Consider the following 144179-nt stretch of genomic DNA (forward strand, 5'->3'; position numbering starts at 1 on the left):
TCGTGCTTGTATTGGGGTTTCTTTTAGGTGCTTATTGACTCTTGGATGGAGTTCTGTCATCCCAGTTGAGAAAAGTTCATTAAACTTAAAAATTTATACTCTGAATTATATGCATCATAGCTTTATTGCTTTGGATAAAGTGTTACTTGTGTGATTCTTTGTGACATTTTCAGACATTCTTGTTGTTATTTTTGTTCACCTCCCTCTGTAGTCTATATTTACCTACCTTTCCCTTCCTAAATAGCTCTACTTTTCCCATTCTCCTATCAGATCACTGGTATCCTGCCATAAGATAGGGACAACCAATAGACACATCCAGCTATGATGCCTATGAATCACTTCATCGCACTATAATCCTAAGAGGGCAGTAGTTGACAGAAGTTTCATCATGCCTAGTCCTCCTGAATCACTTTAGTTCCAAATGAACATACAGAGGTTTATATGAATTATAAAGTATTTGTCAGGTGGCTCAGGCTTCTTATTGGCTAGCTCTCTATTAATTATTAACCCATTTCTATTAATCTGTGTAACTCCATGTGGTCTTGGCTTACCAATAATGCCTGGGTCATTTGTTTCCCCGGCAGCTACATGGCATCTCCCTGACTCTACCTACTACCTCCCTCTATCCCTGTTTTGATTTCCCACATGGCTAAATCTTGACTGTCCATTGTCATCAACCAATAAGGAAACATATATTCACAGCATATAGTAGTATGTTCTCCATCTGGCAGTAGTGGCACACATACCTTAGCAGTAATCAACAGTCTTCTAATTGGATTGATGACACCTCCAACAAGAGGAGATATCATGCCTGCTACTGGAATCCTAGCTAACTATGCACTGCCAGTGAATTTGTGGTTATTGGACACGGATATACAACAACTAATTTTCAAAACCATTGTAATGCCTAAGAACAACCTATAAAATTTTAGTCTGAAACACACAGATAATTGTAGTCTTCACCCTTCATCAAGGAAACTTCTCTTTGAAATAGACAGAGCTCACTACTTAAAACTCGAACCAATCAAAATGCAGAGTCATGGAGTCCAGTCCCAAAGATTCATTTACAAAACACTCCTGCACCTCAGGCGCAGGGAACATGGTAGAAGAGGGTACAGGAAGATTGTAAGAAACAGAGGATCAGGGACTTTGCTGTGAGAGCGTTTCTCCCAGTAATAACAGAAGTTATACCCATAAAATCTCACCTATATGACTGCCAAAATGTGAGGTGAACAGGAATACCAATGAACATGCCAGACTGAATATGGACAAATCTGTAAGGCCTCATCTCTACAGTAAGAAATAGAGGCAATTGAGGAAAGGTGGAGGTGAGAGAGCTACCCTTCTCCACGGAAGAATACACCAATGTGTTGTTGAGTGCCAAAGAGTCCTGAAAATATACATAAACCTAGCATTATATGACTTATCAAGTTATGTTTAGAAATATATATGAATATGTGGATGCATATGTGCATGCATTAACAGTTAGTAAAAACAGGCCATGAATATGAAGGAGAATGGAGAAGGGTATATGAGAGGGCTTAAAGGGAGGAAAGTGAAGGGGGAATTTGGTATTTATAATCCCCCAAATTAAAAAAGAAACTTATAAGTACTCAAAACCCCATGAACAAAAAAATAAATGTTACAAATATACAATGGAATTTTATTCAGCTATAAAGAAAAATGAAATTTAATCATTTAAATTTAAGATAAATGGGTTGGAATTGGGAAAAATATACTGAAAGAAAATACCACAGATTGTCCCTTGTGTGGACCCTAGTGTCAAATCTTTAGGTTCTGTGTATGATTAGAGTACATGTAGAAGCAAGGCAACTGGAAGGGAACTTTGGAAAGGGGTGCAGAATAAAGCTTTTAAGGGAGGACAGAACAGAACACAGATGGTATGAAGGATGAAATGTGAATAATATGAGGGGAATGTAAGTGGTGAGGGTGATAGTAGGGTAGAGCAGAAGAGTAGATGGAGTAAGGGATAACAAACACTAAGGATGTTTGAAACAGCTTCATGGAAATTAATATTTTACAAGCCTTCTTAAACAATTATGGATATAGGGACTGGAGAGATGCATCTGAGGTTTAGAGGACTTGTGCTTCCAACAGAACCAGCAGACCCAGATACTAAATCCAGAATCAACATAGTGGTTAATGACCACCAGTAACTTTAGTTTCAGAGGATTTGTCACTATTGTCTTGCTTCTGTGGGCACTTCACTAATGAGGTACACTTGCAGAAAAACCACCTATACTCAGAAAATGAATAAAGAGTTTATATATATATACATAATATTTTATAAGCAAATAGTAAACTGATTTATAGAAAGGCAGACAGACAGACAGATGAGTTTTAATGGAATTATACAACATAGGGCATAACGCACCTCCTTTGAACCACTGACGGCCAAATGAAAGGTTCAGTGCATAGATGTAGTACATATACCCCTATGTTTTAGGTAAAGGAATGACCAAGATTCCACCAAAATCATACAGGCTATGATTTATACACCCATCAGAACTTAATAGTAAGACTCTATTGAGGAGAGCATCACACCTTTGATCACAGTACATGAAAAATTCAATCTGGTAACTTACCATAAGCATACAACCTGTTCTCAAGTTTTGACAGGGCCAGAAGCTGCTATGTCAGCTGCTGAAGGAGAAAAACCATTAATGGCCATACCAAGCTGCAAACCCTGAAAATTAAAACAATAATGGGCCCGAAAAGATGTACTCCGTGGTGCAATAGTGGCATGAATGTTATCAAGGTAACTGACCAAATTCTTGTTAGTGTTAAGGCCAAGTCCACAGCAGAAAATGCATGGCTAGTGCACTAAACCTAACAAAGAGCCATGAATAAGAACATCATAGACCTACAGGGAGACTTACTACAATTAATTTGTTTAATAAGCATAATGTCAAGGAGCCTTACATTATGTATTTTGATATCCATAGGATAGTGTAGTTCTCAGTCTGCATCAAGGAAACTGCTTCCTGTAGTGGGCTGCAGTGAATATGGAGACTCACAACTGATCAAAATGCCATGCCTATGGAGTGTTTAGCCATAAAGGGGACCATCATATCACACTTCCTCTGGTTAAGGCTCTAGGAACATCACAGAAGACGGGCCAGAAAGATTGCCAAATCCAGAGATTAAAGAAAGATCAGGGTGAAACAATGTCTAGTGAACAAGGCATGACTATTTCATTGATGAAATCATTGCGGTTGTGCCCAAGATCAAACCAATCAACCACCCCTCACAAAGAATTGGCCAGGACATCATTAAATGAGGACTTGTTGACAGTTGATGACTGTTAGGGGAAGGAGAATCAGTTTTTTTAGGGCTTTGACCCCCTATTGGTTTGGCCGTACACAAGATGGCTCAACAATGGGCATTTTTTAAACAACACTAATCAGACTCATAGCATCGTCAAAAGAATAACAAGAGTAACAAGGGAAAAGGCAATTGAAACATTGCAATTGTCAAAGATTCTAAAGAAGTAATCATAATCTTAAAGCCCAGATCAACTGTGTTGTGTCCACTCCACTCTGCAGCTGTACAGAGACTCTAGACTAATAGGCTCCAAGCTGGTTGGGGCTATGAATAACATATTCTGTGTGATGGCAACACAGTAGCGAAATGCACCCCCTCTTCCCTACCCTCTTCTTCCATCCTAAAAGTCATGCATTGATTACCTCAAATGTAAGATCAATTCCCTTTCCCCTGCAACCCATGAAAAAGAGATAGAGTAGCTACAAGTATGCTTGATAGACTACTCATCTGCCACAGAGCACAGAATATTCCTCCTTCCTCTGAAATCTATAAGAAGGGACCCCTCTCTGGTTCATGAGAAATATCTTGTCCCAGAACCTCCTTCATGATCCCATCTGTCTGTCTATGGCATTAATAATTCTAATCTTTTACCTCCAAAGGAAACTGTGACTCAGTGTTCTCCTTGAACCGAAAAGTGCAATCTTTCATAATGGTGATGAACTCCAGAAGGGGACTTTCAATCCTTGTATTGAAGAGGAATGGAGAGAATGGACATCTTCCACATCTTTCCACAGTTCCTGATTTTAAGGAAATCCTACAATTTTGTTTCTCTGTTTAGCATGAGACTGGTTGTGGGCTTCTTTTTTTATATTTTTATTATTTTTCATTACTGAAAACATTTTTACATTAAAATATTTTGGTCATATTCTTCCTCTTCCTCAAGTCCATCCAGATTCTCTCTTCCTCTGGACCCACTCAAATTTTAGTTTTTTCTTTAAAAATCAACAAAAAAACCAATACAACAAAAATCCACCAAACCTAGAGAAAAAAATACGACATCCAAAAACCAGCAGGAACAACATCATCTGTAATGAAATAAAAGCACACACAGAACTGTGGGATCTGTTGTTTGTGGTCAACTACTACTGATGATGAACCCTGCCCTGGAGTGATTGACATACCCAGTGCCATTCCATTGAAGAAAACTGCCTTTCCATCTCCCAGGCAGAAGAAATGGCAGTTCAGCTGATAAACTTTACACTAGCAGCTAGGTAATTAAAATATAAAAATAAAACAAAATAGTATGGAATAAAACCTACCACCTCAAAATTAGGTAAATGAGTAGAAGGAAAAGAGCCCAAGAGAAGTCACAGAGTCAGAGAATCATGGGTTTGCACAAACAGGTATTACATAAAAATACTAATCTGGAAAACATGTTTTAAATGCAAGGGACATGGTACAGACCTGTGAAGGTCCTGTGCCTGCTTCTTCAATCTCTATGATTTCATAAGAGCCCCTATGACTCTTACATTATTTCTGCCTTCTTTTCTATGGGATTCCTTAATCACTGGTGATAAAACACCATTACCAAGACAATTAATAAACGACAAAGTTCATTTCTGCTTGTGGTCCTAGATGTTGAAACTCCAACGTGGCTGGGAGGAATGGCAGGAATAGGTCAAACTTTCACTATTTGCAGATGATATGATAGTTTTCATAAATGAGCCAGAGAACTCTACCAGGGAACTCTTACAGCTGATTAACACCTTCAACAAAGTGGCAGGCTACAAGATCAATTCAAGAAAATCAGTAGCCCTACTATATACAGATGATAAAAGGGCTGAGAAAGAAATCAGAGAAACATCACCCTTTACAATTGCCACAAACAACATAAAATACCTTGGGGTAATGCTAACCAAACAAATGAAAGACCTGTATCGCAAGAACTTTGAATCTTTAAAGAAAGAAATTAAAGAAGACCTCAGAAAATGGAAAGGTCTCCCATGCTCTTGGATAGGTAGGATCAATGTAGTAAAAATGGCAATCCTGCCAAAAGCAATCTACAGATTCAATCTAATCCCCATTAAATCCCAGCACAATTCTTCACAGACCTTGAAAGAACAATAATCAATTTTGTATGGAAAAACAAAAGACCCAGGATAGCCAAAACAACCCTGTTCAACAAGAGAACGTCCAGATGTATCACCATCCCTGACTTCAAGCTCTATTATAGAGCTATAGTCCTGAAAACAGCTTGGTATTGGCACAAAATAGGCAGGTAGACCAATGGAATCGAATTGAAAACCCTGATATTAACCCACACATGTTTGAACATCTGATCTTTGACAAAGAAGCTAAAAATATACAATGGAATAAAGAAAGCATCTTCAACAAATGGTGCTGGCATAACTGGAGGCCGGCATGTAGAAGAATGCGGATCGATCCATATTTATCACCATGCACAAAACTTAAGTCCAAACGGATCAAAGACCTCAACATAAATCCAGGCACACTGAACCTCTTAGAAGAGAAAGTGGGTGGTACCCTTGAATGAATTGGTACAGGAGACAGCTTCCTGAACATAACACCAGTAGTACAGACACTGAGATCAACAATGAATAAATGGGACCTCCTTAAACTGAGAGCTTCTGTAAGACAAAGGACACAGTCAGCAAGACAAAAAGTCAGCCCACAGAATGGGAAAAAATATTCACTAACCCCACATCTGACAGAGGGTTGATCTCCAAAATTTGTAAAGAACTCAAGAAGCAAATCTACAAAACACCAAAGGATCCAATTAAAAATTGGGCTGCAGAACTAAATAGAGAATTTTCAATAGAGGAGTCTAAAATGGCTGAGAGGCACTTGATAAAGTGCTCAGCATCCTTAGCCATCCAGGAAATGCAAATCAAAACAACTCTGAGATACCATCTCACTCCTGTCAGAATGGCTAAAATCAAAAACACCAACAATTTATGCTGGAGAGGATGTGGTGAAAGGGGAACACTCCTCCATTGCTGGTGGGAGTGCCAACTTGTTCAGCCACTTTGGAAATCAGTATGGAGATTCCTCAGAAAAATGGGAATAAACCTTCCACAAGACCCAGAACTCCACTCTTAGGCATATATCCAAAAGATGCCCATTCATACAAGGATGTCTTTTCCACTATGTTCATAGCAGCATTATTTGTAATAGCCAGAAATTGGAAGCAACCTAGATGCCCCTCAACCGAAGAGTGGATAGAGATAATGTGGTACACTTACACAATGGAGTACTATTCAGCAGAAAAAAAAACAATGGAATACTGAGATTTGCAGGCAAATGGATGACAATAGAAGAAACCATCCTGAGTGAGGTTACCCAGTCACAAATAGAGAAACATGATATGTACTCTCTAATTTATGGATTTTAGAAATACATCTGGGGAGTGCGAGCCTACAGTACCATGGCCAGAGAGTGTGGGAAACAGAACCTTCATTCAGTGGCTGATGGAAGAAGAGGCAGACTCCCACGGCTAAGCACTGAGCTGAACTAAAAAAAGCCAGTAACAGAGAGGGAGGACTGATGACCAAAGGGATTAAGACTGGGCTGTTTTAACCCCAGAAACAGCTGACCTGACAAGGGTTAGCTCTTGAATCCCAGGCTGATGTCTGGGAATCCAGCATGGGACTGATCAAGACCCCCTGTCTGGGGGTGTCAGTGAGGAGACCTAGGTAACTATTGATCCTTGGGCAGTAGATCAGTATTCATCCCGAGTATACACATGGATTTTGGATTCCAGTCCAACAAAGTGAGTTGCACTCTCACCTTGAAATTTTGGGGGAGCGTTTGGGCCCTGCCCTGGATGAAATGACAGACTATGGACAAGCCCATGGAGGGCCTCACCCTCCCTGGGGAAATGAGGGGATATGGGTGGGTTGCGGGGAGGGCATCGGAAGAGGTGAGGGAAAGGGTGAGGGACCTGGAACTGACTTGTGAAGCAACCTTGTTTCTAATCTAAATTTAAACTTAAAAATGAATAATAAAAATAAAATAAAAAAGCACAAAAAAAGAAAATTTCAACATATGTCCTTATGCTCTGATGAATTTCTTCAGCAACTGGTATATTTTTTCTCCTTTTGCCTATTTTGATGTTGCTAATTTGGTTGTTCCTGTGTGTCTCATCTCTGTGGCTCTCTATTGAGTTTATTCTTTGAAGAGAGAATCCAGATTGAGAGACCTTTAGCAATTTTCCTATCTTGAATTTATTTCCCTATTTCATTCAACTGTTTTTTTTGTGTTGGCAAGATCTGATCAGAGGAGGAGGACTTGGGGAGTCTGGGTACTAAGTGTGTTCATGGAAGCTACACAGAATGGACCAGGCTAGATTACTGAGGATGTGCTATGTCTAGGGGGAAAAGTGTAATGATGGAGAAAGGGCAAAACATGTGCATGTGTGGTTGCAGCTAGAGTAGGTGTGGACAAAGGCCTGAGCTTAACTGCTGAGAGGTCAGGGTATGGTCAGACTAGGCTATGACAGTGGGTGCATCACAATGGCTAGAGTGTTCTCAGAATGTCATGGATTCTGGAGTCAAGGAAACTCACTAGGCTTGAGCCTAGAGGAGCACTTGGGAAGTGGGGAAACCTGCTGGTACAGAGAATACTTCTTCAGGAGCTACTGTGAATGGCTACAGGTAGGGCATTTCATGGTTGAGGTCTAGAGCTTGGCTGGGTAGCAATAATGTCTGGACAGAGATTGATGGTGGTGGGGAGGTGGGACCCATGATAGAACATGGAGAGTAGTAACATGGGGAGTCTGTGTCCATTTGATGGGGATGGAGACAGTGCTGAAGAGGTCTATTGGTGGTTGTAGGTAGGTCAGGTACTGGTAGAGTCCTAGAGCTTGGCCTCAGTTTAGGCAGTGTTGGTCAGAGTATTAATGGGTAAACTATATAGACCCGGCCAAAGCTTAATGGCCTCTGTTGCTGACAGTGAGAGTCACATTAGTCCATGGTCTGGGTTATGGGATCAAGACTAGATCTAATAGCAGGGGGGGAAAGCTTAGATGTTGAGGTTACAACATACACATTAGAACCTGGTAGAGGACATGGGAATTCGGAGTACCAACTGCAGTAGTGGAGGCAAACATAAACAGAAATGAGACAAGTTACAGGTAGTGCCATCCCAGATGAAGGTTAAACTTTCTCTGAGGCAAAGGAGGTTTAGTTAGGCTAGGCCATTGCAAAGATGTGGAAGCCTAGATATTGGCTATCACACAGGCTAGGTGGCCAGACTAGATCAGGACACTGGATGTAGGACCTGGGTAGAACTGGCAGGTTAGAGAAAGGCTTCATTGGGGAAGTCCAGGGAACCAACCAGGATGACCCCAGAGTAGGACTTGGGAAGTATGCATACCATGCCAGTTGATTGCAGCCCCACAGAAGGAGTCAGGGTGGACCCTGGATGTAAATATGGGAAGAATGGTATATTGTCCTGCTTCTTTATAGAACAGAACTAATAGAATATGTGTGGGATTTATTAGAGTAGCTTACAGGCTGTGGTCTGACTAGTCCAACAATGGAATCAGTAGTTTTTCACTCTACAAATCTGGTTGTTTCAGCTGGTCTTCAGTAAGCATCTAATTCCCAAAGAAGTAGGCTCTAATGCCATTGAGTCAAGAGCATGGGCAAGCAGGAAAAGAGCAATAATTTCTTTCTTCCTTGTCCTTTACCTAGGGAGCCACCCAAAGCTATAGCCGGCACCAAAGGTAAGTCTTCCCACCTCAAGTGATCTGGATTTAAGTTGCCTCTTCCTACCTCAAGATCCAATTAACTAAAATCCCTCACAGGTTTGCTCAGTGACTTTGATTTTTAGGTAATATCTGATGTAGTTAGTTGATAATTAAGAATAGTAATCACAAATAGGTAATGAGGGACATGGTTAAGGGAAACAGAAGGAACTTAAGACTGGTTTGGTAAAACCTAGACGTTGGCTCCTTTTCCATTGGGGGTGGACACAGTAGGACTATGAGAAGGGCTTGGAACAAGGCTAGATCTATTGGGTTACAGAAAAGTTTGTTGGGAACACCAAGGGAACTCATTGTGCTTGCTCTACAGGACATGGGAAATCTTGGTACCTACTGAGGTAGTGGAGGAAGGAAACATGTGGGTTGTTGCAGGTAAGGCAGTTGTGGGTAAAATCCTTTCCTTTGGTTTTAGTATAATCAATGTTGGAGAAAGGAATGTGGGACCCATACTAGACCCTATATGTTGAGTGAGTTTGATGGATGCATCCCAGAAGGTGTCTGTGGGTGACCACAGGTAGGGTGCCCAGGATGTAGCCCAGAGTGTGGCTGTAGCACTGATAGAGGTATTTAGGCTGGTCCTGGACATTGAATCTCAACAAGGACTAGACTGTGAATGAAGTCCTGTGGAGTCTAAATACCAAGTACTGGTGGGGTCACACAGAAGGAATCAGAGCATAACTGCTAGAGGTCGTGGTATGTCTAGGTGCTGAGGGGCATGGTGGAAAAAATACAGAAGGAAACTGGGTGGTTACAGGTAGGGTGAGAACTGCCAGCAAACTAGAGTTTTGCTACATCACAAGTAGTTTGTAAGAGTCAGAATAGTTGGGGAACAGGATGACAAATACAGGCGAGGCAATGGAGGAAGATTCAGAGGGTCTGGATAACAAGGCAATTAATGGGGGCCACATAATAGGGGTCTGGGTAGACCCTGTAGAAGGAGATGGGAAACCTGGTTACTCGGGAGCATGGTGGAAACTGCATGGTATGTTCTGGTGGTTTATTGCAGGTAAGTAAGTCCTGGATAGATTGGAGAACTTGTCGCTAGTGACAGCTGAGTTAGTCAGAATAGGCCAAGACAGCAAAACCCTTAGGAAGCCTAGAGATCAGGTGTTGTGCAGGGAGGACTGGACTGACTAAGCCATGGCATTGATCACAGGAAAAAGGATTTGAAGGGGATAACAAGGGTACTCACCAGACTAGAATCTGGAAGAGGGCTTGGGAAGTCCGGGTACCTAAATGGTTGTGAGTTCTGGGAAGAAGGGACCTATTAATGTTTGAAGTTAGGACGGGTACTATCCGCAGCACAGAGTTTGGTTGCTGGAACACTCAGGGTTTGTGAGATTAGGCCAGGCACAGAATATGAGATAGGACTTTGGAGACAACTGTGAGGAATCTATGTACTAAGCAGTGATGGTCACACAGAAGGGCTTTGCTAGACCCTGGAGGCTGAAGAAGGAAGTCTGGGTACTAAGTAGCATGGTGGAGGCAGCCTAGAATGTACCTGTGAGTAGATGAAGGTAAGGTGTTTCCTGCCCGAAGCCTGAGGTCTCAAGTGGTCATACTACGCTGACGTGAATTACTTACTACCCTCACAATGTCTAGTGATGGCTGCTGTGTCAGTAGAGTTTGAGGAGCAAACTAGGCCAGGAAACTAGTTTTATGATCTTTACTAGATCTTCCAGGTTGAAGGAAAGATATAATGGGCTCCGATGGGGAGATCAGGGCAACTTACCTGTCTAGACGCTACAGGACGACAAGGAAAATCTGGGTAACAAGCAGCATTGTTAATGCTGCCTCAAATGGACCTGAGTGTTATTTCAGTTTTGATAGGCCCTAGATAATGCCTAGAGTTTCTCTGAAGCAAAGCCATGGTGGACAGTTAAGTCCAGAGCTATGGTTTGGGGAACTTAATGAAGTAGAGATGTTGCCTGCTGTGCAGGTAACCTGGACCAGACCAGGCTGTGAGACACGGGTTATAGAACCCATGGTTTGTGAGCCGAGGCCACATGTGGTCTGTTGTGTGAAAGGCATGGATGGGAAGACAGGATTGTTCACTGGTTCTCCTGATGGACGTTTGAGGAGGACATGAAGAGTCTATGTTTTGAGGACCTTAACTGTGCAGGGGCGGCAGAGTTGTCACAAAGAAAGGATAAGGTTAAAACTCCATAGAGGTTGTATTACATTTGCATGGAAGCAGTGAATCAGATCTTCTCCAGAAGTTGCCTATGCATTCATGTAGGTAGGCCATGTGCCAATCAAAGCCCAGAGCTTGCCTGCAGTACAATCTGGTGTGGACATACTTGGCAGGGGAAAAAGATATGGGATAGGGTCTAGAGCAGTTATATTTCAGAAAAGTTATGGATGAGGAGGTCAAGGTCAAGCCTTACCCTAGATGATTACATGTGAAGTGTGGATGACTAATGTGGTGGCAGATGCTTCACAGAAAGTACCTGTAGACAAATCCTGTGAATGCAGGTTTTGGTTAGGCTTAGAGGTTGTCTCTGACCCGAGCTGGGGTGGTTAGACTATGCTAGTATCAAAGATACGTGACCCTGGTGATGCATAGAAGTTATCAGTTTTACAGACATGGCTGGCTGAGTAGACCATGATTCTGGGTGTGGAAACCATGCTTATATCTGGTGGGCCTCAGAACAGGCATGATGGGGAGGTCAGGGGTACTGGCCAGTCTAGCCCCTGGAGGATGACATGAGAACTCTGGGTAAAAAGTGGGTGGTGGAAGCTATAGGAGGCTTCAGGTAGGGTTTTCCTGGCTGAAGCCTAGAGCTTGTCTGAAGAACAGGCCTTGGTGTTCAGACTAGGCTAATGAAAGGAAGCGATACCTTGAAGAGGCCTAGATGTTGGGGACTGTATAGGCTTGGGTGACCATGCTAGGCCAGGGTGCTGCTGTGGGATCCTGGTTAGATCTGGGGACTTGAAGAAAAAGAATGCATGGGGATGTTGGTGGAATCCACTGTGATCGACCCTGGAAGAGGACAGAAGTCTGTGGTCCTACTGGGGTGATTGGCACATCACAAAAAGGACCTATGAATAGTTTCAGACAGGTCAATAAGTGGTCTTAGCCAAGAGTTTGGTTCTGAAGTACGAAGAGGTGGTCAGTCTATGCAGGGCTTGGTGATGTTAGATGCATGAAAGACACTGGAGGCTTAAATAAGGAAGTCCGGGGACAGAATGAGGTGGTCCATGTGTTCCAGAAGTGGCCTCTGGATGGCTGCATGCAGCCTGAACTTGATAGCAAGACCCTATTGAGGAGACCATCACAGCTTTGATCACAGTACATGAAAAAGTCAATCTGGTAAGTGACCATAAGCTTACTCCCTGCTCTTTAGATTGATAGTGTCAATGGGTGTTATTCCAGAAGCTGGGTGAAAAAAATCAATCATAGCTGTACCCAGCTGCAAACCCTGCAAGTCAAAAGAATATTGGGCCTGGCAAAGATTTACTCATGGGTACAATAGTAGAAAGAATGTCATGCAGGTAACTGGCCTCTTTCTTGTTCATGTTAAGATCCACTCCGCAAGGGAAATCCCATGTCTATTACAGTTACCCTAACCAAGAGCCCATGGCTAAGGAAATCTTAGTCCTAACGGAAGACTTACTACCATTATTTTGATAAGTAAGCATAATCACAAAGGTGCCTTCTAAATATGTATTTTGATTTCCCTATGTTAGTGTAGCTCTCATTTGGCATCAAGGAAGCTTCTTCTTGTACTGTGCTGCATTTAACATGGAGACTCACAACTGTTTAAAATGCCATGTCTATGGAGTGTTGAGCCATAAAGGGGACCATTATATCACACTGCCTCTCATTAAGGCTCTGTGAACATCATTGAAGAGGGGCCAGAAAGATCATCAGATCCAGAGTTTAAGGAGGATCAGGGTGAAACCACGTCCTGTGAACAGGGCATGACTATATCACTGATGAAATCATTGCTGTTGTGCCCAAGATCAAACCAGTCAACCACTACTCACAAAGAATTGGCAGGGACATCATTATCTGAAGACTTATTGACATTTGATGACTGTTAGGGGAAGGAGAATCAGTTTTTTAGGGCTATGACCCCCTATTGGGTTGGCCTTACACAAAATGGCTCAACAATGGACATTTTATAGACAACACTAATCAGATTCATTGCATTGTTGAAAGAATAACATCAGTAATAAGGGAAAAGTTGATTGAGACATTGCAATGGTCAACGAATCTAAAGAAGTGATCATAATCTTAGAACCCAGATAAGGTGGTGCTGTGTCCACTCCCATCTGCAGCTGTATAGAGACTCTAGACTAATAGGCTCCTTCACGGTTGGGGCTACAAAGAGTGTAGCCTGTGTGATGGGAAAACAGTAGCAAAATGCACTCCTCTTCCATACCCTCTTCTTCCATCTTAAAAGTCATGCTTTGATTACCTATAACATAAGATAAATTTCCTTTCCCTTGCCAACCTGAAAAATAGCCCACCTAGCTATAAGTGTGAATGATAGCCTGTTCATCAGTCACAGAGCAAGGAACTTTCTTCCTTCCTCTGAAGTGTATAACAAGTGACCCCTCTCTAATTCATGAGCAATATCTTGTCCCAGAACCTCCTTCATGATCGCATCTGTCTGATTATGGCATTAATAATTCTAATCTTTTATCCTCAAAGGAAAATGTGCCTCAGTGTTGTCCTGGAACACAAACCTGCATTCTTTCATAATGTTGATGAACCCCAGAAGGGCATTTATAAGCACTGTATGAACTGGAATGGAGAGAATGGACATCTTTCCACATTTTTTCACAGTTGCTGATTTTAATGTAATCTTACAATTATGTTTTCTCTATTCTTGCAACTTGAGTTGTGGGTTTCTTTATTATTTTTTCATCAGTTTTCATTATTTAAAATATTTTTACATTAAATGTACATTGATCTTTTTTTTTTCTCCAGATTTATTTTGGTAAAAAAAATCAGATATAACCTTTCAAAAATTACATTAATGTTTAACATGCATTCAAATAACTTTCTTTTTTTCCAGTTTAAATTTAGATAAGAAACAATGTTGCTTCACAAGTCAGTTCCAGGTCCCGCTCCCATTCCCTCCCCTCCTCCCATGCCATCCTCCCAACCCCCCCCCCCCGTTATCCGCTCATTCCCCCAGGGAGGGTGAGGCCCTCCATGGGGTTGCCCATAGTCTGTCATTTCATATAGGGCAGGGCCTAGACCCTTCCCCAAGAGTTCAGGGTGAGAGTGCACCTCACATTGTTCTATGGGAGTCCAAAGTCCGTGTGTATACTTGGGATGGGTACTGATCTGCTGCCCAAGGCTCAATAGGTTCCCTAGGCCTCCTCATTGACACCCAAATTCAGGGGGTCTTGATCAGTCCCATGCTGGCTTCCCAGGCTAATGCCTGGGATTAAAGAGTTAACCTTTGTCTGGTCAGCTGTTTCTGGGGGTTAGACCAGCCCAGTCTTAATCCCTTTGATCATCAGTCCTCCCTCTCTGTTACTGGCTTTCTTGAGTTCAGCTCAGTACTTAACCAAGGGAGTCTGCCTCTTCTTCGATCAGCCACTAAATAAAGTATCTGTTTCCCAGACTCTCTGGCCATAGGATTGTAGGCTGGCACTCCCCAGATCTATGTCTAAAATCCATATATGAGAGAGTACATGCCATGTTTCTCTTTTTGTGACTGGGTTACCTCACTCAGGATGGTTTCTTCTAGTGTCATCCATTTGCCTGCGAATCTCATGATTCCGTTATTTTTTTCTGCTGAATAGTACTCCATTGTGTAGATGTACCACATTTTCTCTATCCACTCTTCAGGTGAGGGACATCTAGGTTGCTTCCAAGTTCTGGCTATTACAAATAAAGCTGCTATCAACATAGTGGAACAGACATCTTTGTTGTATGAATGGGCATCTTTTGGATATATGCCTAAGAGTGGAGTTGCTGGGTCATGTGGTAGGTTTATTCCCATTTTTCTGAGGAATCTCCATACTGATTTCCAAAGGGGCTGAACCAGTTGGCACTCCCACCAGCAATGGAGGAGTGTTCCCCTTTCACCACATCGTCTCCAGCAAAAATTGTCACTGGTGTTTTTGATTTTAGCCATTCTGACAGGAGTGAGATGGTATCTCAGAGTTGTTTTGATTTGCATTTCCCGGATGGCTAAGGATGTTGAGCACTTTCTCAAATGCCTCTCAGCCATTTTAGACTCCTCTATTGAAAACTCTCTATTTAGTTCTGCAGCCCACTTTTTAATAGGGTCCTTTGGTGTTTTGGAGACTTGCTTCTTGAGTTCTTTGTAAATTTTGGAGATCAACCCTCTGTCAGATGTGGGATTAGTGAATATTTTTTCCCATTCTGTGGGCTGCCTTTTTGTCTTGCTGACTGTGTCCTTTGCCTTACAGAAGCTTCTCAGTTTCAGTAGGTCCCATTTATTAATTGTTGATCTCACTGTCTGTGCTACTGGTGATATGTTCAGGAAGCTGTCTCCTGTACCAATTCATTCAAGGGTACCACCCACTTTCTCTTCTAAGAGGTTCAGTGTGCCTGGATTTATGTTGAGGTCTTTGATCCATTTGGACTTAAATTTTGTGCATGGCGATAAACATGGATCGATCCGCATTCTTCTACATGCCGGCCTCCAGTTATGCCAGCACCATTTGTTGAAGATGCTTTCTTTATTCCATTGTATATTTTTAGCTTCTTTGTCAAAGATCAGATGTTCAAACATGTGTGGGTTAATATCAGGGTTTTCAATTCGATTCCATTGGTCTACCTGTCTATTTTTGTGCCAATACCAAGCTGTTTTCAGGACTATAGCTCTATAATAGAGCTTGAGGTCAGGGATGGTGATGCCTCCGGACGTTGCCTTGTTGAACAGGGTTGTTTTGGCTATCCTGGGTCTTTTGTTTTTCCATACAAAATTGATTATTGTTCTTTCAAGGTCTGTGAAGAATTGTGCTGGGATTTTAATGGGGATTGCATTGAATCTGTAGATTGCTTTTGGCAGGATTGCCATTTTTACTACATTGATCCTACCTATCCAAGAGCATGGGAGATCTTTCCATTTTCTGAGGTCTTCTTTAATTTCTTTCTTTAAAGATTCAAAGTTCTTACGATATAGGTCTTTCACTTGTTTGGTTAGCGTTACCCCAAGGTATTTTATGTTGTTTGTGGCAATTGTAAAGGGTGATGTTTCTCTGATTTCTCTTTCAGCCCTTTTATCATCTGTATATAGTAGGGCTACTGATTTTCTTGAGTTGATCTTGTAGCCTGCCACTTTGCTGAAGGTGTTAATCAGCTGTAAGAGTTCCCTGGTAGAGTTCTTTGGGTCATTGATATAAACTATCATATCGTCTGCAAACAGTGAAAGTTTGACCTCTTCCTTCCCAATTTGTATCCCCTTGATCCCCCTTTGTTGTCGTATGGCAATAGCTAGAACTTCAAGTACCATGTTGAAAAGGTATGGAGAGAGTGGACAGCCTTGTTTTGTTCCTGATTTTAGAGGAATTGCGTTGAGTTTCTGTCCATTTAGTTTGATGTTGGTTGTTGGTTTACTGTATATAGCTTTTATTATGTTTAAGTATGTCCCTGTTATCCCAGATCTCTCCAAGACCTTTATCATGAAGGGGTGTTGGATTTTGTCAAAGGCTTTTTCAGCATCTAGTGAGATGATTATGTGATTTTTGTTTTTCATCTTGTTTATATGGTGGATTACGTTGATGGATTTTCGTATGTTGAACCATCCCTGCATCCCTGGGATGAAACCTACTTGATCGTGGTGAATGATTGTTTTGATGTGTTCTTGGATCCGATTTGCCAGTATTTTATTGAGTATTTTTGCATCAATGTTCATGAGGGATATTGGTCTGAAGTTCTCTTTCTTAGTTGTATCTTTGTGTGGCTTGGGGATCAAATGTACATTGATCTTATTATTTGCCTTCCTCAAGTTCATCCAGATCCTTTCTTCCTCTCTGACAATCCCGCCATTTGCTGTTCCTTTAAAAATCAACAAAAAATCAATACAACAAAAATCCCCCAAACCTAGAGAAAAAAATACAGCATTCCAAAAATAAGCCTGCAGTTACAACAACATTTATAATGAAATAAAAACCCACACAGAACCTTCGGATCTATATTTATTATCAACTAACTCTTATTTATGAGCCCTGCCCTGGAGTAATTGACATATCCAGTGTTATTCCATTGAAGAAAAATGCCTTTCCCTCACCCTGGCGGTAGAAATGACAGTTCAATTGCTAACATTTACACTACTGACTCATTTTTAACTAAATAAATGACTAGCTAACTAACTAACTGTTTGTGTAACTAACTGAATAAGTAACTAACTAGCTAATTAATTAAATAAAATATGGGAAATAAAATACTGTGGTATGAAACAAAACCTATCACCTCAAAGTTAGACAAAACAAATAGAAGGAAAAGAGCCCAAGAAAAGTCACAGAGTCATAGAATTATGAGTTTGCACACCCAGGTATTACATAAACACATTAATCTGGAAAACATACTTTAAATGCAGAGGACCTGGTACAAACCAGTGAAGGCCCTGGGCATAATGCTTCAGTCTCTATGAGTTCATATGAGTCCCAATGGCTCTTACATACTTCAGCTTTGTTTTCTGTGGAATTCCTTGATCACTGGTGATAAAACACCAGTATCAACACAAGTTACAGAAGTGAAAGTTCATTTGGGTTTGTGGTCCCAGATGCTGAAAGTCTATCATGTCTGGGAGGCATGACAGGAGGCAACAGGTAACAGAGTAACAGCAGGAAGCTGAGAGCTCTTATCTTGAACCACAAGCACAGTGAAGCAGGTAGGAAAAAAACTGGCAGGAGTATTTTAGCTCTGAAAACCTGTCCTCAGTAAAATCCATCCTCCAGCAAGGCCTCATCTCCTAAAACTGTCCAAATGGGCCAACAACTGTGAAACAAACATTCAAGTATGGGAGCCTACAAAGGACACTCTCATTCAAACTACTACAAGGGACATTTTCTCAGTTTGGTTCCTATTTTCCTCCATTTATTTGATATTTACAAGTTTTGTGGGATAGACACTTTCAACATATGTCCTTATGCTCCCATGAATTTCTTCAATAACTGCTGATATTTTTCTCCTTTTGTCTATTTGGGGTTATTGATTTGGTTGTTCCTTCTCTCTGTGTGTCTCTCTCTGTGGCTCTCTAGTGGGTTGATTCTTTGAGTAGAGAATCCAGATTGAAAGACCATTAGCTAGCTTCCTATCTTGAATTGATTTCACTGTTTCATTCAACTGTTTGTTTGTGTCTGCAAGATCTGGTCAGAGAAGGAGGTGTGGGGTGTCTGGGTACTAAATGTGTTCATGGAAGTTACACTGAAGGGACCAGGCTACATTCTAGAGAATCAGCTAAGTCTAGGGGGAAAGTGGACTGAGGGAAAAAGGGCAAAATATGTCTGTCTGTGATTGCAGCTAAGTATGTAAGGACAAAGGCAAGAGCTTAAATGCTGAGAAGTAAGGGTGTGGTCAGACAAGGCTATGACTGTGGATGCATCACAAAGGCTAGAGTGTTCTAAGAATGTCCTGGATTCTGAAGTCAAGGAAACTCACTGAGCTCTAGCCTAGAGGAGCAGTGTGGAGGTGGATAGCTATTGGTACAGAGGATCATTCTTTAGGAGTGCCTGGGTATGGTTACAGGTAGGGCATTTCATGGGTGATGCCTAGAGCTTGGCTGGCCTGACAGAGTTTGGTGGAGCTGGGGCTGTGGGACCCATGATAGAACATGGAGAATAACATGGGGAGTCTGTGTTCATTTTATGGGGATGGAGACAGTACCAAATAGGCCTATTGGTGGCTGCAGGCAGGTCAGGGACTGGTAGAATCCTAGATATTCGCCTCAGTATAGGCAGTGTTGGTCAGAGTACTAATGAGTAAATTATATGAATCTGGCTGAAGCCTACAGGTCTGTGTGGCACAGACAGGGTGAGTCACATTAGTCCATGGCACTAATTATAGCATCAAGACTAGATATGGTAGTAGGAAATAACCTTGGATGTTGATGTAAGGACATACATATTACAACCTGGAAGAGGACATGGTTATTCAGAGTACCACCTGGGGTGGTGGGGAAAAATAGACAACAGACATGAGGCAAGTTGCAGGTAGGGCCATCCCAGATGTAGGCTAGAGCTTCTCTGAGACAACGGTGGTTGTGGTCACCCTAGGTTCGTGCAAAGATGTGGAAGCCTAGGTATTGGCTATCACACATGTTAGGTGGCCAGACTAGATCAAGACACTGAAGGTGGGACCTGGGTAGAACTTGCAGGTTACATGAACGCTTCAGTGGGTAAGTCCAAGGAACCAACCAGGCTGACCCCAGAGGAGGCCTGGGGATGTCTGCATACCAAGTCACTTGTTTGCAACCCTACAAAAGTTGTTAGGGTGGACCCTGTAGGTAAAGGTGGGAAGAATGGTATAAATGATAAAATGAGGTTGTGTGTGATTTATTAGAGTGGCTTTCAGGCTGTAATCTGACTAGTCCAATAATGGCTGTCTACAATGGAAGGTCCAGGAATCCAGGAGATGTTCATTCTATAGGTCTGATTGTTTCAGCTGGTCTTCAGTAGGCATCTAAATACCAAAGAAGTAGGCTCTAATGCCAGTGAATCAAGAGCATGGGCAAGCAGTAAAAGAGCAATAATTTCTTTCTTCCTTGTCTTTTACCTAGGCAGCTACACCCAATTCTACACCACATCATAGGTAAGACTTCCCACCTAAAGTGATCTGGATTTAAGGTGGGACTTCCTACCTCAAATGATCCAGTTAACTAAAATCCCTGTGTAGGCCCTAATGCCAGTGACTCGAGAGCATGGGCAAGCAGGAAAAGAGCAATGATTTCTTTCTTTCTTGTCTTTTACCTAGGCAGCCACACCCAATTCTACCCCGCAACATAGGTAAGTGTTCACACTTAAAGTGATCTGGAATTAGGGGGGAACTTCCTACCTCAAATGATCCAATTAAGTAAAATCACTCACAGGTGTGCTAAGTGACTTAGATTTTTAGGTAATAGCAGATGTGGTTAGTTGATAATCAAGAATAGTAATCATAAATAGGTAATGAGGAACATGGTTAAAGGAAACAGAAGGAAATTATTACTGGTTTGGTGGAAACCTACACCTTGGATCCTTTGCCGTTGGGGGTGGACACAGTAGGACTATGAGAAGGAATTGGGACAAGGGCTACATCTATTGGGTTACAGAAAGGTTTGGTGGGAACACCAAGGGATCTCATTGTCCATGCTCTTCAGGAGGACATGGGAAATATTGGTACCTACTTATGTAATGGAGGAAGGGAACCTGAGGGGTTTTGCAGGGAAGGCAGGAGTTAGTGAAATCCTTGACCTTGGGTATGCCATTCTCAAGGTTGGAGCATGGGATATGGGGCCCATAGAAGACCCTAGAAAATTATATGGGGAGTGAGTTGAGGCATGCATCCCAGAAGAGGTCAGTGGGTGATCACAGGTATGGTGTCCTGGATGTATCCTAGAGCTTGGCTTTATCACAGGGTTGATATTTAGACTAGTCCTGGGAACTGGATGTTAACAAGGGCTAGACTGTGTATGAAGTCCTGTGGAGTCTGAACACCAAGTACTGGTGGGGTCACACTGAAGGGATCAGAGCACACCTGTAGAGGGCAAGATAAGTCTAGGTGCTGAGGGATATGATGAAAAAAAACACAGGAGGAAACTGGGGGGTTACATGTAGGGTGAGTCCTGCCAGAAGCCTAGTGCTTTGCTGCAGCACAAGTAGGGTGTTGAAGTCAGGCTAGGTTGGAACACAGGAGGTAGAGTACAGACTAGGCAATGGAGGAACATTCAAGGTCTGGATAACAATGCAGTTGACGGGGGCCACATAATAGGGGTCCAAATTGACCCTGCACAAGGAGGTGTGGAACCTGGTTATTCAGGAGCATTGTTAAAGCATCATGGTAAGTACTGATGGGTAATTGCAGGTATGTTAGTCCTGGTTTTAGCTGAGATCTTGGTTGTAGTGACAGCTGAGTTAGTCAGAATAAGCCAGGACAGAAGATATGGAACCCTTAGGAAGCCTAGAGATCAGCTGCTGTGCAGGGAAGACTGGACAGACTATGCCATGGCACTGATCCTAGGAAAAAGGCTTGAAGGGGATGCCAAGGGTACTCAACAGACTAGTCCCTGGAGGAAGACTTGGGAAGTCTGGGTACCTAAATGGGTGGTGAGGGCTTGGAACAAGGGACCTATTAATGTTTGCATTTAGGACTGGTGCTATCTGAAGCACAGACCTTGTTTGCAAAGCCTGCAGCTGGGGAACAGTGAAGTCTCAGGTGGTCATACTAGGCTGCTGCAAAATATTTGCTACCCTGACAATGCCTGGTGATGGCTGCTGTGTCGGTACGGTGTGAGGGGCAAACTAGGCCAAGAAACTAGTTTTATGATCTGTGCTAGATCTTCCAAGTTGAAAGAAAGATATTAATGGGCTTCTATGGGGAGGTCAGGGCTACTTACGTGTCTATACACTACTAGAGACAGGGAGAATCTGGGTAACAAGGGCATTGTTAATGAGACCTCAAAGGGCCCGGTGTGTGGTTGCTTATAGGGCAGGTCCGGGCTAAAACCTAGAATTTGTCTGCAGGAATTCCAAGGTGGTCACAAAAAGCCAGAGGAAAGATAAGGGACCTTAAGGAAATAAAGATGTTGCCTGATGTACAGTGATCATGACCAGCCCAGGCTGTGAGACCCAGGTTATAGGACCTGCTGGTTTTGAGCCCAGGCCAGATCTGGCAAGTTGTGCAAAAGGCTTGGATGGGAATCCAAAAGAGCTCATTGAGTACCTGATGGACCTCAGCTGAGTACATGAATAATCTTTGTATTGAGTACGTTGATTGGGCAGGATAGTTGGGTTGTCACACAGTCAGGATCAGGCTAAACCTCAATTGAGGTTGTAGAATAATTGCCCTCAAAGCAGTGAATCAGAGCTTGTCCAGAATGTGCCTATGCATAGCTACCAGTAGGCCATGTGCGGATCAAAGCCTAGATCTTGGCTGTAGTACAATCTGTTGTGGTCATACTGGGCATGGGAAAAAGCTGTGGGATAGGGTCTAGATTTGGTATTTTTCAGAAAAGGTATGGATGATAATGTCAAGGTCAGGCCTTAACCTAGATGAGTATATGTGAAGTCTGGTTTCCTAATGTGGTGGCAACGGCTTCACAGAAGGGATCTGTAGGCAAATCCTGGGAATGCAGGTTTTGGTTAAGCTAAGAGCTTCTCACTGACCCAGGAAGTTTTGGTTTGTCTGTGCTAGTGCCAATGATGTGTGACCCTGGTGAAGCCTAGAAGTTGTCTGTTGTACAGACATGGCAGGCCAGAATAGACCATGATGATTCAGGATTTGAAAACCATGCTTAGATCTGGTGGGTTTCAAACAGGCATGAAGGGTAAGTCAAGGGAACTTACCCGGGCTAGACCCGGGAGGATGACATGAGAACTCTGGGTAGAAAGTGGATGGTGGAGGCTGCTCATAAGGGCCCTATAGGAGGCTACATGTAGGGTTCTCCTTGCTGAAGCCTAGAGCTTGTCTGAAGAACAGGCCTTGGTTTCAGACTAGGCTAATGAAAAGGAAGTGATACCTTGAAGAGGCCTAGATGTTGGCTACTGTGCAGGCTTGGGTGACCAAGCTAGGCCAGGGTGCTGCTTGTGGGATCCAGGCTAGATCTGGAGACTTGAAGAAAAAATGAATGGGGATGTTGTTGGAATACACTGGGATTAACCATGGAAAAGAACAGAATTCTGAGATCCTACAGGGTTGATGGTCACATCACAGAAAAGACCTATGAATGGTTTCAGATAGGGAAAAATGTGTTCATAGTCTAAAATTTGGTTCTGAAGTACAAAGGGCTGGTCATTCTATGCAGGGCTGGGTGTTGTTAGATGTATGAGGGACATTAGTGGGTTAAATTGGAAGTTGGTGACAGAATGAGTTGGTCCAGGTGTTCCAGAAGTGGCCTCTGGATGGCTGCATGCAGCCTGAACTTGATAATAAGACCCTATTGAGGAGAACATCACAGCTTTGATCACAGTACATGAAAAAGTCAATCTGGTAGCTGACCATAAGCTGTTTGGTTTGATAGTGTCAAAGGGTGCTGTGCCAGTAGCTGGGCGAGAAAAGTCAATCATAGCCGTACCCAGCTGCAAACCCTGCAAGTTAAACAATGATGGGCCTGGCAAAGATTTGCTGACAGGTACAATAGTGGCATGATTTTCGTGGAGGTAACTGGCCCCTTTCTTGTTAGCTACATGGCTAATATAGTAAACCTAACCAAGAGCCCATGGCTATTTAAACCATAGGCCCAACAGGAGACTTGCTACAATTATTTTGTTAAATAAGCATAATGACAAGGTGCCTTCTAAATATGGATGTTGATATCTCTATGTTAGTGTAGCTCACAGTCTGCATCAAGGAAGCTTTTCCTGTAGTGACCTGCAGTTAACATGGAGACTCACAATGGTTAAAATGCCATGTCTCTGGAGAGTTTAGCCATTCAGGGGATCATTACATCACTCTCCATCTAGTTAAGGCTCTGGAAACATCACAAAAGAGGGGCCAGGAAGATTATTAGAGCCAGATGTTAGGGAACATGGCATGACTATGTCATTGATGAAGTCATTGCGGTTGTGTCAAAATCAAACCTGCCAATCAACCCTCACAAAGAATTGGTCGGGACATCATTAACTGAGGACTTATTGGCAGTAGATGACTGTTAGAGGAAGGAGAATCTGGTTTTTTTTAGGGCTATCCACTATTGGGTTGGCCGTACACAAGATGGCTCAACAATGGGCATTTTTAGACAACACTAATCAGATTCATTGCATCATTAAAAGAACAACAACAATAATAAAGGAAAAGTTGATTGAGACATTGCAACTGTCAAAGATTCTAAAGAAGTTATCATAATCTTAGAGCCCAGATCAACTGTGCTGTGTCTACTCCCATCTGCCGCTGTATAGAGACTCTAGACTAGTTGGCTACAAGCTAGTTTGGTCTATGAATAGCATGTTTTGTGTGATGGCAACACAGTAGCTAAATGCACCCCTATTCCCTACACTCTTCTTCCATCCTAAAAGTCATGCATTGATTACCTAAAAGGTAAGATCACTTTCCTTTCCCCTGTCACCCGGGAAAAATAGACAGCCTAGGTACAAATGTGCATGATAGACTGCTCATCAGTCAAAGAGCAAAGAACATTCCTCCTTCTTCTAAAGTTTATGAGGAGGGACCATTCTCCACTTCATGAGCTATATCTTGTCCCAGAACCTCCTTCATGATGCCATCTGTCTGTCTATAGCATTAATAATTCTAATCTTTGATCCTCAAAGGACAATGGGCCTCAGTGTTGTCCTTGAACCCAAACCTGCATTCTTTCACAATGGTGATGATCCCCAGAAGGGTACTCTCAAGCCCTATATGAACAGGAATGGAGAGAATGGACATCTTTCCACATTTTTACACAGTCACTGATTTTAATGAAATCCTACTATTTTGTTTTCTCTATTTAGTGCAAATTTGGTTGTGGGCTTCTTTTTCATTATTTTACATTATTTAAAACATTTTTACATTAAATGTAATTTGATCTTATTCTTCCTCTTGCTCAAGTTCATCCAGCTCCTTTCTTCCTCTCTGACCACCCCACCTTTTGGTCTTTATTTATAAATCAACAAAAAAACAATACAACAAAAATCCCCCAAATCTAGAGGAAAAAAATACAGCATCCCAAAAAGAAACCAGCAGGAACAACAAAAGTAATGAAATAAACACACGCAGAAATGCCAGATCTGTTTTTTGTTACCAACTAATCCTGATTATGAGCCCTGCCCTGTGAGTGACTGACATACCCAGTGTCATTCCATTGAAGAAAAATAGCTTTCCATCGCGCAGGTAGTAGCAATGTCAATTCAGTTGTTAACCTTTACACTTTCCACTCATTTTCTCACTATCTAAATGACTAGCTAACTAACTATTTAACTAACTAGCTAGCTAGCTAGCTAATTAATTAAATAAAATATGGGAAATAAAAAATTGTAGTATACCTAAAGTGATCAGGATTTAAGGTGGGACTTCCTACCTCAAGTGATCCAGTTAACTAAAATCCTGTGTAGGCTCTAATGCCAGTGACTTAAGAGCATGGGCAAGCAGGAAAAGAGCAATGATTTCTTTCTTCCTTGTCTTTTACCTAGGCAGCCACGCCCAATTCTACCCCACACCATAGGTAAGTCTTCCCACCTAAAGTGATCTGGATTTAAGGTGGGACTTCCTACCTCAGATGATCCAGTTAACTAAAATTCCTGTGTAGGCCCTAATGCCAGTGAATCAGGAGCATGGGCAAGCAGGAAAAGAGCAATGATTTCTTTCTTTCTTGTCTTTTACCTAGGCAGCCACACCCAATTCTACCCCGCAACATAGGTAAGTCTTCCCACCTAAAGTGATCTGTATTTAAGGTGGGACTTCCTAACTCAAATAATCCAGTTAACTAAAATCCCTCACAGGTGTGCTAAGTAACTTGGATTTTTAGGTAATATCAGATGTAGTTAGTTGATAATTAAGAATAGTAATCACAAATAGGTAATGAGGGACATGGTTAAGGGAAACAGAAGGAACTTAAGACTGGTTTGGTAAAACCTAGACGTTGGCTCCTTTTCCATTGGGGGTGGACACAGTAGGACTATGAGAAGGGCTTGGAACAAGGCTAGATCTATTGGGTTACAGAAAGTTTTGGTGGGATCACCAAGGGCACTCGTTGTCCTTGCTCTTCAGGAGGACACAGGAAATATTGGTACCTACTGAGGTAGTGGAGGAATGTTTCCTGTGGGGTTTACAGGGAAGACAGGTGTTGGTGAAATGCTTGACCTTGGGTATGGTATTCTCAAGGATGGAGCATGGGATTGGGGACCCATAGTAGACCCTAGACAAGTATATTTCAAGTGAGTTGATGGATGCATCCCAGAATGGGTCTATGGGTGATCACAGGTAGGGTGTCCTGGATATATCCTAGAGCTTGGATGTATCACAGGTGAGGGTATTTAGGCTTCTCCTGGTCACTGAATGTTAAAAAGTGGTAGACTGTGAATGAAGTCCTGTGTAGTCTGAACACCAAATACTGCTGGGGGTCACACTGAAGGGATCAGATAACACCTGTTAGAGGGCAAGGTAGGTCTAGGTGCTGAGGGATATGATGGAAAAAACACAGGAGGAAACTGGGTAGTTACATGTAGGGTGAGTCCTGCCAGAAGCCTAGTGCTTTGCTGCAGCACAAGTAGGGTGTTGGAGTCAGACTAGGTTGGAACTTGGGCGGTCGAGTACAGACTAGGCAATGGAGGATCATTCATGGTCTGGATAACAATGCAGTTGACGGGGGCCACATAATAGGGGTCCAGATAGACCCTGCACAAGGAGGTGTGGAACCTGGTTATTCAGGAGCATTGTTAAAGCATCATGGTAAGTACTGATGGGTAATTGCAGGTATGTTAGTCCTGGTTTTAGCTGAGATCTTGGTTGTAGTGACAGCTGAGTTAGTCAGAATAAGCCAGGACAGAAGATATGGAACCCTTAGGAAGCCTAGAGATCAGCTGCTGTGCAGGGAAGACTGGACAGACTATGCCATGGCACTGATCCTAGGAAAAAGGCTTGAAGGGGATGCCAAGGGTACTCAACAGACTAGTCCCTGGAGGAAGACTTGGGAAGTCTGGGTACCTAAATGGGTGGTGAGGGCTTGGAACAAGGGACCTATTAATGTTTGCATTTAGGACTGGTGCTATCTGAAGCACAGACCTTGTTTGCAAGTGTAGGCAAAGGTTGTCAGAGTAGGCAATGCATAGAATATGGGATAGGACTTTGGAGACAGCTGTGAGGAATCTGTGTACTGAGCAGTGATGGTCACACAGAAGGGGTTGTACTAGACACTGGAGCCTGAGTTAGGAAGTCTGGGTACTAACTAGCATAGTGGAGGCAGTCCAGAATGTACCTGTGGGTAGATGCAGGGAAGGTGAATCCTGGACAAAGCCTGCAGCTGGGGAACAGTAAAATCTCAGGTGGTCATACTAGGCTGCTACAAAATATTTGCCTCACTGACAATGTCTGGTGATGGCTGCTGTGTCAGTACAGTGTGAGGGGCAAACGAGGCCAAGAAACTAGTTTTATGATCTGTAATAGATCTCCCATGTAATGAAAAGATATTAATGGGCTTCGATGGTGAGGTCTGGTCTACTTTCCTCTCTACACACTACTGGATGGCAAGGAGAGTCTTTGTAACAAGTGGCTTTATGAATGCTGCCTCACAGGGCCCTGTGTGTAGTTGCTTGTAGGACAGGTCCTGGGTAAAACCTCGAATTTGTCTGCAGGAAATCCATGGTGTTCTCATAAGGCTAGAACAAAGGATATGGAACCTTAAAGTACAGATGTTACCTGATATACAGGTGATCATGACCAGCCCAGGCTGTGAGACCCAGGTTTTAGGACCTGCTGGTTTTGAGCCCAGGCCAGATCTGGCCAGTTGTGGGAAAGGCTTGGATGGGATTCCAAAAGTGCTCATTGAGTCTCCTGATGGACCTCAGCTGAGTACATGAAGAGTCTTTGTGTCGAGTACATTGATTGGGTGGGCAAGCTGGGTTGCCACACAGATAGGATCAGGCTCAACCTCAATTGAGGTTGTAAAACAATTGGATACCAAGCAGTGAATTAGATTTTGTCCAGAATGTGTGCCTATGCATAGCTGCAGGATTCATTGAGCACCCACACAAGTTACAGAAGTGAAAGTTCATTTGGGTTTGTGGTCTGAAAGTCCATCATGGCTGGGAGGCATGACAATAGGCAACAGGTAACAGAGTAACAGCTGGAAGCTGAGAGCTCTTATTTTGAAACAGTAGCACAGTGAAGCAGTTAGGAAAAACAACAACATAAAATTGGCAGGAGTTACTTTAGCTCTGAAAACATGCCCTCAGTAACATACTTCCTCCAGCAAGTCCTCATCTCCTAAAACTGCCAAAATGGGCCACCAACTGTGATACAAATATTCAAATGACAAAGCTAGGAAAAACACTCTCATTCAAAGCACTACAACTAATTTTTTCTCAGTTTGGTTCCTATTTTCATCCATTTATTTGAGATTTTCATGTTTAGGGGGATAGACTCAACATATGTGCTTATGCTCCTATGAACTTTTTCAGTAACTGCTATGTTTTTCTCCTTTTATCTATTTTGATTTTGCTAAGTTGGTTGTTCCCTCACTCTGTGAGTCTCTCCTCATGGCTCTCTATTTAGTTTATTTCTTAAGGAGAGTATCCAGATTGAGAGGCCTTTACCTATTTTCCTATACTGAATTGATTTCCCTGTTTCATTCAACTGATTGTGTCTGCAAGCTCTGGTCAGAGGAGGAGGTCTTGGGGTGTCTGGTTACTAAATATGTTCATGGAAGTTACACAGAAGGGACCAGGCTATATTCTAGAGGATGTGCTAAGTCTAGGGGTAAACGTGAACTGAGGGACAAGGGACAAAATATGTCTGTGTGGTTGCAGCTAGTGTAGGGATGGACAAAGTCTAGAGTTTAACTGCTGAGAGGTCAGGGTATGGTCAGACTAGGCTATGACTCTGGATGCATCACAAAGGCTAGAGTGTTCTAAGAATGTCCTGGATTCTGAAGTCAAGGAAACTCACTGGGCTCAAGCCTAGAGAAGCAGTGTGGAGGTGGATAGATATTGGCACACAGGAACCTTCTTTAGGAGCGTCGGTGACTAACGGTTACAGGTAGGGCATTTCACGGTTGAGGCCCAGAGCTTGACTTCGCTGGCAGAGTTTGAAGGAGGTGGGGTTGTAGGAACCGTAATAGGACATGGAAAATAACATGGGGAGTCTGTGTCCATTGTATGTGGATGGAGACAGTACCAAGAAGGCCTATTGGTGCTTACAGGTAAGTCAGATACTGGTAGAATCCTAGAGATTGGCCTCAGTGTAGGCAGTGTTGGTCAGAGTGCTAATGAGTAAATTATATGAGCCTGGGTGAAGTCTGCCGTTCCCTGTTGCACAAACAGGGAGAGTTACATTAGTCCATGGACCTGGTTATTGGATCAAGACTAGATATAGAAGCAGGAAAAAAACCTTGGATGTTGAAGTTAGGACATACATTAGCACCTGGAAGAGGATATGGTAATTCGGAGTACCAACTGGGGTGATGGAGAAAAATAGATAACAGACACGAGGCAAGTTGCAGGTAGGGCCATCCCAGATGAAGGCTAGAGCTTCTCTGAGACAATGCTGGATGTGGTCATCCTAGGTTAGTGCAAACATGCGGAAGCCTAAGTATTACCTATCACTCAGATTAGGTGGCCAGACTAGATCAAGACACTGAAGGTGGGACCTGGGTAGAACCTGCACATTACATGAAGGCTTCAGTGGGGAAGTCCAGGGAAAAAAAGAGGTTGACACCAGAGGAGGCCTTGTGTGTCTGCATACCAAGTCACTTGTTTGAATTTCCACAAAAGGTGTTAGGTTGGGCGCTGTAGGTTAAGGTGGGAAGAATGGTATATTGTCTGGGTTCTCTAGAGAACATAACTCATAAAATGAGTATGTATGCGAATTATTAGAGTGGTTTACAGGCTGTAATCTGACTAGTACAAAAATGGCTGTCTACAAGGGAAGTTCCAGTAATCCAGGAGATGTTAATTCTACCGGCTTGATGGTTTCAGCTGGTCTTCAGTAGGCATCTAAATCCAAAAGAAGTAGGCTCTTATGCCAGTGAATCAAGAGCATGGGCAAGCAGGAAAAGACAAAGAATTTCTTTCTTCCTTGTCTTTTTATTAGGCAACCACGCTCAATTCTACCCCACACCATAGGTAAGCCTTCCCACCTAAGGAAATCTGGATTTAAGGTGGGACTTCCTACCTCATATGATTCAGTTAACTAAAATCACTGTGTAGGTTCTAATGCCATGTACTCAAGAGCATGTGCAAGCAGGAAAAGAGCAATAATTTCTTTCTTCCTTGTCTTTTACCTAGGCAACCACAACTAATTCTACCCCACACCATAGGTAAGTCTTCCTACGTGAAGTGATCTGGATTTGAGGTGGGACTTCCTACCTCTTATGATCATAGTTGTGCTTAGTGACTTGGATTTTTAGGTAATATTGATGTAGTTAGTTGATAATCAAGAATATTAATCACAAATAGGTACTGAGTGACATGGTTAATGGAAACATAAGGAATTTATGACCAGTTTGTTGGAAACCTAGACCTTGGCTGCTTTGCCATGGAGTATGGACATAGTAGGACTATTAGAAGGACTTGGGACAAGGTAAACATGTATTGATTTACAGAAAGGTTTGGTGGGATCACCAAGGGCACTCATTTTCCTTGCTCTTCAGGAAGACATGGGAAATATTGGTACCAAATGAGGGAGTAGAGGAAGGCTACCTGTGGGGTTTACAGGGAAGACAGGTGTTGGTGAAATCCTTGACCTTTGGTATGGTATTCTCAAAGTTGGAGCATGGGATATGGGACCCATAGTAGACCCTAGACAAATATATTTCAAGTGAGTTTAAGGATGTATCCCAGTAGGGGTCTGTGGGTGATCACAGGTAGGGTGTCCTAGATATATCCTAGAGCTTGAATGTATCCCAGGAGAGGGTATTTCGTCTTGTCCTTGTCACTGGATGTTAACATGTGTTAGAATGTGAATGGAGTTCTGTGTAGTCTGAACACAAAATACTGCTTGGGTCATACTGAAGGGATCAGAGTACACCTGTTAGAGGGCAAGGTAAGTCTAGGTGCTGAGGGATATGATGGAAAAACCACAGGAGGAAACTGGGTGGTTACACGTAGGGTGAGTCCTGCCAGAAGTCTAGTTTTTTGCTGCAGCACAGATATGGTATGGTGTTGGAGTCAGACTAGGTTGGAACACAGGAAGTCGAGTACAGACTAGGCAATGGAGGAACATTCAGGGTCTGGATAGCAACGCAGTTGATGTGAGCCACATAATAGTGGTCAGGATAGACCCTGCCCAAGGAGGTGGGGAGCCTTGTTATTCAGGAACATTGTGGAAGCATCATGGTAAGTACTGGTGGGTTATTGCAGGTAAGTAATTCCTGGTTATAGCCCAGAGCATGGATGTATTTACAGCTGAGTTAGACTAAGCCAGGACACAAGATGTAGAATGCTTAGTAAGCCTAGAGATCAGCTGCTGTGGTATCTGAACTAGAACAGGAGGGTTGCAGAAAAGAGGTATATGTAGAGGTCAAGGGATTTCACCAGGGTAGACCTTTAAGGAGGTTATGATGGCAAAAAGAAGGGATCAGGTTAGACCCTGGACTATGATGTGGCCCTTCTCATTATCCAGTATTATGATAAAGTCTACCTAGAATGTTGTCTTGGGATTTGGGGTCTATAGGGGTCCCTTGGTCAATGTCGGAGAGTGCAGTGGTAGCCCATCCTGAATCCTCCCTGAAACCGAGAGACAATCAGATGCAACAGGCCATCAAGTCAAGCCAGATCTCGTTTATTGTATAACAGTAACACTGTCTTAAATCAGAAAATTGCAGGATGGCAATGGTATTACACAGTACATTTAAAGGTATTCCTCTTATTTATCTGGTGTCCTATTCCCTCTTGGGCACCATCTGGGAGTATGATAACCTCATCATGTGTGAGTTTGGGCCAGCCAATTGATATTCTTAGTAAACACTTGAAGCCTTGTCTCTGTATCTTCCTCCCAGTGCCATGTTGTAATGTCAATGGTTGTCATCTTGGATTACTCCCTCTTCTGGTGGGACAGGATCTGTGCTTCTCCAGGTGTGGGTGTCTGCAGGTTAGAATGAGCCCTGCTAGAAGCCTAGAGCTCTTCTGGAGTACAGTTGGTGTTGATAAAATAGGCAGAGGCAAAGATGTGGGGCCCTGGGGAAGCCTAGAATTCAGCTGCTGAGCAAGCATAGCTGGTATCATTTGGCCATGGCAATGGATTGGGGCCTGGACTAAATCTGTTGGGTTTGGTGAAAATCTTAGGTAGGGAGGGGGAGAGGTACAGACTAAGCTAAACTGTTCAGGAGGACATGGAAAGTCTGGGTACCAAGTGCAGTGGCAGAGGGTGTACAGACGGGACCATTGGGTGGGAGGTGGGAGGTAGCACAGTGGTGCCTAATGCCCAGAGTTTTTTTTGGAGTACAGGCCTTAGTAGTCCCACTAGGAAAAAAGTATGGGATACTGCAGAAGTGTAAATGTTGGCTTCTGTGCAGGTGAGCCTGACCAGACTAGGCTAAAGCACTGGTCATGAGACCCAGAATAGATCCGGAGGGTTTCAGAGAACACTTGGATTAGGAGGTCTGGGATGCTTACCTTGCTAGACCCTAGAGAATGACATGGGGAATGTGTATGTGGAGTGGAGTGATAGGTGCTCCGCAGAAGGTCCCTATTGGCAGTTGCAGACAGGACAGGTGCCTCCATTGTGGGCAGAGGAAGCAAACAAGCCTGGAGCACAAGAAGGGGGAACCAGATTAAATTCTTATAGAAGATGTGGGGATTCTGGGTACAGAATGGGGTGGAGGATGGGGCACAGAAAACTCATGTGGGTAGTTGCAAGTATTCGGGTTCTTTCCTAACGCTTAGTTACTTATTTTGACTCATCTTAGGAATCCTCTCTCAGAATCATCAAAATACCCACATTTTTTGCCTTGCAGCCTTAAAACCCTAACCCTAACCCTAACCCTCACTGTTAAGAGTCCCACAAAGTCATCAAGCTAACAGCCATAGCACATACACAGAGGATCTGATGCAGAGTCATGCAGGTCCTGTGATTGCTGATTCAGTCTCTGTGAGCCCCTACGACACCTTTTTAGTTGATTCAGTGGGCCATGTCCTCCTGGTATCCTTCATACACTCTGACTCCTATAGTCTTTCCTGCCCCTCTTCCACGGGGTTCCCTGAGCTTTGAGGGGAGGGATCCGATGGAAATGTCCAATTTAGACTCTTTCTACTCATAATGCCTGGCTGTGAGTTTCTGCACTCCTCCCATCTGCTGCCTGAGGAAGCCTTTCTGATGATGACTGGAAAAGGAACCAATCTAGTATAGACTATGATTACAAATCATTTCATTGATTTTTTTGGTCAGTCATGTTCAGCTCTACCCTAGGTGTTTGGGCTATCCAGTCTTCAGTTCCTGGTCACCCAGGCAGTATATGGCATGGGCTTCAAATTGAACCAGACTTTGGTTAGCCATTCCCACAAGTTCTGTGCCCATCACCCCAGGACTGCGGTGGGTGTGAGTTTACTCTGGTTAGTGGAAAGAAGGCAGAGGCACTCAAAGTATGGCTTTAGCCTTTACAGCTGCAGCAGGGCTCAGTCTTTCATGGACTTAGACACCTTCCCTTAGCCAAGGGCCTCTTTATTGTTTTCCAGTTTGCACCTTTAGCAACTTGATTTCCTTCTCCCCAAAACATCCTAACTAAATTTCCAAGGGACAATGCCAATGCAAATTCCTGATTAAGGAATATCAATCACAGTGTGGTGGATTTTTCCCAACCAAGATTGCATAGACTTTGTTAAACTCTCACACAGGCTTCACATATGTTAAACAGAAGGTGCTAAGGACAAAGGGCAGACTTCATGCTGATATTCAGGAGCCAGCTGCAACTGTGTTCTCCCTACACAGCAAATCTTGCAGGCAGGACAGATTGTAGATCCAAGGTTTTGTGACTGGATTGGAATCTGGGTTTCTCTTTCTGTAGCCTGCAGGGTATCTTCCTATTCCAAACAAACAAGGAACATAGGGGCAAAGGTTCCCTGCCTGTACCAGCTCATCCTCTCCATATTCAATGAGCCCTGTGGATGCTGTCCTTTCAATGGGGCCCCATTGTCAGTTTTCTGAGATTGATCCCTTGTCCTAGAATCAGCCTGGGTTGTTTGGTGATCTCCACTGGACACCCTCAGCCAACAACTCAAAAGAATGCAACCACTGCCATCACTGGAAGCCTTGCCTATCTAGAAGTGCCAGTACAGACCCAATATCCTCTGTTACTAGGAGTCTTCACAAGATTCACCCTCAGAGATTCCAAGAATTTTCCACTGCATTAGTTTTCCACACCATCCTCCAAATGTCCTCCAATTCCAACTATCTCTCTTCCCACTCTCTTCTTCCATCCCTCACCTGATACCTCCCATTCCCTTCCTCACCTGCGCCCAGGTCACCTGAAAATCCATTATGTTTCCCCTTTTCAGGAGGTCCATGTCACCCCTAGAGCCTTACTCTTTACCTAACCTCTCTGGGTCTGTGGATTGTATTCTTTACTTTACAGCTAATATCCACTTATGAGTGAGCACATACTTCGTTTGTCTTTCTGGGTCTGGACTGCTTCACTCAGGATGGGTTTTTTTGTTTGTTTGTTTTGTTTTTAGTTCCAATCCATTTGCCTGCAAATTTCATGATGTTACTTTTTTCACAGCTGAGTAATACTACATTATGTAAATGTTCCACATTTTATTTATCTATTCTTCTGTTGAGGAACATCTAGCTTGGTTCCATTTTCTGCCTATTATGAATAAAGCCACAATGAACATAGTTGCACAAGTGTCCTTACCGTATGATTGAGTATTCTTTAGGTATATTCCCAAGAGTGGTATGGCTGGGTCTTGAGGGAGATTAACTCCTAATTTTCTGAGGAACCACCATAATGATTTTCATAGTGGTTGTACATGTTTGTACTTTCACCAGCAATGGAGGAGTGTTCCTCTTTCTCCACATCCTTGCCAGCATGAGCTATCACTTGTATTATTTGTCTTAGCCATTCTGACAAGTGTAAAATAGAATCTAAAAGTAGTTTTGATTTGAATTTCTCTGATAGCTAAGGATATTGAACATTTCTCTAAGTGTTTCTCAGCCATTTGTGATTCTTTTATTGAGAATTCTGTGTTGAGATCTGTACCCCATTTTTAATTGGATTACTTATTTTTGATAACCAGTTTCTTGAGTGCTTTATATACTACAGATATTACTCCTCTATCAGATGTGGAGTTGGTAAATTATTTTCCCATTCTGTAGGCTGCCATTTTGTTGACAGTGTCCTGTGCCTTACTTACAGAAGCTATCTCCTGTGTCAATGAGTACAAGGCTAGTCCCCACTTTCTCTTCTATAAGGTTCAGTATACCTATTTTTTATTTAATTTTATTTGAATAAAAACAATCTTATTTTGCATACCAATTCTAGTTCCTCCTCTCTCCCATCCTCCCATTCCCCCTACTATCCCCCCATCCCACTGTCTATCCACTCCTCAGGAGGAGTGAGGCCTCCCATGGGGTATCATCAAAGACTGTCACATCATTTGGGACAGGACCTTGGCCCTCCCCACTGTATCTTGGCTGAGGGAGTATCCCTCCATAGGACTCCAAAAAGTCAGTTCATGAACTAGGGATAAAAACTGGTTCCACTGCCAGCAGCCCCATAGACTGTCCAAGTCCCCCAGCTGTGTATCTATTTTTATGTTGAGGTCTTTGATCCATTTGGACTTGAGTTATGTTCCCTGGAGATAACTATGGATCTATTTACGTTCTTCTACAGGACAACATTCAGTTATGCCAGCACCATTTGTTGAAGATGTTTTCTTTTTTCCATTGTGTTTTTCTGGCTTCTTTATCAAGAATGAGGTATCCATAAGGGAGTGTGTTTATGCCTGGGTCTTGATCCAATTCCATTGGTCAGTGTGTCTATTTTTCTTCCAATATCATGTGTTTTTTTTTAATTACTAGAGCTCTGTAGCACAACTCGAATCAGGGATGGTGATACCCCCAACAGTTCTTTTATTGTACAGGATTGCTTAACTATCCTGTTTTCTGTTTGTTTGTTTGTTTGTTTGTTTGTTTTCCTATATGAAGTTGAGAATTGTACTGTCAAGGTCTGCAAAGGATTGTGTTGAAATTTTGATGTGGATTGCATTGAATCTGTAGATTGTTTTCGGTAGAATGTGCATTTTTACTATGTTAATCCTATTGATCCAGGAGCATGGGAGATCTTTCCATCTTCTGATTACTATTCCAATTTCTTTCTTCAAAGACTTGAAGTTTTTAAATTCTTTCACTTGCTTGCTTAGAGGTATTCTAAGATATTTTATGTTATTTGAGGCTATTGTAAGGACGTTCTTTCCTTGATTTCTTTCTCAGTCTGTTTTTCATTTTAATATAGAAGGGCTACTGAATATTTTGAGTAAATCTTGTTTCCAGCCACTCTCCTGCAAGTGTTTATCAGATGTAGGAGTTCCCTAGTGGAATTTTAAGGCCATTTACGTATATTACATCATCTGCAAATGAAGATACTTTGACTTCTTCCTTTCCAATTTGTACCCCCTTGATCTCCTTTAGTTGTCTTATCACTCTAACAAAAACTTCAAATACTATATTAAATAGATTTGGAGAGAATGGATACCCTTGTCTTGTTCCTAATTTTAGTGGCATTTCTTTGAAATTCTCTCCATTTAATTTGATATTGGCTATCAGCTTGCAGTAAATTGCCTTTATTATGTTTAGGTATGTCCCTTGAATCCCTAATCCCTCTAGGACTCTTATCATGAAGGGGTGTTGGATATTTGCTAAAGGTTATTTCAGCATCTAATGAGATGATAATGTTTTTTATTGTTGTTCTCTCAATTTATTCGTAAGGTAGATTACATTTACTATTTTTCATATATTGAACTGTCCCTGCATCTCGGAGATGAAGTGTATTTCATCATGGTGGATGATCTTTTTTATTCAGTTTGCAAGTATTTTCTAGAGTATTTTTGCATCTATGTTCATAATAGAAATTGGTCTATAATTATTTATGTAGTTTGTATATCTAATGACTGCTTCTATTTCACTAGGTGTCATAGATCTGTTTAAATTGTTTATCTAATTTTGATTTAACTTTGGTAAGGGATACCTATCAAGAAAATTGCCTATTTTCTTTTATATTTTTCAATTCGATGGAGTACCAGTGTTTAAAATACTTCCTTATGATTCTCTGGATCCCCTCAATGTCTACTGTTATGTCTCCCTTTTGTTTCTGAGTTTGTTAACTTGTATATTCTCGCTCTCTCTCTCTCTCTCTCTCTCTCTCTCTGTCTCTCTCTCTCTCTCATTAAACTTTGTCTTACATTTTCTGAAAGCTATTCATGCTTGTTGCTATGTGACAGCCACTTAGTATATAAGGACAAGTCACTTACACCTGTTTTTTCAGTGCAGTTTTTTAAAATTCCTCTCCTTGTAGAAATTCTAAAAAGAGCTCTTTGTCTGTAATTTCTTACATGATTTCAACAACAGAGGGCGCCAAGGTCTGATGTTGCTTGATAGGGTTTTTTTCCCCTAGTAAAAAATAATAGAGGATAATCCACGTCCAGGTTTATCTGAAATATCTGTTGGTGGAAACAACAAAACCATTTTAAAAACAAAACCTGAGTACCGAGAAAGATGTTTGTCTCCATGAATTTCTCCCTGTGGCCAGGGTCATCCTAGATGCCACATTCAGTTACCAATTTGATACCATTACCAAAGAGGATTTAGAATCTCTGGCCTGAATATAGGGCTTTTAGTTTCTACTGTGTACTTGATCTAACCATAGAAGTATACATGGTAGCACCTGCTCAGCTCTGAGTAGAGACCCAGCTTAAGGCTCCAGTGTTCAACCTGTGATATCAAAACCAAGTTTGTCACATCCTGAGCACACAGTCTATTAGTGCCAGGAAAATATTGAGCTACATATGTGCTAAGCTACTATGGGTTGCCTCCTGCTGAAGTGTGTGTTGTAGAATATCATTTTAAAATTTGTTATATTTGTTTATGCTGTGGAATATTTGCTAAATGATGCGATGATATATTGTATTCTTTTATATTGTATATGTTTAACTCTGTAAAGCTGTGTCACTATGCCTGTCTAAAACATCTAATTGGTCTAACAAGAGCTGAATGGCCAATAGCAAGGCAGGAGGGAGAAATACAAGGGTCTGGCAGGCAGTTAAAATAAATAGGAAGAGTAGAGAGAAAAGGAAGATTAAGAAGATAAGGAGGGGGGACCTCCAGGGGCAAGCCACCCAGCTACACAGAATAAGAAGTTAAGAAAGTTATCCAGAAATAAAAAAAAATTTAAAAACTCAGAGGCAAGAAACAAGCCCTGGACATTCTTAAGAAAGAATAAGACTCTGTGTATTTATTTGGCAGCTGAGTGGCAGGCACCCAATTAGTAAAGAGTAAAAAAAAAATACCAACTACAGTTATGCTTGTGGCTAAGACTACTGGCTGCACAACAATACTAGATAAAAGAGAAGTTCCAATGATTGCAGGTAATATATCTTCCCTGAGCACTGGAGCCATTTTGGTGAGACCAAAGTACCACAATATCTACCCACAGGCAGGCCTAGGGATGGGGCCATTGGAGTCTGCCCAGTGTTACATTTCAAAGAGACATTGCTCATAACTAAGTTCCAAAGAGGTTGGGTTTGTTTGTTTTTAACTACCAGGTCTTTCCATCAGCTAGTGGGGCCAACAGCATGTTTTCCAGGCTGAAGTTGGGGCGATGGCTTTGAAGGCAGGACCAAGTCTCACAGCTGCAAAGAGCTTTAATCTCAATGGTACATATGCACACTGAGCTTCCAATGGTACTGCAGGCTGAATCCTTAGTGTGCTGCACTGGACCATAGTTCTCTGTCTGACATCATTCAAGAGTCCCAGCTGTGAACACTATACAGGCAATAGGTGATAACTATCTTGCCTGAAGCTGTTAGGTAGTCAGTCACCTTGGTTGACTGGAAATAGGCACAGTAAATAAACCATAATAGCTGCTCTGTGTGAAAAGGGAATGGTTTCTTTCAAACTGCCAAGGCTATCTCCCAGGAAAGCAAGGAGAAGCAACAGGGGTTCAATGCAAATGGGGAGGAAAGGGTCTTGTGATTTGTGTCCAGGGACTGACAGAGCTTAGAGGCTAGCATTGACCTAGACAAATTAATAGGCACTGCAGTCATATATCAGTAGAAGATCCACATGTCGCTCATGCCAGAGATTAGAAGAATAACTTTTTTAAAACCAACTGGGAACTTTCTTCTAGCCCCTGAGGGAATGGGAGATTTTGTCTAAATGCCCAACCTTGGGAAAGGAATTTCTTGGGGGGTCAGCAAAGGCCACCAAGGCTTGTACTATGCTACATTATATATGAATCTATTTGCTTTAGGGGTTTGCATTCTTCTGGAAGAATAGCAGATGTTCCCTCAGGCTCACTACAATGCTAGAACTGATGCGACTAAACCTCAGGTTTGTCACACAAGAACTCAGGTCTTCACCAATACCAAAGAGGATTTAGAGACTCCTGCCTGAATATGGGGCTTTTAGTTTCTATTGTGTATGATCTAGCCATGGGAAGTCTAGTATTGTGCTTGCAGCCTAAGATTTTAGAAAAGCAGTCCCAACAAGCTAGACTTAGACATTTCCTTCCAATATTCCAGTTAAAGAATTCAGAACTGCTTAAAAGTGGGGAGAGATATGTGGCCACAAAAGAAAAGAACTGGAAATAGGCTGTATTTAAAGGTAGGAGAATTATGAAGATTGAATCTGGGTGTGTGCTCTCCTTGACCATTGTTTCAGCCCTGTTGCTGCAAAAGAAGTCCTAATTACTTGAGAGGACAAAGTGGCTCTCAGTGATGATTGTTTCTATTGTTTCTATTGTTTCGGTCTTGCACTCATGGATAATTGTCTTCATGGGTGCTGGGGTCCTCTGAAGTTCTCTCTTTGGAATCCAGGCACAAACAATACTAGGTAATACTTGGTTTAGGATGACTTATCTCTGTGCCTTCAGCCTTGAAGGGAAACAGGTTATACAAACACTCCTTTAATGATTAACATAGCTATTTTCAGAAGAAAACAGGTTATCAAAAGTAAAGGAGAGAGGTACAAAAGAAGTTACAGGTTATTGGTCTTTATTCTACATTTAGTTACTGAATGAGAAAAGGAAATAAACTGGAAAGGAAAGGAGATGACTGCTCTGAGGTATGGTGGAGGAGAAAGATTTTGTAGATACTTATTGTTTATTGTAGATAAAAGGCAGAGACAGAGACATCTGGAAGAATCCAGAGTGAGCATGAGCAAACTGAAATGTGCCACATGAGGAGTTGGGAAGGGGAAGGAGAAGGGAGAGAGCAGAACCTGGTGCAGTATGGAGGCCAAAGGTACAAGGAAAGTGGCAACCAAAATGTCTGGATTATATAGGGAAGAGTTTCTGGGGGATGGGCAACCCAGTGCCTGGGCTGGAGAATGCAGGGCAGGGGTAGTATTTGAGACATACCCTGTAACATGAAGGGACTAAGGATGCTGAGAGAACCTGGAGGCCAGGTCTGCTTTGATATGTTAAATAGGCACCTCAGCTGGTTGTCCTGGGTTTGAAACCTAACAGTTACTTTGTGGCTCCAAGGGATGAGACAGTGCTTTTTAGCAAGATCAGGTTCTAAATGCCTGCTTCAGTCTCTCAGACAAACATTTTATGTGAGTTCCCTTTCCTCCACATATTCATCAGAATTTGTTGTATTTTTATAAAAGCTATACTAATTAGAACAAAATGCACCATCATTACAGTTTTGATTTACTACTCCCCCATCCCACATTAATGATATTGAACATTTTCCCCTTAAGTGTTAGCCATTTAAATTTCTTCTTTTATGAAGAGTCTAGTCTGTTCCTTAGTCTAGCAAAATATTTTGCTTTTAAGGTGTGTTCAGATTTCTTGAAATGCTTTTGCTAGCTTGTATATTTTGCCATAGGGTCTTTCTGTATAGCCATGAGTGACCTCAAACATGTTCTCCTGCCTTAGCTTCGCAAGTGCTGGAATTATCACAACTGACCTTTCATGTAACTCTTGATACATGTTGACACTTAATGTCATCTGAGCATTGAATGATTATGCATTGATTCCACTCTCCACTAGCCCATCTGTTATGTGCTTGCTTTGTTGAAAATTCTGGGCAGGATGCTTTCTTTCCAAGTCAATTTCACTATTTCACTGCTGGATAGTAATAGGTTTTCTGTCACTGATAATAAGTTTCTCCACTGACACAGTAAGCCAGATCAAGTACAACAGGTTTATTTGAGCAAAGCAATTCCCAGGCAGGCTCTCAAGTCTCATGGCCAGTGAAGCTATGTCTGAAAGGATTCAGGCATTATGCTTGCCTGCCCCTGTTACCTGGCAGAATGCACTCAGGCAGTACTCCATTCAGCCCAGGGTTCCATGAGTACTAAGTCTGGATGCAGATGTAAAGGATCCCTTTAAAGGACAGACCCCAGCCCACTTAATTCTCTTACCCCCTTCCTCTTCCTCTTTGCTGTCTCCTCTTTCTCTTCTCATACCTCCTTACTCTCTCTCCTCTCTCTCTCTGTCTCTCTCTCCTCTCTTTCTCTCCCTTCATCTCTCTCTCCCCCTCCTTGATAAAATCCATGGTTAATGACTTCTCTGTGGTTCATGTTCCATAGCGCATCTTTAACTTAAACAGAAGAACAACAGTATCTATGAACGAAAGAAAGGGGGATTATATAGGTTGTAGGTAAGGGGTGATGACATATCTGCCACAAGCTGGGTTTGTGTCCAAGTATGGCCAAAAACTGACTGCTTAGGCAGGTGGAGACGTGATCTGCTGGTGGCAACAGGGGAGGAAGTTGTGATAGTCACTAAGAATGCAGACCAGGGCATGTTAGCACTTTTTCTTTGTTGAAGATTCTCTGAGAGGGTGGGTTTGGAGAGAGAAGACAGGAATAGGGCTTTTCAGATCAAGCAGGAGTGAGCTGGAGGCTCCATTCTGAATTCCAAATTTTCTGTGATTTTGCTACTGATATGTTGTCATTTTTCTAACACCATAGAGTGTTCTAATTGTTGTTTTTATACTAAATCCACAATTATCTTTAGAATGAAGAATAGGAGTAACCTAGAAAGGGTGCTTCATCAAGTCAAGGTGTCCTGGGGTTTGGCTATTCCCAAATATTTCTACCTTTGGACAGGAAACTGTGGGATTCAGAACAGCTTCCCCAGTATCAGTGCATAGTTCAGCTCTAGATTCCTATGCCTCATCTATGACAATCAATCCCACCACACTTTCTCAGAATATGTGCCTACAACTCACTAGTATCAGCATATCACTGATGATAGGCCAAGACTCACACTGCTGTGGGATGCTTACTGCTGACATATACCTGTGTCTCATACTTCTGCCAAAAAATACAGGTAGTTCTGGGTGGAACAGAACATGTGACATACCGGGTCTTTGTTATTTTTCTGGTCAGAACTCATTACCTTGACCTACCCCTCCCATGAAAATGGCATTGGTTTTTGCTATTCCACTTCAGTCTGGAGTACTACTATAATGGCTAATTTTTGACTACCCAATATGGATGCTGAACTGTATCATACCTTTATCTCAAAGTCACTGAGAGGCACACAGCCTCAAGAGCATATCAAGGCTCATATTGCAGTTCATTCTGACTCAGGCTTAAACTCTGTATGTCTTGACAGCACACATGTCTCTGTCCGGGGCCTAAGCCATCATAGAGATCTATCTGGCGTAGAAAAGCAGAAACAGCTGTTCTTCCCATGTTTACAGATACATAATGTCTTAGTTTCTTTTTCTGTTGCCATAATAAAACACTCTGACAAAAGCAACATAAGAGAGGAAGGGTTTAGTCTGTCTCTCAGTTCAAGGGAAAATTCATCATAGCAGAAAATTTAAGACAGCAAGAGCTTAAAGCAGCTGGTAGCATTATGTCCATAGTTAAACAAAGAGTAGTAAATATTTTATAATGCTCAGCTTGCTTTTTTATTGTATACCATCTGGGAAATAAGCAAAATGAGTCTTCGCACATTAAAGAATGTAAGCAAGATAATTCCACAAGACTTGGCCAGAGGCCTTGACTCACAGGTGATCCTACACTTCATATAATAGATAATTAGCACAAACCATCACAATTTCACCCCTCACAACTTGGTATTCAATTACATCACTTTTAAGTCAGAGCTCTCTATCTTTGGTCTCTATAAGCTGATGGCCATGTTATAATATAAAATGTATTCCACCCAACTGTAAAAGTCCCTGCAGTTTAACAATCAGACAATTCAAAAGCCTAAAGTTTCTTACCTGTTAACTCCTATAGACTGAAAAAAATAAGTTACATGCTTCTAATATATAAGGGCACACAATAAATATTATTACTTCAAAAGAAAAGAGTTATCAAAGAATAATCAGACCAAAATCCAGCATGGAAAACAACATATCCTGTATCTATAGATCCCGAGTCTGGGACTCATGATGAAATCAACTGGGGCTCCAAAAGGCTTGGTTGGCTGCATTATGTCCATCTTGGCCCCCTTCAAACTATGTACATTCTCTTCTGGGCTGGCTAAATTCCAGTTCTACTGCTCTCCTCAGGAGAGATTGTCCTGGTATCTCCAACATGCTGAAGTCTCCACTGCAACTCAGGTTTTACCATCACAGTTTCACACATTGACTTCTCAAGATCTTCCTACAGAGTCCAACCATGCTACACATTGCTTGGCTTCAATCAGTCTTTGAAACTACAAAATAGCATTCTATGACACCCCTTAATCTTGTATCCTTCATGCCTCCAAAGCCAGTGTCATGTGATCAATACTGCCAAGTTCTGCTGCCAGCTTGGGCCACAACAATATTAGCTTCTATGCACTGACACAGGGGGGTCATCAGAAAACAGAAACCTGGCCAAATCCTAGTTGTAGTATTCTGCAAGGCTGCATCATCACAGGTGTCTTGAATGACGGAACACCTGGGCCACTGCGTCAGAGGGTCTTGCTACATCAAACAATATTAGTCTGGAAGGAATCCACAGGTTTTCATTTTCTGTGGAAACACAAATAAAATATCTTTTCCAAAGTAACATTCTTATACTTAAGTTTTGAAGTCAATGCATTCTTAAAATATATAAGTTGGATTAATCCAGCAGAATTTCTTTCAGCAGTTGTTGCTATTTCTTCAGCAGTTGAACAATTCAGAGACAACAGAATAGCATACAGTATCCAGATCCTCTGTGTATATTCCATCTTTATGTGGCTCTTTTATTTATTCATTTATTATTATTACTCTATTTCTTTTACGTTTACTTTGATGAGACAGGGTTTCTCTGTTTACTTTTGCCTATCTGGAATTCACTCCATATACCAGGCTAATATCAGTACCGTGTTTCCTTCTTTTTTAGCAATTGTTGCTCCTTCCCCAGCAATTAAACAATTCAAAGACAGCACAATAGCATACAGTATCCAGACTCTCTGTGTATTTTCCATCTTTACATGGTTTGTTTATCTATCTACTACGATTTCTCTATTTCTTTTATTTTTTTCCTTGTTTGTTTAACAATCTTAGAAGTTGAGGTACTCATTTTCAATCAAACCTCATAAATTTTTGCCTGATGGCCAGCCTCAAAGGGCCAGTTTGAGGCACCTGTGCCATGAGCAAGTCTTAATGTATCAGGCAAAAGCCTGGAAATTTAAATGAAAGACAAGATGTCTGGCCATTTGTGCTAAGAGAATGTGTGCGCGTACGTGCATGTGTGCGTGAATAAATTATTACATTTGATGTACCAGTATATTATTGACATTATTTACATCTATATTCATAAGACATTTTACTTATATGATTTATAGATATTTTGTTTTCTCAAGTGATTTTTTTCTTTAACAGTTTGTGCTGTTTTGTTGTATAATATGTTTTTGTTACTGTTGTGACTAATACTTGAAAAATCAACTAAAAAGGAGGAAAAGCCTTACAGCTTCATAGGTTTGTGTTTTGTGAATGACTCTGTCTTTGGTTTTTTTTTGGTGGAGGGGGGGCTGTATTGGAACAGAATGTCATGGCAGAAGTTTATTCTTTGATACCTGAGTAGTTGACAATTTTTTTTTCAATTTTATCTGATATCCTACTTCTTCATGATTTCTTTTGTTGTCCAGATTTTTTTCCTGTTGGATGCAGTACCATTTAATTCTTGCTGCTATTGCCTAAATTATTAGAATACTATTCATGAAGCTGTTGTCTATAGCTCTATGCTTTAAAGTTTTAATTAAGTTACTTTTATTTGGTGTGTGTGTGTGCATGTGCATATGTATGTGTGTGGCAGGTGTACACAGAGATCAAAATAGAACTCTCCTGCTAGCTTGTGGGGTCTAGCAATTGGACTCTGGTTGTCAGGCCTCTCCTGACTAAACTATTTCACCAGCCCCATGTCTAAATCTTGACAGGCTTCTTCTGTTTTAGAAAAGTCTTTTCTAAAAGTTTTTCTGTTGGCTTGAAATTACTCTAAGCAGTTGGTCAACTTTGGCTCAATTATGTGACCTAGAGGACTCATTTACTTTTTCCTCATTTGTGGTGCATTTTATTCAGCATCTTAGATATTTGCCCTTCCTTATACTTAATCTTTTTTTAATGTAAGAAAAAGGTAAAATTTGAGGGCATTGTGATAAACAAAATAAACCTGTTACTTTGGTAAAATTACTGCATGATTTCATTTAAATAATGGTTTTAAGTATTCTGAATTATAAGAGCAAAGAGTAGAAAAACTGTTTCTATTGTCTGAGGGAGGGATAAATGGAAATTGTTTCTGAAGACGGTAGAGCTTCTGTTATATATTTATTAATTCTATACTTTACTCTGAAATTTGCTTAATAGGTAGATGCCTTGCTATTTTATCACAATACTAAACTATAATTAATGTATTAACAATGTTTATTCTCCATTACAACCACGGTGGGAATTCCCTTTCAAGATATCTTGTAAGTGAAACTGGCACTTATTTAACATGCGCGAGTGCCTATTTAATTGTTGACCTTAGATAAATTTGTGTAATTGCTAGTAAAATCAGATGTCACCAGAACAAACAAAATAATGATAAAGAAAAATGACTTCAGGGTACATGTCTGAGGTTTATACTCACTAGACATGCAACTTTTAGTTGATGAATCAGGTTTTTGTTTGTTTGTATCCTAGTATAGTAAAATATCATTGCCCTCATCTGAAATTAGGACAGTATTCCACCAATAGAGTATGTGTAAATGCATGTGTGTTAGTAAAGATTTACTATCACAGGGCCCAAGGTAGGTATTTCAGTCATGTGACGGAAATGCTGTACTTGGGAAACCTTTATTTCTCTTCCTTTCCTGATTTTAAGTAAAAAACTTTAAATGGGTATATTCCATAAAAAGAATAATATCTGAATAGACACTAGTTTCTTCAAGGTGACTCATAATACTACGTTAGTTCTAAGGCAGGATTGGTCAGCTGCTCTACAGGTCAACTCTGAACTGCTCCTTCAATTTTAATTGCATACTGTTTAAGACTGCTTCCCACTTGAATGGAATGATCACTTCTGTGTTCTAAACACAAACGCACAAAAAAGCTTGCTAACCTGTGTTCTAAGGAGCATGCCCTTGTATTTTATATTTTGGTTGTGAGCCTAACCTTAACAGCTGAGCCATCTCTCCAGCCCAATGCCCTTGTATTTTAAGAGAGATGTTGGCTTTTTCTTGGAAAAGAGGAAGCTAAATTTTATGGAGTTTATCTCTTGTTCTTTCTCACTTAAGAATCTGATGATATAAAATTGATTGAGAAAAGTTTTAACAACTTGGCATTAAAGGTGAAATTGTAAAAGCGACAAATCACCTAAAAGAGTTCAATGAGAGCACATTTTATCACTAGATTAGTCTAATGAGGTGAAATAGTCAATATCTTACAAATGACATTAAACAGAATAGAGCTTTTGCAGGTGAATCCACAACTTCAGGAGAATAGTAAGAATCACTCCCTTTTTGCAATCCTCATCCTATAGTCCATGATAAAAAGAAATTATCTTAAACAGACTTTTAAAATGTGACTTAAGACTAAAGTGAAGACAGGAAGATCAGAAATCAATATCATCCTCAGCTACATAGCAAATTCCAGGCCAGCCTTAGGTGCATGATGCCCTGACTCAAGAAAAGATAGAATATGTGTAAGGTTAGTAGTACTAAAAGACATTGTCTTGCTGGGTGTAGTGGTATACACTTATAATCCCCATATTTGAGAGGTAGACTAGGAGGGTGGTGAATTCAAAACCAGCCTGAGCTGCATAGACCCTTCCAAAAAGGAGAGACCTGCCTTCACAAAATATGCTACAAATATGCTATCAAAACAAAACTGTTTTGATAACCATTGTACTTTACCCATGTTTAAGCATCATTATACAGCATTCAATGTTTTTATGTTCTGTGAATTCCAGATAACTCAGCATACCAGTTTTGTTTTGAAAATTTTAGTGAATTTTAGAAGTCTATATTTTTTGTACAACATGGGCCCAAAAGTGGAATGAGAAATTCTGTTAGCTCTTGTCCCCTTATAACTGATTAATTTTGAATTTCTGTCACTAAGCAGTATTTGGCCATCCCAAGTCTGCATACCAAATGATTATTATGAATGTCAAATACAGTTGTGCTATGTGTTACCCTTATATTGGATCAACTCTTTCTGACAAAAGTAAATGGAACACATTTTATATGGTTTAAGATTTAAGACACCAGAAGACATGATGTCTCAAAGACACGATGAAATTCTCAAGGAACTAATAAAAATACTTTTGTACTGATAGTAAAAAAATAAGGCTATTTGTAATGTTTAAATGGAGGCTAGATGATCAAAGAAGGAAGGATGGAAATAATAGGAAAAGATAATATATTCTTTGAGAATTTATGTGATACAGAATTAAGACACTAGATTTGCTGTTGAAACCAATTAATCCATCTCAGTTCGTACTTTTAAGTAGGAATTAGGAGTTTTATGTTAAGATTTATTTGTTTCCTATACCTAAAGTAATATGGTTTTTTTATAAGTAGCCTTCCTTTCTTGAAATAAACTGTTATGGAGAAAAAGCTTTTGTACTGAAATCCATCTTGGAAAATTAGAGCAAAACAGCGAGATATTTATTGTTGTATTTACCATAACTTAGAACCATTTAAATTAGTATTTTGTAGTTTTACCCATTTAGTGGAGAATTTCAAATTTCTCCCAAGTTGTATGATAAATAAGTTCTCATTTTACTCAGAATTAAAGACTAATGTGTAATAAACATAGAAATAATTAAAAAAGACTTACAAAATGAAAAGAATCTCTTGATCCTTTCACTTACACTTAATGGTCACTCCATAAACTTATAATATAGTTCCTGGATTTTAGGAATAAAAGTGGCATTATAATGGATTTCCCACTGCATTTTCTATCTATATATCTATCTGTCTGTCTGTCTGTCTGTCTATCTATCTATCTATCTATCTATTTATCTGTCCATGCATCCATCCATCATCTGTCTTCTATCAATCAATCTTTCATATCACCAATCATCTTTCTTCTATTATTTCCATTCTTCCTTCTTTCATCATCTAGCCTCCATTTAAACATAGTCTTAAACTTCTTAATATCAGTATGAAAGAATTTTATTAGTTCTTTAAGAATTTCATACATTATATTTTGATCATATTCACCCCTCTTCTAATTTCTTTCAGATCCATACTCTCTTCCCTACCCACCCAACTTTGTGTCCTCTTACAATAATATCAAGTACAGTTTGCTACTTGTAATAGAAAAATCTGATTTGTTCTTAAAATTTTTCTTTTCGTGTGTGTGTGTGTGTGTGTGTGTGTGTGTGTGTGTGTGTGTGTGTGTGTATGTGCATGCATGCCTAAAGGAGTTTTGGGATCTTCTGGAACTTCAGTTACAGGAAAATGTGAGCTATTCCATGTGGGTATTGGGATCTGAACTCTTGCCCTCTAGAAGAATAGTATGCACTCTTAACACTGAAGCATCTCTCCAGACTCAGAAAAATCTTATTAATAATAACATTTTAAGTTAAATCAGCAAAACTGAAAAGATATGGTATAAATTTATCATTGTAGCACGAATTTTTAGGTTTATGTATATTATGTGTACTGACCTTGCCAAATGAACGGATACAAATATATACTCCCATTCTGGAGATTGCCCCTTGTTTTAGTTTCTTTTTTGTGGCTGTGACATACTCTGGCAAAAGCAACTTAAGGGATAAAGGATTGATTCTATCTCACAGTTCATGCTAGGAAAGTTAGAGAGGCAGAAGCTTGAAGGAGCCGGTCCCCTTTGCATCTTCAACCATGAATACATAGTAGTGTTCAACTCATTTTCTGGATCTTATGCAGTCTAGCATACTGCTGACCAAGAAATGTTCTCATCAACACTGGGGGGTCTTCCCAACACAATAAAGTAAGAATGAAGATATTCCTCTGGATCACCTGTGCAGAGAACGAGTGTCTGCAGAGTGCTTGAATTGGGACATCTGTACACATGCATTCCTCCCAAGGTTCAGAAAACTTTGAGAAAGAGCACAGGAAGACTGTTAAGAGCCAGAGGTTAGGAAAGACTAGGCTGAAACCATGTCTTCTGAACATGACTGAATCACAGCACTCATGAATTCTCAGTAGGTATGATTGTGTGCACTAGACCTGCACAGCAACAGTTCGGTTAGCATTGCAGCATAGATGAAGGAGGGGTCCAAGAGTCTACACCACTAGCTGAGGAGTTACTGACAGTTGGTGGATGCTAATGGAAGACAAGTTAGCTTTTATAAGGGATATGGTCCTTGTGAGGCTGATAATGCTCTAGTGGATAACCCCCCACACATATGTATGGGCAGCACAAACAGGACTCAGCGCATTATTTAAAAAGATGAGGACATAAAATAGGAAGTGTAGAGGAAGATCTAGGAAGAGTTTGAGGAGAGGAGAGGAGAGGAGTTGGATGTAAGTATGGTTGAAATGGATTGTATGCAAGCATGCAATTCTCAATGAATAAATTATTTTGAAAATACTATATTTTAAGAAAATATACTTTAAGAAAATAGAATCTTCACAGGCATGGCCAGAGGCACATCTCGCACATGGTTCTGGATTCTGTAAATTTGACAATTAGCATTAATCATCACGTGTCTTAACTCTGTTGATTCCTTATCTTTGCAGAGATTTTTACTGTTATACTCTTACTTGTCAACTCTTGTTTTTATCCTGAGTTATTGATGTTCTATCCAGGAAATCATTACATATGCATCTTTCTTGGAATATTTCCCTCATGTTTTATGCACTTTTAAGGTTTTGAATGTTAAATTTAAAATCAAATTAATTTGGAACAGAATTTGTTCAAGAGGAGGCACAGGAGCCTTGATTTTCTCCTGTACATGCAGATAACTTGAGTTCCCAGCACACTGTGTTAAAAAGAATGTCCTTTCTCTAAAGGATTTTTGCTACACTTAATGAGAATCAGTTTGCCAAAAGTGTGTTTATTTCTGGGTCCTCTCTTTAGTTCCATTACATTGTTTTATTTATGTGAGTCTTTTTGCTTCTGTGTGAATTTCAACATTTCAGTTTTACCCAATTCAGTATGTATGCTGGCTTATGGATTTGTTACATACTGCCTTTGTTATGTGGAGCTACAATCCTGCTATATGTAATTTATTTGTGGCTTTTATTTTGAAGGGATATTTAATTTAATGAAAGGATTTTCATATGCCTACTGATATGATCATGCATTTTTTACATCTGATTCTATTTGTGAGCTGCATTATGTTTACTGAAATACATTGAACTATTCATACATTATTCCACAGAAACCAATTTGATCAAGGCGAATGATATTTTTAATGTACCTTTAACTTCTATTTAAAAGTATTTTGTTGAGTAAAAATGCATTTATGTTCCTAACAGGTACCGGAACAAGTTACTTTTTGGTTGCATTTTTTTCCCTAAGCTTTAGTAACACAGACATATTGGCTTCATAGAATGACTTTTGCTGTGATTGCTTCTCTTCCTATTTTACAGATTCTTTTTTTTGAGGAACACTGGTATTATTCCTTGTTTACAGAGAAGCAGGGAATCCATCCAGTCTTGTTTTTATCTTTGTTGGAAATTTTCTTACTATAGCTTCAATATCACTACTTGTTACTGATTGATTAGTTATGCTTTTGATCCAATTTTATAGCATATGTATCAATTTGTAGATTTTCCAGTATATTTGCGTGTAATTCAACAAAATAGTCCCTAATGAGCTCTGAATTTCAATTGTATGTGTTATTAATTTTTAAAACTGGTTTTGTTAATTTGTTCTTTTTCTACCTTTCTATTGATAAACTAAGTAAAATGGTGCTTTATTTCTAATAACCACCTTTTAAAAATTAATGTTTTTACTGTTCTTTTTGTTTTTCTTTCATTTATTTTTGCTGTACTATTTATTATTTATTTCACTGATTTAGAATTTGGTTTTGGCCTTGTCTTTTTATAAGTCCTTGTCGATACATTTGAAGTATTTATTTAGAACTCTCTCTGTAGTAATAATATAGACACTTTCATTTAATTACATTTTATAATTTCTTATTTGACTTCTTCAATAACTCGCCAATTTCGAACTACTTTGTTGTCTAAACACAGCATATATGAATAGATTATTCAGTTTCTTTTGCTATTGATTTCTTTTTAAATTTCATTAAAATTATATATGATACAATAAATTATTGTATTTTAATTCAATAATAATTTATCTCAGTCTTAATAAATGGTTTATGTTAGAATAATGTGCTAATAATCAAATGTGTATTCTGGAGCTGTTGAGTGGAATATTATGCAGATGACTCTTTAAGTCATTGTACTACATACATTATTGTTTTAATGTTTCCTAGCTGATTGTTTGTTTTGAAGATCTATTGTTTTCAATGATTTTGTTTGAATCAGGGAAAAGAAGTAACCTGCTATTATTTTATGGAGGCCTTATGATTAGCTGTGGTTTTATAAAAACTAGGGATATCAGCATTGGGAACATTTACTTTTTTAGTAGCTGTATCTTCCTTTTATGGTGTGGAGATCAAATTCAGATCCTTGCACATGCCAGGCAAGCACTCTACCACTTTCCAATCCTTAGTTATACCTTCTTCATGTATTCTTGTTTTATTCAGTGTATAGTAGTGACTCTTTGTGTCTTAAAGCCTATTTTTCTGGTTATGATTATGACTATTCCTGCTTGATTACATTTGTTTGGATTATCATTTTCCATATTTTCACTCAGTCTGTTTCTTTGCAAACAGATTAATTTCTTATAAACAGCATGCTTCTGAAATGTACCTTAGCCCAAGTAGATTCTCTGTATCTTTTAACTGGAGAATTAAGATTATTATTTTCATTGTAAAAACTGGGCAATAACTGAATTTTATTCTTCTTGTTTCAAATATTGAGTTCATTTCCTCCTCTCATTTTACAAGTTTTATGTTCTGTTGTACTGGTAATGTTTGATTCCTTTCCATTTCTCATTTGCATGTCTACTCTTATAATGGGATATTTTCTTTCAGGAACAGTCATGTTTGTGCCTGTTTCTTCCTCTTCTGAGTGGAGGTTTCCTTAAGCACTTCCTTAATACTCGTCTAGTGGTCCTGCATTCCCACAATTAGTGTTTTTCTGAGATCATATTTCTCCTTTTATTCTGGAGGGCATTAGTGCTGTGTATACTAATCTCAGTGGAAAGTTGTTTTCTTTGGGGACTTGAAAGGCATCATCAGTGCCCTTCTGTCCTTGAAAGTTTCACATGAAGTGGCAATCATCTGTCTGGACCTGGTGGGTGGATTCAAAGTAGGGTGGAGGAGGAAGGCACAGGACACGATGCTCCTGGGGAGATGCTCCTTAGAACTGGGTTGGAGCCAGGAGAGCCCTAGTTAGGCACAAGGGCAATCAGACTGTAACCACCGGGAGGACCCGTCTGTCCCTGAAGCCCACGGGAGGTCCCAGCACAGAAAAGCCTCAGATTGGATCCTCCTCCTCCGGTAGTCCTGGAGAGTGTTGGAGGTTGGTTTATTCCCACACCCTCTGTGACCCCCACGGGACGCAAGCACCCCTGTACTAAAAACAAAACAAAACAAAAAGCTGAGAAGAAAGTGTTTACTCGCCAGCCAGAGACTAACGGATGCTCAGCAGCACTACATCCACCATGCCCGGGATGATCTGCAAGAACTCAGACCTGGAGTTTGACTCGCTGAAGCCCTGCTTCTATCCAGAAGAAGATGACGTCTACTTTGGCGGTCGCGACTCGACGCCTCCGGGGGAGGACATCTGGAAGAAGTTTGAACTGTTGCCTAAGCCTCGGTTGTCACCTAGCCGTGCCTTGGCTGAGCACAGCCTGGAGCCAGTGAACTGGGCCACCGAGATGCTGCTGCCTGAGGCCGACCTATGGGGTAACCCGGCCGAGGAGGATGTTTTTGGCCTGGGAGGACTCCGTGGCCTCACAAGCAACCCGATCATCCTTCGGGACTGCATGTGGAGTGGCTTCTCCACCCGGGAGAAGCGAGAGAGTGCGGTAAGCGAGAAGCTGCCAGACCGCTATGGGTCCCTGGCTGCCAGCCCCAGCACCTCAGCCCCTGGAGCAGCAGCTGCTGCCAGCTCTGTGGGCCATGCGGGCAGGGGAACAGCAGGTGCGGGGCGTGGGAAAGCCGCCTGGCTCACAGAGCTTGCCCACCTGGATTCAGAGTGCATGGACCCCGCTGTGGTCCTCTTCCCAGCGAATAAGCGCGAGTGGGTGCCGGTACCGGCCATCCCCACCAGTGCTGGCACTGCGGGCACTGTAGTCAGCCGTGGTGACCACCAGGCCTTCAGCACCTCCCGAGAGGGCATCCTGAGCAACTCAGGTATTGAGGAGGAAGATGAAGAAGAAATCGATGTGGTCACGGTGGAGGAGACTCAGTGCTCCAAGACTGTCTCCAGGCTCCCCACCGTGGCGCGCCCTGAGAAAGCAGTTCTGGGCCCCGGGCGCGCGCAGCCCAGGGAGCTGATCCTCAAGAGCTGCATCCTCATTCATGAGCAGCACAATTATGCCGCCGCGCCACCGTTGCCCTATGTGGGCAGCGAGGACGCGCAGCCGCCCAAGAAGCTTAAGAGCACGGCTTCACTAGGGTCCCTCAATTGCGTCCTCCCGCTGAAGCCTACTAGATTGGGTCCCCGCAACTCAAACTTGGAGGACATTGAGCGCCGCCGCAACCACAACATGATGGAGCGCCAACGCCGTGACAGTATGCGCTCCAGCTTCCTGAACCTCAGGGACCTTGTGCCTGAGCTGGTGCACAATGAGAAGGCCGCTAAGGTGGTCATCCTGAAAAAGGCCACCGAGTACATCTACACTCTGCAGGCTGATGAGTGCAAGCTCCTGGTAGAAAGAGAGAAATTGCACGCAAGACAACAGCAGTTGCTGAAGAAAATCAAACACTCTAAGACGTATTAAACGTTTCTTTAACTGACAGTCACTACTACTTTGCACATGTTGACTTGAAAAAAAACTATTGTGTTGACATTAAGAATGTTGGTTTACCTTCATATTGGTCCCTTGTCAAGTTTGGAGCTGGATAGGGGGCAATCATGGAGTTCTAGTGGGGCCTTGCAAAGTCTAGGAATAGGATGCTATCCTAGGATCTTTCTTTCCTCTAACCTCAGTGATGGCCATGAAGGGTCAGGACAGTTGGGAACCTTGGAAGGCTATTGCAGTCATATTTACTCCAAGTTTCCAGAGTCAGCTCTCCTTTTTACAGGAGTGATTACATTCCAATAGATGCCACAGAAAGGGAATCGACATTTGATGTCCTTGGGGGAACATTCCTGTAAATTACATAGGCTGCCCCACCCAGAGGTCAGTATTACACTGGAAGTTCACACCTAAGTATCATAATAACACCTCAATGTTTGAGGAGCATGTTTTGTACACAGATATATTGTCAATCTATGTTACGTATTGTGCTAATTCTTATACTGTCTGTACTTTAGTATGATGCTGATACGTAACTAAGTTTGATATTTATGTTTACATATGAAAATGAAGAGTGAAGGTTTTTAGAATGACTATCACTTTTTTGAATTAAGAAACTTTTTAAAGAAATTATATATATGTATGTATATTCCCTTTTCTCCAAGTTTATGTTTTTCTGTTAGTGTATTTGCTCATGTGTGATGTGTGCATATGAGTGAATGCAAAGTTGTGTGCTTAATTTCTAAAAAAATATGTGCACTTTGAAATACCTCATGTTATTATGAAATAAATAGCGATTAAATAATTTTTTAAAAGAAGCTTTCTGCTTTTCAACTAATTAGTTTACTCTTAAGTGCAATTTCCCATTTATGTTTCACAGATTTTAATATTCTTTCCCTGAACTGCACTTTTGGTCATAATATGCTGTAAAGAAGTTCTCTCTTGGTCAGATCCATTTGAAATAAACACCTCTTGTACTTGCACATTCATTGGTTTCTTAAAATGAGGGAAATGTTGTGCTGTATTCCACTGAATATGTTTAATATACTCTTTGCCTTTAGCTTACCTTCGTCAGGTATGTCAGTGAGTCAGATGTTTGTTCTTATAATGGTATCATAAAGATCTTATGTCTCAGAGATCTGTTTACTCTTGAGTCTTGTTTTTTCACTATTCTTGTTTGAAAATATGATCATATAGTTCAAGTTCAGATATTCTTTTCTCTGCTTAATCCAGCCTATTTGGGCTTTCAATATATTTAATGTATATTAACTATACCAAATAATGGATTTATTATAACATTTTTATTTTATGTATATAAAGTACAATATTAATATTTAACATCTGTCAACCTCTCTTGGTCCTTTCCTCACACAGTAATTACCATTCTATATTTCTGTCTTTTCAAATCTTGGTTCTACATATGACAGAACACATGATGTTTACCTAAAGTGCCTTATTTGTTCAGCATTATAATCTCCATTTTCATGCAAATTATATAATTTAATTCATCGTATGGCTGAATATACTTCATTGTGTATTTGTGTCTGGCTATTTAAATTTCATTTAGATGATTTTATCTCTTTTATATGCTTTCTCCAAGGTGCTATTTTTCATGGTGGGATTTATTTTCATTTTTATATTCATTGTTTGAGAATTTAATTCATAAATATACTATCACACTTTCTTTATCCATTTACTTATTGATCTTAATATAGGAAAATTCCATGACTTGGTTTATTGCGAACAGTGCAACAATGAACATGGGGATTTGGGTATATGTTTTTCATGGAAATTTTGGTTCTTTTGAACACACACACACACACACAGGTTATGAGATCATTATACATAGTTCTACCATTACTCCATATTGATTTCCATAGTATATTAACTAATTTGCATTACTGTTGAAAGTGTAGTCAGTGTTCTGTGCTGATACCTTGCTTGTACAAATAAAGCCTGACTGAGGGTCAGAGAATGGAACTTTCCACTGACTAACCATAGAGGTCTGGAGGTCTGTACAGAGAGACAGGAAGTGAGGTAACTGGGCTGAAACAGGATATAAACAGGAGAAACAGGAACTTGCTCTCTGGTCTCCTAGGAGGTAAGGTGTTGTGGTGGCTTGCTCCTCCTTCTCTCTGATCTCTCAGCATTTTCCACTATATCTGACCCCAGGATTTTATTATCTAGACCAATTAAGAACTCCAGTTACACTGTTCCATTTTTACCATCTCCTCAGTAATGTTTGCTACTATTATTTTTTGATACTTAACATCTTCTAAGTAATATTTGCTACTTATTATTTTGTTGATAAGGTGTTAACTGAAGTGAGGTAGAATCTCAATGTAGTTTTGATTTGAATTTCTGCCATGGGTATGGATTTTCAGCCTTCTCTACTTCTTGGGAATTATCCATTAAATTCATTGGCCCATTTATTGATAGGATGATTTATTTTTCAGCCAGTGTTTAACTGTTTTACCTCTTTACATATTATTGATAGTTATATATTCTTTTAGAACGTTTGCCAGAGATTTCTCTCACTTTGAAGGTTATCTATACACTGGAAAATTGGTTGCTATGTGTTTGAATTGGATGGAATCCTACTTCACCATTCTAGTTCTTAATTCTTAATCTATCTGAGACGTATTCAGAAAGTTTTTGCCTATGTTTATATGTTAATGTATTTTCCTATACTACTTTCAATGTTTCTACACACATATTAAAGGCATTTGTCATTTTGAATAAAATTTTGTGTAAAATAAGAGAGAAGTCTTCTACATATAACTATTTTTCAAAGCATTTAATTGTTATAGAGGCTATGTTTATGAAACTTTTGTCAAAAACAAGGTATCTATAGCTACATGGGTTTGTTTATTGATTATCTTATCTATTCAGTTCGTCTACATGCCTGTTTTTGTGCAAGGACCATGAATTTTTTCTTACTATGCCTATGTAGTATGATTTAAAATCAGCTTTTGTGATATAGTCAACATAGCTTTTGTTTCCTTCAGGTTAACATTGATTTCACAGTCTTCTGAGATTTCATATGAATTTTAGGAGTTTGATTTATTTGTTTTTTTCTTCTATTTCTGTGAATATCATTGGGGATTTGATGGTAATTGCATTTCAACTATAGATCATACTTGATAATATTCATGGTATTAATTTGCTAATTCATGAGCACATGATATCTTTTCATTTTATAATATCCACTTCAGTTTCTCTCTTCCATACTTTATAATTTTCATTGCAGAGTTTTCTGCATCCTTGGTTAGTTATATTCCAATATAGTCATATTCCTGTATTGATTGGAACTGTGAATTCAGTTTTTTTCTGATTTGTTTCTCAGAATGTTAATACTTAGTGTCTTCACTACTTTTGTATTGGTGTGATAAGACATCATGACCATGGCTACTTATAAAAGGAAGAGTTTATTTGAGGCTTTACAGTTTTAAAGGGTGAGTCATGATCATCATGGCAGGGGCCATGGCAGCAGACAGTCAGGCATAGATCTAGAGCACTAGCAGAGATCTTACATCCTTATTCATAAGCATGAGGCAGAGAGAGGCCTAACTGGAAATGTCATTGACTTTTGAAACCTCAAAGCCCACTCCCAGTGACACATCTTCTCCAACAAGGCCATACCTCCTAATCCTTTTCAAACAGTTCCACCAACTAGGGACCAAGCATTTGAATTTGAGCATGGGGTGGGGGTGGTATTCTTATTCAAAGCATCACACTTAGTAAAACATTTTGATTTTATATACAGCTACATTGTTGAATAAGTTTACCAGACTAAAAGTCATACATTTGAGTCTTTGAAGTATAAAATCTTATCATTTGTAAACAGAAGCAATTTGATCACTTACTTCAATTTGAGAATGATTTTCATTTATTTCTCTTACTGTTTTGAGTAGAAATTTAAACACACTGTATTGAATAAGCAGAGTAAATCAATATGTATCTTTGTCTCTGGATAATAGTTTAAATTGTCTTCCATTTAGTTTCATTATTTTATAAGTATATCATATGTAGCATTTATTAATTTGAGTTATGATCCTTGAATTCCTAAAATCTTGCTTTTATCATGAAAAGATATATTTTGGTGAAAGTAATCTCAGTTCCACCTCCTCCTCATTCTGTAAGGTTATCTTCAAGTGATATATATAAGAGTCAGGAGAGCTGATAGTCATCAGTCCTGAGAGGGAGAAATGGAAGATAATTAGATGGAAATCCTCTAAAAGTGAACTAAAGATATCTGCTTGCTTCACCTTGGGGCTGCTTCTGCTTTGCAATGCCCTCTCTTACTAACAGTGCATTTCTTCTTTCAGTAAATCCTGTGTTATACTTTGCTGTTTCTGTGTCTTGTTTTAATTCTTTGCTGTGAAAGCTAGTAAAATAGCTTTACTTATCTTCTGTAGTGCTGGTTTAATGTGCATGAGCTACTTTGGTTTGCGATGATCTCAAAAGCTTATCTTATTTTGATTTCACTATTATTTTTAAAGATAGATTTGCTGAGTATAGCAACCTTTGTTGGCAGTGCATTCTCTGGGTTAGAAACAAACAAGTTTTCTGTCTTTGGGGATCACCGTTGAGATATTTAATGTTATTCTGAGTTTGTCCTTTTAAGTGGATCTTATGCTAAATTTGTAAGCATAATGTCTTTATTCTATGGACATAACATTTCAAGTATAATGTGATGTGAAGAAGTTCTTCACTTACCATGTCTATTTGGTATCTTAAATGCTTTCTGGAAGTACATGTCTGTATCTATGCCTTACTTTGGGAAGTTTTGTGCTATAATGTAAGTGAACAGATTCTGTATGTCTTTAATTTGTATCGTAGCTCCTCTTACCCCAAGAATACGTAGATTTTGTCTCTTAATCATTGAAAATATTTTCCATGATGGCTTTTCTTGGCTGGAGTTCAAAACAGGGTTTATCTGTGTAGCTTTGGAGTATCTCCTGGAACTCTCTGTAGACCAGGTTAGCCTCAAACTCACAGGGATCCGTCTGCCTCTGCCTCCCGAGTGCTGGGATTAGAGGCATGCACCACCAGCACCTGGCAAAAGTTTTAAATTTTATACTCAAAGTTACACAGGCATTTTAAACTTTATATGTTTGTTCAATATATTTCATTTTTCTCTCTTTTTGCAGTGTGTATTACTTAATTAAATTTATCTTTAAATTTATTTATGATATTTATATTACTATGTAACTCTTTTTATATAATTTATTTAACTTTATTTTATGTGCTTTGGTGTAAAGGTGTCAGGTCCCCTGGAACTGGAGTTACAGTTCTGGGCTGCCATGTGGGTGTAGCAGAGTACTTACTACATGAGATGTTATAATTGCACTTCATCCACAAAGGTTTAAGCATTTCATGATGAAAAGCTGAATCTGTTATACTTCCATGTTTACTCATTCTAATATACTTTCTTCTTAGCAGTTTTAAGATTTATTCCATTGTATTTCTTTTCTTTTTTGATAAGTTTCTTTCTTAATTAAATAATTTATTTATATTTTATGTATGAGTGCTCTGCATGTAAATCTGCAGGTCAGAAGAGGGCATCAGATTCTATTATATAGATGTTTGTGTGACACCATGTCATTGTTGGGAATTGAATTCAGAATCTCTGGAAGAGCAGCCAGTGCTCTTAACCTCTGAGCCATCTCGCCAGCCTGGAATAAGTTTCTTTTGCCAGGTTTAAGGGAGGTATTTTAGCAGTAAATTCTCTCTCTTTGTGTGTGTGTTATTTTTTCCTTTGAAGAATGTCTTGTGTCTTCAATCTCAACATGTACTTTCATCAGATATAAATGTCATGATTGAGAATTACTTTTTGTACTTGTAAGAATGGGTTTGTTCCCACTGAACTTCATGGTTTCAGATGAAAAATATGATGCCACTTAAATTTGCCTTCTTTCATTGTTCAATATGCGATAATTTTCACTTATCTCGGTGATTTTTCATTTGCCGAAGACTGCAGAGGATTGATTTTCATGTATTCTAGTATAAAACACATTTGATTTTTTACAGTTTATGATGTACTATCACTTTGAATTTGTAATTATGCCCACCACATATGGATCCTATTTTTAGTCATTTTTTTAAATTTCCTTAGACTCCCACATGTCTCTACTTTGGTAAATAGAGTTGAAAAAGACAGAACTTATATTGTTATTATTCTTATGGTCCCTAGGGGTTCTTTGTTTACTTTTGTTTTAAGTGTGTATGTCCTCTATTTTTCATATTGAGTGATTTATATTGATATTGATTTCACTTCAATCCAATGTTTTGTCTATCTGATAATCTTTTGTTATTTTCTCCCATTTTAAAGTCCTCTTTAATCATTTTCCTTATTTTATATATTGTTTGAAATTTTATAGTCTTTCCTTTCTTTCAAGAGTTTTTGCAATTCATTATTGAAACCTTTTTATGATTACTGTGGAAAATATCAAATAATTCTAACATGTGTAATCTTATTTTTCAATATCTGTATGTTTAGTTATTCAAGTTGTGATTAATTTTCATTTCTATACTGAGTATTTTGTGTATTATGGTATTATAAGTTGAATTCTATTTAATCTTCTCACTTTTTAGATACTAATCCTGTTTAGGTGTTTCCTGAAATTGCTAGTGTTGAACAACATTTAACTGTTCTAGTTTTTATATGTCATAGAGTTGTGAGGCAGAAAACTGAATTGTATGAAATCACTAGAGTAGAGAGCAACTAGTTCTCAACTGGACCCTGCTGACATTATGTAGAGGGAGAAAAGAAAAACTGATTAAGTTCACCTCTTCTTGATTCCTTATTGGTGGCAAGGAATGTTAAAGATCTGCTTTCTCCATCAGCCTTCTGCACCAATCTAGCAGGGAATCAAGATACTTCCCTGTTTCTTTCCGTCATAAGACAAGAAAATTCTCCCATATCAGCATCATTAATAGTATCCCAGGAGAGGAGTTGGAGTCCTATCTGCTTATCCTCTGAAAAGGATGGAGATAACTATGCTTTCTGTGATGATTAGTGTCAATTGTCAACTTGAAAAACTCCAGAAACACCTAGCAGTTAGGTTTCTAGGCATACCTGTGGGGGTGTTTGATTGGGTCAGGTAGAAAGACCAGCCCATTCTGTGTGTTACCACTCTGTAGACAGGCAATCCTGGACTATATAAGTGGAAACAGGCAGCTAAGCAGGAGCTTGTATTTATCCCTCTCCATTTTCTGATTGCCGACACAGTGTTTGCAGATGTTTAAAGCTCTAATTGAACTGTGAGCACTTTCCAAACCTCAAGTTTCTTTTATCAGAATATTTTATTACTGGAACAGGAAAGAAACTAAGATACCTGCTAAACCCTTCCAACCTTACTCCACAAAGGTAAATGGTTATTTTTCTGCCTCTCCGAAGGGGAATAAATCACTTTTTTACTTGTACTCACTGAAACTGTCCTGCTGAGGAAACAAACAGAACGTGGCAAGATAGACCATTTCCTTGTGTAATCACACTGAAACTCATTTGGTGATGACTTTCTGCCAGTAATTTGTTCAATTGTGCATCAGCTTTAAAAATATATCTTGGTAGTTTCCCCCTTTATCAGTATTTTGGCTAAGGAGAACAAGCATTTCTTTGAAGTTTATGTTTCTTTTTTTAATTTAACTTTTAATTGGTTCTTTGTGGATTTCACATCATGCATCTCAATCCCAGTTTTCACCCCATCCCTTCCCACCTGCCCTTGCAACACCCTCCCCCAGATTAAAAAAGAAACAAAAGACAAGGTAAATCTCATTGTGGAAGCTGTAGTGTTAAGCAGTGAGTCCCACAGTATACCCTTTACTTGCAAGTGTTCATTGCAATGACACGTTGGTCTGCTTTGAGGCCTCTGTTTTATGTTACATTATGGATACTGGGCCCTCACTGGGGCTCCTCTTGGATATCCTGTTGTTGTCCTGTGTCATGGAGATCCTGCAGTTTTGGGTCTGCAGGACTGGTCCCTTCACATACTTCAGCAGATCACAGATGGGTGATTGTTCAGGTGAGCCAACTCATAAGCCTGGCTAGCTCACCCTATTCAGTAACCAGAAAAGGGGGTCAATTCTCCTGCTCTCACACCCTCGGGACTGAGTCACTCACAACTACCGCACCAGCGTCAGGTGTACTGAGCTGCCCAAGTATAGTACAGGGGCCACTCAGCCCAGTGCTGCAGCTGGTGAGAGGCAGGGCCAGTTCTCTTGTTCTATTGACCTCAGGGCCAGCTCTCTCACCTGCCACAGACACAAATGGTGTAATGGGGGACTTCTCTCCCTTACCCACACCACTGTCTGACAGATAAGGAGTGAGACCAGATCTCTCGTGCTCATGTTCTCAGGACCAACTCACATCCCGACCCCATCAATGGGGGTCAGCTCTTCTGAGCTGCCCAGGCAAGGTGCAGGGACCTCTCTCTTGAGTGCTGTAGCTGGGGGGGGCATGTTCAGCGCTCCTGCCTGCAGCAGGTGGTGAAGGGTGTAGGGAGGGTGAGAGCAGCTTCTCCCATCATTAGCCCTGCAGGCCAGACAAATGGGGTGGGCCCAGTTCTCTTTCCACACCTTCAGGTCTAGCCTACTAGTGGCCCCACCAACAAGGTCAATCTACTGTGCTGTCCAGGTCTGGTGGAGTGCCTACTCTCCTGAGAACTGAGGCTGGTGGAAGGCAGGGTCTCCTGCCCACTGCAGGAAGTGGTGAGTGGAGAGTTGGAGAGGGCATCTTTCTTCCTCCCTTGCCACCATATGAAAGACAGGGATGTGTGACCAACTCTCCCACTCTCAGAAACACAGGGCAGGCTCAAATGCACCTCAGTCAACAGGGTCAGCTCTGTTGTCCTGCCCAAATGAGGTTCAGGATCTGTTCTCCCATTCTCATGACTTAAGTACAAGCTTTCCCACCTACCACTGGCAATGAGGGGTGAGGGAGCCATCTATCCCTCACCCATGCCACCATATGGAAGATGAGGGGCAGGACCAGATTCCCTATGCTCAAGTTCTTGGGTTCTTGGGTCCAGTTCACCTGGGAGAAATATGTATGCCTCTCTCTCTCTCTCTCTCTCTCTCTCTCTCTCTCTCTCTCTCTCTCTCGCTCTCTCTCTCTCTCTCTCTCTCTCTCCTTTAACCCTTTTGTCTGATTGTCTGTCTCTCACCATCTGGCATATTTAGGAAACACTAAAAGGAAAAAAGGTGCTTACCACCTTGACATTCCTCAAGATCCTAGTTCCTGAGGCAAACCATCTTTATTATTTCTCTTTTCATAAAATTATTTTCCTACTAGGTCTATGGACTTTTAGTTGTAATAGGGATTATCTGGGAGTGATGAGGCTATGTAATGGGTGCGAATTGTGTGGACCATGATAATACTCAGAATGAAAAACTATAGCCTATGGTCCTCAGCATGAGAGTCTCTAGGGGCAACATAGGACTCTAAGGTATTTTCAAGAAATTATTTATTCTATTCTGAATAACATGAAGTAAATGATGAACATATATGAATTGGTGAAATAATAAAGATTTCAAGAAGCCAGTATGAAATATATATATAGTAAAAATGATCTTTATATAATGAATGATTCTGTCACTATTTTCAATAAGAAATAGTGAGAAAGTCAGTCAATGAATTAATTGTGAGAGTATGCATTAAATTTTGTATACAAATTATGGAAAGGGATAGTTCCATTGGTAAAGTGTTTGCTTTGCAAGCACAGGAAGTCATGTTTGATCACTAAAACCCATGTTTTGTTTTGTTTTTTTTAATTTAGGATCTTTGCTATATATTTGTAATCACAACATTGATGATACGGAAATAATCAGATCAGTGGAGCCTTACTGTCCATGTAGCCTAGGCTACTAGGCAAATTCAAGATAATAAGACCTCTTACATCAACAAAAGGTAAATAAACACATCCTGTTTGCAAGACATAAATCATACTAGAGCATAGCTAGAAGTTTCCTTCCTCTTGGCTAGCTTTCATAGTGCTATTCATATTCACATCAATATTTGTATATCTAGGTGTGATATTGGAATTACACAGGAATTAAATACCTGTAATTCCAATGTTTATAAGACTGACACATAACGAATGCCTGGAGTTTGAAGCCAGCTTGGGCTGAATAGTGAGTTCTGGGCTAGCCTGGGCTACGGGATGAGGCCTTACCTTATGTAAAACACAGAGGGTTGGGAATATAGCTCAGTGTTAGAGCATTTGCCTAGTATTCATGCAACGCTAGGCTTTATTTGCAGCATTGCAGAGAGAGAGACATAGACATAGACAGAGACAGAGACAGACAGATCAAACCTGGGACATGTTAACCATTTACACTACTAAAGAAAGTAAGGTTAATATGATAACCTCATATGAATCAGAACCTACAAAGGGCAACTAGGGGAACAGAGACTCATATGAATATCAAACTAGGTACAACAGGGTAGATAGGATTCATTTCAATATAGAAGAAATTGATTTAATTTAATAAGAGCACATGAAACTAACAGAATTTAGAGACTTCTACAACCTTATATTTTCGAAGAACTGAATTTCTTGTGAGTTTCCCATCGTTACAGGTAAAAAACATAGAAATGGGCAAAATCTTAAATATTCTTATGAAATACAGTACACAGGAAAGAAGTTCATGTGCAAAGCTTTTTCTTTTCTCTCTAGAATTGCATTTAAGACCTTTCACAACAAATACTATCTACTTTTACAAGTTTATCCCCAATGACTCTGTTTTCAACTGGTGATATTGTCTAAACCTTATTATACCAATTCATGATGTCCAAACAGAATATGATTTCCAAAAAGAACTTCCTGGAGACAATGCTATTAATTGAAGGAGAATATATTTTGTTAAAATAACAAATCCAACAGAGTCTTAGACTTTGATATTTGTGAGCAAAGAATGTTATCAGTGGCCTCTTTTTAATTTGTTAGAGCAATTTTATAAGTATACCCCTTAGGAACAAAGAGATATAAATTAAAGTATTATTTTAAGGCGAGATGTTATTGATGCAATAAGCCAAATCAAACTGAATAAATAAATACAGGGCAATGCAGAGTAGAGCACTCCCAGGTGGCCCTCAGTAAGACAGGGTGAGATTTTAAGCACAAAAACCATGCTCTGGGCTGGCATACTTCAGTTAACAAGAACAGTTAGAAGCAGAACTACAGAAGCCCAAAAGTAAGGTTAGCACTTTCAGAGACTTTCCCAGATGGAGTAGGTCTTTGTTTTCATTTTGGCAGATGGTACTGTCTATGTGCTGAGTTTCATGGCCTGAATGGTACTTCCATCATAGAGTCAGTTCTGTTAAGGTCTCGGAGCCTTCTAAGGATTGGGACCCTGTTACCTTCCCCACTGCTCTTAGTGAAGGAGTCAAAAGTGGACTCATCCTGCTCTAAAGAGGTGTAGTTGGTACTAAGGAACATTAATTTCACTGAACTCATACATAATTGGCCAAACAGTTTAAGATGCAGGAGCTAGCTGCTAATCAGAATGAGAATTTTTTAATTTTTTAATTTTAATTTTAAATAGCTTGTTTTACATGTCAATCCCAGTTCCCTCTCCTTCCCCTCCTCCCGCACAACCCGACCATCCCCCCCAGCCTCCCTCCCTATTACCACTTCCTTCTATATAGTGGATATCTACAGTCTGTCATTTCACTCAGGGCAGGATCCAGGCACTCCCCTAAGATTCCAGGCTGAGAGAGCATCCCTCTTTGTGCTATGGGCACAAGATGACTGTATTCCAGGGATAGACACTGATCCACAGCTCAGGGCCCCATAGGTTGCCCAGGCCTTCTCGCTGACACTCATATTTGGGGGGCCCAGATCAGTCCCATGCTGGCCTCCCCGCTGTCAGTCTGGGGTCTAAGAGCTCTCCCCTGTTCAGATCAGCTGTCTCTGCTGGTTTTGCCAGCCCATTCTTTGCCAATTTGCTCATCACTCCTCTCTCTCTGTCACTGGGTTCCTTGGGTTCAGTTCAGTGTTTAATTGTGGGTGTTTGCCTCTGCTTCCATCAGTCACTGGATGAAGGCTCCTGGATGGTTATAGACATCAAGTTCATTATCAGGAATAGGCATTCGAGGTGGTCTCTCCACTATTGCTTAGCTTGCCAATTGGTGTCATCCCTTTAGATCACTAGAGGTCACTCTGGTGCCTGATCTGTCTTCTAACCTATGATTCCCTCTTCTCCCTATTCTACCCCCCCCCCACTCAACCTTCCTGTTCACCCATGACCTACTCTCTCTTCCTCTTCTCCCCCTCTCTTCTTCCCAGCTCCCATTTCCCCCTACCCCTTGCCGTGTTCCCCATCCATTCAGAGGATCTTGTCTCAATCCTCTTCTCTTGGGTACTATGCATATCTTTTAGGTTCTTTCCTATTTCCCAGACTCTCCATCAGTGGAAGTGCAGACTGGCACTATCCTGATCCATGTCTAAAATCCATATATGAGTGAGTACATGCCATGTTTGTCTTTTTGTGACTGGGTAACCTCACTCAGGATGGTTTCTTCCAGAATGAGAATTAAAGGCCCAGTCACGACTGACATCCCGGAGGACCAAAAGTACAGATTGGTACCAATTATCTGATTTATTTCTTTTTCTCTCATTTTTTGAGATTTTTTAACCTAACTTTGGCAAGATTTTTTATTACTCCTGATAAATTAGCAGAGAAACAATATGTCTTTCCCAAAGCCTGACATAGTTTCCTTTATCTCATGAGAAATAAGTCTAAGACTCTCCTCCAATTATGTATAATCATTCCTGCAAAGAACGCTTAACTATTGTTTTAATACCTCTATGTCCAGATCCACCCCTCTGCTTAGCCTGCAAAACATCAGAAGAGGCAAATTTAGTCAAAACATCGGTAAGAGTCCCACCAAATAATCTCAGGGGGCTATTGTTGTTATCCAGATGAATTAACTGGTAAGTCAGAATAGAATAGCAGGCATCAGAATAAGGGAAAGTACCTAGGTTAAATGTTTGGTATATTAGACAAGTTTCAGTCCCTTATATGTCCCCAAACATTAATCTGGGCTGTCCCCATCACAGTGATTTGTCAGTCAATGGGCTAACAGTCTGGTTAGTTCCTATCCTTATGTAGTACAGGGGCCCAGGTGTCTAAGCGTAACCAGCAATCCTGGCTGATTTCTAACTGTGAGTGATAAACTCTATCCCCAAGATTACTTCCTGTGGTATGGAGTCTGATTCCCCAGGTTTTTCCTGTTTCCCAAAGGCCACAATCATTTTAAAGGAAATTTTCTGGAAGCCTCAGTTTTACTACCCAAGTTTTTACAATGAAAACTCCCTTGTTTCTGGAAACTAGAGAGGCCCTGCTATACGTCATGCATAGAATTGTAAACTCTGTGTTTCTATCTTAGAAGACAAATTCCCATCTTTCCTTTACTCTAACACAACCAGGCACTTAGTGTGGACCTCAGCAAGTAAAGGTCAAGATGGAATATGAATTGCTGGTCTGTAGTCACAGTAGCTAAGGCTTTCCCTGTGTCTGACTTCCTCAGTTTCCAATCAAGGCTTGAGAGCAGTGGGGATTAGACCCTGAATCTTGTGATTCAGGAGGAGATAGCAGGGCAGTGAGTGCAAGGACCCTGGACCCCATGAAACCCTCATTTCAATGGGACATAGTCCAGAGACAGTCCATTTGACATCAGCATCTATGGCTTCTGCTTTCTTGATCTGGATGTGGTGGCTCCATGGTGTGACGCCAGCTACCTTCACTGCCATAGGAGTGGAGAGAATCACCTCACAGGGCCCTTTACAGGTTGGTTCCAGCACCCCTTGGCTAATCACTTGACCCACATGATATCACTGTACTTGAACAAGGGGAAACTTGTGGTGGACACACAGATCAGCTTGGTTTCTCAGATAGTCTAATGAATATCCTGTGTGGAGAACTGGAAGATGTACAGTGACTTGAGAAAGGAATGATTAGAGAGTTCAGCCATCTGCTGGTTTCTGAGACTGGGAATCAGTGAGGGAGGTCTTCCAAACATAGTCTCATAGTGGGTAAATCTCTCCCTGTATGGGATACAGCAGGCTGAAGCACAGCAAAGGAAGGAACCCTAACTGTCCTTCTCTGTACTCTAATGAGATTTTTTAGACTTTCTTTTAATGTCTTGTTTATTCGTTTTACTTGCCCAGAAGTCTGAAGTCTATATGCATAATGAAGTTCTTATTCTATGTCTAAAATTTTAGCTAGTATTTGAGAGGTTTTGGCTATGAAAGCTAGGTCACTGTTGGAACAAATTGCTAGGGAGGAGCCAAATCAGAGGACCATGGATAAGTTTACTATTTGAGCAATTCCATTCTAGATGGGAAACACTTTTACCTACCTGGAAAAGGTATCTATAAAACCAGCAAGTATTTTTATCTTCTTCCCCCAGCAGACCGGAGCTTAGTGAAGTCAGTTTCCCAGACATTGCTGGGGTGTTGGTCTCTCATTCTGATCTCTTCCTGGGTACAGGCTCTTTGTTTTGGATTCACTGGAACACTAACTGGCATCTGGCTGAGACGTCCCTTACTAGGCAGTCCATATTAACATACTGTTATACCTTGGTTTGAGCCTGGTGAAAGTCAGTTCCCAGAGTCCTGACAGTTGTTTCTGGGAGAATGATCTCTCCTTCTGGTGTCCTCCATCATCCTGAGGGTTTTATCTCTCCCTTACTTCTTTACCACAGCATCTCAAGCAACACTGGGTCATGGTATGTCACCAGAATATCAATCGGCCCCACTGCTCTTAGGGCTGTTGTTGGGCAGCCAGGTCAGAAGCCCGACAGCGGAGGACAGCAATTTGTAGAGGAAATCAAATAACCTCTAGAAGATTAAGGTTTTTTTAATATCTTCTTTCTCAGCAATGAGAAGCCCTCTTTCTCCATAGATCATACCATGGACATTCCTGAAAGTAAAAGCATACTAACTGATAGTTGGTGTATATAGTGGTGGACTTTATTTCCCCATCTGAGATCCTGGGTCAGATCAATCAGTTCTGCTCACTGGGCTGAAGTACCTGGTCAAAGTCATTTCAGTTAAAGTAACTGCTGCAGCTCCCACATACCTGGTTTCATCTTTCATCTCCAGACAATCACACATGAGTGCCTGCATCATCAGGAATCAGGTTAACCAAATTGATGGCAGAGGAAGTGGGTTTCTAAAGCCAGACTTGAGGGTGGGCCAGGAGTGTGGCCTGGTACTGGGTCACTCAGTCATTAGACAGCTAGTGCTCTAGTGCTCCTAGGATGAGGGCCTCAACCATGTCAGGGGATGCTATATATATACAGTCTTGACCCAGAGCTAACTTGTTTCTGTTTCTTTGTTTGCTTGCTTCCTTTTTCATTTGCCTAGCAGTAGTTGTCACATCCTTTAGACAGGTGGGCCATCCTGTAGCTACAGAGTCCAATCATCTGGACAAGTATATCACAGGGCATTTCCATGGACCCAAACTTTGGGTTAAAAACCCTTTTGTAATGTCTTTTGTTTTGTGTACAAACAGATGAAAATGTTTTGAGACATTTGGAGTCAAAGTCAGAGCTGTTTTTCAAGCCTCAAATGTCTGTTGTTTAGTCTCAGTCCAGGTTAGGGCCTCAGTGCTCTCTTTGTGCTGATGTATAAAGGTTTTGCTATTTCCACAAACTCTGGTATCCAGGGGCAGCAATAGCCAGCTGTACCTAGGAACTCTTGAACATGTCTCTTAGACTTTGTAGTTGGGGTCTGAAGGATGGCAGCAATCCTACTCTCTGAGACAGTCTCCTCTCTTCAGCACATAGCCAAGTAGGTTAGCCTTCTACAAATGTGGGCTTTTGTAACAGACATTTTGTAGCCCAATGTCTGTAACTCTTGCAGCAGTCTCTCAGTGGCCCTTTTATAATCTATTTTCCCAGAAAACCTCTCATGGAAGGCCAGGAAGTCAGCATCTAATACCTTTAAATCCCGGGACAGCCTGGTTCAGATATGTTGCCCACTGTAACCTCCTTCTGGGTCTGTCCATTTAAAAGAAATGATGGGTTGGCTCATCTCCGCCAATGGGAAGAAGAAGAATGCATCTTTCAGATCCAAGAAAGTGTATGCCTGTTTCTCTGGAAGAATCAGTCTTATGTGAATCAGAAATCCCAGGTGTCTTCACAGGCAGGAGAACTGTATTCCAGGGTGACTGGCAGGGGACTAGGATGTCTGTCTCTTCAGGACAGGAAATATGGACTGCAAATTCCCGGTTTGTGTCCAGGGTCACTGGGTATTGATTGATCTGGACGTGGGTAACTGAAAGGGCCAGTCCTGGGAGTCAGTTCCTTCTGACAGAGGGTGAGACACCAACATTTTTCGGGATCATCTGTAAGTCTGATTGTGTCTCATCATCAGAGAAGGTGACAGTGGCTTTTCAATTTATGCAAAAATCTTGTTCTAATCACTTCTATGTTGTTAATTTTTAAATTTATTTATACGCTTATATTTCATTTTACATTCCAACCACAGTTCTTCCTCCCACCCCTTCTCTAGACTCCCCATTCGCCTTCCCTCAACCCATCCCCAGTCCATTCTTCCTCAGGTGTAAGAGCTCCCATGAGGAGTCAACAAAGTCTGACACAATAGGTTGGGGCAGGACCAAGCCCCTCTCACATGCATTAAGGCCAAGCATGGAATCCCACCGTAGGGAATGGGCTCCAGTAAACTAAGTCATGTATCAGGTTTGTATCAGGGTCTTACAACCAGGTGCCTCTCAGATAGCCCAGGCTTCACAACTGTCTCCCACATATGTAAGGCCTAGTTCAGTTCCCTGGAGTCGCCACAGCTGTCTGTCTAGATTTCATGAGTTTCCACGAGTTTGGTTCTGCTCTCTCTGTAGATTTCTCCATCATGATCTTGACCTGCATTGCTCATATATGCCCTCCTCCCTCTCTTTGACTGGATTCCCAGAACTTGGTATAGTTCTTTGTTATGAATCTCTGCCTCTGGCTTCACCAATTATTAGATTAAGGCTCTATGATGATAGTTGGGGTAGTCACCAGCAACTGTGTCCTGCTTATTAAACTTTTCATTTTTTTAACTTTTATAACTTTATTCTAATATTTTTAGCAGTTATCTTCAATCCTTTAAAAGGACCTAGCAAAAGTTGTTTAAAGTTTCCTTTATCAGTGTTCCACAGAAGTGAAAATTTGTTCATTCTGTCCAGGCTGCATTGCCTAGCAGTGATCCCCTTTTCCTGCCTAGGGTTTTTTGTTGTGGTTTGTTTGGGGGGTTTTGGGGGGTTTGTTTTATTTCTTTTTACCTTTTTTAGAGAATAGTGGACTTTATGGATTGCTGGTTTAAAAAGACACATAAATCATGAAAGAAAAAGGAGTGAAACTATCTTTTTACCTTCGAGTTCAACACAGGGGGAACGTTTCCTATTCCCAGGGTCTAATTAGAGCAGTCACAGAGCTGAGGGAATGCTCATCTGGGGAAACTGTCTCCCTCTCCATGTGTACATTCCACTTAGGTGGCTGAGGGTCCTGGATGAGAGACCTGGCCCCTCCCCACCTCCCCACAGGGACCAAACCTGACTGTGAGCAGGAGTCAAGCAACAAAACAAGCAAGCACTCCTACTCCAGGATTGAGATAAGTGGAGATTGGGGGCAGGGTTCTCTGGATGACCAGGCAGAGCCAAAAGGACTTGGGGTCCCAAAAAAGGGTGCACATATGTTGAGAAAGTGGAAGGTGTCACACCAAAAAAAGTCAGTGGTCAATATAGGGAAACAGAGTGTACAGAAACATACACAACTACACCCCTACAGAGAGAGAGAGAGAGAGAGAGAGAGAGAGAGAGAGAGAGGGAGGGAGGGAGGGAGGGAGGGAGGGAGGGAGGGAGGGAGAGGGAGAGGGAGAGGGAGAGGGAGAGAGAGAGAGAGAGAGAGAGAGAGAGAGAGAGAGAGGAAAGAATGAGAGGAGTAGCCACCATTCGTATCATTCATTCATACAACTGGACAGAGGGATCCAGTGACATCTCACATGGATCCATGACACTGGATTCGCAGCCGTGTCCCACCTCTCTCCTATGTGTCCAAACAGAAGGTCCCTTAACCAGACTCACCTCTGAAAGTGAGAGACCAGATGACTTTCTAATTTGGTTCCTTTTAGGGTGGAGGTATCAGACCCTTCTGAAGCGTTAGGTAGTGAATAAGCAAAGGTAGTCCTGGTGACATGGAAGATCTCAGGTTATGAGCCTCTTAGACGTTCCCTGACCATTGTACTCTTCCTTACTTCAAAGAGTTCTGAGACCCCTGTTGTCTCAAACTGTGATCTCTGGAATTTGGTGGGACTTCCAGAGATATTTTGGGTTATTCACAAGAGAAGCCTTCTCAGACATAGGTTTAAAAGAGTATAAAGTTTTTATTAGCTGCCCTCTACTACACTCAGTGTTCAGGATCCCAGTGTAGCACTCTTCACAAAAACTACATCCTGGGTTGACACACTTCAGTTAACAAGAACAGTTAGCCAGAAACTGAACTACAGAAGCATTTAGAAACTTTCCCAGAACTATGGAATTTGATGGATTAGGTCTTTGTTTCATTTTTGGCAGGTGGTACTATCTATGTGCTCAGTTTTATAGCCTGAATAGTATTTCCACCATGGAGTATGCTATGTTAAGGTCTGGGGCCCTCTTACAGTTTATATTGGAATCACGAAGGAGTACTTCCTAATACCAATGAATGGATGCTTTAAACAGCAGGATAAATGAACATTTTAGTGAGAATGAAGACAGCAGGGGGAAAAAGCTTCCTTTTCCCGTGTTCTTTTATGTGGGCTATCACTAGAAGGTATTGCCCAAATTTAAGGTGGATCTTCATATGCAAAATGATCCAATCAAGAAAATCCCTCACAGGCCTGCCCAAATGCTTGAATTTTATATGAATCCAGAGGTAGTCAAATTAACAACCAAAATTAGTCATCTCAATTCCATCCCTTGTCAACCTGACACATTACCACATCTCCTTATGCTTAATTTCCAAATTAAAACAGAGTCCAGTTCATAATATCACCTAACATGATATAGCTATCACATGTACAACCACAAATGCATTAAATTTTAAATAGTGACAATTCCCCCTTTAGAAATGCTTAATATTTTAATGACTTTTAACTTAAATATGATAGTAACCACTGATATTATCTCTACATGTTATACTACATGATAAAGAAATGGAGCACAACTTCCACTGATAGAGAGTCTGGGAAACAGGAAAGAACCTAAAAGATATGCATAGTACCCAAGAGAAGAGGATTGAGACAAGATCCTCTGAATGGATGGGGAACACTGCTAGGGGTGGGCGGGGAGTGGGAGCTGGGAAGAAGAGAGGGGGTGAAGAGGAAGAGAGTTGGTCATGGGGGAACAGGAAGTTGAGTGGGTGGGGGTAGGATAGGGGGAAGAGGGAATCATAGGTTAGAAGACAGATCAGGCACCAGAGTGACCTCTAGTGATCTAAAGGGATGACACCAATTGGCAAGCTAAGCAATAGTGGAGAGACCACCTCGAATGCCTATTCCTGATAATGAACTTGATGTCTATATCCATCCGGGAGCCTTCATCCTGTGACTGATGGAAGCAGAGGCAAACACACAATTAATCACTGAACTGAACCCAAGGAACCCAGTGACAGAGAGAGAGGAGTGATGAGCAAATTGGCAAAGAATGGGCTGGCAAAACCAGCAGAGACAGCTGATCTGAACAGGGGAGAGCTCTTGGACCTCAGACCGACAGTGGGGAGGCCAGCATGGGACTGATCTGGACCCCCCCAAATGTGAGTGTCAGCGAGAAGGCCTGGGCAACCTATGGGGCCCTGAGCTGTGGATCAGTGTCTATCCCTGGAATACAAACAGTCATCGTGTGCCTATAGCACAAAGAGGGATGCTCTCTCAGCCTGGAATCTTAGGGGAGTGCCTGGACCCTACCCTGAGTGAAATGACAGACTCTAGATATCCCCTATTGGAAGGATTTGGCAATAGGGTGGGACAGTGGGGGGGGAAGGGGAGTGCGGGAGGAGGGGAGGGAGAGGGAACTGGGATTGACATGTAAAACAAGCTATTTAAAATTAAAATAAAAAATGATAAAAAAGAATCAATAAAAAAAGAAATGGAGCACAAATATTTGCTTAATGTGGTCTCGACAAAATAAGACAAACATGACAATTGTAATTCTTGTTTCTGTAGTTGGTCACATGGCCTTACCTGATTTTAAAACTACCTTCCTCTACACTCAGCATAAACCTCAGCAGGTTTTGGCTTTTTTCCTGGAAAAGTGACCAATACCTTCATTCCTGAAGGATCTGGGATATATGATAGTTACATCATGTTAGGTGGAATTATGACATGGATATCCTATTCATTTGGAAATTAAGCATGATCCTTAGTTATCCTGCCAGGATTAGGCTGTTGTTGTTTCCCATCGACTTTAATCACAGTACAAGATAACACCAATAGATGCCCTAAAGTATCTCCTGCACTCCAAACATCATCTTTCTTACCTCCATTGTGGAGAAACAGTCTAATTACCCACTTGCTAAAGTAGATCAATCATCCCTCGAACACTGTTATTCGTTTCTTAGCCTGTTGGCTAAAGGGTACCAAAAGCCCAAAGTGGCCAGGAGAAAGTCTAAGCTTCCCATTCAATGGAATGTTGTGTCTCAATGAAGAAGCAGTTCACATTTGGAATCAGACCAGTGGAACTTAAGGTCCCAAGAATAGTTAGCAAAAGTTTTCTACAGGTTTGCTATGTATGATAGTAAATGGAACCATTCCCATTTCTACCCTTTGCTTCCTGGACCCATGAATCTTAGCTATGGGAGAAGCTGTACTTATCCTCTGATTCAGTCGTATGCCCAGGTCTCAAGAGAATAATTGGCACTGTAACTGTGTCTTCAAAAGACCATTTCACTATTCTATCCAGTTACTTTGGGATGGTGAGGAATATGGTAAGATAAGTGGTTTCCATGAACTTGGGCCCACTATCACACTTATCCACGTCTCTGACTGTGAAGTAAATGCCTTGATCTGAAGCAATACTATGTGGAATACTGTGCTGATGGATAAGGCATTCTATAAGTCCCACAGATGATACTTTTGGAAGAAGTATGGCACACAGGGAAGGCAAATCTATAACCAGAACTACCTATTCTACTAAGGATGAAGTATAGCCCATTCCAACAAGAAATTGGTTCAATGTAGTCAACCTGAAACTGGGTCACTGACTGGGTACCCTGAATAATGATGGCAATTTCTTTTTAATAGAAGGTTGTAGTTAAGAAATTGCCTTCATTCTCAATAAAACACAGACTTTGAATTTTAAAGTAATATTGGAACTGCTGAAGAGTATGAGAACTTTTGAAGTGGGACTGAATGAATGAATTTTTTATTATAAGACAACCATGAACTTAGAGGAACAAAGGGTAAAGGGATATTCCTAAAAAGTAATGTTTAGAGTGCTGGAAAGATGGCTCACTGGTTGAAAGCACTAACTTCTCTTCTAAAGGACCTGGGTTCAATTCCTACCATCCAAATGGCAGTTCACAACCATCTGTAACTCCAGTTCTAGGAAATCTGATGTCCATTTCTGTCCTACAAAGACACTGCATGCTCATTGTGCACAGGCACACATGAAGGAAAAACACTCAAAACACATAGTATTTTTAAGCAATAGGTTTGTCTGTCAAGTTGACAGGGGGTGAACTTGTAATAACCTGTATTGATTTCTAATTTGAAAGTATCTAGAGGCATTGAGAGGATTAATCTCTGGGCATGTCTGTGGGGATTAAATTGATTTGGTTAATGGAGGTGAGAAACCTATTCTAACTGCCTGACTAAATAAAAAAGAGAAAGTGAACTGTTAGGGATCATTTCCTGCTGCTTCCAAAAATCCAGATGCAATGTGACCAACTAGCTGTCTGCTTCTTCCATTTCTTTTTTTGTTTTTGTTTTTTGAGACAGGGTTTCTCTCTGTAGTGCTGGCTGTCCTGGAACTCACTTTGTAAACCAGGCTTGCCACAAACTCACAGAGATTCTCCTGCCCCTGTCCCCTGAGTGCTGGGATTAACCATGTGTGCACCACTACCCAGCTCTTTCTTCCATTTCTCTTGCCATGTCTTCCCTGCGATGGTGGAATGTATGTATTCTCTAGAACTGTCAGTCAAAATAATCTCCTTAAATTGATTCTTGTCAGTTATTTTGACACAGCTATGAGAAAAGAAACTAATGTAGTATGGACAAGGTGGTGACTTGGAGAAATTGTGGAGTTTGATGTGATGACCATGGGATAACCAGGAGGAGATAGGTGCAGATAGTCCAAGTATCTTAGAATAAAAAAGTAAACAGATGTGTCTGGGAGAACCTAGATTCTTGTGTGGTTAGCAAGGAACTATGTGATTCCATGGCTTACAAATACTTTGTATGATCCATATTTAACCCTCTGCCTTCCTTCATTGTTACCTTTTTTCATTCAGCAAAGACTAAACTTACTGCACACACACACACACACACACACACACACACACACACGAACAGTCATTTAATCCCTGAGCAGTTACATGGACACATTGTGGTTCATTCTGGTTCAGGGGTAAGAAAGGCAAAATGAGGCTTAGTCATTAATGGGGGAAGGAAGGATTCAAATGAGGCTTGAGCCTTTGAAGATGAAGTACTAGCAACAGTACTTGAAAGAACACGGCGTCTTCCCTTGTGATGACCCCAGGCACAGAGTACATTACAATTTCCATCATCTTCTTTTTCACTCTCTGAGGAGCTCTCACCAAATGCATGTGGCTTCTCATAAACACAGCAACATTTGGATGAGTCACGGCCCAAGAGTTCATTATCAATAGTGTCATTTGACCACTCATCCCTCTTGCCTGACTTTGCCTTCTCTAATGGGTTAGACAGATTGCTATTTTTGAGCTCATCATCCAGTACAATGGTGGGCTCTGGGATGGCTTCTGTCAGCTTAGATGTTGACTCTTCCATAGCAGAACTGGAAGTAGGGCAGATAAGAGGAATTGATGTATCCAAGGAGTCTGTGGAAATAGGAATTTGAACCCAGTCAGTCACAATTAGAATTGAATGTTACATTTGATTTTGCCTTAGCATTCTCACCCATTATGTACCCAACTCATTGTTGTCTCTTAGTTGCTTGTTTGTTCAAAATCAAGTCTCGAAATCACAAAAAGTAGTTTGTTCACCAGTGAAGTAGCAGAAAGGAAATCTAGGCCAGACTACTTCAATCTCCTGTTAGATTAAAAACGTAAATGACACTTTAAAATGCATGCCTTTGTGAAATTAGCTTAAAGAAATCACCATGCGGATCTTAATTTCTGATTTTTATTTGAGTAATAACACAAACACAGAGATCAATATTTTTCTGTCTGTATAAGTGATTCTCTATTTGAGTATGTCTATGGCCTTCTGTGTGTACTGATGAGGGTTAAAGACATGACTAGAAAAGAACTCAAGTGCCACACTGCTAAGGGAATCTGAATTTCCTACTGGAATCCTTCTAGAAATAGTATTATGCAAAGAATGCAATTTCCTGTGCATCCTAAGTTTTAATGATGTACTAGTGTGAAGGCAGGAAATGGATATTAATATTAGTACTGGTGATGAACGGAAGAAAGACAATTGTCAATAACTTGGTCATGTAAAGGGAGAAATCACTTGTTATCAAGGGTGGGCATGAGTTAAAATGTGGGCAACACCAGATCTGATGATGATGAGGTGGAAGACAAGACTGAACCAGGGAAATTAGCAAACTAAATCCATTGGGGTTAGAAAATCAGAATCCTTGGGTTTTAAATGGCCCACTTTCTGTAATACCCATTTAACTGGAATCTTCAACAGGTCTTTCTGGACTTATCTAGGTATTCTGTCAGCAGACATCCTTAGGAGACCATCTTCGCTGTTGTTTTCTTGTGCCCGTCTCTGTGACAACTAAAAGACATAGATGGAATGTACATATCTATTTGCTAAGAGATCTGACTTTGAGTAGTCACCCTACTGATTGACTTGAAAAAATAGTTTATCTTAGACATGCTTGTTTCATAAGGGACCAGATCTCTAAAAAACATAAAAATCACAGCTTCGGCAATCATCTCAATTCCTGTCAGTGCTTGGCAAGGCCTGAGAATTTCATTTACCGTGTAGATCTGTTAAAGCTGTGTTTTAACTTCTTAAGAAATTTTTTATCAGTGTATGCATATTGAACAAAGCAATGGGCTTCATAATACAGTTTTTGTTTAAATATATCACTTATTTTGAATATATTCATCATCCATTACTTTTTCATTTCTCTCAAGGGCCCTTTCCATGTTTAATAAACTGTTTAAAATTACATATCTCCAGTTCCAACTCGTATTGTCTAAAAATCCAAGCACACCATAAATATTTTATTTTTTCACATCCTATAGGCATGGTCAAAAATAGATTGAAAATACTGTGTGGTTCAACATTTTATTGACCCAAAAATCTAGATCATGATCCAAAAGTTTACAATGCCAATAGACTTTAAGTAAATTGAAAATGCATGTGCGTGACATCTTTAATTCTTTAAATCATGTTTAGATAATTTTAGAATAACACAATTAAAATATTTTAAAATAGCAGTACCATTTATCAAGATTTCCTCAATGACAACATTTTATGTAGCCACAAGTTTATCAAATCTTCATTTTGAATATGGACGCAATATTAACAGTTAAATGATAAATCTGATTTAGATATAATCACCTTTTTATTTTTTCTCTTTGATTAATTTACTCTTTGTGCCTATTTTCATGACATAGATTATTCTATAGTTTCTACTAGTGTAGTTTTTCTCATATGCAATCAAAGGAATGTTAGATTTAAAAAGGGCTTGAAAAGATTTCTCCTCTTTCTGGAAGACACTGTTTAAAACTGGCATGGTTTCTTCAAGTATTTCATATACCTGAATAGTGAAATAATCAGTACTATGGTATTTTATATCTGAAAATTTTAAACTACAATTTTAAATTACTTAATAATTAAGCTACTATTCATATTACACATTTTTCTTTGTCTAGTTGTTAAATTTTGTGGAATTCTTCAGCATAATTTCCAAATATCTGTTCTATCATATATTGGAAGAGATGTGTTAAGGTTCCCATTAATAATTGTGGAATTTTCTATTACTCTTGAATATTTTATATCATATATTTTGAAGCTCTGTTGTTTATTGATCAGATATTGAACACATGCTAACAACAGATTCATATTCCTGGGGAAGTAGACTTTGTAAAATTATATATTCATTCTCTTTGTCTAGAATTTTTTACTTAAAATACATCCTATAGTACTTATGTAAATTTATAAATTTATTGTGTTCTCTTATTTAGTATTGTGTTTTTATTAATTTTTAAGTTAACACATAAAACAATTTGTTTCATTATGGTATTTTTACATGTATATGTCAGTATATTGTGTTCCTATTCATCCCCCGTCCTCCCTGCCTTTTTCTATTTCCCCTTTTCCCCATCTCCTCCTTGCTGTTCCCACTATTCCTCATTGTTTTCTTTTTAGCATACTTACAACTTGTATTTAAAACCAGTTTCCTATAAACAGAACACAGATGACAATATTTGTGAGGGTTTTTTTGTCCACTTTGAAAATGTCTTTCAAAACAGAAACCTCAGATGTTGAAAGAACATTTACAGATCTTTCCAGTAAGAAGAGCATCTGATGTGAGAACCAAAGCCTCATCTGAACTGACTCTTGCCTCCCCAGGAAAAAAAGCCTGAGATTTTGTTTCTATAGGGTGAATGTGAGACCATTGTATATATGTAGTATATTTTTAACCCATTCATCTGTTGTTGGACATCTAGGTTGATTACCTGGCTTGAGATTCCATCACACATCACTGAGCATGGCTGCCAGAAAGGAAGTCAAAAAACATCAAATGTTGCAAAAAATGTTGGGTTGGTACTAGATAAGAATCCCTCTATATTACTGATGGGAATGCTAGTGCAGCCACTATGGATGTCAATATATAGATCACTCAACAGACTAAAAGAGAACTACTGTATATTGCAGCTACATCACCCCTAGGTATATATTTCAAGAGGAACCAAAGACTGCATGCAATACAGACAACTATATACCCAGGTTTCTTGCTGAATATTCACAACAACTAGTTTGTAGATGACTCATTTGGGGATAATAATAATAATTAATAATGACTCATTTAGTGATCCTCTATATATGTTTTTAGATGAATTATTTCCCGATAGATATTTTTATTGCACTCTGTATTGGTCTCTTCATTGTACTGATTATTCCCATTACTGTCCAGATATACATTAGTTCAAATTAATGACATTTGGCTTTTTTGGTTTTATTACTTATATTAATATCTTTAAGTGTTTCCTTTGTGTTTTCTTCTAGTGTATTTCTACTTTATGATTATAATTGACGGTGGAATGTTCATCTTATTACTTCCCCTCTAAATATCAAGGAACATAGAGAAAGGAGAATGGAAGAAGGTAAGTGAGAGGATGGGACAATATAGAGCAAAACTCTGTTTTCTAGACACCAGAAAACCATTGCACACATTAATTGACTTGTTCTTCACAAGATCTATACAAGACCAGATGCATTAATATTTCCTCATGGATGCCCCAACCCCTTCCTGTCCATTAACTATTGGCAATTAACTGTTGTTGAAGAAGGCATTATCATTTTCTTAAGTGGTATATGCATTGGTATATTATCTTTGCCCTGTGAATTTGCCTCCCACCCACATTTGGATAAGAAACTGGCTGCAAACAAAATAATTCATGAGGTAGCTGGGGCAATTAAGAGAGGTTCTGGTGGAAGAAGGAGAATAAGAGAAGGGAATGGGTGATGAAAATGATGAAAAATCATTATATAGATATATGAAACACAATGAAAAAGTCTGGTGTTCTATTGCATACTAAAGATAGATCAACAATAATATATTTATTATGTGCAGTTATGTACTTCATAATGAAGGTTTTGTCAGCTACGAGCTATAGATATGGTAATGATTCCACAATACTAAAATAGTTTATGTGGTGATTTGAATAAGAATGGCCTCCATAGGCTCTTACATAAGAATGATTATGGTATTCTCTGAAAGTAGGTATGGCCTTGTTGTGATTGGTATGACATTATTGGAGGAAATGTGTTGCTGGGATTGGGCCTTGGGGTTTCAGAAGCCCAAGCCAGGCCTAGTGGTTCTCTCTCTTCCTAGAGCCTTCAGATCCAAATGTAGGACTCTCAGCTACCACGTCTGCCTGCAGGTCACCCAGCTCCCTGCTATGAGGATAATGAACTAAACCTCTGAAACTGTAATCAAGGCCCAATTAAATGCTTTCTTTTGTAAGAGTTGTAGAGGTCATGGGGTCTATTCACAGCAATAGAAACACTAAGACAGAACTTAGTATTACGACTGTGGAGTATTGCTGTGACAGTCCTAACCAGGTTGCCTGTGGGTATAATTTGGACTTGGGGACTTTGGATTAGGAAAACAGTCGAATGCTTTATGTGGGGCATAATGGGCCATAGTAGTAGAAACACTGAAGAATATTAATAAGTGGCCTAGAGACTGTTCCCGTGATGGTGAAGAGTATGACTGCTTTCTGACTTTGTCTAAAAAGATTCTGCCTGAGGTTAAACTGAAGAGTTTTGGATAAATAACATTGACAGAGATTTCAAGACATCCTAGTATTGACTGTCTTTTGTGGTTATTAGTGTTCACTTTTATGTAGGTCTATAATGAAAAGTAGCAAGCTAAGCAAGAAAAAATACAAAATGTACAGATTGAAGAGAAAAGAGATACCAGGAAGAGTAATGGAGCTAAGTCCAGTGCTCAAGGAGATAAAAAGTTTAAAGAAAAGCCTGGTGCTAAATGGAATGAAGGGAGTGGTAACCGCAGGGCAGGACCCCACCAAGCTAAGCTTCCAACTTGTGAAAAGGAATTAAGGAAAATATTAAGCAGTAAAGGAAACCATCAAATAATAGAAAGCTGGTGAAAATGTATTTGAACAAGGGGGCAAAGTTACAGCCCCACAAGCAGAAGAATTTGGCAGCTTCAGCCACATCATTCTAGATGGGGGTTATAGAATCTGTCTCCATGGCTAAGGAGGGAGGACAGGCAAGTATCCCTGCATGGAGGCCCAGAGAGGCCATTCCGTGAAGTTAAGGTGAAACTTGAATTGACTTGGAGACCTCAAGATGTTGTAGATGCCAGAGCCGTAGTATACCTGCCAAGGAAAGCTGCTAGCTGGGTGTGGAACAAGTCCAAGAGAGGGAAGTATATTACAGTCAGCAAAGGAGAAAGTAGTTGGGTACCTAAAGAGTGTGTTTACATCAGACATGGGGATGTAGACTTTGGAGTTTGCTAAGAGAGTTTTCAGTCATGCTTTGGTCCAGTATTTCCTCACTATCTTCCCTTTCCTCCCATTTTGAAGGGTAATGTGTATTTTGTGCCATCGTACATTGGAAGTGTTAGAAATATAGTGCTAAGTGGGACTGCAGGTCCTGTGATGGGTGAGGAACACATGGTGGGTGGGAGACACAGAGAGACCTACAGACAAAACTTCTGTAGAAAGTTTACTGGTAGAAGGTAAGGGAGTAAGGTAAAGGAAGAAAGAAAGAGATAGACAGAAAAAGAGACAGAGAGATAGAGGGAGACAGATAGAACTGCATCCTCAGAGAAAAGAGCAGAAGAGAGTGGAAGTAGGTAGAGTTTGACTCTTAAAGGGCCAGAGTACTGCCTACCAGGCACAGGGTGGTGACTGGCTGTATCAGGTTCCCAAGTGATGGGGGCAGGTTTACTTGGATTATTACAGGAAGTTTGTGACCTGCTTTTGCATTTTGATTTTACAGGGGTTACAGTTAAGAGTTTACCATGTGTCTCAGAAGAGACTTTGAATTTTTACACAGAGTTAAGACTGTTAGAGATTTGGGGGAGTTTTCAAGTTGAAGTGAGTACAATTCTTCATTGTGACTATAAGCCTAAGGGGGCCAGGAATGGAATGTGCTGGTTTGAATAAGAATAGCTCCCCCATGGACACATAGATTTGAATGATTAGGGAGTAGCACTATTTGAAAGGATTAGGAGATTAGGAGTAGCCTTGTTAGAATGGGTGTGCTATTGTTAGGTAAGTGTGGCCTTGTTGGAGAAAATTGTCACTGGGATTGGGCCTTGGGATTTCAGAAAACTAAACCAGGCCTAGTGGATCTCTCTTCCTGATGCCTTCAGATCCAGATTTAGGAAGCTCAGCTACCATATCTGCCTACAGGCTACCATGCTCCCTGCTATGAGGATAATGGGCTGAACCTCTGAAACTGTAAGGGAGCTCCAATTGTTATGGTTATCATATCTCTTCTCAGCAATAGGACATTGACTAATAGAGACTGTCACATAGCTTCCTGGAGAAAGTAGCCTTGCAAGGAGTTGTACACACACAGTGAGAACCTCCACAAACACATTATCAGTTGGCTATGCTTTCTGTCATTGGGTTTCTTAGCTGGCTGCATCCAGGCCACTGATGACAATACAAATCAGTCTTGAGGCAAATCCCCAGGAACCAAGCATGGTGATCATGGGACTTTATTTTCCAGTACAACAAACTAATTAATGTGACAGGTTTGGTATGATGTAATGGGGCAATGTCAGGGATACTTCCAGTAACATTCCCTTTCCTCCATTCTTAAAAATCACTTTAAATGTTTTTCCTGATAACTGTACTTTATAATGGAAAGGCTAGACAGACCAGTACTCAAAAAACATAGATGTTTTGATGCAGATTAAGTTTATACTAGAATTCCTGTGCTTGGTTCCAGATTAAGTTTACATTACAAATCCACGCAATACCATCATATATGCTTAGTCTGTAGAATGTAACTAAAATCTATCAACAGATGTATGGCAAATTTAGAAAATGGAATATAGAGGAACTGCTGTAGAATTCTGTGAATTCTGACCTTGCAGAGGTACAACAACTGTTTCAAAGATGACAATAAGCATATAATTTTGGACAGTGGGAACCAAAGAACAGTGATGGCAAGATGATGTCAGTTAGTTTGAGAAAGAGATAAAGAAGGGCAAGGAAACTGAACATGAGGATAAATTGATTGACCTTAAAACCTATATGGTTTGGTGAATGTAAAAAGTAGAATAAGTGAAAAAAAAATTGGGAAATGGGTCCTTTTGTGGTCAGTGTTGTTCTTTTGCTGAAACAACCAGTAATGAAACACAAATCTCCAATCAACAAACCCACGTGGAGTTTATTGGTCGAAGGGGGGCTAAAAGGAGGATTAGGTGTTGACCAACCAGGAGCAGAGATGGGAAGGTGTAAAGGGAGGCTTTTCCTTGCTAGCCGCTTTGGTTTATCACCCGCCAGTCGCCTGGGCTCTGCCACAATGTAGTCCCCAAATAACACACAAGAAGCTGTATTAATTATGAAGCTGTTGGCCTTGCTTGTTTCTTACTGTCTAGCTCTGACTTAAGTAATTACCCCATAATTGTTAATCTACGTATTTCTCTTACCGGAGAGGTTTCTGGGCTTCCTACCCCATGGCGGTTACATCTCAACATCCTGTGTTTCTCCTTCCCAGAGCCCTCCTGGACTCCTAGTCCCAACTATCTTGGTTCCCTATTGGCCAACAGTGCTTTATTGACATATACACAGGACTTCCCATCATCTCCTCTTTTCTGTCTATACAAAAATAAAGGTCTTAACTTTAAGTTAACATAGTCAAATTATATATAAGAGAACAGTTATTAAGTAAGAACACAGTTACAATATTTTAGCAAGATTTAAAGAGAATATCATCCATCCCATCCTTGTGAGTCCAAAGTTCTATATGTAGTTTATCTTTTATCATAACTAAGGAAAACTATAATTATAACTATCTGCCTTCAACTCTATCAAAGACCACAGAAGGATAATATATAAACACTAGGATTGACAGAGACATCTTGCTGCCTGGACAGTCACCCGAAGTTCCTCTGTAACATTGGGGCATCCGTCTTCAGCCCATAGGCCACAGTGTATCCAGAAAACTTCTCAGCAAAGCAGGAAATTTCAAACTGCCCATCTGCATTGGCAGTCTGTCAGTCATTTTTCTGTGTCCTGCAGAAAGTCTCGTAGACTCTTCCATGAAGCAGGAACCCTGAAGGACTATTTGAGTTCAGCAGTCACTTTCCTGTGGGTCCTGCATGTCCAGATTATTGAGCAACAGTCAAGCAGTGCAGGCAAGAGCAGTTTCTTGCCCAAATGGCCAATCTTGCCATGTTAAAAGCAACCTCCATAAAAAGTTTCTGCGATGCCCATCTTCCTCTCAGACATAATTGGTGCTGCCAGGAGCAGACATTTCTCATTGTCAAGAAAAACCCTAAACCATTTTTAATGCCATTTTCTGAAGGTCTTTGAAAGGTTTGAAGACTATCTATCTGTCTCAAATATATCTTTATATATGTAGAAAACCTAACTTACCTAACTATAAATTCTGCCTATTATAAGTAACTATCTATAGTCTGTATTGAATTATGCATTACGTTTTAAAAGATCAGTATAAGCACAATACTTAATCAAGAGGAGAAATATACACATCACAAAATTGACCTTGAATTTGTATCAATAAATGAAAAACAATACCCATACCATAATTCTCCTTTTTACCATTAAAAAGAGATTGGCTGTGATCATTAGCCAATTATAAACAATCCCATTTAAATGAAAACAAAGATTTATAAACAAGATGGGGATTAGGACGTCGCTCATTCCAAACTGCTTCATGCTGGAAGGGGGCGCTGTTCATACCATGGGGATCATGACAAAACTCAGAAACCTGTATAAGTCCTTATTTTCCTGGTCTGTAAAGCACATCATCTTATCTGTCTCAATTGTTGAAACACCTGGCCCACTGCTTCCGGGAGTCTAGGTTCATCAAACCACAGAAACATGGAAGGAATCCTCAGCTTTTCAATTTCTGTAGAAACATAAACAAAATCTCCTTTCCCAAGTAACATATCCTTATACTTAAATTTTGAAGTCAAGGTATTTTCAAAAGATATAAGTTGAATTAATTCAGCAGCATTTATAATCAAGTGTACTTTAGCAGTTGTTCCTTCCTGAGGAATCAAAAAACTGAAAAACACAATAGCATACAGTATCCAGACTCTCTGTGCATTTTCCATCTTTATGTGGCCTATTTATTTATCTATTATTATTACTCTATTTCTTTTTTTTTTTTTTTGGTTTTTCGAGACAGGGTTTCTCTGTGGCTTTGGAGGCTGTCCTGGAACTCACTTTGTAGACCAGGCTGGCCTCGAACTCACAGAGATCCGACTGCCTCTGCCTCCCAAGTGCTGGGATTAAAGGCGTGTGCCACCTATGCCTGGCTACTCTATTTCTTTTACTTTGATTTATTTATTTTTCTCTGAGACAGGGTTTATCTTTGGAAATCTGCCTGCCTCTGCCTCTGCCTCTGCAGCAATTCCTACTGGTGTGCACCACCACAGCGGGCTTCTCTATTTATTTACCACTATGCCATTTCTTTTCCTCTCTCAATCTTACGTATATTTTTAAACACACTATAAACCTTTAGAAGTTTTTCTTCATCCAAGTCTGACTTTACTGTAAATCTTTGTTTTTCTGGCCACGTGTCTTATCTGTTAAAACTGCAGCTGTTTAAACTGCAGTTTTTCCAAGATGGCGGGTGGAAGCATGATTCCAGCTCACTGCCTCAGACTATGCTGACATCCAGCAAAAGCTGCCGACTTGGAGATGTGGTCACTGCCACTTCCAGCTGTCCGTACAACTTTTCAATTGTTAGCAGAGTCTCTTAAAAGAACCTTGTTTTTTTATTGCTGGGTCAGGAAGACTCCCTTAAGCGAGCCACGTGAGTCTCTGCTTGTTGATAGCAAAACAGAGTCCACCTGAGAAAAATGCTGCTACCAAGAACCCATGCTTTTCTCCGTTCTTTTGTTTGTAAAATTCCTTTAAAGCTTTTGTTTCTAAAATTCCTTTAAAGCTTTTGTCATTCTACATGGAAATTCATGATCCCACTTCTGATCACCATTATGTAAAGAGAAGCCTTCCTGCCAGCCTGGTTCCAGAGCCACATCAGTCCCAAATAAACACACAGGAGGCTATATTAATTATGAAGATGTTGACCTTGCTTGTTTCTTACTGGCTGTCTCTGACTTAAGTAATTACCCCATAATTGTTAGTCTAAGTATTTCTCTTACCGGAGAGATTTCCAGGCTTCCTACCCAATGGTTACATCTCGACATCCTGTGTTTCTCCTTCCCAGAGCCCTCCTGGACTCCTAGTCCCACCTATCTTGGTTCCCTATTGGCCAACAGTGTTTTATTGACATATACACAAGACTTCCCATCAGGAGGGTGTGGGGTGAGAGCGTAAAAGGGGAAGCTTGCGTATGTGCACTGAGTGACATAGTGATGATGATGACATGCCTATGCTACTGTGCATGCCCTGCCCATCCTCACGGGGGTGGGGTTAGCCTAATGCTGGAAGTTCCAACAGTCAGTGTCTAAGAGGCCAACATTGGGAAACGAATAGTTTTCTAGCTGTGATGGTGGTAGAAGAAATACTTTATAACATAAAATCAAAGGCTTTATGTCATTGGTAAAATGGTATGTAGGCTAGTACTTGTCAGTTATTCCAGAATATGTTTCAAAGCTTTTTCAGCACAGGAGATCTGTCCTAACTTGTAAACCCAATATGACCTTTGATGTCCTGAACACTTAGTATGCTAGTCTCTCCTTAGTAGTTACCTTTAGGAGGTTTCACAACTCAAAATTGTGAATGTGTAAGAATAGTCATAAATGGAGCTGATCCAATTCTCTGAAGACCTACAGAGGTGGACTCCCCAAAAGGAAACATCACCACTGTTAAGAGAAGCTTTATCTTGCAAGCTGCTTTGGTTTATCCCCCGCCAGCCGCCTGGGCTCTGCCGCAATGTAGTCCCCAAATAAACACACAAGATGCTGTATTAATGATGAAGCTGTTGGCCTTGCTTGTTTCTTACTGGCTAGCTCTGACTTAAGTAATTACCCCATAATTGTTAATCTAAGTATGTCTCTTACTGGAGAGGTTTCCGGGCTTCCTACCCCAATGGCGTTACATCTCGACTCTCTTGTGTTTCTCCTTCCCAGAGTTCTCCTGGACTCCTAGTCCCTCCCATCTAGATTCCCTATAGGCCAGACAGTGCTTTATTGACATAAGACTTCCCCAACATCTCCTCTTTTCTGTTTAAACAAAAAGAAAGGTCTTAAATTTAACACAGTCAAATTGTATATAACAGAACAGTTATCAAGTAAGAACACAGTTACAACATTTTGTCTATTAACATTTAGCAAGAATTAAAGAAAATGTCATCCATCCCATCCTTGTGAGTCCAAAGTCCTACATGTAGCTTATCTTTTATCATAACTAAGGAAAACTATAATTATAACTATCTGTCTTCAACTCCATCAAAGACCACAAAAGGATAATATATAAACACTAGGATTGACAGAGGTATCTTACTGCCTGGACAGTCACCCGAAGTTCCTCTGTAACGTTGGGGCATCCATCTTCAGCCCATAGGCCACAATGTGTCTGGAACACTTCTCAGCAAAGCAGGAAATTTCAAACTGTCCATCTGCGCTGGCAGTCTGTCAGTCATTTTTCTGTGTCCTGCAGAAAGTCTCGTAGACTCTTCCATGAAGCAGGAACCCTGAAGGACTATTTGAGTTCAGCAGTCACTTTCCTGTGGGTCCTGCATGTTCAGTTTATACAGCAACAGTCAAGCAGTACAGGCAAGAGCAGTTTCTTGCCCAAATGGCTAATCTTGCCATGTTGAAAGCAAACTCCATAAAAAGTTTCTTCGATGCCCATCTTCCTCTCAGACATAATTGGTGCTGCCAGGAGCAGACATTTCTCATTGTCAAGAAAAACCCTAAACCATTTTAAATGCCATTTTCTGAAGGTCTTTGAAAGGTTTGAAGATTATCTATCTCAAATACATCTCTATATATCTAGAAAACCTAACTTACCTAACTATAAATTCTATTATAAGTAAGTATCTATAGTCTGTATTCAATTATGTATTATGTTTTAAAAGAACAGTATAAGCACAATACTTAATCAAGAGGAGAAATATAAGCATCACAAAATTGACCTTGAATTTGTCTCAATAAATGAAAAACAATACCCATACCATAATTCCCCCTTTTTACCATTAAAAAAAGAGATCGGCTGTTATCATTAGCCAATTATAAACAACCCCATTTAAATGAAAACAAAGATTTATAAAGAAGATGGGAATCAGGATGTCGCTCATTCGAAACTGCTTCCTGCTGGAAGGGGGCGCTGTTCACACCATGGGGATCATGACAAATCTCAGAAACCTGTATAAGTCCTTATTTTCATGGTCTGTAAAGCTCCATCATCTTAGCTGTCTCAATTGTTGGAACACCTGGTCCACTGCTTCCGGGGGTCTTGGTTCGTCAAACCACAGAAGCCTGGAAGGAATCCTCAGCTTTTCATTTTCTGTGGAAACATAAACTAAAACTCCTTTTCTGAGTAACATATCCTTATACTTAAATTTTGAAGTCAAGGCATTTTCAAAAGATATAAGTTGAATTAATTCAGCAGCATTTATAATCAAGTGTACTTCAGTAGCTGTTCCTTCCTTAGCAATGAAAAAACTGAAAAACACAATAGCATACAGTATCCAGACTCCCTGTGTATTTTCCATCTTTACGTGGCTTATTTATTTATCTATTATTACTTTATTTATTTTACTTTTATTTATTTTTCTCTGAGACAGGGTTTCTCTTTGGAAATCCGCCTGCCTCTGCCTCTGCCTGTGCCTCTGGAATAAATCCTACCTGCGTGTGCCACCACAACGCCGGCTTTTGTATTTATATACCACTTTGTCGTTTCATTTTCTCTCTCAATCTCACGTATATTTTTAAACACACTGTAAACCTTTAGAGGTTTTGTTCATCCAAGTCTCACTTTACTGTAAATCTTTATGTTTTTCTGGCCACGTGTCTTATCTGTAAAGCCACGGCTGTTTTAAACTGCCGTTTCAAGATGTTGGGGGTAAGCGTGATTCCAGCTTACCGCCTCAGTCCATGCTGACATCCAGCAAAAGCTGCCCACTTCCAGCTGTACGTACAACTTTTCAATTGTTAGCAGAGTCTCTTAAAACAACCTTGCTGGTGTTTTTTTTTTTTATGCCGAGTCAGGAAGACTCCATTAAGCGAGCCCCATGAATCTTGGCTTGTGGCTAGCAAAACAGAGCACACCTGAGAGAATGCTGCTACCAAAATCTGTGCTTCTCTCTGTTTTTAAAATTCCTTTAAAGCTTTTGTTGTTTTGCGTGGAAATTCAATCCCACTCCTGACAACCATTCTGTTAAGAGAAGCTTTTTCCTTGAGAGAAGCCTTTCCGCCAGCCTGGTTCTAGATCCGCATCAGTCCCAAATAAACACACAGGAGGCTATATTAATTATGAAGTTGTTGGCCTTGCTTGTTTCTTACTGGCTAGCTCTGACTTAAGTAATTACCCCATAATTGTTAATCTAAGTATGTCTCTTACCGGAGAGGTTTCCGGGCTTCCTACCCCAATGGCGTTACATCTCGACTCTCTTGTGTTTCTCCTTCCCAGAGTTCTCCTGGACTCCTAGTCCCTCCCATCTAAATTCCCTATAGGCCAGACAGTGCTTTATTGACATAAGACTTCCCCAACAACCACAAATCTTATAAGTACAACAGTAGCTTGAAAATGAGGCATTAAAAAGTTTTAAATAAGTAAATTGTTAGGAATGGCACAAGAGAAACAAATTTTGCAATAATAATAGGAAAAATTTCAGTTATGTTTTAAAATAATAACTCAGAGATGCTATGAATATCATCAATGACCTCAATAGCCCCCGTATCAATCCTTTTTTTGTTGTTTAAAACCCAGACAATTTGTGTGGGTTGATTGCCTCCAAATTAAGAGTAGGCTTTTATTGTGATAAACATATTAACTAAATGAAACTACATTATTGGCTAAATGTGCTTAGTTCTTAAATCAGCATATAAAATGGATCTAAAATAACTGGACCACAGCATTGGGAGGGGCTGTATTACAATGGGAGGCAAATGACCTGAGATGATACAAAATAATTTTGAAAAAAAATTTATTAATATTTTACAATGAGCCAGGCATTGGAGGCACATGCCTTTAATCCCAGCACTCGGGAGGCAGAGGCAGGCAGATCTCTGTGAGTGCAAGGACAGTCTGGTCTACAGAGAGAGTTCCAGGACAGCCTCCAAAACAATACAGAGAAACCCTGACTCAAAATAAAAAAAAAAAAAGATTTTACAATGAAATGACACTTTGTCTCACTGTCTGTGAATGAGAAAGTCCGCTAAACTTTTAGATAACTCTAAGTTATTCTAGGGTGAAAGTGACAACACAAAATAGAAGACTGAGGAAAATTTGGCTTTTGGTGACATAACAGTGTATTTGCATGCCAGGACTGCTTTAACAAAGTAGCATAGACTTAGTGGCTTAAACAAAAAATAGCTTATTTTCTCAAAATTGTGAACTTCCTAAGACTAAATAAAAGGTTTATCTTTTTTTCAGGACATTTCTCTTAGATTCTAAGACTTAGTCTCCACTTCTGACTTCGGGTGACCTAATCTGAGTGTCCCTGTATTCTAATTTCTTATTGGAACTCCAATTATATAGGGTTATAACAGATATATTTGATTGAATCTGCCTTAATTACCCGTACAAAAACCCTGTCTCCATAAAAAGTCACATTCTTAGGGGCTTCGTGCTGAAATTAAAATAAGACTTGATAGGGCAATAATTCAGACCTTAACACAGAGTGCCTAGATTAATAACCTGCTGCATTTGTCAAACACTTCAAACAAAAAATCCATTAATTAAAAAATCTTATTTTGTTTTACTGAAATGTAATAGAAAGCACCCTTATACAGCATTTAATATTATTTCCAGAATCAAAGGCTGTGTACCACAAAATATACATAAATAAAAAGGACAGGGAAATGAATCACACCCTAGCAGTGTATGAGGAACTAACCCAATTTATTTATAAATTGAAATCACAATGACAATAATTATCAGATAAAAGTAGGTAGTTTTTTTTTCAAAAAGTTATTCAGATCTAATGTATACATACATACTGTTTTAAAGAAACACAGAGCAGCTGGGAGGTAGTGGCACATGCCTTTAATCCCACCACTTGGGAGGCAGAAGCAGGCAGATCTCTATGAGTTGAGTCCAGTCTTGTCTACAGAAGTGAGTTTCAGAACAGCCCAGGTTACACAGAGGAACCCTGTCTAGAAAAAGAAAGGAAATTTGAAACATGTTGACAGGTGTGTTTGTCAATATGCTATACAAACAACTATGCCTGTGCCTAATGTAACTGAGCCGAGCTACAAGTTGGGATTATGTGACACTGGATATCCTCATCATCATAGGGAAAAATCATTATTAGTGTACATTAATTAATGTCTATTTATAAATATGCACAGAGTGTATACACAAAATGATATATTCCAGAAACGTATTTATGACCAAACTTTGTGAACTTTGTGTTTATGTGTGAATTGGACAGTGTAAGCAAGGGGCACAGTAAAGAGACTACTGAGGTGGCTGTTCCAGGGTAAGGATGGAAGGTTTTTATTGTAGGTAAGAGAAAAAGAACATCCAGAGGCATCTGGAAGAATCCAGAATAATGAGAAAATGAAAAAGACTGGACATTGCCAAGGTTTAATGCAGGGCATGGAAAAGTTATGTGGGTTACAAAAGATAATGAGTAGCTGTGGGTAGGGAAGCCCATGATCTGAAGCAGCCTGGGAGTTTAGGAGAGGGGAGCAAGTGAGAAGGGCCAGGATCTAGACCTGGACTTTAAGGTGTTTAACAAATATGTGTGAAAAGGTACAAAAGCTCCCTGAGGGCCAGCAAGGGCTTTGATATGCAATCAGAAGTATATGTCAGTAGCTAGTCATTTGACCCTCAGGCAGAGACAATGGAAATAACTCCTTTGGTCTAACAAACCAGTTTCACTAGTTCCTGAGGAATGCTGACTTTTATCTAACCACCAGAAATTCTACTATATTTCAGTTTGAGCTAACCTTAGAAGCAATTTTGGAACAAGTCAGTGGTCCTGACTTTTTGGGAGGAAACGTGGTATATACTTTGGACCTTAGGACCTTATTATATGACAAAGCACATAAGAATTTCAGAAACAAAAGTACCTGAAGCAACAGTATGAGAAAGCCCAGAGAAAACAATGAAACAGGACTCACAGTAATGAACACAGGGAAATAAGAGAAATGCAAGTGGTGCTCCAGACCAAAACAAAAGCAAACAAAAAACAACCACCAACAACAGCAGCAAAACAAAAAAGCCCTGCAAAATTAAGCACAAATGAGAAAAGACTCAAATAAACACTCAGAATAAGAGAGGTGCACAGTTGGTTAACTCCCAGGTGCCAGTGCAGCTGCCGCCACCAGAGGACAGCAGAAATACCCACCAGCCCACCAGCTGCAGGACACCACCAGTGCTCCATAGCCTGCCCCGACACCATTTAGGACAGTCTTGTTGGGCAGACAAGCAGGCAGGCTGGTGGTTCCTCTCTCTGGGCTCTGGCAAGCCCTGCCCAGTCTGGGCACTCTCGCCTCGGACTTTTTTTTTTTAATATAAAATTAAATTAGAAACTAGGTTGTTTCACAAGTCAGTTCCAGGTCCCTCTCCATTTCCCTTCCCTCCTCCCGTGCCATCCCCCCTAGCCCCGCAATATCCCCTCATTTCTCCAGGGAGGGTGAAGCCCTCCATGGTGGTGTCCATAGTCTGTCATTTCATCCAGGGCAGGGCCTAGACCCTCCCCCTAGAGTTCAGGGTGAGAGTGCATCTCACATTGTTGGAGGGGAGTCCAAAGTCCATTTGTATACCCAAGATAAATACTGATCTACTGCCCAAGGCTCAATAGAGTACCTAGGCCTCCTCACTGACACCCACAATCAGGGGGTCTTGATCAGCCCCATGCTGGATTCCCAGACATCAGCCTGGGATTCAAGAGCTAACCCTTGTCAGGCCAGCTATTTCTGGGGGTTAAACCAACCCAGTCTTAATCCCTTTAGTCATCAGTCCTCCCTCTCTGTTACTGGCTTTCTTGAGTTCAGCTCAGTGCTTAGCCATGGGAGTCTGCCTCTTCTTCCATCAGCCACTGAATGAAGGTTCTGTTTCCCAGACTCTCTGGCCATGGGATTGTAGGCTGGCACTCCCCAGATGTATGTCTAAAATCCAACTATGAGAGAGTACATGCCATGTTTCTCTTTTGGTGACTGGGTTACCTCACTCAGGATGGTTTCTTCTAGTGCTGTCCATTTGCCTGCAATATCAGGATTCCATTGTTTTTTTTCTGCTGAATAGTACTCCATTGTATAAATCTACCACATTTTCTCTATCCACTCTTCGGTTGAGGGGCATCTAGGTTGCTTCCAAGTTCTGGCTATTACAAATAATGCTGCTATGAACATAGTGGAACATACATCCTTGCTGTATAAATGGGCATCTTTTGGCTATATGCCTAAGAGTGGAGTTGCTGGGTCTTGTGGTAAGTTTATTCCATTTTTCTGAGGAATCTCCATACTGATTTCCAAAGTGGCTGGACAAGTTGGCACTCCCATCAGCAGTAGAGGAGTGTTCCTCTTTCTCCACATCCTCTCCAGCATAAATTGTCATTGGTGTTTTTGATTTTAGCCATTCTGACAGGAGTGAGATGGTATCTTAGAGTTGTTTTGATTTTCATTTTCCAGATAGCTAAGGATGTTGAGCATTTTCTCATGTGCCTCTCAGCCATTTTAGACTCCTCTATTGAAAATTATCTATTTAGTTCTGTAGTCTACATTTTAATTGGATCCTTTGGTATTTTTGAGACTTGCTTCTTGAGTTCTTTGTAAGTTTTGGAGATCAGCCCTCTGTCAGATGTGGGGTTAGTGAATATTTTTTCCCATTCTGTGGGCTGCCTTTTTGTCTTGGTGACTGTGTCCTTTGCCTTACAGAAGCTTCTCAGTTTCATTTATTAATTGTTGATCTCACTGTCTGTGCCACTGGTGTTATATTCAGGAAGCGGTCTCCTGTACCAATTCGTTCAAGGGTACCACAAACTTTCTCTTCTAAGAGGTTCAGTGTGGCTGGATTTATGTTGAGGTCTTTGATCCATTTGGACTTCAGTTTTGTGCATGGTGGTAAACATGGATCGATCTGCATTCTTCGACATGCCAGCCTCCAGTTATGCCAGCACCATTTGTTGAAGATGCTTTCTTTTTTCTATTGCATAGTATTATCTTCTTTGTGAAAGATCAAATGTTCATAACTCTATGCATCTTATCAGACCACCATGCTTTAAAATAAGAATTCAACAACAACACAAAGTGCAGAAAACCTACAAACTCATGGAAATTGAATAATGCTCAACTGCACCATTCCTGGGTCAAAGAAGTAGTAAAAAAAGACATTAAAGACTTCCTAGAATTCAATGAGAATGAAGACACAACATATCCAAACCTATGGGACACTTTGAAAGCAGTGCTATGGGGGAAGTTCATAGCACTAAGTGGCCACATGAAGAAACTGGAGAACAGTTAACTAGAGAATTAACAGCACAGCTGAATGCTCTAGAACACAGAAAAGCAAAATCCTCCAGGAAGAGTAGACACCAGGAAATAATCAAATTGAGGGCTGACATCAATAAAGTAGAAACTAGGAAAACAATACAAAGAATCAATGCAATGAAGAATTGTTTCTTTGAGAAAATCAACAAGATATCTTTGTCCAAACATATAGAACAGCAAAGTGAGAACATGCAAATTAACAAAATCAGAAATGAAAAGGGGCATAACAACAGACTCTGAGGAAATTCAGAGAATCATCAGGTCATACTTTGAAAACATGTACTCCACAAAATTCAAAAATTTAAAGGAAATGGACGACTTCCTGGATAGCTATCACTTGCCAAAATTAAATCAAGAAGAGATAAGCAATTTAAATAGACCTATAACCCCTATGGAAATAAAAGCAGTCATCAAAAGTATCCCAACCAATAAAAGCCCAGGTCCAGATGGCCTCAGTCAGGAGCTGTGTGGGAAGGGACTGGCCAAGGGGACAAACAGAGTAGCACTGGGCACGTGGCGCACACAGGGAGGAGGACCCGGGCTGCTGTAGGGGCCAGGCATAGATTCGGAAATGAGCACAGAGTTGCCAGGAGGTGAGTACCTGAAAGCAGCCAGGGACCCCAGGCAGGGACACTCAGGGCACTGAGGTGAAAGTCAAGGTGGAGAGAGGAGAGGCTCTTTGCCACACTTCCCCTCCAAAGAGTTTAATGCCTGGGGCCATGGGCTCAAGAGTGGCCAGTTCTGGTGAAGCTGAATTCCTAATCCTGCTGGTTATCCACCACCCCGCTGGGGCCCAGGGAAGCTAGGGGAGCACAGCACAGCAGCAGGTGCACAGCCAGGTTTGTCCTCAGGCTTCTTGGGGACAGTTAGGGACCACCACAGGTGCTGAGGCTTCCGACCAGGAGAAGTTGGCCATTTGGCCCCTTAGCTAATGGTCTCTTCCTTTTTCCCCTCCTCAGCCATGGACCCAGGACCCAGCAACCTGAATTCCTGGAACCAAGGGATCGAAGGGCAACCCAACAGGCCCACTGAAGAATACCATGACTCTAACACCAACGAGGTTGCAGAACCCATCGCAACAAACGCTGCACAGGAAAGACCCAAGAGCCGATCTTCATCCCCTGCCCAAAATAGCATCGTGGGCTGCAGAATTTCCCACCAGTGGAAAGAAGACTGGCGTGTCACCTACTGGAAGGGAGTCGTTGTAGATCAAATGGCTATAAACCCCTCCCTATATCTGGTCAAATATGATAATGTTGATTGTGTGTATGGATTGGAACTTTATAAAGATGAGAGGATATTGTCCCTTGAAGTTTACCCCGAAAAGGTAGACACATCCCAAGTTTCTGATCCCATCCTTGCTAATACCATCATTGGCAAAACAGTGGATCACAGGTTTGAGGGAGAACATGGGATTTCCAAATTATGGAGAGGGCTGGTTCTAGGTGAGGTTCCGGTCATGAAGTCCTGGTTTTATATTACCTATGAAAAAGAACCAATCTTATATATGTACCAACTTGGTGATGATTTTAGAGAAGGTGATCTCCGCATTGTGCCACATGTAGAAGAACCTCCATGTAACTTAGATCTTGAAATTAGAGGCAAATATGTGGCATATGACCAGAAAGATGGGACCACCAAAATTGGAATGATAATCCACAAAGTTGATTCAAGACCCTCCGTATATTTTATAAAATTTGAAAATGATTTCCATATTTACGTTTATGATTTGGTGAAAAAAATCTGATTGACTGTCAAAGTGATGACTCCATTGTGGAATAAAGTTTTACTTTCTAGACACACAGAGACTGCTACTTCTGAGTGTGTTGGCAGCTCACCGTGGGCTTAACAGTGGGATATCCTGACAAATACACATTTCTGTGGGTATGGCATGCTGTCTGTGAGCACTTTGCCTTGTGGAAAAGGCTGGGAGTGTTCGGTGGGTGGAGCAGGGAAAGATGGAACAGCTGTCAATTCAGCCTGTGAGAGAAGTGAGCTCGTATTATAATCAGTCATCTAAAAATGGAATGGGACTTAGCTGGTCTGGTCTTGGGGGGAGGAGGAGAAGGAACTGGAGATGGGCTGTGGAGGAGGGGACAGGAGGAGGTGACTGCCTAGGGAGAGGTGGAAGGGAGCCAGAATGAGACAGAGGCCAGAATGAGGGGAGGGACAGAGTGAAGGAAGAAGAAACATGGGTTGGGAAGGGAGGAGCTGAAAACAGAGTGAACTTTCTGGCACCTTCTGGCTCCAGAAAGCAGAAGGACTTGCTAGAAGAATACACAGAGCAGTGTAAAAGAGGTACACAGTAAGGGGACTCAAGGTCTGCTTGGCAAGTAGGACCCTGAGGAGAGACAGCTCTGGGACTAGAGAGGCCAGGAGGATCCATGCCTAGGATGTAGAGACACCTAAAGGAGGTGACTGTGGGAGGAGCAATTCCAGGAAGCATGGCTTTTTGAGGCGTCCACATTCTTCTCTCTGTCTGTCCAGTGGTTACCTAGCAAATGAAGTACAAGCATTGGAGGGCCACTGAAGGGCCTTTCCACAGGGACTACTGGGCCGATGGAAGCAAAAGTCAAGTTTGTACCTGCATATCAGACTGGTCTGGTTTCAGAGAGTCTGACCCAATCTGAAGACTAAGCAAACTAGTGAGAGTTGCAGGCTAGGTCTGGGCAAGGGGCAAGTACTTCCTTTGGGAAAATGGATCATTGGTGAAGCCAGGAATATCAATCGTGTCAACGTCCTTCCTCTTGCTGGAAGAGTCCTTGCCTTCCTTGGGGGGGGCATCTGTTGGTTGCACCTCATGTCCCCATGGTCTGGAGAGAACTTGGCAGTCCATGCTCTGTCACAGCTGCCTGAAGCCACAGGTGGCTCCATTCAGTCTCCAGGCAAACAGAATCTGTCCCTCCTTAGGCATTCCATTCCAGTTAGATTCCCCACAAAGTCTATAGCAACTGACACCTTCTAGGTTCCTCCTGACCAAACTAGCACCCCCTTGATACTTAAACTCAGAGCCAACCCTAATGGAGATGTGTTGTGTGCACCTCTCCTTTTGGAGAGGGTGGTATGACCACCAAGAGATTGGGCAGGGCTGGGAATTGTGGCATTGCCTAAGTAATTCCTTGGGCTGTACACTGCCCAGTGGAAGGGCTGTGGTTTGCGGGAGGAAGAACTGGCAATGGCAGTAAAGGGCCTCACAAATGTGGAGTCCTGGACACGGGTCCTTGTCCTCCTCTTCTGCTCTCTCTTGTCATTCCCTGTCCTTCCGAAGTCCCTCTGAGAACACTGTATGTGTTCAGCCTCCTCCTTCAGCCATTGCCTCCGAAGAGAAGAGTCCTTCTGGTACCTGCTGCTGAGGTCTTCCTAGGGCTACACATGGAGTAGGCAAGGATCTCCCAGACACTGAAAGAAGGTGTCAAATCTCCTTGATGCTCACCACCTAGCAAGCATTGACTCTGTAGGCTCACTGCCTCAGCCAGCACCAGCAGGTCCCCCAGGGACCATTTCTGCTAACTCCCATGTTTTCTTTGATGTTTCTCTTTCTGTTGTGTTCTGCATCCAGTTAGACTTTCGGTGAGATCATATCACATAAATGCCTTGGAATAGAACCCAACAAGGATGCACGCAGCATCCTGGTGTGAGCAAGGGTTTGTATCATTTTAACCTGGGAAAGGTTTCACTTGGACATGTCTCCAGTTGCCCTGCATCACTGAAAATGCAAGCCCATGCCCTGGTGGGAGCTGAATTTGTAGCTTTAGGGCCAGACCCAGGGATGCTGGTCTGATTTCACACACTTGATCCCACAGATTCTCCTTTCATTTGTTTTACTTAGTCCCACAAACACTTGGGGCAGGCACTGTTCTGGACACAACAGTGAGCAGATGCAGCAGATGAACAGATCTTATCCTCATGGAGCTTTCTTTGTAGTGCATGGATGTGCATTGGCCAGGTATTTCATAAGTTAATATGAAGTGTTGTCATACTGATAAGGGATAAGATAAGGCACAGCAAAGCTAGTCGTGAGGAAATGAAATTCCAGGGAGAATGCTCTTTTCAGAGAAACACAGTGGACAGGAAAGTCCTTGTGGAGCCTGTAGATTTAGAATGAAAACGTGAAGGTGGTGAGAGTGACCCTTTAGCAGCAGTCAAGGAGAATGTGCATTCCAGGTAGAGGGATGACAGGTGCTGAAGCTCAGTGGCCACAGAAGACCTGGCATGTGTGAGGAGAAACACCCAGGAGGGCAGCAGGGTTGGAGCTGACGGAGGGAGGTAGAGCACTGTGGGGATTGATCCCTGAGAAGTCTCAGGGACAGGACATCAGAGAGCCTAAAGCCCTGCAGGTTACAACCTCTACAATGGAATTTTCCTTTACCTTGACTGAGAGGGAGAGATAGATGCACATGCAAAGCTGAAGAATAGTGGGAGTCGTGTTACAGTATAACAGGCACACTCTAGTACCTCTTGAAGACTGAGTCACAAACATCAAATGTACCAATTCCAAGTTCTGCGTGGATGAGAATGCATGCTACACAAGAACCCTGTGCCATCGGAGACCTCGGGTATACTTTTTTTGGGGGGCGGGTTCGAGACAGGGTTTCTCTGTGTTGTTTTGGAGGCTGTCCTGGAACTCGCTCTGTAGACCAGGCTGGCCTCGAACTCACAGAGATCCACCTGCCTCTGCTTCCCGAGTGCTGGGATTAAAGGCGTGCACCACCATTGCCCGGCAACCTCGGGTATTCTTGGAGGTAACAATTTCTCAAAGGTGATTCTTTTTCATTGGCTTTTAGGATTCTCGGCCCACTCAGTGAGGTTTTATGTCAAATACAATATTGTGTGCACTAGAGATGAGTCATTTATTAATATTTAGAAGCTTACTTACCCAGCTGAGCAGTCCATGCTGGCAATGCACCCATGGAGGAAAGAAAAGCTGAGCCAATGTAATATAAATCCTCTGGAGTAGTATGACCTTTGTGAATAACCTAAAGACTCTGAGAAGTTTAAAGATCCTATCTTGCTACCCCATGTGTGGTAGTGTGAATGGAGTTGTCCCCCCCATAAGCTCATGGGAAGTGGCAATATTAAGAAGTGTGGCTTTGTTGGAATAGATGTGGCCTTACTGGAGGAAATATGTCATTGTGTGGCTTTCAGGTCCCTGTATGAGCAAGCCATGCCAACTGCCTCAATCCACTTCCTGTTGCCTTATGATCAAGAGGTAGCCAGCACCAGACTTGGGGCATACAACTTAAATCCAGCACTTGGGAAGCAGACGCAGGTGGATCTCTGTGAGTCAATGACATAGACCAGATCTTCAACTAGTTCATAGGAAACTTCCACAAATTAAGTATAGGTACAATCGTCCAAACACAATGAAAACACTGTACGCCATATAGAGATGACCAGAAAAGAAAATGCCCAAAGTGTATCATACATAAAACATTAAGTTTACACAGCTAAGAATGTATATTGAAAGGTGTAAGAGGAAAAATAGACATCACATATGAAGGAAAACGTATCAGAGTGGCAGCTGGTTTCTGAGTGGAAAGAGTAGAATGGCTTTGAGGAATACACTTTAATTCCCAAAATACTGTGAGAGCCACATATATATCAACTGTGTATGGCATGATTGAAGGAGAAAGAAAAATGGCCTCCAGAAATCTTAACAGCCCGAAATATTCATATCCAACAAGCTAATGCGCGCACGCGCGCACGCGCGCACGCACACACACACACACACACACACACACACACACGGCACCACCAACTCAACCACAAGAATAACAAATAGCAGGAATCAACAGTTATTGGTCATAGATATTTCTCAAAATTAATAATCTCAATTCCTTAAGAAAAAGACACAGACCAAGAGAATGGATGCAAAATCAGGATCTGTCAGTCTGCTGCTTCTCAGAAATGCACCTCAAACATCAAGGATAAGCAGTACCTCAGGGTAATGGGTTAGAAAAGATATTCAAAGTAAATGAGCCAAAGAAGCGTGCTGGTGTAGGCTTTTTGATATCAAACGATGTATACTTCGAACCAAAACTAATAAGAAGAGACGGGGAAGGAAACTACATACTCCTTAAAGGAAAATCTCAGTAAGATGACAATTCAATTCTTAAAATCTATGCCCCACAACACAGTAGAGCTGTGTGGCCCTGCTGGTGTAGGTGTAGGCAAGATGAAACTGAGGACATGAAGGCAGGAGAAGCTCTCCCAGCTTTTGCTCATTGCTCCAAGGGGTGAACCAGCCAGGGCAATGCAGGGGCAATGCCAGAGTTCATATCCTGGTAGTGAGGAGAGAGGAGATGGGGGGAGAGGAGATCTGGCAGGCTCACCAACCCAGAAACTACACAGTTCTAGAACTAGTCTTATGAATTGGATCACGTCAACATATACCTTATCTATGATCTGCTGGAGCCCATGAAGGGGCCACTGGCCCTGAAGACCCAAAGCTGCCAGATCTCCACAACACAGAGCAACAACAGGATATCCAAAAGGAGTTCCAGTGAGTGTTCATTACCAGTAGTGTAGTAGAAACCAGAGGTTTCACACTAGATCAATGATTCTTTCCAATTAACACTTGCAATTAATTATATGTGGACTAAACTGTAAACTGTATGACTCACCATGTCAAATTACACTTTCCATCACAAGGTCTTCTTTCCTTCCATCCTTCCTTCCTCCCTTCCTTTCTTCATTTCATTTTTTCTTTGTTCTCTAAATTTTATTTTGTTTATGGGGACTGCTATGGCAAAGGATGGATTCAGAGAGACAGGGAGTTGAATGGGAGTGAGATGTGCAAGGTGAAGGACACAATGTATAAATATAAAGAAAGTTAAAACAAATCTATAGCCTAAACACAAGGGATCCAAGTGTGTAAAAGAAAAACTATGACAGCTTAAATCACATAGTGACCCTCACATTCTGATATTGGGAGACTTCAATAGCTTCCTCTCAACAAGAGACAGTTCATTTAGACAAAAACTAAGTAGACATCATGTCTGATGTCAAAGTGCTTTTTAGCTCTCCATCTGTTTTCAGGTTTGTTGGCTACAACAAATTTGTTTCTCTTGGGCTAGTTCCACCCCATGTTAGCAGCTTTCTTTGTTAGGTATCCCACAAATCTGGTATCTTCAGCATCTTGGGGTCTGCAAGGTAAACCAGACCTCACTTTCACAGTCTCTCTGAGCCTCCCTGTGGGGACAGCCCTGACACATGCCTGGACTTGGAGGTTTACCTTAGTCACTGAGGGAGATTCTATAACCCCCTTCCTACTGACTCTAAAGCCAGAATTATGTGGCTGAAACTACCAAGTTCTTCTTCTTGCTAGGGCTAGAATATTGCAATTTGATCAAATAGATATTCGCTAACTGTTTGTTATTGATGATATCCTTCACTGCAGAAGCAGAGCGGTCCTGGAACTCTCTTTGTAGATCAGCCTGGTCTCAAACTGAGAGATCTTTCTTTTTGAGGGGTACATTGAAAGGGTTACTCTGTATAATAACCCTGGCTGCCCTGGAACTCACTCTGTAGACAGGCTGGCCTCAAACGCACAGAGATCTAACTGCCTCTGCTTCCCAAGTGCTGGGATTAAAGTTGTATACCCCAAGCCTGCATGAATGTTAATATTTTTACCATCCAATGATCTTAGTTGGCATGGCTGAAGATTCATTATAAATATTAATCATAACTTTGTGTCTTAGTTAAGGCTTCTATTGCTGTGAAGAGACACCATGACCACGGCAACTCTTATAAAGGAAAAACATTTAATTGAGGCGGCCACTTATAGTTCAGAGGCTCAGACCATTACCATCATGGTGGGGGACATGGCAATATGAAGGCAGACATGGTGCTGGCTACCTCTTGATTATAAGGCAACAGGAAGTGGATTGAGGCAATGGACATGGCTTGCTCATACGGGAGACCTGAAAGCCACAGAGTGACATATTTCCTCCAGTAAGGCTACATCTACTCCAACAAAGCCACACTTCTTTTTTTTTTTATATAAAGGAAACCATTTATTTGAGGTATTGGCTTACAAGTTTTGAGGTTCGGTCCATTATCATCATGATGGGGAGTATGGTAGCATGCAGGCAGACATAGTGCTGCAAAGCCACACTTCTTAATATTGCCACTCCCCATGAGCTTATGGGGGCCAGCTCCATTTACACTACCACACTTGGGGTAGCAAGTTAGGATCTTTAAATTTCTCACAGTCTTTAGGTTATTCATAAAGGCCATACTGCTCCAGAGGATTTATATTACATTGGCTCAGCTTTTCATTCCTCCATGGGTACATTGCCAGCATGGACTGCTCAGCTGGGTAAGTAAGCTTCTAAATAGTAACAAATGACTCATCTCTAGTGCACACAATATTGTATTTGACATAAACCCTCACTGAGTGGGCCAAGAATCCTAAAAGCGAATGAAAAAGAATCACCTTTGAGTAATTGTTACCTCCAAGAATACTCAAGGTCTACCATGGCACAGGGTTCTGCCGCGCCTGCTGCGCAGCTTGTATCCGAGAATGTGGCAAGGATTGATGACACAGAGACCGGTCGGTTGCATTAAGAAAACTTTTAGCTCCCCAAATCGGCTTATGAGAACTTCCCAAGAAAAATGCTTCCCTTCAGAAAGACTTCTGCCATCCACACAAGCACAAATCTCCAACAGCCCTCTCACACATCTCTCACAGACCTCCCCTTCCTCCTGGCTGGTGGTTAAATCTCTGGCACCAGAATCTGGAACACCAGGGAGCAGGAAGAAGTAGCTGGCCATGGTGGGGTGATCAAAGTCAGGGTGTTTAAGTGACCTTATCAAGCCTTTGTCAAGCCCTTATCAGGAGCTTATGACACTGAATTGTTTTCAGTAAACATGTTTTCAGTAAACATTGTCTCACAGCTGCCTGCTCCCAGGCTGATCTAGGAGTGGGTTTCCAGCCAGGGTCTGTGATCCCCACAGAGTTCTTGTGTAGCATGCATTCTCATCCACTCACGACTTGGAATTGGTACATTTGATGCTTGTGCCTCAGTCTTCATGAGCTTAGAGAAGATTATCTGGAGGTGTCAGAGTGTGCCTGCTATAATGTAACACGACTCCCACTATTCTTCAGCTTTACATGTGCATCTATCTCTCCCTCTCAGTCAAGGTTAAGGAAAATTCCATTGTAGAGGTTGTAACCTGCAGGGCTTTAGGCTCTCTGATGTCCTGTCCCTGTGACTTCTCTGGGATCAATCCCCACAGTGCTCTACCTCCCTCCCATCAGCTCCTACCCTGCTGCCCTCCTGGCTGCTTCTCCACACACATGCCATGTCTTCTCTGGTCACTGATTTTTAAGCACCTGTCATCCCTCTATCTGGAATGCACATTCTCCTTGACTGCTTCTAAAGGGCCATTCTCACTACCTTCATGTTTTCATTCCAAATCTACAGGCTCCACAAGGCCTTTCATGTCCACTGTGTTTCTCTGAAAAGAGCATTCTCCCTGGAATTTCATTTCCTCACGACTAGCTTTGCTGTGCCTTATCTTATCCCTTATCAGTATGACAACACTTCATATTAACTTATGAAATACCTGGCCAATGCACATCCATGCACTACAAAGAAAGCTCCATGAGGATAAGCTCTGTTCATCTGCTGCATCTGCTCACTGTTGTGTCCAGAACAGTGCCCGCCCAAAGTATTTATGGGATCAAGGTAAAACAAGTGAACAGAGGATCTGTGGGATCAATTGCGTGAAATCAGACAAGTATCCCTGGGTCTGGCCCTAAAGCTACAAATTCAGCTCCCACCAGGGCATGCATGGGCTTGCATTTTCAGTGATGCATGGCAACTGGAGGCATGTCCAAGTGAAACCTTTCCCAGGTTAAAATGATACAAACCCTTGCTCACACCAGGATGCTGCGTGCATCCTTGTTGGGTTCTATTCCAAGGCATTTATGTGATATGCACTCACCAAAAGTCTAACTGGATGCAGAACACAACAGAAAGAGAAACATCAAAGAAAACATGGGAGTTAGCAGAAATGGTCCCTGGGGGACCTGCTGGTGCTGGCTGAGGCAGTGAGCCTACAGAGTCAATGCTTGCTAGGTGGTGAGCATCAAGGAGATTTGACAACTTCTTTCAGTGTCTGGGAGATCCTCGCCTACTCCATGTGTAGCCCTAGGAAGGCCTCAGCAGCAGGTACCAGAAGGACTCTTCTCTTCGGAGGCAATGGCTGAAGGAGGAGGCTGAACACATACAGTGTTCTCAGAGGGACTTCGGAAGGACAGGGAATGACAAGAGAGAGCAGAAGAGGAGGACAAGGACCCGTGTCCAGGACTCCACATTTGTGAGGCCCTTTACTGCCATTGCCAGTTCTTCCTCCCGCAAACCACAGCCCTTCCACTGGGCAGTGTACAGCCCAAGGAATTACTTAGGCAATGCCACAATTCCCAGCCCTGCCCAATCTCTTGGTGGTCATACCACCCTCTCCAAAAGGAGAGGTGCACACAACACATCTCCATTAGGGTTGGCCCTGAGTTTAAGTATCAAGGGGGAGCTAGTTTGGTCAGGAGGAACCTAGAAGGTGTCAGTTGCTACAGACTTTGTGGGGAATCTAACTGGAATGGAATGCCTAAGGAGGGGCAGATTCTGTTTGCCTGGAGACTGAATGGAGCCACCTGTGGCTTCAGGCAGCTGTGACAGAGCATGGACTGCCAAGTTCTCTCTAGACCATGGGGACATGAGATACAATCAACAGATGCCCCCTCCCCCAAGGAAGGCAAGGACTCTTCCAGCAAGAGGAAGGACATTGACACGACTGCTATTCCTGGTTAACCAATGATCCATTTTCCCATAGGAAGTACTTGCCCCTTGCCCAGAGCTAGCCTGCAACTCTCGCTAGTTTGCTTAGTCTTCAGATTGTGTCAGACTCTCTGAAACCAGTCCAGTCTGATATGCAGGTACAAACTTGAGTTTTGGCTCCATCGGCCCAGTAGTCCCTGTGGAAAGGCCCTTCAGTGGTCCCCCAACGCTTGTGCTTCGTTTGCTAGGTAACAACTGCCACCATGGACAGACAGAGAGAAGAATGTGGATGCCTCAAAAAGCCATGCTTCCTGGAATTGCTCCTCCCACAGTCACCTCCTTTAGGTGTCTCTACATCCTAGGCATGGATCCTCCTGGCCTCTCTAGTCCCAGAGCTGTCTCTCCTCAGGGTCCTACTTGCCAAGCAGACCTTGAGTCCCCTTACTGTGTACCTCTTTTACACTGCTCTGTGTATTCTTCTAGCAAGTCCTTCTGCTTTCTGGAGCCAGAAGGTGCCAGAAAGTTCACTCTGTTTTCAGCTCCTCCCTTCCCAACCCATGTTTCTTCTTCCTTCACTCTGTCCCTCCCCTCATTCTGGTCTCTGTCTCATTCTGGCTCCCTTCCACCTCTCCCTAGGCAGTCACCTCCTCCTGTGCCCTCCTCCACAGCCCATCTCTAGTTCCTTCTCCTCCTCCCCCCAAGACCAGACCAGCTAAGTCCCATTCCATTTTTAGATGACTGATTATAATATGAGCTCACTTCTCTCACAGGCTGAATTGACAGCTGTTCCATCTTTCCCTGCTCCACCCACCGAACACTCCCAGCCTTTTCCACAAGGCAACGTGCTCACAGATAGCACGCCATACCCACAGAAATGTGTATTTCTCAGGATATCCCACCGTTAAGCCCACGGTGAGCTGCCAACACACTCAGAAGTAGCAGTCTCTGTGTGTCTAGAAAGTACAGCTTTATTTAACAATGGAGGCATAATTTTGCCAATCAATCAGATTTTTTTCACCAGATCATAAACATAAATGTGGAAATCATCTTCAAATTTTATGAAATATACAGTGGGCCTGGCTTCAACTTGGTGAATCACCATGCCCACTCTTTTGGAGCCATCCTCTTTGGCATATTCCACATGTTTGCCTATCAGACCATCCATAAGTTCCAGGTCCAAGTCTGGTGGAGGACCCTCATTGATCTCTGGTATAATACGGAGGTCACCCTCTTTAAAATCATCCAGGAGCTGGTACATGTATAAGATTGGGTCTTTTTCATAGGTAATATAAAACCACGACTTTAAGACAGGCGCCTGGGCCAGGACCATCCCCCTCCATTCGTCCTTACAGCCATGCTCCCCCTCAAACAGATGTTCCACTGCTTTGCCAATGATGGTTTCAGCAAGGATAGGATCAGGGACTTGGGATGTGTCTACCTTGTCAGAGAGAAGTTTAAGGGACAATACCCTCTCGTCTCTATTAAGTTCCAATCCATACACACAGTCGACACCATCATATTTCACCAGATAGAGAGAGGGGTTTATAGCAATCTGATCCAGAACGGTTCCTTTCCAATGGGTGATGCGCCCGTCGTCTTCTTTCCACTGGTGGGAAATTCTGCAGCCCACGATGCTATTTTGGGCAGGGGATGAAGATCGGCTCTTGGGTCTTTCCTGTGCAGCGTTTGCTGCGATGGGTTCTGCAACCTCGTTGGTGTTAGAGTCATGGTGTTCTTCAGTGGGCCTGTTGGATTGCCCTTCGATCCCTTGGTTCCTGGAATTCAGGTTGCTGGGTCCTGGGTCCATGGCTGAGGAGGGGAAAAAGAAAGAGACCATTAGCTAAGGGGCCAAATGGCCAACTTCTCCTGGTCGGAAGCCTCAGCACCTGTGGTGGTCCCTAACTGTCCCCAAGAAGCCTGAGGACAAACCTGGCTTTGCACCTGCTGCTGTGCTGTGCTCCCCTAGCTTCCCTGGGCCCCAGCGGGGTGGTGGATAACCAGCAGGATTAGGAATTCAGCTTCACCAGAACTGGCCACTCTTGAGCCCATGGCCCCAGGCATTAAACTCTTTGGAGAAATGTGGCAAAGAGCCTCTCCTCTCTCCACCTTGACTTTCACCTCAGTGCCCTGAGTGTCCCTGCCTGGGGACCTTGGCTTCTTTCAGGTACTCACCTCCTGGCTCCTCTGTGCTCATTTCTGAATCTATGCCTGGCCCCTACAGCAGCCCGGGTCCTCCTCCCTGTGTGCGCCACGTGCCCAGTGCTACTCTGTTTGTCCCCTTGGCCGGTCCCTTTCCACACAGCTCCTGCCTGTTGCCCACCTAGGACCTAGTTTTGCCGGGCGTCTTGTGGCGCGGGTCCAGGAATCTGCACGCGGGGATCAGACAACCGCCTCCCTTAAAAGTCCAAGGCGAGAGTGCCTAGACTAGGCAGGGCTCGCCAGAGCCCAGAGAGAGGAACCGCCGGCCTGCCCGCTTGTCTGCCCGCCAAGACTGTCCTGAATGGTGTCCTGGCAGGCTATGGGAGCGCTGGTGGTGTCCTGCCGCTGGTGGGCTGGTGGGTCCTTCTGCTGTCCTCTGGTGGAGGCAGCTGCACTGCCACCTGGGATTCATCCTTCAGCTGGTGAGGCAATCGTAGTCCCCTCCCCTTTCCCAGAGATAATCTTCCTGGCAGGAGAGAAGAGTTCCTTTCCTGTGGTATACCCTCATCCACCGTGTTAAACTTCTGTTCTCAGAAATTGTTCGGGTGATTAATTAGTTCTGTCTACATGTCCTTGCAAAACCATTGTCAAATTGGGCCAGAACCCTGCTCTCTTCTTGGTTCCTTCAATTTATATCCTTTCAGGGGTTCTTTCCGTCTGCCTTCTGTCTTTCAGGAATTTGCTTTTTCTCTCCACTAATGCCCCCATGAAATTATTCTGTGTATACGAATATGCCTTCCTTTTCATTGGAGAAACTTTGAACGGAGATGTATGCTAGCACGTGGGCTGATGTTTTGACCTAGTCTCTGAAAGGTTCAGGCATTATGCTGGCCTGGCCTGTCACCTGGCAGAATGCACTCAGGCAGCACTCTTGTCAGGCCAGAGTTCCATGAGAACTAGTCTGCAGGCAGGTGCAAAGGACCCCTTTAAGAGACAGACCCCCCCTGTCCCCTGTGGGCCATGTATTCTCTCTTAACTCTTAGCACTCTCCACACTCTTCTCTTACCCCTTCTTCTCTCTACACCCCTCTTCTTGTCTGTCTCCCCCCTTTCTCTCACGCTGCTGTAATAAACTGGTCAGTGTACTCACTGTGGCTTGTGCTCCATTGCACCTGACCTGGTTTCCACCTTGCGCCTTGCGCCTTTCTTTTTTGTTTTGTTTGGTTTTTTTTTTGTTTTTGTTTTTGTTTTCTGAGACAGGGTTGCTCTATTGTTTTGGAGGCTGTCCTGGAACTTACTCTGTAGACCAGACTGGCCTCAAACTCACAGAGATCCACCTGCCTCTATCCCGAGTGCTGGGATTAAACGCATGCGCCACCACCGCCCGGCCGCTTTCGCCTTTCTAATTTTTCTAACTTTTAAACTTTTACAAAAGAACAACAGTCTCTACCTAATTTTTACTGACTGATCTTTCCTCGTCTTTCATTTGGATGTGTTTTCTCTTTTTGTTTTCTCCCGTTCCCTCTTTATTCTATGGAAAATAATCATGGTTACAGCTAGAACACTATGTAAATTTCTTGAAACTGACAGAAAGAACATAATTTCAGTCCTATCTTTCATTTCCTAGGCCTCAGAGCAAAATATTAAAATTATTTCATTTTCTTTTTTCCTATTAGTGCTTTCTAAGGACATAGCATATTTTAAAGTTTTTACTTAGTATATGATTATTGCTTATTCAATTGTATCAATTCAAATGTGTCAATTTTGATTTTGTATTGATCTGTTGCTCTCTCTCAGTACCTGAGTTTTGGAAGAATAGTTCCAAAATAACTCGTAATGAAATTTATTTATCAGAATGTAAACCTTTATGAGATAACCTTAAGTTCTGAGGAGGAAAATAGACAATTTATAATTTGTGAGTTAAGACTAGTTCTCTTTAACAAATACAAGAGTAACAATTTAATATTTTTATAAAATTGTGTACCATCAAGTCTGTTTTTGAGCTGATATTTGATTCATTAAAACTATAAAATATAGCAAAATCAAACAGCCAACAAGCAAATAAACAGATCCAGTGCTCTATCAACAATATGAATATTTAATATATATGAATGGTATCTGAAGCACAAAATATTTACTTTAACAGCCCAACTGGGTTTAAGGCAATAAAATGACTACGAAGTGGTAAAAGAAGAGTAATAATTTTGATTCAGCATTTAAGGTATAAGAGGATATTAACCTACTATCAATGTTTATTATTGATGTCTATGGCCAATGGCACCATAAGATTGTGCTCATTCTGTGTTTATAGACAGCAATCAGCAAGTATGCCACATTTTCTCTAAGATCAAAGCTAAAGCTCACGGGAGGAGGGGAGGGAAACAGAGAGGGACCTGGAATTGACATGTGAAACAACCTTGTTTCTAATTTAAATTTAAATTTAAAAGAGGTTGTTAGCAATAAACCTGAGTAATATGCCAAACAATTTATAATTTAAAAAAAAGCTAAAGCTCACATCTCAGATTATCCTTGAAATCCTAACTGTGGTGGTTTGGATGAAAATGACCCCCATAGGCCTATAGAGACTAGCACTAATACATGGTGTGGTCTTGTTGGGTAGGTGTGGCTTTGTTAGAGGAAGTGAGTCACTGGGGGCAGGCTTTGAGGTTGCAAACGCTCAAGCCAATCCTAGTGTTTCTTTCTGTCTCTTTGTGCTGCCTGCAGATCCAGGCATAGAACTCTGTGCTACCTCTCCAGCACCATGACTGCCTGTATGCCACCATGCTTCCAGTCATGATGATAAGACAGACCATGTTTTCATTTGAAGAAATATGGATTAGAAAAACAGTTGAGCCTGGTGGCACATGTCTTTAATCCCAGCATTCGGGAGGCAGACGCAGTCAAACCTCTGTGAGTTCAAGACCACCCTGGTCTACAAGAGCTAGTTCCAGGACAGCCTGCAAAGCCATGGAGAAACCCTGTCTCTAAAAACCAAAAAAAAAAATGAAAACAGTTGAACGCCTTAAGATTGTGAAGATATAAATGAACCAGGGGACCATGTTCCAGCCCCAGCAAGCAGAAGAACTTGGCAGCTTCTGTCATGTGGTTCTGGCTTTAGAGTCAAGGATACAAGAAAGTCATTTTGGAATCTTCCTTCATGACTAAGGAAAGTAGCTGAGGGCAGGCATTTGTCAGGGGTGTGCCTGAATGAAGACCAGGATAGGCCATTGTATGAAGCTGTGAAGTTGAAGCCTGGATTGCCTTGAAGACCCCAAGGTGTTAAAGATGCAAAAGTCGTGGGATACATGCTGAGGAGAACTACTAACAGGGAGTGGAACCAGCCCCCAAAAGTAGGTTGCAGTCAACGAAGCTGAAAGGAGTTGGAGATCTATAGAGTGCTTTGATATTAGACATGGAGATACAGAGTTTGGAGTTTCACCCAGCTGGTTTTCAGTATTGTTTTGGTTCCTTATTTCCTCACTATGTTCCCTTCCCTACATTTTGGAACAGTAATCTATATTCTGTGCCATTGTATGTTGGAAGAATGTGATCTGCTTTTTGATTTTGATTTTATTGGTAATTACAGTTAAGAGATTGCATGAATCTCAGAAGAGACATTAAACTTGGGGCTTTTAAACACGTTTGAGACTGTTATAGACTATGGGGACTTCTAAAGTTGGACTTAATGCATTTCTGCATTATGATATGACTACAAGCCTGTGGGAGCCAGGGAGAGGAATGTAGTAGTTTAAAAGAAAATGATCTCCATAGGCTAATATTATTAAGAGGTATGGCCTTTTGGAGTAGGTGTTGCATTGTTGAACGAAATGTGTCGCTGGAGTCAGGCTTTGAGGTCTTAAATGATCAAGTCAGGCCCAGTGTCTGCTGCTTGATGATCCTAATGTAGAATTTTCAGTTCCTTCTCCAGCACTATGTCTACCTGAAGGCCATCATGCTTACTGCCATAATGATAATGAACTAAACCTTTGAACTCTATAAGCTGCCACCTCAATTAAATGTTTTCCTTTGTAAGAGTTGCCAGGCAGTGGTGGCACACGCTTTTAATCCCAGCACGCAAGAGTCTGAGGCAGGGGCAGGCGGATCTCGGTGAATTTCAGACCAGCCTGGTCTACAAGAGCTAGTTCCAGGACAGGCTCCAAAGCCACAAAGAAACCCTGTCTCGAGGGGAAAAAAAGAGGTGCAGTGGACTTGGTGTCCCTTTACATCAATGGAAACCCTAAGTAAGACAGAAGTTGGCACCAGAGACTCAGGTATTGCAGTGATGGGACAGACCATGCTGTGATCACATTGCCTTTTCAAAACAGTATAAACCCCAGCTAAGACAGGGGCTATTATCCAGTGTCCTTCTTAGCAGTTGGACCCTATCTTTTGGTCTTTTTTGTCTTTCTGTGTCTGGTATATGTCGCTTAGCATAATATTCCACAATCCATCAATCTGAAATCTATCCTTAAGAGGTGAGATCAAGTAAGAGATTGTGTCATTGGGCATATGCACTCAAAGGAGATAATATACATTCAGTACCTTTTCTTCATTTCATGTCTAGCTATGGGACAAATTGACTTCCACCCCTATAAACACACACAATGGTACATTGGTCCATCAGGGGCACAAAGCAGTGGAGTCAATTTATAGTGTGTTGAAACCTCCAAAACTATATATTCTTTTTAATTTGATTTGTGTTATAGTAATGAAAATATGACTAATATAGTAGACAAAACATAGTTTCATTTATTTAGGTTTTGACGAATATTTGTGTTGTTCTATACTGAGCTATTATGAAGAATGATGCTGAATATATTTGTGTACATTTTGTGCATGTTTTATTTAGACTTTTTTTCTCTTAAAATTTAAATTAGAAACAAACTTTCTTCATATATCAATCCCAGCTCCCCCTCCCTCTCCTCCTTTCCCGCCCCCCCCAATCTCTCCAGCTCCCCACCCAATCCCCACTCCACTCCCCAGGGAGGGTGAGGCCCTCCATGGGGCATCTCCAGAGTCTGTCATTTCATCCAGGGCAGGGCCTAGGCCCTCCCCCATGTGTCCAAGCTGAGAGAGCATTCCCCAATGTGGGATGGGCACCCAAAGTTCATTTGTATGCCAGGGATCAATACTGATCTAGTACCCAAGGCCCCATAGATTGCCTAGGCATCCTCACTGACACCCACATTCAGAGGGTCTAGATCAGTCCCACACTGGCCTCTCAGCCATCAGTCTGGGGTTCAAGATCTCCCACTTGTTCAGGTCATCTGTTTCTGTGGGTTTCACCAGCCTGGTCTTGACCTTTTTGCTCATTACTCCTCCCACTCTGCCACTGGGTTCCAGGAGTTCAGCTCAGTGTTTAGCTGTGGGTGTGTGCCTCTGCTTTCATCAGCCACTGGATGATGGTTCTAGGATGGCATATCAGGTAGTTGTCAAACCCATTATCAGGGAAGGGCATTTAAGATAGCCTCTCCATAATTGCTTAGTTTGCCGGTTGGTGTCATCCTTGTAGATCCCTGGAAATCTCACTAGTGCCAGATCTCTCCTCAAACCTATAATGACTCCATCTAGTATGGTATCTCTCATCCTGCTCTCCTCTATTCTTCCCCCCACTCAAACTTTCTGATCCCCCATGTCTTCCTCTCCTGCCATCTCCCACTCTCTCTTTCCCAGCTCCCTCTCCCATCCCTGTGGGAACAACACACCTTGGCCTGAGTCCCACGTTCCCATCAGCCTGGGAGCAGGCAGCTGTAACCGACCACAGAGAAGACATATTTACTAAAAACATGTTTACTAAAAATAATATGGTGCCTGTAAGAAATGTTTACTGGAGCAATAAGTTCCTGATAAGGGCTCACCCACGGGAACACCCTGACCTTGACCTTTTCCAATGACTAACCGCCTCTTCCTGACCCCCACCACCACACCTGGCGTCATGGCATATAAGCAGCCAGGGTAAGAATAAAAAGAGGGCCTTCTTGAAGCTTTCTTTGCACCACCGACTGGTCTCTGTGTCATCAATCCCAATACCCTCCGCACATTCTCGGACACAGGCTGCGCAACAGGGCGCAGCACATCCCCCCATGTTCCCAATCTGCTCAGGATATCTTGTCTCATTCCCCTTAACTGGGGGTACCATGCATAGATCTCTCTTAGTGTCCTCCCTGTTTCCCAGACTCTGGCAGTGGGATTGTAGGCTGGCACTCCGCTGATTCATGTCTAAAATCCATATATGAGTGAGTACATACCATGTTTGTCTTTTTGTGACTGGGTTACCTCACTCAGGATGGTTTCTTCTAGTTCCATCCATTTGCCTGCAAATTTCAAGATTCCGTTGTTTTTTTTTTTCCGCTGAGTAGTATTCCATTGTGTAAATGTACCACATTTCTTCTGTCCACTCTTCTGTTGAGGGGCATCTAGGTTGCTTCCAGGTTCTGGCTATTACAAATAATGCTGCTATGAACATAGTGGAACAGACATCCTTGTTGTATGAATTTGCATCTTTTGGGTATATGCCTAAGGGTGGAATTGCTGGTTCTTGTGGTAGACTGATTCCCATTTTCCTGAGGAATCTCCATACTGATTTCCAAAGTGGCTGTATGGGAGTTGACACTCCCACGAGCAGTGGATGTGTTCTCCTTTTTCCACATCCTTTCCCTCATAAACTGTTATTGGTGTTTTGATTTTAGCCATTCTGACAGGAGTGAGATGCTACCTCAGAGTTGTTTTGATTTCCATTTCCCTAATGACTAAGGATGTTGAGCACTTTCTCAAGTGTCTCTCAGCCATTTTAGAATCCTCTATTGAGAATTCTCTATTTAGTTCTGCAGCCCACTTTTTAATTGGATCCTTTGGTGTTTTGGAGACTTGCTTCTTGAGTTCTTTGTAAATTTTGGAGATAAGTCCTCTGCCATATGTGGGGTTGTGATTATGTTTTGCCATTCTGAGGGCTGCCTTTTTGCCTTGTTGACTGTGTCCTTTGCCTTACAGAAGCTTCTCAGTTTCAGGAGGTCCCGTTTATTAATTTTTGATCTCACTGTCTGTGTTACTGGTGTTATGTTCAGGAAGTGGTCTTCTGTACCAATTCGTTCAAGGGTACCTCTCACTTTCTCTTCTATGAGGTTCAGTGTGGCTGGATTTATGTTGAGGTCTTTGGTCCATTTGGATTTAAGTTTTGTGCATGCCAATAAACATGAATCGATCCGCATTCTTCTACATGCCAGCTTCCAGTTATGACAGCACCATTTCTTGAAGATACTTTTCCATTGTATATTTTTAGCTTCTTTGTCAAAGATCATGTGTTTGTATGTGTGTGGGATAATATCAGGGTGTTCAATTCAATTCCGTTGGTCTACCTCTCTATTTTTGTGCCAATACCAAGCTGTTTTCAGGACTAGAGCTCTATAATAGAGCTTGAAGTCAGTGATGCTGAGCTTGAACAGGGTTGTTTTGGATATCCTGGGTCTTTTGTTTTTCCATATAAAGTTGACAATTGTTCTTTCAAGGTCTGTGAAGAATTGTGCTGGGATTTTTATGGGGATTGCATTGAATTATTTAGATATATTTTTATTTCTCTCTGATTTATATTAAGGGAAGGATTGTTTGGACATGTGGTAGTTCTGTTCTTAATTATTTGAGGAATCACTAGTGGTTTCCAAAATGATTGTGAGATTTAATATTCACAAATAGTTGCATTTTCTCCAAGCCCTCAACAACTGCTATCTGATGATTTTTCATCATTGCTATTCTACTCTGTGCGATATATTGCCTCATTGTACATTTCCTTGTGATGTCAAACACTTTTTCAGGCACTTTATTAATTGTTCTTTAGATAACTGTATATTCAAATAATTTCCCTATTTTTGTTAGGTTGCCTTTTGTTGTTAAGTTGTAAAATTTCTAAATATAAATATCAGATACATGAAAAAGAAATATTTTATCTTATTGTGTGCTTTGTTCTTTCAGTTTCTTTATCGTGTGCTTTGAAACATAAAGGCTTCATTTTGACAAAATACAATAAATATAGTCTCTCATTTGTTATTTACTTTATTGCGGTCATATCTGAATATACAATGCCAATCCAGGATAATGGAGTACTACACCAAAAGAACCAGCTTCTGAGCTGCAAGCAGGGTGCAGAGAAAATCTCCACACCATTAAGAACTTAGGAGTTTATCCGAGAGATTTCAGGGGAAAAAAGGAAACATGCATATGCTTTTCTTGAACAGCAACACTCTCTATTCTCCTATGTTCAATTGTGCCAGTTTCTTCCAGCTCTCTTTGTTCTTCACAGCTTATAAAGACCCACAAAATCTTTCAGGCATTACATCTGAATGCCACATTCCATTTCTCAAGTACACGATAAGAAATAGAGTCCTCTAGGCAGTTCTTAAGCAATAAATCCAAATTAATTGTCACAATAGCAAGGAAGAAGCATTTTCTTTCAGTTAACTCCCTAATTAGTGGGCTGCTGCTACCTGCAGCTGCAAAAGGAAAAGTCTTTTTGTTATTTATCTGTAGAGGTAGCCTTATAAAACTAAACTACTAAGGAGACTAAAAGAAATAAGGAAATTGTGTGCTGTATCCTATACTATTAAGTGTATAAACATCTTAAATATTTTATGATGAGTTGTCATAAAGGCTGGACTTCCTCGGACTGGAGACTGTTTACAAAGAGCAATGTATCCTTAGAGAGACTGCAGCTGAGCTGAGTGACCCTTTGCAATGGGAGCTGCAGGGCAAGGGGTATAGAGGCATGGCAGATAAGCTTCCTTAGCATTTTCCAAGGCGTGGTAACATTAAAAGCATTTTAAATCTTACGATATATTTTTCTGTCCTGCATGTAACCCTTGACAAGAAGGGAGACTTGTAACTCTTTTTCAGGGCTATGAAGTTAGTTTATATTTTGTAGCTAGCCATGGCCAGTTAGGGAATCTTTTTCTGAGTCTGAACAAAGGCCATAAAACTGAGGTTAGAATTTGTACAGAGAGTTAATCACTGTCCTCTGGCACAGCACTTAAGTTGCTTTGCACTATTTACCTTGGCTCAACAAATCAGACTGCGGCCTACATGTCCTTGTAAATAGGATTTGTGTGTGTGTGTGTGTGTGTGTGTGTGTGTGTGTGTGTGTGTGTGTGTGTGTGAAAAGTTTATCTTAAAACCCAATTAGATAAGAACCTGATCTGATCTGGGGCTATTTCGAAGTTTTATATCAGCCAATAGTATATCATTATGTTGGCAGGTGGGAAAAATACAGGTATTTTCTTAAGCTGTGCTACAAGACAGTTCTTAATGGGAATGTATAATCCCTGATTTGGGCAGCATGTTTTATTTAGTTTATTCATCATAACTCTGTATATGTTAACATTATTAATATCAATTAGACAATACAGTTAAGGAGAAGTCACTTTCTTAACAATCCACAGAATAAAATGCCTAGTAGATGAGGAATGTATTCGTTCAATGCACATACACTGAATATACGCTGTGAGGGATTCCCCAGGACTTCTGGGGAAATAAAGCAATTTAGCACATGTGTAAAATTACAGACAGAAACAACAGATATTCTGGATTTTGTATATTTTGCAGGCTTTGCAAAAAACAGAGGTTCCCTCCATCATAAATTATTTTCTGGTGGGGTGACACTTTGAACATCAATTGTTACATCCTGTTTTTATGCCAACATGGCTCCCAGCAACGTATATTTACACTTACCTGTTTGTAAGAATTTTATTGTCTCAAGCCCTTACATTTAAGTCTTTAATACATTTTGAGTTCATTGTCACATGCTGGGGAGGTAACATCCTAACTTCATTATTTTTGCATTTGACTACCCATTTGTCATATTATTTGTTCTACTAGTACCATATTGAAAAGGCAAGAACAGACATCTTTTTGTTTTCTTTTTGACCTGAAGGGGGAAGTAGTCAGTCTTTTGTCATTAATTGTGATATTAGCAATACTTCATCAGGAATGGTCTTTATGAAATCTAAAGACTTCTTATCCCTTCAAGTGATCCACCTGTCTATGGAGGGCAAACAGTAGCTTGAGTTGTTGGGAGTTTTAATGGGGTCCCTTTGTCCAACAATTCAATTAGCTATAACCCATTTCTGGCACTGTAGGTTTCACTTGGTGGCTAGAGATGTATTGTTGGGTATTTGTTTCCTCCATTATTTGGTGATTCAATTTAGATTTCTTTCATATGTGTAAATATTTTACGAAGCTTCTATTGTAGTAAGACCCCTAAAATGGCCCTTACTGTTATCTTTCACTCCTTATATTCCCTCCTTACCCACCTCTGCCCTCTCCCCTCTCCTTTTAATCCTCCCATGACTCTGTTCTTGAAGACTGCATCTACATATCTCATTGAACATGAGCAAATCATGTTGGTGCCTATCTAGAGTCTTCATGCTTACTGACTAGTGTTCATTGTACTGAAAGGAACTCTGCATGCTACCAAAGGAGAAAGGTAAACATTAACCTAGCAAACAACCTTGTGATCAACAATGGTGACATGCCTGCATGATATGAAGTTCATACAGTGCAATAATGGGACTAACGAAGAAGTAACCAACCACTCTCTAATTGGATTTAAATCTTACTCTATGAGATGGAACCCATGCCCAACATTGCTTAGATGGCCTAGAACATGAGACAGACCATGCATCCAGGAGAAAATCCAATACTATTGCTCTTCTAAAAAGGAACACAACAATAAAATGAATCCTGATGATATTCTGCTATACCCACAGATCAGTATCTCACTCAGCCATTAGCAGAGAAGTTTAAACAAGAACTAATACAGAGATCTACAACTGAATTCTAAGAATGAGAGACCTTGGAACACTCAGTCTTAAATAGAGTGTCTGCACCAAATCCCTCCCCATAGTGGTCAGGGAATTCTGTGGAAAAGGAGACAGAAGGATTGTCAAAGAATCTATGGGGATGGGAGACATCAAGGAAACAATGCCTTCCCAACACAGCAGGAATGATGTACATATGAACTCACATAGACTGTGGCCTCCATATGTCCAAGACAGATGGGCCAGGAGCTAAGAGGGGAAGTGGGCGTAAGCTCCATTCTTAACCCAGAAGCTATATTCAAGTGTCAGCCATTCTCAAAGGAAAAATTGTTTTCTTCTTTCAGTGGTACACAAACCACACTTAAGGGCAGGCCTCATGCCCAGAAAATTGATGGCCAGGCCCAAACAAACTCAATGATATTTTTGAAGATTATTTTTGTCTTGTAGTTCTTTGAGCATTTTTTTTACTGTATTGATATTTTATTTATGTATATGGTTTCTGTTTGTTTTCTAAAATATATGAAATTGCACTTCCTTTTATATTTGCATTTCTCTATTGTTTAGTGATAGTGGACATCTTTTACAAATATTTGTTGGTCATTTGTGTATCTTCTTGGGAGAAGTGTCTATTCATATCCTTTGCCCACTTTTTAATTGGTTCATTTGATCTCTTTCTGTAAAGTCGAGTTCCTGATGTATTTTGAATATTCATCCATTATCAGATGCTTGCCTTACAATTTTTTCTTAGCTCTCTTGATCAGTTTATTTTGCTGTACAGAAGCAGTTTTAGCTAATGTGATTATATTTGCATATTTTTATTATTGCGAGTAGAATCTAAGAAAATCATTACTCAGACAAATATGTAACTTTCCAAATGTTTTCTCTTAGTAGATTTACAGTGTCATGTTTTAAGTTTATCTTTTTTGTTGTTATTTCTTTTTTTAATTATAATTTTTTTATTATTTATTTTTAAGTTTAAATTTAGATTAGAAACAAGGTTGCTTCACAAGTCAGTTCCAGGTCCCTCTCCCTTTCCCTCCCCTCCTCCGGTGCCCTTCCCCCAACCCTCCATGGGGGTGTCCATAGTCTGTCATTTCATACAGGGCAGGGCCTAGTAGATTTACAGTGTCATGTTTTAAGTTTATCTTTAATCCATGTGAAAATTGTTTTAGTATATAGTATTAGATAATGGCTCAATATTATTGTGCATATGGATAAGCAGTCTCCTCATTTTGCATTTTTGGCATCCTTGCTAAAACAACATAACTACATATGCTCACTTTTCTGATCCATTTGTTGGTGAGTCATTTTGCATGCTACTGTCACAATGTTTAATTACTCTTGCTTTGTGCTACAGCTTAAAATACGGTAGTGGGATTGATGTTTTCAGCTTTGTTGGTTTTGTTCATGACTTTATTTGATATTCAGCATGTTTGTGATTTTCTGGAACGTTAGAATACTTTTTTGTCTATGAAAAATAGCATTGATAGGTCGATAGTGATTCCATTGACTTATATTGGAAAATACGTATATTTTAACAGTACCTTTGTTTCCTTCAACTTTATGAACATTTTATATAGTTTTCAATGTATAACTATTTCCTCTCTGTGGTTATATATATTTTAAATATTTGTGAAACTCTTACAAATGAGATTGTTGTCTTGATACTTTTTCAGACATTTTATTATTATATAGTATAGAAACACTACTCATTTTTTAGTGTTGAGTTTGTATTGTGCTACTTTACTGTAATTATTAGTTCTAGCAGTTTTGATGAAATCCTTAAGGTTTTCTATATAAGATCATGTTGTCAGCAAAAAGTCGTGTTTTACTTCATCATTTCTCATTAGGATATTTTTTATATCTTTCTTCTGCTTACTTGTTTCAATCAGGACCTTCAATATTGTATTGAAAATATGTGGTAAATGTGGATAGCATTGCATTGTTCTGGATCTTAGAGGAAATGCCTTGAGCTTCTACCTGTTGGGTATGATTTTAGCTGTAGTTTTCTCATATGTGGCTTTCAATGTGTTGATGATAGCTCCATTTGTCATGTAGTGCCTTTATTATATAGTACAATTTTTTTGAAAGTTTTGGTCTTGGAAGTGTGTTAAATTTTATCATAATTTTGATGTTATATGATCATATTGAAAGACCTGAGGTAATCAGGCTTCAGGCTGAATACCCTGGTGACGTCCCGAGCTCAATAACCAGACAGTTGGATGCAAACCGCAAGAGGTTTATTGTTTACACAGGCGTCTGTGGGCTATTCAGCAGCTTAGCTAACTGAATGTGCCAGGCCCTAGGACAGTTTTCTTTTTATATACATACTTTTGGCAAGCAAAGTAATAGGGGGGTTGTCAGAAGTGGAGCTACTGCAGGTGCAGATCTGGGCAAGCAATAGGGGATTGTCAGAAGCGCGGACATAACTCATCCTCCCTGGAGAAACCACAAGGTCAGATGTACACTTATCTCTACAGCCTGTCGGTTTCCTTCGTTAGCACTCTGGACCCGATGTTCTTTCTAATCAGACCTTGTTCCCTGCCTAGGGGAAGGGACCTTGGGGAATTTTCCACTGAGGTGACCTTCTGAGTCTCAAAAAAGGGGGGATGTGTTGAGGTTTTTCAATATTATTTTATACTTTATTCTTTTACATGTAAACAATTATGCGTATGGAACCCTGTTTACAACTGTCATATAAATCCCTCTTGATCGCTGTGCATAGCATTTTAAAATTGTTGTTGAATTTATTTTTCTAATATATAGTAGTGTTTCCAGCCATAACTATTAAATATATAGGCTTATAGTTTTCTTCAATTTTTGTAGCCTGTTGATGTACAATCATGGTAATGATGACATCATAAATAGAGCATTATGGTGTGTGTAACATGAATAATAAAGACCCAGAGACAGATATTGGGGTTCAAGCTGATGGTCGGATAAGCAAAGCAGCAAGTCATTACCTCTTCCTCCGACTCAAAGTGTGTTCCTGGCCCCAGGAAACCTCAGAGTACCATGCTCCTTCTACAAATCCTTAGAGACAATAGTTCTTCTTGTCTGGAAACTAAATCTCCATGTGAGACCCTTTGCTTCTTCCTTTTACACCTTCCTAGTACTGAGATTAAAGGTGTGTGATCCCAAGTACTGAGATCAAAGGCATGAGCTCTGTTACTCTTCACTCTTGTGTAGGCCACAGTGGCGTTAAACTCAGAGAGATCTGTCTGCCTGTCTCCTGAGTCTTGGGATTAAAGGTACATGCCACCATTCCCTGGCTTTATGGTTTGCTAGTATGGCTGCTGGGATTAAAGTTATGTATTACCACGGACTGGCTCTATGGCTTGTGGATAGCTTTGCATTCTGAACACTCAGGCAAGCTTTAATAAATCGTATGTCATATATCCCACATTGTGGTGTATTTTAGATTTGATAAATGTTTGGTACTAGGATTTCCAGTAACAAGCTTGGATACACACTAAAAATATGAAGTTTTGGAATTTGAAAAATGTCTGAAGGATTTTTGAAATTCTTGGTAGAACAAGTCTGTAGGTCTTTTTTGTTTGTTTGTTTGGTTGGTTGGTTGTTTTTTTTTTCGTTTTTGAGACAAGGTTTCTCTGTGGCTTTGGAGGTTGTTCTGGAACTAGCTCTTGTAGACCAGGCTGGTCTCAAACTCACGGCTGCAGGTGAAGCTGGCCATGGTAGTACAGGCCTTTGATCCCATCACTTTGTGAGACAATGTCAAATGGATCTCTGTGAGTTCAAAGACAACCTGGTCTACAAAGCGAATTCCAGTACAGGTTCCAAAGCTACACAGAGAAACCCTGTCTCGAAAAACCAAAAAGTATATAAATAAATAAATAAAATTGCAGCTTAAAGGTGATTTTCATGCAATCTCACAGAAAAAGTGAAGAACAGCTGGGCGGTGTTGGCGCACGCCTTTAATCCCAGCACTCGGAGGCAGAGGCAGGCGGATCTCTGTGAGTTCGAGGCTGGGCTGGACCGACAGTCTCCAAAACAATAAAGAGAAACCCTGTCTCGTAAAAACCACAAAAAAAGTGAAGAACATGATATTGGAATTATAGAAAATGATCCTTGACAAAATGATAGACAACTGAACTCTGTTATATTGAATATATTGAATATAAAATAAAATGAACTTTGATATTTATTTGAGAAAACTCTTTTAACATTACTATTACTGTTTATTAATTAGTCTTTATAATGGGCTTTGTTGTGAGTTTTTAAAATTTTTGTTGTTGTTGTGAGTTTTTACATGAATGTAATATATTTTGATGATAATCACCTCCCCTCCATTATCTGAGGAATTTCATACCTGAAAGGGAGAGTGTAGACTAGAAAAAGGCCAGCTAAAGGAGGTAAAGGAAAAGAGGGAGACAGAATAGATGTCAGGAGGGCAATATTATATACCTTAACCAAAAAGGGGAACATGGTATCATGTGTACAGAACAGATTTTTCTTCCAAGGATTCAGTAACTACACCTTCAACTTCTTGTTGTCCTTGAGGGTCAGGAGTAACCATACCTCAGGCCAGGTCTTTTGTTATTTAGATAAGACACACAAGGCCAAGATTGAACATCCTAAGGTAGCTACCTACGCCTTTGACCTTTAGTTCTTATGACTTACTGAGGACAGTTTTGAACTCTCTGCCCTTGAGCCAAGATGGAGTGGAGTCATCTTTATGGTCACTGACAATTTTTCTTACTGATTGTGGCAAAATAGGAAAGAAAGAAGTAAATTGAAAAAGATTGTTGTTAAATAAAAGGGATACAAATATGGATATTTAGAATATACACATTATATTAAAAACATATTCTATCAAGTATACCAAAAATGTGGTTGGACAACTTTATAAAGACACAGTTACTGAAATAATGAGAAATATTCTGTAGTTTGGATCTTAGCTATTGTTTAAGGACCTGTATTATAAAGGCTCAGTTCCCAGTATGACACTATGAGAAACATTAAAAGATTTAGCATACTGGAAGTTTATCAGGTCATATGGTATGTTATTCTTCCTAGCTTGCTCAGTCTGTGTCTTAGTTAGGGCTTCTATTGCTATGAAGAGACACCATGATCACAGCAGCTCTTATAAAGATAAAGAAAAACAGTTAATTAAGGTGGGGATTTACAGTTTCAGAGGTTTAGTCCATTGTCATCATGGTGGGGTGCAGGCAGACATGGTGCTGCAGAGGTATTTAGGAGTTCTACATCTTGCACAGCAACAGGAAGTGGCCTAAGAGACTGAGCAGTATCTTGAGCATATAGAAGACCTCAAAGCCCACTTCCACAGTGACATACTTCCTCCAACAAGGCCACACCTATTCCAACAAAGCCACACTTCCTAATAGTGCTATTCTCTTAGGGAGTCATTTTCTTTCGAACTGCCACAGCATGCTTTCTTCCACAACTCAGGACCACCTGCCCAGGGTTGGTAACACATGTGTATTGGCTTTCTTTACACAATATAGATATTCTGTCTTTTATTTTTGAAGGCTTTAACTTATTTGTTTGTGATTATTGTTATTTAATAAAGAAACTCACAGCTGAGTTTGACTGGAGTCTCAGAGAAGGCTTTGAGCCTTTAGAGATAGTCAAGGAATAAATCAATGCTTTAGGTATAATGACATGGACTTGGGAGTCAGGACAGAAGGTTATAGTTTGGATCTGGAATATCCTCCATGTCTCCAAACTATTAACAACAACAACAACAACAACAACAACAACAACAAAATTGGCCTAAGATTGATGCTATTGGAAAACAGTGGAAACCTTAAGGGTGAGACATAATGGGGAGGGAGGAGTCTTTTGCTCTCTAGAGTCAGTCAGTCAAGGGGAACTGTAAGATGCTAGTTTCTTCCTATTTTTGTCTTCCAGCCATCAGATGAGTGGCTTACTCCGCTAGATGCTCCCATCAAAATGTGCTGCTTTGCTAAAGAACCAAAGCAATTGATGAAGTGTCTTCTAATCCCTGAGTCATGATAGGCATGTTCAGTTTATAATTTGCTGCTAATAGATGCAGATTAATATGGAATGTGACTAGTATATCCAACAAATGGCCAGTGGTAGCACACACCTTTAATCCTAGCACATGGGAGGCAGAGGCAGGCTGATGGATCTCTGTGAGTTCGAGGACAGCCAGGACTTTCACACAGAGAAATCCTGTCTCAAACAAACAAACAAACAAGAAAAGAAGTGGTCAAAGAAAAGATCAAATGAAGGAAGGCTGTCAGATTTCCAGGGTTCTGTGTTGATGGCCATGTCAGAGGAGCTCCAGTCACCAGTGGAGCTTATGGAGTTCAATTCACCAAATTGCAATGCTAAACCCTGGAGAAGCAAAGCCCCTGGGGGATGGGTTGTTTCCAGAATGCCCCCTGCTTCTGCTGTGCTTCCTTCTAGCTTGCTCTTACTGTATTTGGCATAGTGTGATTACTACGTGGAAGGATTCCACTGTATCTAGTATAGTGTGATTGTTTCATGGAAAAATGCCACGCCTCCATGGGAAATTTACTTGTACATCATAGTGAAGATGATTTTTATAACAGCAATGACACTTAGTTGAATCAGTTATTTAATTGAACTTTCTGAGTCAGCAGAAAAAATACAGGTGACTAAGACAGTTAGTGGAAATATTTAGGGAAATGGCGTAGGTTAGTCTGTTAATTGCTCTAAGAGATCCTCAAAAAAGGCAAAAATAGGCTAGAAGCTACCTTCCCCTTTTTTAGATATGAAATTTGTTCAGGATAAAAAGTTAGAGCAAGGAAATTCCATGCATTATAGATCCATGAATTCTGGCTGTGGAAAAACAGGCTGATGGTTAAAGAAAACAATCATGTTCCTATACCCAGGTTATGCCTGAGTTCCTTTGTCATATAGCTTATAGAATTAATCACAGGTTTAGGTATGTACCTTAAAAAACAAAGTTGTGAAAGGAAATTAAATGACCCTATTATTGGTAAAGAAAAATAGATGATTAGCTAACCACTTGTTTAAAGTTTTGTAGAATAGAATAGGAATCTGTTACAATGAAACGGCAAACAACTGCCTGCCAGTCCAAAAGGAACTGGGTAAAATACAATTGACCTGCTTAAAACTTCACTAATCAATCATAAAAGAATCATTACTTTGGGATAAAAATGTTATGGTGGGAAAATTAATGCAAAGGAAAATGTTTAACTACTTGTGGCCGTCTAAGAAAAACATATAACTTGTGGTTATAATGTGATTTCTTCCTGTGTAAAGATCTTAATTTGTTTTTGGAAAATATTTAACTTGTGGTTGTGAGGCAGTCTTTTCTTGCATAGAAATTTTTGTTTTAGAAGGTATAAAAGGGATAAGAGAAAACTAAGACAGGAAGAAAGAGAACAACAGGGAAGAAAGAAAACAACAGGGAAAGATCACAGAACAAGCAGCAGAAAGAGAAAAATAAAATGAAGAATTAAGCTTTGCCTCTCAGATAAAGTCCTGTGTGTGTGTGCATATAGTAGTAGTAGTAGTAGTAGTAGTAGTACTTCCATGGACTCCACACCTCCTCTCCAGTTTCTCTGACCTACAGGGAGCTGGTTCTCTTGGCAGTCCTGAAAGCAGGAAATAGGCAATAGGCCTATTCAACACTGTTATTCTAAAAAGACAAAATTGACACTGAGAAAAACTGGTAAGATGAAGATTCTAGTGGTATCACCAGAGCTCCACAGGCACATGTGCATAATATTGAGTGCCAGAGAACCATTACCTCTCTGGTTCTGGATAGTAAGACCACTTCTTTTGTTCCAGAAGACAGGACAGTTTCTCCATGGCACAGACGGCAGGACTGACACCCAGGGAGTGGGCTGACACCCTGATGATTCTGAAAAACTGACAGAGCATTGAGTCAATAATGACTATTACAAGATTTAAAGATCAATGGAATTGAGACAGTGTAATAGTACATGCCTTTCTGGCTGAGACAGGGGTTCACAGAGTATTCAAGGCCTGCATGAACTTCATAGTTAGTTCCACGGCACTCCAGGCTACAGAAAGAAACCTTGTCTCAAAATAAACAAAACCAAACCTAAATTTATCTTTTTACTTTTAATATTTTTCTTGTTACACATGACCCATCTCCTTTCCTTTAAAATTCTGTTATCAAAATAAAAAGTCAGGGAAAAGAGAAATTAGAGTCCTTTGAGCAGAGGAAATGATTCCAACCTGCCAGGAGTCAGCAGGGATTAATATAATAGCTCAACATTGTAGGACCTAAGCAGAGATCAGAAGAAGCCAGAACAAAGGACATTTTAAAATGCACAAATGGAAGTCCATTAGAATATCTCCTTTTTTATTCTTTTTAAATTTTATTTTTGAGATTAATATAATTACAATTCTCCATTCTCTTTCTTCCTCCCAAATGCTCACTGCCATACACCCCTCTCAGCTATCCTTCAAATGCATGGTCTCTCTATTCACTAATTGTTATTGCATGCATATATGCATATTATCACTAAAAATAATCTGCTCAGTCTGTAGAATATTACCTGTATGTAGGTTTTCTTGAGAGTTTCACAAGAGCATCTATTCATTGGGCTTTTTCTTGTTGTTGCCTCCCACCCACCCTTGATCAACCAAGCTGGAGTTGAGAGTAATGAACCCAGAATTTACGTTCAGGCACTTTAATAGCTGGTGGAGTGGCTAAAACCACAGTGCGGGGTCCCTCTCAGATGGCATCTAGAGAGGAAGGGAGAGAAGATATTTAGTAACAATTTGTTGCTTCTTTTGGCTAAAACAATAGTAGGCTTGTTTCTCAGGGTTGTAGGTTGGTGCTGCAGTATTGAGCCAAAGTTGTAATGTCCTATATCTGGGCAACATTTTTATTATCAAGAAGAAAATAATTATCAAGGAATAGCTGTCTAAAAAACATCTCATTTGGAATTAAGTATGAGCCCTTGATCTGTTTTTAAAAAATGTCAACCGTTTTAATCTTTAGTTATACCTTTCTCTTGGGAGTTTAAGACCATACAGATGACCAAAATTAACCATTTTTTTCTATCAAGATAAGTTGACAATCCTGTTCTCAGTTATTACTTGGACTTGGGAGGAGCACCTGGCTTGTTAAGCTTTATTTTATCAGTGTTTTTTGTGGGGGGAGGGGAGATTAATTCAACACTTTGCTCGACTTGCGGCTTCATTTGAAAGCATTAAAGGCAATTCCTTCTGTGTAGACTCTCCTTGAAGAGTGTACACTGGTTAGAGACCACCTGGTATGATTTCAGTGGCTCCCTAAACAAGAGGACAGGTGACTTGCCAAAACTATACAACTGTTTGATAAATGTCCTTCCATCTCTTGAGACCTAGATGACCACGGAGGGTAAGGAAGAAAATATTATCTCTTTTAATCTCTCTATCTACATTTGTATAGGTCAAGTATGGTTATTGAATGCCCAGAAGGTAAGTTACACTGCTCTGGAAATTTTAACTTTTGTGTAATGTTTAGCTGATTCTAAATCCAAACACTTAAGAACAAAAACTTAGTGATATATATTTTTGTTTTTCATTTCCTCTGCTTGAAGGGTTCCAATTTCACTTCTTCCTAACACTTTCCCTGCCTTTCTTGTTGCTTTGTCTCTATTCAGGCAGCAGTCAGAGTTTTTCTTTTCTTCCTATGCCCAAACTCACATAAATGGAACTGCTTTTTGACATTCCCTAGGTAGGCTTGATGAAGAGTTAGCATAAATGCCACACTTGACAATTCTACACAGTTTGAAGAAGCCAGATAAATCAGTTCCCCAGTTCCCTAAACAGCAGTTAGAATTACCTCTTCTGAGCAGAGGAGGTGAATAAAATAAGTGCTAGAAACTGGGAAGGTAGTTTGTGGCAACTCATACATGCTTGGAAAGTGCTCTACCCATTGAGCTATATACTCAGCCCATATTTCTGAGAGTGAAGCCAAAATGTATATGATATATTTTACACCAACTCTCAGAGTCCTATGCATATTATTTACTTTCTTTGATAATATAATCAAAACTCATAAAAGAATTTATTAATTTTTCTACTGTTCCATTTATTGCCAAAGAGTGAAACCAGTATGGAACATATATATGATCAGTATAAATGAGAAATTATCCCTGAACAAAAGGATTCATGAATGTCCATTCTCTTTGGACTCATGAAGTTGTAGGAAGGTTGAAGGGGAAAGACTTGAAGTAGACAAGTATTGATCCAAAGGGTGTTTGGGTTTTACCCAATGTCCTGGCCAGGAGGACACAACGAAGGTCTAGCCCAGAGAAACCTGGACAGGAGACAAGAGAAATGAACGGCAAGGCAACATGGCGGATCAAGCTGCATTTATTGAAGATTTGGTACAAGTTTATATAGGGGAAATGAGGTAGGGGATGGAGCAGAAGAATGCAAGACAACGAGTGAGGGGTTATTTCCTAGTAACCAGGTCACAGAATGCCCTTAGGGTCACTTGAGGACAGGATAGCAGGTGAAGAAAAGCAGTGTGAAAGGGTCACAGAAGGAGGGGCTAAGTGATCTAATTGTGGAAAGTTTCCTATTTGCCATAGGCTATTCCTGTGAACCCAAATTCATTAGGAGCCTGGGGAGGGGGAAGAGGGTTGAACGGGACTGAAGGTAGCTATTCTTTTAACACGATGGACTATTCTTTAAAAAGGCTGGCAATATTTACAAGAGGTTCTAAATAACAATGATTGTTCCTGACAACCCAAGCTTTAGCTAAACATTACACAAAAGTTAAAGTTACAGAGTAGTATAACCCCTGATAAGGTGATCAAAGCTTTGGCTGAGTTCAACCTAGCACCCATCATTATGGAGGCCTCCAAGTGGAATGCAGGTATTCATTAAGAGCATGGCCCACATAAGAAGAGTCTGAGTCCTTCACTGCAGCTTCTACTGAGAATGTAATGTACTGGCTGTGCAAAAATATGTCTTGGAACAGGCAAAGGTACTAATGAAGCCTTCCAAACAAAGGATTTACAATTGCCTATGATAGATCCTGAAAATTTACATATATGATTTTGGCTTAAAACTGAACTATTCAACTTCATTATTTGATTTCCCAAACCCTGAATAAGAACAATAAACTCCCTTTATCTTGGACTCTAAAGGGCCAGGTTTTTGAAAGGCTGCTTGAAGATGCAAAAAATAATTCCAGGCCATAGAAGGATCAACCTTGCTTTGAAGAGTAAATGTGAGCACGAACACTAACTAACCAGTGTCAAGTCAAGGAAAGAGGTTCTAGAGGTCATCTATTTTGTTAGGAAACTAACAGGCCGATAAGCTTCCAAGAGCTTCATACTGTGCCAGTTTTATTGACACAGGTGCATGACAAGATATTAGAATTATAAAGACTATTCCTCAGTAGGCAAGTAGGATTCAAAGGCTATTGAATTACTCAACAATACATGGGCCAATGTCTTAGTTAGGGTTTCTATTGCTGTGACAAAAGACCATGAACAAAAGCAGCTTGGGGAGGAAAGGATTTATTTCATCTCACATGCCTCATGTCACAGTCCATCACTGAGGATATCAGGGTAAGAACCTAGAGGCAGGAGCTGATACAGAAGCCAAAGAGAGATGCTCTTTACTGACTTGTTTCTCAAGAAATGCTATGGAAGTTTGAAAAAAAGTGGGCCCCAAAGGGATGGCACTATTTGGAGGTATTGCCTTGTTGGAGGAAGTGTGTTACTGTGCGAGCAGGCTTTGAGGTATTTTTTTCCTCAAGCTTCCCTCGGCATTACACTCAGTGGACTTCCTGTTGCCTCTGAGTCAACATGTCTGCCTGCATGTCGCCATGCTCTCCTTAAGTCCAGGATGATAATGGACTGAACCTCTGAAACTGTAAGTGAGCCACTCCAGGTAATTGTTTCATTTATAAGTGTCTCTTCACAGTAATAGTAAACCCTAAGACAGAAGTTGGTACCAGGGACTGGGGTATTGGTGATAGGCTGGACCATGTGTTTGTTTGGAGAAATTTGGACTTGGGTACTTTAGTTTATGGAATCGATGCAATGCTTTAAGCATGGAAGACAGGTCCTAAGAATTATTTGAACTGTTGGGAGCTCACTCAAGAGGTTTCAGAGAAGAACTTCAGTATGCTGCCTAAAGATCATTCTTGTGATATTTTGGTGAGGAAAGTGACTACCTTTTGCCCTTGTCTGAAGAGTCTGTTTGAGGCTAAAGTGAAGAATTTTGGATTAATTTCCTTGGTAGAAGAAATCTCAAAATGACCTAGTATAGACTCTCTTGTGTGTATATTAGTGATAACTACAATGAAGCTTTATGATGAAAAGGAGCAAGCTAAACATGGTAAATTGCAAAAAACACACATTTTGAGGACAGCTGCCTCAAGGGGGGGGGGAGGCTAAATATTCTGTTCAAGAAGATAAACAGACTATGAAATTTAATAAAGGGAGTGATGACCTCAGGGCAAGATCCCATCTAGCTAAGTTTCCAATTTGAGGAAAGGAATTAAAGAAAAGTTTAGAGCCAGGTGTAGTGGTACACTCCTTTAATCCCTGCACTGGGAAGGCAGAAGTTGTCAGATCTCTGAGTTTTAGGACAGCCTGGTCTAAATATCAAGTTCAAGGACAGCCAAATTTAGGCAGTAAAGGAAAACAGAAAGATGATAAAGATGTAATTGAACAAGGGGCCCATGTCCCAGCCCCAGTAAGCAGCAGAACTTGGAAGCTTTGTCCACATGGTTTTGGCTTTAGAGGTAAGTATAGAAGAAACAGTTTACAAAAGTTGTCTCCTTGCCTAAGGACAGTTGCTGAGGCCAGGCATATGTCAAAGGTGTCTCTAAATGGAGGCCTAGTAGAGAGGCTGTTGTGTGAAGCCATTAAGTTGAAGCCTGGATTGCCTTGGAGAACCCAAGATGTTGGAGATGCCAGAGTCATGGGATACCTGCCATGGAGAGCTACTAACAGGGAGTAGAACCAGCTGAAGAGAAAGATGTGTGTTGCAGTCAACGGAGCTGAATGAAGTTAGAGACATGGAGGGTGTTTTGACATTGAAAGACCCCGGCCCACACAGGCAAGCTGAGGCTCATGGAAAATTCCGTTTCCCCCACAGCTGAATAGTCATTTTTTTATCAGAAGGGAACTCTGCCCAGGGACACAGGTGTCTATAGCCAGCCCAGCAAGATTGGGCAAGCACAGAGACCTATTGTTCCTCAGATAGGGCCAAGGCCGAGACTTGAGTTCTGAGAGAAACCTTAATTGCCCTCGTTCTGAGCCCCCGCCTCATTTAAATTGCCCAATCAGGGTCCCGTAACTAGGCTTCTCGCTTCTGTATTGCGCTTTTTGCTATAAAAGAACCCCCGAGTCCCCAGCTCGGGGCTCTCAGTTCCCGAGACTGAGACGCCCCGGGTACCCGTGTATTATCAATAAAGCCTCTTGCTGTTTGCATCCAAGGTCGTGGTCTTGGTGTTCCTTGGGTTCGGGTCTCCCTCCCGTGGAAGTCCCCCGGTTGGGGTCTTTCAACATCAGACATGGAGATGCAGAGTTTGGAGTTTTCCCAGCTCATTTTCAGTCTTGCTTTGGTCCAGAATTTCCTCATTATGTTCCTTTCCCTGTGTTTTGGAATGGTAATGTATATCCTGTGCCATTATATGTTGGAAGTGTGTGATCTGCTTTTTGATTTTGATTTTTACAGAGGGATTACAGTTAAGAGATTTCCATGTGATTCAGATGAGATGAGACTTTGGACTTCTAAACACTGTTTAAACTGCGACAGACTATGGAGACTTTTGAAGTTGGGCTGAATGCATTTTTTTGCTGTATGATATGGCCTTTGAGGGCCAGGGAGTAGAATGTGGTGGTTTGAAAGAAAATGGGCCCGAGATGTGACCTTGTTGGGGGAAGTATGTCACTGTGGGGGTGGGTTTTTAAGTCTCTTTCTCAAGCTTCTTTTAGTGAGACAATCACTGGACTTCCTGTTGCCTCTGAGTCAAGATGTAGGACTCTCAGCTCCAGCACCACATCTGCCTGTACGCTGTCATGTTAGCCTTCATGATGATAATGGACTAAACCTCTGAAACTGTAAGTGAACCCCCTCAATGAAGTGTTTTCATTTGTAAGAGTTGCTGTGGTCATAGTGTCTCTTCACAACAACAGTAAACCCTAACTAAGACAGTTCCTCAGCCTGCTTTTTTATACAACTCAGGACTACCTGCCCAGGGATAGCACCTCCTGTAGTAGGTTAGCCCCTTCCACATCAATCATAAAGCAAGAAAATGTTCCACAGGCTTGCCTACAAGCCAATCTTAAGGAGGCAATTTCTCAATCGAGCTTCCCTCTTCTCAGATGACCCTAACCTGTGTCAAGTTGACATAAAGACTAGGCAGCACAGTGAAAGGATTGATGCTTACCTGTTGGGCTTTTGAAGATGAAGTAGTATCATTAAGGATTTCAGCAAAGGTTAGGAAATTGTCACCCACAACAATTTCTATTGCAAGAGAAGTCTCCTTCACACTGTGCATGCTCAGAGTGCTGCTGATACTGTTTCAGAATTACACTAAGTAATCAGAATCTGCCTTGTTATATAGTCCCCAACTTAGTACAGTGCAGCATGCCCAACAACAGGGACTGGTTTGAATATTTAGAAATACCTTGTATTGTTCCATATGTGCATGCTACACTGGGCGAAGGTGAGTAAAGACTTTTGTGAAAGAAATAGTACATCAAATGTGTTCACACAGTGCTAAGAGTTTCAGAGGCATTTCCTAAAATTGGTACTAACCAACTAGAAGCCCTTTTCTAAGACCAGAGACCTTGGGTGAAATTAAAAACTCTGTGTCAAGCAGGAGCAAATATAAGGTAAGATGATGGGGAAGTCCTGTGTATATGTCAATAAAGCACTGTTGGCCAATAGGGAAGCAAGATAAGTGGGACTAGGAGTCGAGGAGGATTCTAGGAAAGAGAAAACACAGGAAGTCATCGTGTAGCTGCCATAGAAGTAAGAGGTCCAGACCCTTTTTCCGGTAAGAGAAATACTTAGATTAACAATTATGAGGTAAATACTTAAGTCAGAGATAGCCAGTAAGAAACCAAGCAAATGGCCAACAGCTTCATAATTAATATAGCCTCCTGTGTGTTCATTTGGGACTGATGTGGCTCTGGAAACAGGCTGGTGGGAAGGCTGCACTCTACAGTAAGATAATTCCTCTACTATCCCAAAGTCAGGTCCCACTCCACTCTTTTTAAATGTTTCAAATATTCTCTGCCATGGTTAATTTTGCTTGGATCAACTGTGAGACACACTTCATGATATTTTCTAAAGAGGAAATATCCTCCTAGGAAGTGGGTAATACCTTCTGGCTGTAGCCCAGGTGTGAAAAGACCTGAGGGAAAACTGGTGCTACTTGTCTGCCTACCTTCACTTCCTGCTCAAGAGTGTACCTACTTTTGTTGTTCCTTCTGCCTCTGATGCTACCATTGTTCTTTTTTGCCATTAGAACCCAGTTTATTTGTACTTTTATCAGAGACTGAAGATCAAACACTCTTCAGAAATCCTCTAGGTCCTCAGCATCCGATTGGGAATGCTGAGTCATCTAGCTCCATGACTCAAACAGCTGCCAGGCTCTTAGCCTCTCTGGTATGCACACAGCCATTATTGGACTAACCAGCCTATATTGTATAAGCGAAATTAATATAGCCACTTTATGATACTATATATTATCAGTTCTGTTCTCAATCTGTGGGGTACAACCCCTCTGAAAACATCTATCTCCAAAAATATTTATATTATGATTTATAACAATATCAAAATTATAGTTATGAAGTATCAATGAAAATATATTTATGGTTGGGGGTCACCACAACATGAAGAACTGTATTATAGGGTCCCAGCATTAAGGAGGCTGAGAATCACTGCTCTAGGGAACTCTGATACACCCTTCTTACTTGGAAGTGGTGAGTAGACATTTTTCTCCTACTATATTAAAATTCTGTTATAATAATGCATAGAATTTAGATTTTAAAGTTAATGCAACTGAAAAAATAAAAAAAGTTAGTGCAACTGAGTTACCATAAAAGACTATGTTCAGAAAAATTGCCACTTATAGTACTCTTTGGTTAGTAATTAGATGTTTGTATTTGGAGTCAGGTGATGTGTGATAGCCACCTGATTGTCAAATATAAGACAGTGAAAACTACCCTGAGAAAGCATACACATAAATTAAACAACATGGAAGTTAAATATGTTACTCAGAGAAAAACCAAAAAAGATTTATCTTACATTTCTTTTCCATTTCATGTGACTGACTGACGATGCTCATGTCTTGACATTTGAAGTATACCTCTTCATCAGCCATGGTGCTGACAATATGCTATTAGTCTAAATGGTGTATCACTAGCACTACAACATTTCTCACGAATTTGGTCAAGGGGCCTGAGGATTTAAATAAAGACAAGAGACAGCAGATCATTCGTGCAAGAGGAATGCCATTTATTGGAACAAGAAGGGAGCCTTAAATACCAGTGAGCAGGCATGGTGGAAAACTACCAAGGTCAGAAGTTTCACGTTCCCAGACCCCTCCAGCAATAATATGGGCGGACAACAGGAACTGGCATTCAGGCCTTATCAGAAGGAGGGAAACAAGAAGTATTTGCTAGATAAGCTCCCAGTCACAAGATGGTCAGCAGATCCCAATGGGGGGAGGGCCCAACAAAATGGCAGTGAAATAAAATGATTTGTATGTTCTTGTGAGTCAATAAAATTTCTTCTATATATACAACCTACCCTATGGGCCAATCATTAGGGCCACCTTATGGAAAAAATACTAGAAACTTCAAATTGATTAATATCAGGTGTATCAGGAACTGTCAGTAGGTAATAAACAGTTGTCAGAGTAAGGTAAGTAATTTTCTTCAGGGGTGCAACCACTGATAAGTTGCCTTTGTTCCAATAAATAATATCCTACCAATGATCAGGCAAGAAACTAATTAAACTCAGTGGATCACACATAAAAAGAAGATAGGACTACTAGGGGTGAAAGACCCCTACCCAGGACCCCCTAGGAAAAGAAAAACAAGGCCAGGCCATTGCCTAATGAAAAAACCCAGACCAGTTGCCTCGCCCAGCTGGCAGGATGTCAAACAGGATCTGTGGTCACCAGAGCAGTCATGGGACCCAGATAATAATTGCTTAAGCGTGCCGGGGTCTTTCATGAGGATCACCCGGAAACTTATTCTGTGGGAACTACCCCTGCCCCCAAGATGAGCCAATGAAATGCCTGTTGCTATGCTGATACTTATGTAACCATTAAAACTCTATAAATATTGTGCCCCTGCAAGCCCGGTATGCTCTGCACCCAAGTTGCAGTAGCATCCACAGGTGCCTGTGTACTCAATAAATCACCTCTTGCATTTGCATCCAGTGGTCTGGCCCCAGTTCTTGGGCAGAGGGTTCAGTTCAGTACCAGGTGCTTTGATGCCGAGGTCTTTCAGGGGAAGGACTTGTTGGGAAGAGAGGCAAAGGAAGACGAGAGAGGGGAGAGGATTGAAAATGACTAAATTATCTAAATATATGAAACTGCCAAACAACAAAAAATATTAGGAAATTGCCACATTGAGACCACAGATGGCTCATCTGAACTGTGCTTTCCAGGCTGGAGTTAACTTATATTGGCCAAATAGCTGGATATGCCCCATTTTTAATTGTTTGCAAAGATGATTAACCAAATCTGCTACTTGAAGGTGCTATGAATCTCTAAGAGTATATAATATGCCTGAGAATTGGATACATTCGTGTATGGCTTCAAATCAGGGACTGTTATAAAATGTGTTATACTCATGAAACTTGCCTAGGAAGCAAAGACATGTTTGCAACCTACATCTATAGGACATATGAGGATTTCTGGGCCAACCACAGTATACATTATGAAAATATAATAGGTTAAAAATAAGCTTAAAGACATACTTGTTTTCTTCAAACAGTCCACCTCTACAGGGGTCTCTTTGTATTATTCCCAGGTTTTACTGTAGCCCAACTATATAACCAAGTCAATTTCCACAGCATATGAATCAGTGAAAATAAAACTGTACTCCTCGTCTGCAGTGCCTTTGATAGGAAACCACACTGCAGAAAACCTTGCTCATTTACCGAGCATCCTTTTAGAGTGCAGTGAGAGACAGGTAATTTTCAACTGTAATGCCATCTTCACTCCATCCCAGCCTAATAGATTGGGAAATAGTTATGAGTGAATCTGTTACATTCATGGCCCAGAAATGTCTTATCTAGGCCCCTGTCTAGTAACTAGAGTTAACAGCTTATTGGGTAATGTGACTAGAAAGCAGAAGGGAATTCTTGAGACTTTTTCATGGAACTGAAAGACCCCCGTCCACCTAGATTGTATTCCCTCTTGTATGTGCTATTTTAATCTTACTGCAGAATATTGGTGAGTGGCTCCAATTCAATTGGGTCCCCTTGTTATCCATACAACACAATTTGAAATTTGGGCCATAAAATTTTCCCCACAAGGATGATTTATTGTCAGTCAAGACACAATAACAGGCCAAGAGGTTTCTCAAATGGTAATTCACCTGACTTTGGGAGTATGTGAATCCAAGAGACAACTGAGTCTCTGACTTGTGGCACTCAATGCCTCACATTGACTCCAATACGTGAATTTATCTCCTACCAAATTATTGACACTTGTAACTCAAATGCGGAGTTTTTTCATGACCTTCCTGGGAAGAGGTCAAGAACTTCTCCAGGACATCTCTCTAATAAAGAAGCCTTTCCCCTAACCTGGTAAATGTGTGGCATCAAGATTCCAATATGAGGAACATGAGAGCTCCCTGTCAAATAATACCACAAGAGTCTGGGACGATTACTTTTTGCAGGAGGAAACACAGAAACTTTGGCAATATTTTCTGTAATGAAACACTATGGTTCTTCTGGGTTTGTGCTCAGAAATTTCACCTCAGTTGTAGGTCTATAGTCTACCTTAAATTCTAATGAATATCATTGCTGTGTTCAGCATTATCAACTGACATTTTTTTCCTTTCAGTTATGAAAATCTCATCCTACTGTACTCTGATCTGTCAGGTTTCTGCTGTCAGGTGAGTAAGGACACCACTATGTATTCCTTATCTGTTTGTTTTGGCTCTTGAGTATATCCTACTATACGCTAACCTTTGAGAGTTTGATTATGACACTTTCCAATAGGTTTGATTGAATCATATTAAACAGGTTAAATTCGACTTTCCTATATTTGGATATTTGAATCATTCTCTAGGTTTGGAAATTCTATTGCTTCTCTAAATAAGATTTTTACTCCCTTTGCCATTCTCGGGTCCTTCTTGAACCCTTGAAACCCAAATACTGCTTTTTAAAATACTTGATTTAAATGTGGCCCCAAATTTCCTATAAGCTTTCCTCATACTTATTCTTTGCATGTGTTCATCCTCTAGCTATACATGATCCATTTTTTAAGGAATATTTCCTCTTTTGATAAAATGCAGCTTTGTTTTTCTTGTCTTTTTATTAAAATGAAAAGTACCTTTGAAAACAGAAGTATATGTGTAGACTAATGTGGCCAGTTGTTATTTTGCATTTCTAACAGTTAAAATTTCAAGAAATTTAAAATGAAGATCAAATTCAGCTTGGTCTTTGTTTCCACACACTCGTACGACATGCATTGATTCTTTTCAGTCAACCTTCTTTCATGCTCAGCCTTTACGACCTTCACCTGCCACATCCTTCCCATTCACAGTAATTACTTGTCTTCAGCTCTCGCATAGGAGAAAATACATGCCACATTCATTTTCCTGTCTGCCTTACTTCTTTGAATGTGATGTCTTTTGGTTAAATTCGGTTTATTGCAAATGAGACGATGTCACACTTCTTGAAGACGAAATTCTCCAGTGGGTATGCAGATAATTTTTCCCTTTTCCTTTTCTCTCTTCTGTCAAACAAGGAAAGTACTTAAATGAAATACCTAACTCTAAGGGGAAACTATTTAGGATTTGTTAGTTAGAGCAACTTACTCCTGCTTAAAGACACATTATCCTACATGTAACAGGGAAGTACAAAAAGTTAGAACGCTATCCTTGATTTTATCATGAAAAACAGTAAAAGTATCTGATTTAATAAAGTATGCAATGGTGTTATGTTTTTTAAAATTTTTTGCTATACTAACTATGGGTCAAGATAGCAATTAGTAGAGTTGGAGAGACAGCTCAGATGTTAAGAACATTTGTTCTGCTTGCAGAAGACACAGGTTCAATCCCCAGCATCCACATAGGAGCTCACAGCTGTCCATACTCCAGTTCCAGGGGATCCAACACCCTAATTTGATCACCATGGATACCAGGGCTACATGAGGTATACAGGTATAGATGTAAGCAAAACAGTCATATACATAACATAAAATTAAATTAAAAGGCCTAAAAATCTTACAAAAGAACAACAATTAGTTTTATGCAATGTAACTAATATATATTACTTAATGCAAAGGAGAGTCGGTTGGATGATTGTTTCTGCTACAGTGACTGAAACTTCTATTTTTTCAAAGTAGACAAGGTTTTGGTAGATAATAATGTATAGAAATGGAAAAAAATTTTGTGCAAACAAACTAATAGGTCAATTAAGCAACAACAGAATCCAACTGATGTCTCAACTCGGTGCAAGAAAACAGTAGTGGCCGGGCGGTGGTGGCGCATGCCTATAATCCCAGCACTCTGGAGGCAGAGGCAGGCAGATCTCTGTGAGTTCAAGGCCAGGCTGGACCCATAGCCTCCGAAACAATACAGAGAAACCCTGTCTCGTAAAAAAAAAAAGAAAAAAAAAGAAAAAGAAAAAGAAAACAGTAGTGATATCTCTTAAGATCCAGATGCCTAGAATAGCCAGACTATGTTTTTTAACACTGCTTCTGCTTTTGTAACATGAGTTTCAAATCTATATAACAGTTCAGGGAAACATTATTGCCATGTTGATAGTCGATATGATAATGGACTATCAATGGCAGAGCAAAGTGTTAGTGTAATGACTAGTAAGGACTCACGTTTTTCAGTTGTGTCTATTATAAATAATATTATTGGGAAAGACTTTCTGGGAGCTGCCCACTAGGCCATCAGACCTTGTGGCAAACAACTTTTGGCAGACCCATCATCATACAAATGCAAATTTTGATGATATTTAGAAAGGTTCTTTATCATAATGAACACGTATTATGGTAACAGGCCTGACATACCACTGAACATGCAAATTAACAAAATCAGAAATGAAAAGGGGGACATAACAACGGACTCTGAGGAAATTCAGAGAATCATCATATCATACTTTGAAAACCTGTACTCCACAAAATTCTAAAATTTAAAGGAAATGGACGACTTTCTGGATAGCTATCAAGTGCCAAATTTAAACCAAGAAGAGATAAGCAATTTAAATAGACTTATAACCCCTATGGAAATAGAAGCAGTCATCAAAAAACTCGCAACCAAAAAAAGCCCAGGTCCAGATGGCCTCAGTGCAGAATTCTACCAGAAATTCAAAGAACAGCTTATACCAATTCTTCTCAAAGTATTCTACACAATAGAAGCAGAAGGCTCTTTGCCAAACTCTTTCTATGAGGCTTCAATAACCTTGATCCCCAAGCCACACAAAGACAAAACTAAGAAAGAGAACTTCAGACTAATATCACTCATGAACACTGATGCAAAAATACTCAATAAAATACTGGCAAATCAGATTCAAGAACACATCAAAACAATCATGCACCATGATCAAGTAGGTATCATCCCAGGGATGCAGGGATGGTTCAACATACGAAAATCCATCAATATAAACAATATAATCCACCATATAAACAAGCTGAAAAACAAAAATCACATGATCATCTCACTAAATGCTGAAAAAGCCTTTGACAAAATCCAACAACCCTTCATGAAAAAGGTCTTGGAGAGACCTGGGATAACAGGAACATACCAAAACATAATAAAAGCTATATACAGCGAACCAACAGCCAACATCAAACTAAATGGACAGAAACTCAACGCAATTCCTCTAAAATCAGGAACAAGACAAGGCTGTCCACTCTTCCCATAACTTTCCAACATTGTACTTGAAGTTCTAGCCAGAGACATATGACAACAAAAGGGGATCAAGGGGATACGAATTGGGAAGGAAGAGGTCAAACTTTCACTATTTGCAGATAGTTTACATAAATGACCCAAAGAACTCTACCATGGAACTCTTACAGCTGATTAACACCTTCAGAAAAGTGGCAGGCTACAAGATCAACTCAAGAAAATCAGTAGCCCTAATATATATAGATGATAAAAGGGCTGAGAAAAAAATCAGAGAAACATCACCCTGTACAATTGCCACAAACAACTTAAAATAACTTCGGGTAATGCTAACCAAACAAGTGAAAGACCTGCATCGAAAGAACTTTGAATCTTTAAAGAAACAAATTAAAGAAGCCCTCAGGAAATGGAAACATTTCCCATGCTCTTGGATAGGTAGGATCAATGTAGTAAAAATGGCAATCCTGCCAAAAGTAATCTACAGATTCAATGCAATCCCCATTAAAATCCAAGCACAATTCTTCACAGACCTTGAAAGAACAATAATCAATTTTGTATGGAAAAACAAAAGACCCAGGATAGCCAAAACAACCCTGTTCAGCAAGGCGCACACGGAGGCATCAGCATCCCTGACTTCAAGCTGTATTCTAGAGCTATTGTCCTGAAAACAGCTTGGTATTGGCACAAAAATAGACAGGTAGTGTTAAGAGAGCTTTTTCCTTGAGAGGGAGCCGTCCTGCCAGCCTGGTTCCAGAGCCGCTTTCCCGCCAGCCTGGTTCTAGAGCCGTATCAGTACCAAATAAACACACAGGAGGCTATATGAATTATGAAGCTGTTGGCCTTGCTTGTTTCTTCCTGGCTAGCTCTGCTTTAAGTAATTACCCCATAATTGTTAAGCTAAGTATGTTTCTTACCGGAGAGGTTTCCGGGCTTCCTACCCCAATGGCGTTACATCTCAACTCTCTTGTGTTTCTCCTTCCCAGAATCCTCCTGGACTCCTAGCCCCACCTATCTAGATTCCTATTGGCCAGCAGTAATTTATTAACATATACACAGGACTTCCCCAACAAGGTAGACCAATGGTTCGAATTAAAAACCCTGATATTAACCCACACATGTCTGACCATCTGATCTTTGACAAAGAAGCTAAAAATATACAATGGAAAAGTATCTTCAAGAAATGATGCTGTCATAACTGGAGGCTGGCATGTAGAAGAATGCGGATCGATCCATGTTTATGGCCATGCACAAAACTTAAGTCCAAATGGATCAAAGACCTCAACATAAATCCAGCCACACTGAACCTCTTAGCAGAGAAAGTAGGTGGTACCCTTGAATGAATTGGTAAAGGAGACAGCTTCCTGAACATAACACTAGTGGCACAGACAGTGAGATCAACAATTAATAAATGAGACCTCCTGAAACTGAGAAGGTTCTGTAAGGCAAAGGACACAGTCAGCAAGACAAAAAGGCAGCCCACAGTATGAGAAAAAATATTCACTAACCCCACATCTGACAGAGGGCTGATCTCCAAAATTTACAAAGAAGAAGCAAGTCTCCAAAACACCAAAGGATCCAATTAAAAAGTGGGCTGCAGAACTAAATAGACAATTCTCAATAGAACAATCTAAAAATGGCTGAGAGGCACTTGAGAAAGTGCTCAGCATCCTTAGCCATCCGGGAAATGCAAATCAAAACAACTCTGAGATACCATCTTACTCTTATCAGAATGGCTAAATTCAAAAACACCAACGACAATTTATGCTGGAGAGGATGTGGTGAAAGGGGAAACTCCTCCATTGCTGGTGGGAGTGCCAACTTGTTCAGCCACTTTGGAAATCAGTATGGACATTCCTCAGAAAAATGCTAATAAACCTACCACAAGACCCAGCAACTCCACTCTTAGGCATATATCCAAAAGATGCCCATTCATACAACAAGTATGTCTGTTCCACTATGTTCATAGCAGCATTATTTGTAATAGCCAGAACTTGGAAGCAACGTAGATGCCCCTCAACCGAAGAGTGGATAGAGAAAATGTGGTACATTTACACAATGGAGTACTATTCAGCAGAAAAAAAAAATGGGATCCTGAGATTTGCAGGCAAATGGACAGCACTAGAATAAACCATCCTGAGTGAGGTAACCCAGTCACAAAAAGAGAAACATTGCATGTACTCTCTCATATATGGATTTTAGACATAGATCTCAGGAGTGCC

The 144179-nt window shown here is 40.9% G+C and overlaps 4 protein-coding genes across 8 annotated transcripts; 2 read left to right on the forward strand and 2 right to left on the reverse strand.

The window, feature by feature from the left end:
• The first annotated feature begins 7875 nt into the window (after positions 1 to 7875).
• LOC121139938 (spindlin-2-like) lies at positions 7876 to 97996 on the forward strand. 5 transcript variants are annotated; one of them, XM_040743962.1, is made up of 11 exons: positions 7876 to 7958; positions 9000 to 9031; positions 19786 to 19817; positions 19980 to 20011; positions 25328 to 25359; positions 25522 to 25553; positions 29943 to 29974; positions 30137 to 30168; positions 64237 to 64367; positions 80896 to 80993; positions 97156 to 97996. In XM_040743962.1, the coding sequence occupies exons 10-11, from the start codon at positions 80984 to 80986 to the stop codon at positions 97941 to 97943; spliced, it is 798 nt and encodes a 265-aa protein (XP_040599896.1). In that variant the 5' UTR covers positions 7876 to 7958; positions 9000 to 9031; positions 19786 to 19817; positions 19980 to 20011; positions 25328 to 25359; positions 25522 to 25553; positions 29943 to 29974; positions 30137 to 30168; positions 64237 to 64367; positions 80896 to 80983; the 3' UTR covers positions 97944 to 97996. The 5 variants fall into 5 exon arrangements, with proteins under 5 accessions (XP_040599896.1, XP_040599898.1, XP_040599897.1 ...); XM_040743964.1 differs by lacking the exon at positions 64237 to 64367; XM_040743963.1 differs by lacking the exons at positions 7876 to 7958; positions 9000 to 9031 and adding an exon at positions 18660 to 18755.
• Positions 53045 to 55557, forward strand: LOC121139937 (protein S-Myc-like). Its single transcript, XM_040743960.1, has one exon. It carries the CDS (start codon positions 53132 to 53134, stop codon positions 54437 to 54439), a length of 1308 nt encoding a protein of 435 aa, XP_040599894.1. The 5' UTR covers positions 53045 to 53131; the 3' UTR covers positions 54440 to 55557.
• Positions 77053 to 77469, reverse strand: LOC101824851 (E3 ubiquitin-protein ligase PPP1R11-like). The gene has a single exon (XM_040743934.1). The coding sequence runs from the start codon at positions 77467 to 77469 to the stop codon at positions 77053 to 77055; it is 417 nt and encodes a 138-aa protein (XP_040599868.1).
• A 9984-nt stretch (positions 97997 to 107980) lies between the features above and the next one.
• On the reverse strand, positions 107981 to 134408 carry LOC121139905 (spindlin-2-like). Its single transcript, XM_040743935.1, has 5 exons — positions 134298 to 134408; positions 122249 to 122306; positions 114736 to 114863; positions 110577 to 110646; positions 107981 to 108786 (listed from the first exon to the last, which is right to left on the reverse strand). Exons 1-5 carry the CDS (start codon positions 134406 to 134408, stop codon positions 107981 to 107983), a joined length of 1173 nt encoding a protein of 390 aa, XP_040599869.1.
• Positions 134409 to 144179: the final 9771 nt, after the last annotated feature.

The sequence above is a fragment of the Mesocricetus auratus genome, unplaced genomic scaffold, assembly GCF_017639785.1.
Source record: "Mesocricetus auratus isolate SY011 unplaced genomic scaffold, BCM_Maur_2.0 Super-Scaffold_100003, whole genome shotgun sequence".
NCBI lineage: Eukaryota > Metazoa > Chordata > Mammalia > Rodentia > Cricetidae > Mesocricetus > Mesocricetus auratus.

Coding starts and splice junctions, on each gene's coding strand:
- LOC121139937 (XM_040743960.1), top strand. CDS start 53,132: ATGCTCAGCAGCACTACATCCACCATGCCCGGGATGATCTGCAAGAAC.
- LOC101824851 (XM_040743934.1), bottom strand. CDS start 77,469: ATGGAAGAGTCAACATCTAAGCTGACAGAAGCCATCCCAGAGCCCACC.
- LOC121139905 (XM_040743935.1), bottom strand. CDS start 134,408: ATGCACAGTGTGAAGGAGACTTCTCTTGCAATAGAAATTGTTGTGGGT. Junction 122,307..134,297: donor CATCTTCAAAAGCCCAACAG/GTAAGCATCAAT, acceptor TTGCTTGCCCAG/ATCTGCACCTGCAGTAGCTC. Junction 110,647..114,735: donor GAAGACATGGGGGATCAGAA/AGTTTGAGTGGG, acceptor TATTTTCCATAG/AATAAAGAGGGAACGGGAGA.